Source organism: Saimiri boliviensis, chromosome 3, assembly GCF_048565385.1.
Source record: "Saimiri boliviensis isolate mSaiBol1 chromosome 3, mSaiBol1.pri, whole genome shotgun sequence".
Taxonomy (NCBI): domain Eukaryota; kingdom Metazoa; phylum Chordata; class Mammalia; order Primates; family Cebidae; genus Saimiri; species Saimiri boliviensis.
The window spans coordinates 102211737-102333600 of NC_133451.1; the positions used below are offsets into that span (position 1 = coordinate 102211737).

General features: G+C 39.8%; 1 protein-coding gene across 5 annotated transcripts; it reads left to right on the top strand.

Annotated features, from left to right (window-relative positions):
* Window positions 1-5921: 5921 nt before the first annotated feature.
* Window positions 5922-109156, top strand: EGF (epidermal growth factor). 5 transcript variants are annotated; one of them, XM_039468423.2, is made up of 24 exons: window positions 5922-6527; window positions 30549-30748; window positions 33204-33385; window positions 33792-34019; window positions 35078-35280; window positions 50851-51024; window positions 52580-52702; window positions 53873-53995; window positions 55483-55608; window positions 56972-57108; window positions 59685-59833; window positions 65414-65518; window positions 67031-67254; window positions 72318-72485; window positions 73194-73343; window positions 76388-76507; window positions 84028-84144; window positions 84858-84983; window positions 88661-88783; window positions 90096-90243; window positions 94786-94953; window positions 99973-100090; window positions 104393-104474; window positions 107442-109156. In XM_039468423.2, the coding sequence occupies exons 1-24, from the start codon at window positions 6401-6403 to the stop codon at window positions 107693-107695; spliced, it is 3675 nt and encodes a 1224-aa protein (XP_039324357.1). In that variant the 5' UTR covers window positions 5922-6400; the 3' UTR covers window positions 107696-109156. The 5 variants fall into 5 exon arrangements, with proteins under 5 accessions (XP_039324357.1, XP_039324359.1, XP_039324360.1 ...); XM_039468425.2 differs by having other exon boundaries at window positions 50851-51000; XM_039468426.2 differs by having other exon boundaries at window positions 50851-50976.
* Window positions 109157-121864: the final 12708 nt, after the last annotated feature.

The window sequence follows — 121864 nt, forward strand, 5'->3', positions numbered from 1 at the left end:
GAACATACTGTGTGATTGCCTTTACATAAAGTTCAAAAACAGACAAAACTAATCTATGATAAGAGAAATAAGAACAATGGTTATCTATGAGCGGGATTCACTGGAAGGAGTTTATGGAAAATTTTGACAATAAAGGAAATGTTCTATGCTTTGAAAGTTCTACCAAAAATGGTGTTTTTAAAAAGACAGTTTGAGGTATTGATGAAATATATATATACGTTTATCATAACTCATCAGACCGTACACTTAAGATCTGTTCACTTTATATAAATTTTACTTTAATGAAAATGAAAAGGAATACATCTTAATTATAAGTCAGGCTGGGAAAACCAAATGAAAGCAATACAATTTATTTTGTTTCTTTGGTATTTAAAACAGAAATAATACACATATCACCAAGTCAAGCCGGGCGCGGTGGCTCAAGCCTGTAATCTCAGCACTTTGGGAGGCCGAGGCGGGTGGATCACGAGGTCGAGAGATCGAGACCATCCTGGTCATCATGGTGAAACCCCGTCTCTACTGAAAATAAAAAAAAATTAGCTGAGCATGGTGGCGCGTGCCTGTAATCCCAGCTACTCAGGAGGCTGAGGCAGGAGAATTGCCTGAACCCGGGAGGCGGAGGTTGCGGTGAGCCGAGATCGCGCCATTGCACTCCAGCCTGGGTAACAAGAGCGAAACTCCGTCAAAAAAAAAAAAAAAAAAAAAACACAAGTCAAATATTTTCTCTCACCATCTATTTTATACATCTTTCCAGTTCTGAGTGGCAAGCCGTGATTATTTTCACCTAGATAATTTCTGGTTTTGGAAACAGAGAAAGGGAAAGAGGATACTGCTTCGCAGTTTTATACACATAATAAGAGCCGCAAACCGTGGTTTGCATTTTCATTACTTCCAGCGAGTAGTGTTTCATTACATGCAGTTGACAGTATCTCTAGTTCTCTCGTCAAGGCTATAAGAGCACTTGAAGTGCTCTACACTTAATGGTACAGTACTCTTATAGATTGAGTCAGATTGAAGGCCGGGGAAAGATTGTTTTGGAAACGACAGAAAAGCCAGAGTTCTTTCCCTAAACTTTTACATTTTTAGTAATTAAAATACCTGGGAGGATGACGAAGTGGTGTGCTGTAATTCAGGAGGCAATCTGTGGATGGTGTGGTGGTGGCAATGATTAGTAAGAGATGTTGAGCACAGCAGATAGATAACTCAGGAGAATTAGGTGCCCTGCGTTTCAATGAGGAAATTTCATCTGAAAAGTTAGAAAAATGGAGGATTAGGGAGAGAGATCCAAGATGGCTGATCACTAGCAGCTCGGGATTGTAGCTCCCACTGAAAGCGCAAAGAAGGAGAGGACGCCACACCTTCACATGAATTCTTGTTGCTCACGCACCAGGAGATTCCCAGCGGAGGAGCCCCACGGGTCGCCAGCGCGACTCTTGTGACCGGCGAGGTGGTTTTGCCGGCGCCTCGGAGCGTCGGTTCACGGTGCAGAGTCGGAAAAGCACCCTCAATCTTAACGCCGCTGATTTAGTCGGTGCAGTGGGTTGCTCAGATTTTGGCGCTGAGAATCAGTAAGTTGGACGTCCACTCAGAAACCCAATTGCAGAGACGGTAATTATAAAGACCACAGATGGATAAATCTACGGCGAAGGGAGGAAAACGGTCAAAAAAGGCTGAGAATACCCAAGATCAGAACGCCTCTTCCTCAGCAGGGGATCCCAGTTCCTCATCAGCAACGAAACAAGGCTTGATGGAGAACGAGTGGGTTCCAATTACAGAAGCAGGCTTCAAAACGTGGATAATAAGAAACTTCTGTGAATTAAAAGAACTTGTTATAACACAATCTAAAGAAACTAAGAACTTTGAAAAAAGGTTTGACAAAATGTCAACAAGAATACAAAATTTAGAGAGGAAAATAAGTGAATTGATGGAGCTGAAAAACACAATACGAGAACTACGTGAAGTATGCACAAGTTTTAACAGCCGAATTGATCAAGCAGAAGAAAGGATATCAGAGGTCGAAGATCAACTCAATGAAATAAAACAAGAAGACAAGACGAGAGAAAAAAGGATAAAAAGGAACGAGCAAAGTCTCCAAGAAATATGGGACTATGTGAAAAGACCTAATCTACGCTTGATAGGTGTACCTGAATGTGATGAAGAGAATGAATCCAAGCTGGAAAATACGCTTCAGGACATTATTCAGGAAAATTTTCCCAGCCTAGTAAGGCAGGACAATATTCAACTCCAGGTAATACAGAGAACACCACAGAGATATTCCTCAAGAAGAGCAACTCCAAGGCACATAATCGTCAGATTCACCAGGGTTGAAATGAAGGAGAAAATACTAAGGGCAGCCAGAGAGAAAGGTCAGGTTACCCACAAAGGGAAGCCTATCAGACTTACAGCAGATCTCTCAGCAGAAACCCTACAAGCCAGAAGAGAGTGGGGGCCAATATTCAACATCCTTAAAGAAAAGAACTTTCAACCCAGAATTTCACATCCAGCCAAGCTAAGCTTCACATGTGAAGGAAAAATAAAGTTTTTTGTGAATAAGCAAGCACTCAGAGATTTCATCACCACCAGGCCTGCTTTGCAAGAGCTTCTGAAAGAACCACTACACATATGAAAGGAACAAACAGTATCAGCCTTTCTAAAAAAATTATCAAAAAGAGCATCAATATAATGAAGAATTTACATCAACTAATGGACAAAATAGCCAGCTAATGACAGTATTAAACTCACATATATTATTATTAATTCTAAATTTAAATTGACTAAATCCCCCAATCCAAAGACAGGCAATTTGAATAAAAAACTAAAACCCATCAGTATGCTGCATCCAGATCCATCTCACATTCAAGGATACACAAAGACTCTAAACAAGGGATGGAGAAAGATTTACCAACCAAACAGAGAGCTAAAATAAATAAATAAAAAGCAGAAGTTACAATTAAGCAACAAAGATCAAAAGAAGCAAAGAAGGACATTATATAATGATAAAAGGATCAATGCAACAACAAGAAGAGCTAAAGATCCTAAATATATACGCACCCAATACAGGAATACCTAGACATACAGGACTTATAAAGAGACTTAGACTCCCACATAATAATAGTGGGAGACTTCAACATTAATATTAGACAGATCAATGAGACAGAAAATTAACAACGATATTCAGGTCTTGAACCCAGATCTGGAACAAGTAAATGTAATTAACATTTATAGAACTCTCCACTTTAAATATACAAAATATACACTCTTATCAGTACCACATCATATCAATTTAGAAGTTTAAATGAAATCTTGGTTGGCTCCTTGTTTGTTATTCTCTTCCCTCATTTTCTTTCATGTCTCCATTATTAAGGACAATTATAGGTATACCCATATTTAGACTGCATTCTAGCCTGGGCAATAAAGCAATACCCCCATCCTCTCTCCCTCTTCCTCTTTCTCTTTCTTCCTCTTCTTTATTAAAAAAAAAAAAAAAAAAAAAGTTACTGAGATACCATTTATCACTTATAAAAAAAAAAAAAGAAAAAAAAAAAAGAAAAATGACCAGCACACATAAATATGTGTCCCAATAGTCCCTTCCAGCTATTCCTGTCCACTCACACTTATAAGCATTCAGAACTGTCTCCTTGTTATTAATGTCCACCTTTCTTACTGACCAGCCTGTAGGGTTTCCCCCGCCCCGCTGTGTCCCTTCGGGATCTGAGAAACTATTAAATAGGAAAATTTTATTTTGTCCATTCCTGTTCCACATCCTATTGTCAACATGACCCTTCCACGTCCACCTGAGGTGTCCTAATTACTCCACAGCGCTTCACACTGCATGCTGTAGTCCAAAGCACATTGCAGCTCCTCTCCTTTTTTCCTGACAGCCAGTATGTGATCAGTCCCATAGTTGGTGACTGGTCATTCATTAGCTCATACTCAGATACTCTTTGTTGCTGTTAATCAACCTCAGCAAGCTCTTAATGTTGAGGATGATGACTTCTGTTTCCTGTACTCCAGATAGTGCCCTATCACATATAACTGTTCAATTAATTAAACAGTTAGGTAACTTTAATTCGATTCGAGAAATTAAAATATATTTGGTAGCTCAAACCCGTAAGTTACAATGCATTTCTTTTCCTTTAAATACAGTGTGTATTTCTATCTTTTTGAATGCAAGACAGGTTCAGTTTTATCTAGAAGTGGAAACATGCACTTATTAAATATCTCCAGAAATCCTTCCTATTTGGGTAGCTCTGTCCTGTGATTTTTCCATCCAGGCCACTGTGGATGATGAATTACTGGGATTGATCTTCATCATCAGTCATCGGTCATAGCATCTGCTATATCTCTGTTGACTCTGTCATCTCCCAGGGGGCTTGTACTCAACATTAATGACAACATTAGCCCAGACAACATGTAATTAAGAAAGCAAACCTTTTTCCAAGCGGAAATAATATGAGAGGTTCCAGACCTAAACAGAATAGAGCTGTGGATCATTTCATGTTTGTCTTCATATCGTTCTCCCCACTCCATGCCGCTGACACAGCTTGATGCTTGACTGTCCTCTAAGCCCTTTCCACTGCTGTCATCTCAGTTGCTGGCAATATATTTTGCTGAAAGGGAAGCTTATTAATAAAGTTAGTAACTTGGAGCGTCAGTGCGGGTTAATTGTAGGACGCTCATTATGCGTCTTGAGTCTGACTGAGTCCGGAAAGCAGTGGCATATGCCGCATATCCACCCACAGGACGTCTGTTTCCCCCCTCCCCGGGGTCTGCTTCTCCTGTAAGGGTTCAGAGCTGCCTGGCAGAGGCTGGCTGAAATAGGAGAAATCCTGAATTAAGCTGTTTCAGAGAAGTGACCTAGTCTTTGGAGAATAATTAAGTATGAGTAAAAGGCTTAGAGTCATTCTGTTCTCCTCTGTAATAGGGTGTTCATTGCTTTTGGGACTATTGCTTTCAGGTACATTTTGATTAGCACTTGGAACACTACCTGGGGGTAACTTAAATGAAAGTCTGTTTTCCAGGATGGAGTAAACTGGCAGAAATTTCCATTGTGTATCAAATCTGCTATAAATTGTTTGCCTTCTGGGTATTTTGGGCCCAAGATGTACTCCTGAAGAAATAACCGCTGTTTCTCCAAGTAGAAAGTGGTTGAGGAGACAGCTAACAGATACGTCAAGCTCTGATTTTCTATCACAGAGCTGTGAAAGAAATAACCTAAATTATCTGAGAAGAAATAGCATTCTGTTGTGCTGGATTTCCAGTGCTTCCCGGCTTTTGCGCGGTTAGCTTATTTTTTCCAATGGCTCTATAATAACAATCCACTATTTCCCCTGCACTCCTGGCCCTGGTGATGTTTTATCATGCTCGTGCTGAAAGAAAAGGTATGTGTGCATACTGTATCTCTTCATTTAGCTTCAGGGATTTCCCTTTGATTTGGAAAGAATAATCTTTCAAATTCCACTATAAACTATACAGGAGAAAGAGAAAAAAGATTAAGCTTCTGGAATGTGCAGTGGTATTGACATTTTGTTCAAATAATGAGCCGAAGGTGAACTATCTTTAGTATTGCTCATGTGAACGATCAATTAATATCAATCCAAACTATCAGCAGTGTTGCTCATCACTGATTTATACCGGATGGTTTAATTTTGTTTCCATCCTTCAAGACATTAAAATATAGCCAATATTTAGCAGGTCCTGCGAAGACACCATGAACTCCTCCACAGCCCCTTCTTAACTCCTCTCTCCCTGTTCTGCCCAGGATATTTATGGTGAGCAGCAAGTTATCTCCTCTTTGGCAGCCATCCCTGCTTTCCTGTGTGGAGGAATTGCTCACATTCTCATTTGCAAACCGAGGCTCACTCAAGTGTCACTAAAGGAAAGGGGGTGGAGCCTGAAGAGCTTTAAAAAGCAAAGCTGAGTCATTCCACTTTTCAAAACGAGAAACTGTTTTGGGAGAGGAATCGTATCTCCGTATTTCTTCTTTCAGCCCATCCAAGGGCTGTGGCTGGAACTTTCCATCAGTTCTTTCCTTTCTTTTTCCTCTCTGAGCCTTTGCCTTGCTCTGTCTGTCACAGTGAAGTCAGCCTCAGGTCGCCAGAGCGGGGCTGTTAAACTCTGTGAAATTTGTCATAAGGGTGCCAGGTATTTCTTACTGGCTTCCAAAGAGACGTAGATAAAGAAATCTTCCCTGTGGCTTCCCTTGGCAGGCTGCATTGGGAAGTTCTGTCAGTGGAAGAAAGAGCTGGAGGGCAACAGCACAACAGAAGGGTAAAACATGCCCCAGGGCCAAGGCTCCGCTCAGGCAGCCGCGTTTGGGGTCAGACACACTCACCTTGCCCAGGCCATGCTCCAGGAAAATCAAGTTGTTTTCTTTTGAAAGTTCAAACCCATCAAGATTATGCTGCTCACTCTTATCATTCTGTTGCCAGTAGTTTTAAAATTTAGTTTTGTCAGTCTGTCTGCACCACAGCACTGGAGCTGTTCTGAAGGTACTCCCGCAGGAAATGGGAATTCTACTTGCGTGGGTAAGTAATCCAATGAAAGGGAGCTCCAGGTCTCTGGGAAACTGCCCTCAGATCCCCGTTGATTCAATCCTGTATACTTGGGCATTTTAAAAAGTTTGTCTTTGGGTGCGTACAGTTGCTTAATTTTTGTTTTCTCATGCATGTTTATTTTCTTAGTGGTCATTAGAGATAATGTGCGACCAACTAAAAATTTATAACTCTCAACCTGTACTTCAGTGTGTACGTGAATGAATATGCCTCATTTTAAACTAGCAGAACATTTCATGGAAGCTTCAGTTTGTATTCTAACAAGAGAAGTAATTAACACCCAGTTGACTGGCTTTATATTGGAAACTAGGGAAACAGATGGTTAATTTTTTGTTTGTCTATTTGAAACTCTTCAGCCACAAAGAAAAAAAATCCTTCCTTCTGAAAGCTTTGTGAAAGAATTCAGAAGTTGCTAAGAATTAGTGAAAAATGGGAAGGGAACTGTGAACAAAGGTAATTGTGAGAATTAACCTGTTTCAATTTCAACCTCCTTCACTTTCTCCCCGCTCTCTCTGTTTCTGAGGCTGACACGACTCCGGAGTTTTAGTAACAGATGCATTGTAACTCTGAGAACTGCCAAATACGACAATGGGCAAATAAGCCACACTGTCCTCTCATATTAAATGGATTTATTGCCAAGGGGAAATGGGAGCTCGACTGAAGGCAAATTACATTCCTGCCAAAAGATATTGCCTGAAAAACATTCTCTCTGTGTTAATTCATTTGTTGAATCCTTGGGTGGGTCTCCCACCTGCTGCTGAGACAAGGCAGCCATCTCCATCGATGAGAGAGTATACGCTGCTCTGACATTCCATTCTTGTCAGCTTGCTCTTTTGAGATGGGGTCTGACTTTTTAAAAAGAGGTAGATGGAGGGGGAAAACACAGTACAGTTTCCAGGAGAGACACCTCTGGAAGACAGTACGCAATGGTTTGAATAAAGAGAGCAGAACGGAACCAAACTGCCAAAGCCAGGCTGCTGGCTCACTCATTAAGGAAGTGCCCAATGAGGAAATCAGGTGCTTCTGCTCAGAATCTCTAGATTCTGTTCTCAGGCTGCACTCCTTGTAACAGGTGAGCAGAGCTCTAGGGTATCTGAAAGAAAGGCTTAGCCCTAATGATCTCTATGTCCACAGCACCTAGGACATTTCTGCTTCCATAGTGTGTACTCAGCAAATTCTTGTGTATGAATGAGGTGTCTTTCTCCGATCTGCTAATGACATAGTCTTACAGAACGGCAACAAAAAGAGGCTGACAAATGACAAAAGTGACCTCGCGAACCTCAGGCTCAGCTGTTGGAGGCAGAAGTAAAACTTTCGTATACAGTTTTATCAAATGGACTGGAGCCCCTTTGGGGTGGGAGAACGTTACCGGGAGTAGCTGGCACATATCTAGAGTTGGGCACTGCCATTTGTATGGGATGTGAGGGGCGACAATTGGGCCAATCTATCAGGCAGCCAGTAGCTAGGAAAGAAGAACCCAAGTTGCTGAAGCAGAACCCAGGAAATTACAAAAAGGAGCTTTAACGGTTGGCTCCAGGATCTCAGAATAGTCTGATTTCTGGCTGGCAAGCAAGTCTATGCCTTGTTTTCCTTGCCACCCCTGATGGTGGCTCAGAAGTGCCGTCGTTGAGCTCGGTTGTACCCAATAAACATAAAACCCAGGATAGAAACAATGAGTTGGGAAGGCTGTGTCACAAAGTGGAAGGAACCACAGGTTTTAGAAGCAAACACACCTCGTTTCATATCCATGCTACTAACTTGTTCGCTGAGTTACCTTAGAATATCTCTGGGAAATAAAACCCTCACCCACTGCTTTTAGGACTTTTGTGGGGAGTCACATGAGGTAACCAAGTATGTACCAAAGCATGGTGCTTAGCAGAGTGTGCTCGATTAATGTCCTCTTGGGCTCCACGTCTTGGCTAACTCTCTTTGATCAAGTCATATGATGAGATGTCTTATTTGAACAGTGCAGTGACATGGCACGGATCCACGGAGTGTGGAATGTGTGGATGCCACTTTGTAACTCCCTGCCTCTCTGCTTCCTCATTTCTTGCAAGTCACTGGTTTAAACCCCGTACTTGACACTCACGGTCTCATGTTAGCTGCTAACTGCCTGGGTCACCCTCTGTCACTGCGTGCATTTCAGAGGATAGTATTTCTTTCTCCTCCCTAAATAGATATGGTACCATCATGTATTTTTCCCTCATTTAAATTCTACTTGCCTTATTTCTTGCCCTTGGCATTGAGCTAGAACACCTCTGCAGCCAACCTGACCCAGCAGGAAGAATGCTTTGTGATCTAACAGTATTCAGGTAAACTTACACAGCATTATTACTCATGTGGCTGCTGGCCAGTTAAACCAAGTCATAGCAACACAATGAGGTTTCTTTCTATTCCCCTTCCTCTCCCTGCTTTTAAACAAATTAACTGAGCATTCTCTTAGCTTCTGCTTGAGCTACAGAAGGTGAGGAGAGCAGGGAAGAAAACTGCTGGCAAGTGGTTTCTGAACTTTCAAGGCTATTTACCCTTGAGGACAAATAGCAGTTGGAAAAGAAACGGTTCCTGTTTGGCATCTGTACCTACATTATTTATATGAACTTTTTGGTAAATAAAGGGTAAGAAGAAGTACAGTCTCCCAGCTGCAGGAGGGATCCTGGGTGGCACTACGTTAACCAACTTGGTCGATCACTTTTAGTAGTAAACAGTGAAATCACTGATTTCAGCACCGGCTAGGGCTTGGTCAGCTTCCCAGTCACTGGCAAACCAGAGTAATTCTGAGACCAGGAGCTTGTTTGTTTTTTCAGTCAGGGTTATGTGAACGTGTTTGTTTTTGTTTTTTTTCCAACTCCAGTGAAACTATCCTCCAAATATTCAGTGGTCTTTGGTCATTGAGGGGTAGTAGAGCTTAGTGGTAAAGAGCATAAGTTTTGGAGACAAATTGCCTGCCTGTGTTCAAATCCCGTTTCTGCTGCTTGTGAACTGTGTCTCATTTTCCTTACTCTAAAATGAAGATAGTTGTATCCTCTCCCTAGGACTCTTGTCAGTATTGCATTAATGTATTCATTTTCAAGGCTGGCTGCACATTAGAATCACCAGTGTTCGGGTGACCGCCCCAGGCAGTCTGGATCACAGACTCTTCTGGGATTGAAATCTAGGTCTCATTTTTTTTTTTTAATGTTCTCTTAGTGATTCTAACCAATAGCCTGGGTTTAGAACCACTAAGTTAATGTGTGTAAAGCGCACAAAACAGAGTGTGGCATATAATAAACACTTGATAAGACTGAGATTCTGTTAATGTTTTTGTTGTTCCAAAAATTATTTTTATGAATGTAATAGTATTTTCCAAATGTGGTTTGGTTTCGCCTGTGATCATTGAACATGTTTTGTACATGATAAAATGCCATATTGAAAAACCCAAGAATAGTTCTACAACATTAAAAATTAGAGTCAAAGTAATTTCAAAATACAAAAATTCATATTTTTGTAATCAGAAGAAATGTTTATTAAAAATACAAAAACATATCAACTTGATTTGAGTAATTACCTTCTGGAACTGTGGCTCTGGTGTTTGCCTTTTTCTTATACCAACTGATAAAAAATTCCATTCATTGAAAATTAAGTCTGTTTGTTAGGTTTCTTACTGGTAATAATGTCATTTTAACAGCAGCAAAAACAAGCCACTTGAAAGTGATAGTGATTATTTTAATTTTTTGCATATTTTTGTCTATATGTGGAGCCCTTTGATTTTTAAAGCTATTAAAGGCATATTAATTTTCTTAATGAATTTACATTTTGGGGCTAATTTGAGCTGGCCTAAATATTTGACATTCAATTTAGAAGTTGGAAGGTGGGAACCATTTGGCTGTGTTCAGGGTAGAGCAAATAATTGATTGTTTCCATCAAAAGTAAAAGGAGTAGAAGGGGCACGGTGGCTCATGCCTGTAATCCCAGCACTTTGGGAGGAGGCAGGAGGATCACAAGGTCAGGAGTTTGAGACCAGCCTGACCAACATGGTAAAACCCTGTCTGCACTAAAATTACAAAAATTAGCTGAGCATGGTGGTGTGCACCTGTAATCCCAGCTACCCGGGAGGCTGAGGCAAGAGAATCTCTTGAACCCAGGAGGTGGAGGTTGTAGTGAGCTGAAATTATGCCACTGCATCACTCCATCCTAGGTGACAGAGCAATATTCTGTCTCAAAAAAAAAAAAAAAAAAAAAAAAAAAAGTAAACGGACTAGTAATTTGGCTCAAGTAAACTAAAAATCTTACTTTATAATTTACAAATCTGCCTTTATGAAAATCCATTTCAAATTATGCCTTGTGTAGTGTGATTGGTTGGGTTTTTCTTTTTTTAGCTTTTAATTTTTTGTCTTTTTTAATTTCAATTTTTACTTTAGATTCAGGGGTATATGTGCAGGTTTGTTACAAGGGCATATTGTGTGATGCTGAGGTTTGGGCTTCTATTGAGCCCATCTAATCAGTTGCTTTTTATTTTACAGATGGAATTTTTTACAGACAGATTTTTCTCTGTTGCCCAGGCTGGAGTACAGTGGCATGATCTCATCTCACTGCAACCTCAGCCTCCTGGGTTCAAGCAATTCTCCTGCCTTAGCATCCCGAGTAGCTGGGATTACAGGCATGTGTCACAAACACCCGGCTAATTTTTGTATTTTTAGTAGAGACAGGGTTTCACCATGTTGGCCAGGCTGGTCTCAAACTCCTGACGTCAAGTGATCAACCCACCTCAGCCTCCCAAAGTGTTGGCATTACAAGCATGAGCCACCGCGCCTGGCCTCGGTTGGTTTTTTACATCAGTAGTCTTCAGACTCTGTTCCATCAGTAAAATAATTAAAATGTGAGCATAAGCTCCTAATAAGCACATGTTTATTTATCAACTACATATATGTAATTAGTACACTGTACACATGAATATGTGATATAATGAACATTACACAACAAATAATATATCTAATATTTTCTTTATCTGAAGACTTTACCTGAAGGGTTGCTGTGGGGAGGATTGCGGGAGGGGCAGGGGTGGCTTACATCCTAGCACTTCAAACAGGAGGTCCACGCAACTGCAAACCATCTTACATAGACTCTATAAGATATACATCCCCCGGCCGGGCGCGGTGGCTCAAGCCTGTAATCCCAGCACTTTGGGTGGCTGAGGCGGGTGGATCACGAGGTCGAGAGATCGAGACCATCCTGGTCAACATGGTGAAACCCCGTCTCTACTAAAAATACAAAAAATTAGCTGGGCATGGTGGCACGTGCCTGTAATCCCAGCTACTCAGGAGGCTGAGGCAGAAGAATTGCTTGAACCCAGGAGGTGGAGGTTGCAGTGAGCCAAGATTGCGCCATTGCACTCCAGCCTGGGTAACAAGAGCGAAACTCCGTCTCAAAAAAAGATATACACCCTCCTTGGAAGATAGTTTTAGGAAAAAAGTGAAATGGCAGAATAAATGTTTACCTTTTCTTTACTATAAGCTCTATTCATTTCTCTCGATTGCTTGGTGTGTTTTTTTAAAATTATTATTTCGAGTAAAGGTGGGTTATTCATAGTGAATGACTTTTCTCAGAGTGTGTAATGTTAGAAATAGAAATGGTTGTGCTGAGATTCTTCCAGAAGGACCAGAAGCCCAGATCATGTTCCTGACTGGGGCCTGGAGTTTTAAAAATGCCCAGGTCCTGCGGCTTGCTGCCTCAGCGTCTATTTAAATTAAAGTGGCCTGCACCTCCATCCTATGTTCTGGGAAACCTAGGGTCTCTCTCCTCTGTCTTGGAAGATGCTGGAGGTGGGGGCTGTGATGAGGAAGGAAAGGCTACGTGTCTCCTCTGGGCCTCCTACTGAATTATTTACCTACCTTGTGTCTCGCTGCCTCATGTGCTGTTCCTTTCCCATATTTCACCCCTTCATGCCAGCCACAACCCTGTCTCACTTCCTCGAAAGACCGAGGAAATAATTGTTATGAGCTGTGAGCGGACAGATTACCTGAGGGTTGCTATGGGGAGGCTTGGGGCAGGGGCTGCTTACATCCCAGCACTTCAAACAACAAAACAAAATGTTTCTTCATTCCTGTTCTTAAAAGTGACGCAATGTCATCTGTGGAAGGGACTTGCCCGGCATCTCTTCTTCTTGGGCCTTAGTCTTCCACCACGTGAGCCAGATCCTCTCCCTCTGCAGTGGCGTTGACCTGCACCTTAGCCCCTTTCCTGGGCCTCCTGAATCTCCTTCAGACCATCCACATCCTTCTGCAGAACATTTCAGATTTTGTCTTCGTCCAATTTTGTTTTTCTGATCATATCCTGTACATAGCCTTTTTAAATGAAAATAATTTTTAAAAAACTGTTAAATAGTGTACTGATGTGTTTTGCTAACCAAAAACAGTTGTATTCATATAAGAATTTCTGGCTCCTGGTTTCAAACCAATATTTTCCTTTTCCTTCCACAATGGGAGATACTAATTTTGAGACAGAACTGAAGGTTCTTGTCGGCAGTCCCAGGTATTAGGAATGCACACTCTTCTCTCTCTCTCTCTGTCTCTTTTCTCTTCTGTTCTGTTCTCTTCTCTTTCTTCTTTCTCTTCCCTCCTCTCCTCTTCTCTTCTCTCTTCTCTCCTCTTCTCTTCTCTCCTCTTCTCTCTCTCATTTCTCTCTCTCTCTCTGTCTCTCTCTGTCTCTCTCTCTCTGTATTCTGAGCCTTGGAAGGGACTATAGCACTTTGGGGCTGGGGAATGCCCTTACTTTGGCTTGATGGACAAAGAGACTTGAAAAGAGACTTTAACAGGTCTGGTCACGGCCAGCAGCTGTGAGTTACACGGTAGGTTGTCTGTCCTCCTCCATTAGCCACAATCGTTAAAGAAGACTTTATTAAAAGTTAGAGCTTGATCTCACTTATGCTCAGGTGAAATGGTACCATGAGTGACAGGTAGGGGGGACCTTCTTCCAGGAGCACTGTGGCCTCACATTGGTGTGGCCAGAGATCAAGGAGGTCAGATGAGAGCTCTTGATGGGGTGAGGATGAGAGAGGCAGGACCTGGAATCTCTCAGAGGGGTCTAGGGTGGGAGGATTTTAAAGGAGACTGATTTCTAGCAATTTGCTTGTGGTGGCGTAATCCAAAAAATTTCACTGTAAAAAAGAAATATGCCCTTATTTAATAGTCATTGACTGGTCAGGTCAAGTGTAAAGTATACACGTCTGTGAATAGAGATGTGTGCTCAGAATAGTCCCTAGTCAGTGGTCTACTAGTGGCAGCATCAAATAGTTTGGCTTGTGAATCAGTACAATGTCTTTTATTTTTATCACTGATGTATATGTTTCATTTAACCAATTCATATAGATTAATTTATAAGTTACTTTAAAATCCACATAGAGTAACAAGTCAAACATTGAACTTCAGATGAAAGGTAACAAGAATTCCTTACCTGGAAAATAAGTCTTCTAAAATCTGTTCAACGTCTTTAAACTTTCAGTCACTTTGATTATGATTACAGCAGAGGAAACTAGGAGAACCCAGCAACTTTCCAGTGTAAACTGCCTGATCTAAGCTAGTTTAGCAATTATTGTACAGAAGTAGTTTTTTACAAACTAATTGTGAACAAAACAGTGAAAGACTCAATGACTATCCCTAATAGCTGGCAATGACTGCATTGGAGAACATTTTCAAATGATCAGTTTTTAAGAAAGAAATCACTTTCTCTCATTGGTGCAGCCGGAGGTCAAGGAGAACAGAGGAGAACCCTTGATGGGGTGAGGATGAGAGAGGCAGGCCTGGAATCTCTCAGAAAGGTCTAGGTCAGTTTTAAAGAAATTAATCATTTTCTTTTAAAGGATTCCTAAATCATTTTCAAGAAACGTTCAAATTCCAGCAAGCAGTTTAATCATTACTCCAAATTTGGGCCATCCTGGAGCTAGAAAACAAAATGTTAGTCTTGTTATGTTGTAGTTTCTCATGTTAGAGTTAGAATTAACTTTAAGAAAGAACCAGAAGCAACAACAGCAACTACAGAGATCCTGACGATTGGAATGTAATCGTCCCCATTGTCTACTGATGCTTGCCTACAGGCCAGCACTTTCCTCCAGAATGCTAATTTTGTTCACCATGAAGGAAGTATTGCCTGGATATTAGATGAACTAAGAACATAGATTCACTTTGTAGAGATTCTTTGTTGCCACTGAGGTGGCTCTGTGTACGGCCATCCCGGCCCTTCCCAGCTGTCCTGTTTGCTGGGGCTAGCGACAAGATGACTGAGAGTCAGGTCTGGAGGGTTGAGGACTATTATTGCCAGATGTAGAAGAAGATAAAAATTACACTGAACAGAAGGGATCTTTACACTTCCTTTAAAATATATATATATATATATATATATATATATATATTTTTTTTTTTTTAATTGCATTTTAGGTTTTGGGGTACATGTGAAGAACATGCAAGATTGTTGCATAGGCACATACATGGCAATGTGGTTTGCTGCCTTCCTCCCCATTACCTGTATCTGGTATTTCTTCCCATGTTATCCCTCCCCAACTCCCCACCCCTCACTGTCCCTCCCCTAGTTCCTCCCTTTTACACTTCTTGAGAGATCTCAGTATCTCTGAAAATGCTTTACCCTTTGCTTTTATATGGCCAAAGTTACTAACTTCCAAAGGCAATTGTGGAATAATGCTTGTCAATATGTCTTTCTTTAGGAGATGCTCTATTTCTTAACAGCATCTTCCAGGGCTTTCTTCTCAATTCTAGGAATTAGCAAATGTACAGAAACTTCAGTTGTTTCAGCCAAATACAAGGCAGAAACTTCTACTTTCGTTACCAGTTGACCTCCTTTCTAAGTCTGGAATCTGGATTAGCATCTGTTTTTTTGATTGTGACTTGATTTTCTGATTCTCCCAAGTTGGCCAGAGATACTAATGCCTCTCAGTGTCTGGGTTTCCCAAGTATTTCCCCAGACATTCAGTACACTGGACTTTGTGTGTGTGTGAAGGTATTTGAGAGCCAGTCAACTCCTGTGGTAGGCACTGATTTATTTGCAAAGCTTCTTCCCTGTGATGTAAGAGTCCTTTTGGAGAAAAGCATTGCCTCCTTCCTCCATTAAGACTAGCTTCCCAGGGTTCTGTGGACCAGCTTTATGTGCAGTAAGGGGACTGTATCCGTGAGGTGGTTCTTTCTGTGGGTAGGTGGTCGCTAGGTTATAGATAGTCACAACAGCATCATGGCAGCTGCCTTGTTCTTCAGCACATGGTATATCAGTTGAGAAATAGTGTTTTATTTCATTCATTCCAACACTTTTCTGGTTAAAATTGTAAAAGCTTGAAGAAGGATCTTTCTTTTTCATATACACCATTCTTGTATAAATAGGTCAAAGGCAGATCAGTCAAACTCCACATTGCCGTACCACATGATGGTTGACACCAATCCTCTGCACTTCCAGGCCAGCCCTTCTCTTATGAGGTTTATAAACATGCTGAAGGGTTGAAGCTACCAAGGGCCTTCTGGTGTTTTTCTCAATTCCTCTGAAGCACATGATTATGTTTACTATAAGATTTTCAACACAAAGGAAATTAACCTCTCCTTGGTGTGTAGGGAAATTGCAAAGGTTATTGTCATTAATGTTAATTTACCCACTATATCTTTTAGATTCAAGCAACATTGTTTAGGATGTTCAATGCTCTAAGTGGATCAAAAGGCTTATTATTTTTTGGAAGACAAATTTGAAAAACCTACCGGAACTTTTCTCTCTCCTGGTTATTCTAATGAATCATGGCAAAAATTTCATGTAAGTGGGAGAAAAAGAGGTATTTGAAGAAAAATGTTCATCTAGGATTTCAATCCATTAAAAAGCACCCAATCATGGACACCTACAAGAGGATGAGTGACTATCTTTCAATACTGACATGTTGTCTTCTGAGACAGGAGCTAATAGAAGCACATAGTGTGTGGCATCCTCTTTAATATGAGCTGTGTTGGCACATGTGAAGTTACCAGGTTTATTACTTTCAAGAGATGCAGTGCCATTTTGAAACAGAGGACACATTTTAAGCAGAGTGAATTCTGGTTGGTTCTTTATACAGTGGATTGATCTTGTCACACAGCAAAAATGGAGCAGCTTTGGGCACATGGTTCTAGTGTTACATTTGCTTGTTGCCTCACTTTGCACGAAGTTCTCTCATCTTTGGTCAATAGCCTGTGCCTAGCATGTCATGTTAGGTCTCAGTTTTGAAATTGATAGGGTCTAATTCTGGAGCTGATACAAGCTGTTAATACCTACCTCTTAGATTGCTATGAATACTAAATGGATTAATTCACGTAAAGTGCTTAGAATCTTAGCTGACACATAGTGAGTTATCAGTAAATGTTGGCTATTACTCTCCACCAAAAACCATAAATGAGGCATATTAGAAACACCTTTGCTTTCTATAATTTTTCTAAAACCCATTTCTTCAAATTTTCAACAATGCTTAGAGAAGTCTAAAGTTAGTTTCCTGGGATGAACTAAGTCCTTAACCAGCAGGTTCTTTGTGATTTTTTAAAATTATCTTTTTCATTATCCTAACATATGACACAAATTCCCCATTAATTATTTTTTAAATAGTTAATCTTTCTATTTTTATATATGCCTTCAAGAAAATTATATAAATTATTTTTTCTTTATATATAGCTATACCTATAGGTACATATATATATATAGGTAGGGCCCAGAACTTAATGATCAGGGTAGTATTAATGAGAAGAAATTGGACTCAGGAAATATCAAGACTCCAACACTTCTTAATTTTACCTCATTTTTATCTATTTGTCTAGAAACACTCAGAATGTACTATCTACAGGCAAATATTTATGTGTTTATCCTTGCAATTTGAGAAACTAAATTTAAAGCTGGCTAAAAAGAAGAGAAGATAATCGTGTCCAGTATAAGTGATCCTTACACCAAATTTTGTGCCTCCAATAAATTTTTTACGGATTCAATCAGTAGATTGATTTTTAGAATTCCTTCAGAATATTGGGTGTTTAGGGTCACTTGGGGGAGGTTGTTTTAAGTTATTGTTTTACTTTTCTTAGTAGGGATCATGACACGTTTTAAAATTATTATGGTTATTTTTTGAGACAGAGTCTCACTCCTGTCACCCAAGCTGGAGGGCAATGGCGCAATCAAGGCACGTGGCAGCCTTGATTTCCTGAGCTCAGGTCATCCTCCCATATCAGCTTCCTGAGTAGCTGGAACTACAGGTGTGTGCCAGCACACCCAACTAATTTTTGTATTTTTAGTAAAGACGGGATTTCACCATGTTTTCCAGGCTGGTCTTGAACTCCTGGGCCCACCTTGGCCTCCCAGTGCTGGGATTATAGGTATGAGCCCCCATGCCTGGCCTATGACACATTATTGATTTTATGTTTGAAATTCCAATAAACAGAAAAGGAAACAATATACAGAAAATAGAGGTTAAGATAATATGCAGAAATTTACCACAAGTTTAAGCCTCCTTGTCAAAGTGCCATAAACAAGAAAATTATTGAATTCTATAGTACAGACAGAATATGAATTAAATTGATAAATGTCAAATTACAAAGGAACTTCAAGGTCATTTAGCCCAACTGCTTCATATTATGGATGAGAGGCTGAGATCTAGACAGATGAAGCAGCTCCTGAGGTCCTATGAGAATGTAACTCAGGACCCTGGACTTCTATTCTGCCAAGTTTACAATGCACATGACACCTCTCAAGACCGATTGTTGGAAATCCATCAGTGTAATGATTTTATTAGTTCTTTCTACCAAAAAGTATTAGTAGTTTTAAGTTGGTTTAGGAAAACTTTCCTAATATATCTAGTTCTCTATGTTGAAAGAACTTTGAAAGTAGGACTTAATATAAATGAAATTTTCTTTTATATAAATTATACCCATTAATTCAAATCATGTCAACAAGCGTTAGTTGGACACTATGTGCTTGGGCTGACGGTGGAGACATCACTGATCCACATACACAGGGCTCCCTGGCAGGACAGTGGGGCTCCAGAGCTCAGTCAGCAGTTTACCTGATGACTTACAGATCATGTTACTTGGTTTTATCAAAACTAACTCTTACAAAATTCAGCAAGTGTCTCAGATACCTTCCTACAGAGAAACTGAAGATTGCAGACAACACTAATATTGCAAACCCAGGAGAATAATGAGGAGATGGCAGCCTTGACACCTCTTTTATTCCTAGAATGAGCATTTTGTCGGCTACGTAAGAGCTGAGAGCAATGCAAATCTCTATAGATTTTACCAAAAAAAGAAGTTAAAAGAGAAATTAACAAGAAGACAGCCTGAAAATGGATTTACAATGGTTATTATTAGTGATGAACCTCACAAAAATTGTAAAATGTACCTGGGAAGATATTAGCTAATGTTAACACGAAACCATCAAGACAAGCAATTTATTTGAAAATGGGTATTCAGATCTGAAAATGATTTTTTAAATAATTTTTACAGTTGTGTTCAAAGGTATGATAGTTAAGATGCTATTTACCAAGCTTACTGAAAAAAGTCAGAAGCCTCTTTTGAGGTTTCTTATGGCAAAAGAGGAAAAGCCTGATATTATTGGTGATACACTTGTTCCTCCTGCTTCCTGTGGTGGTAAAATATTGCTAAAATAATACATGGAAAACCAGACGACAACAAATTAAAATGTGTTCCTCTGTAAGCAAATACTGCTGAAAACTGTACAAAAAGAATCAACAAAACTGTGATGAAGTAAATACTAAGCAATTATACTGTTGAATGAAAGTAAAGGTGCTTCTAATATATCACAGCTTATGGTATTTTCTAGAAACAAATAGCCAACATTTACTGAGAACTCACTATGTGTCAGACATGATTTTAAGCACTTTACATGAATTACTTTACTTATTCTTTTTGACAATCCCTGAGGTAAGTATTACTAATATTCCCATTTTATTTTTGCAGTTGAAGAAACCAAGATACAGAGAGGTCAAGTCATGTGCTGAAGGTCACACAGCCAAGAGTATTGGAGCCGATAGAGTCAACACGAGTACTCTGTCTCCAGTGCCAGTAACCTTAGCCACTATCATATTCTTTTCTATGAGAGAATAAGGGGGAAATGCACCAGAGAAGAAATTTTCTCACTGAAAGTTCTCACAAGTCAGAAATGACTTTTTCTATATGTTAAAAAGTGTTCTACAAAAAAAATAGTATAACTGTATTTAGCAGTGGTAGAGCCACTGGACTTCCTAGAACATCAGCTGAAAAGCATTCTTGGTGAGATGACAGAGAGCCCCACAGTCTTTACAGCAAGGCTGTGTGGCAAAGAAGTCGAAACTGGAATTGCATCAAGCACTATGGAATGTCACTGATGTAGTTATTCCCGTAAAAAAAACAAAACAAAACTAACTAGTCTCTTTATAATACTTTGTATTTGATGGGGAGTAATCATAAAAATATTTGTCTTACATACTTTCCACAAAGTATCTTGAAGCAAAGCACTTAACAGAACACTCAAATGTCACGTTATTCTTTTTTTTTTTTTTCAAAAAGGACAAGTGTTGGCTGGGTGCTGTGTCTCACTCCTGTAATCTTAGCACTTTGGGAGGCCCAGGCAGGCGATTGCTTGAGGCCAGAGTTTGTGACCAGCCTAGGCAACATAGGAGACCCTGTCTCCATAAAGAATCTAAAAACTTAGCTGGGCATAGTGGTATGTGACTATAGTCTTGGCTTTTCGGGAGGCTGAAGCCGGAGGATCTCTTGAGCCCAGGAGTTTAAGGCTGCAGTGAGCTATGATTGTGCTACTGTACTCCGGCTTGGACAACAGAGTGAGATGTCATCTTAAGAAGAAGAAGAAGCCGGGCGCGGTGGCTCAAGCCTGTAATCCCAGCACTTTGGGAGGCCGAGGCGGGTGGATCACGAGGTCGAGAGATCGAGACCATCCTGGTCAACATGGTGAAACCCCGTCTCTACTAAAAATACAAAAAAAAAATTAGCTGGGCATGGTGGCGCGTGCCTGTAATCCCAGCTACTCAGGAGGCTGAGGCAGGAGAATTGCCTGAACCCAGGAGGCGGAGGTTGCGGTGAGCCGAGATCGCGCCATTGCACTCCAGCCTGGGTAACAAGAGCGAAACTCCGTCTAAAAAAAAAAAAAAAAGAAGAAGAAAAAAGGACAAGTGTTTAAAATTTTTTGTGTTTTTTATTTTTGTGATTACAGAGAGATGTCAGTAGTATGCTACCCAAAAATAACTAAAAGAACAAAACATTATCCGAATTATACATGACATTTTAATAAGTGAGAAAGTGACTACTAACTGTAAAAAATTTGTGTATGAAGAGAGCAGTTTGATGATAGATATTGGGGATGTTTCCATTGTTATGTGATTTTATTGTTAAATCAATGCCAATACATCACTTATTAAAAACTCTGTCTGCACCTTTAAAACATTTGCAAACAGCTTTCTAAGTTATTTTTAAAAATCTTCCAAATGCAGTTTTTGTTTTTTTAATTCACTTGTTAAAAATATAAAATGCATTGCTATGTATGAACCTATGCAACAGTCCTGCACAATCTGCACATGTACCCCAGAACCTAAAGTATAATAAAAAAAAAAAATTAAAAAAAAAACCAAAACAAACAAAACATAAAATGCAACGCCTTCTGGTTAGTTTTCATTTACTGTTTAAAATCTAGAAGATAGAAATTTGCTGGTCTAATTCAACAAAATCTGTGAATAATTGAGGGATGTAATTAAAAAGTAAATATCGTGATTTTGTAAATACGGCCAAGGGTGCATTTATTTTATTTGATATAGACATAATTGTCAATAATTCTTTTTGTTTATAACAGCTGTCAAAAACCAAATATCAAAACATATTGAACTTTAGATTTTTCATCAAATTCAAGCTTTTCAGTAAACAAACTAATCAGAAGGTGTTATGTAATATTAATTTTTAGCATGCAGAGGGACTTTTGGGACTGTGGGACATTCCTGACTGGAGATGTCCACCAGACACATGTTCAAAAGTAGATGCAAAACTCAGTAGACAGATCAGGATAGTGATTTCTGAATTTTGCTCTCTCTCTCTCTCTCTCTCTCTGTGTGTGTGTGTGTGTGAAACATTTGGAAAAACTTTTCTAATGCTTTAATGTTGATAAATTTATGTTAGTCTAGTAGTGGTAGTCTTTAAATAAAATTGAGCATAATTTATGTTGAAAAGCTGAAGGGTGTTTAAACATGCTTCCTTAAGATTAAAGATTACCTACAGCATAGGAACATCATAGTGGTTCACTCTTCTGCAAAACTGTATTATTATGAGTTTTAAAAGTTATACTGAGCTGTAGTATTGGCTAAGAGATAGATACATAAATTAATAGAACAGAAGAGAAAGTTCAGAAATGGACTCACAAAAGTATACTCATTTGATATTTAACAAAGATGTTAAAGCAATTTAATGGAGAAAGACCAGTCTTTTCCAACGAAGTGTGTGGGATCAATTAGGCATCTATAAGCAAACCAATAAACTTCAACTTAAACCTCAATCAATACATGTAAGATGTACATTGGTGTGATCAGGAAAGGCAGGGCAACTCAAAGGGCAAGGTTAGGTGGGGGTAGGCTCCAGGTCACAGAAAAATTTTCAAAGATTTTCTGATTGGCAATTGATTAAAAGCCTTATCATCTAAGGACCTGGAAATAATAGAAAGGAACGTCTGGGTTTTAAGATAAAGGGTTGTGGAGAGCAAGGTTTTATTATGCAGATGAAGCCTCCAGATAGCAGGCTTCAGAGCTCTTATAAGATCTAAAAAGGTGCCAAACCTTTAGTTCATTCTCTCCTGGATCAGGGGAAAGACCTGGAAATGAAAGGGTTTTTGTCTGCAGAATGTAGATTTTCTCCACAAGAGACAGCTTTGCAGGGCTGTTTCAAAATGTTAAAGGAATACATTTTGGGATAAAATACTTCGATTTCTTTCAGTGTCTTCTACTTGCCATGTGACATTACACTAGAGCCAAGCTGGAATTTGGTTGTCCTATTGCTACAAAAAAATCTGTTTTGTCAATTTTAAGATCATTCTTTAAATGTTAACGCTGGTCAGCTGTGCCTGAATTCCAACGGGAGGAGGGTATAATAAGGCATGTCCAGCCTTCACTTTCCATCATGACCTGAACTAGTTTTTCAGGTTAACTTCGAAATGCCCTTGGCTGAGAGGAGGGTTTCAGTTTGTTGGGATGCTTAGAATTTTGCTTTTTGTTTACAAATGCAGCACATTATAGAAGTAAATATAAAATCATTCAGGTGATGTAATTATAGGAATCTGTTTAAAGGGACCTGCTTTATAATTAATTTCTGGGAGATAAATGTAGGGAATCCAGCCTTATGGTGAATATGCCTAGAACAGTGTTTCCTGGAGTGGGTTCTTTGACACAATTGAACTATAACACACTAAACAATTTCTGGTATATTTAGATAGGCAGTATAGCTTGGTCTTTAAAAGCTAGGGTCTGTGATGAGAAAGGCGTATCCCTACGCCACTATTTATTGGCCTTGTGACTTGGGGCATGTTAACTGTTTGAAATTTTCCTTTCTTCTTCTGTAAAATAGAGATGTTGAGAGCATTTACCTCCTAGTGTTCTCCAATTAAATGAAATAATGCATTCAATGTGCTACCCCAGAGATAACGCACCATATGTTGACTAAAATTATTCGGATGAAATTCACCACCCACTCTCTTAGAGCAATAGCACAGACTGAGAAGTCCTATTGAAAAACAAAACAAAACAAAAAATTTTCATGTTATAGAACTTGCTAGTCTCAATTAATATCCTGGGGATCTGGGAAGTAAGCCTTTTCAGCTTACATGTGAATATGGTTGGGGGTAGGTAGGGGCTTATTTTCTGCCCCAGGTGACACATTTCTATCGCTACTCTAGTCAATCTTCATTCACAATTTTGGGGAAGCAAAATGAGTTTCAGAGCATTTTTTACATAATTAAGACTTAAATTCAAATCTCCTGGCTCTTCTTTCTGGGTGTATTATTTTAAAATCACCTGGCTTCTCACTCTCACCTGACCTGAATTTTGACATGAATGAATAAATTGAGAAGAAAGCTGTGATTGTCCAAAAAGTGCATTTGTGCTTGATATAGTTTGGCTCTGTGTTCTCACCCAAATTCCATCTTGAATTATAATCCCACGTGTTGAGGGAGAAACCTGGTGGGAAGTGTTTGGATCATGGGGATTGGTTTCCCCGGTGGTGTTCTCGTGATAGTGAGTGAGTTCTCACGAGACCTGATGGTTTTATAAGGGGCTTCCCTGCTTCGCTCTTTCTTCTCTCTCCTGCCACCCTGTGAAGAAGGTCCTTGCTTCCCCTTTGCCTTATGCCACGCTTGTAAGTTTCCTGAGGCCTCCCCAGCCATGTGGAAGTGTGAGTCAATTAAACCTCTTTCCTTTGTAAGTTACCCAGTCTTGGGTATTTCTTTATAGCAGTGTGCAACGGGACTAGTACAGTGCTCTTTTAAGTACCGTAACTGAAGAGAGGTGAGATAGTCTTTCAGAGTGAATAAAACTTCTGTACTTCATAAAACCCAAGCTATCATTTAAGTCAGCCCCTTGGGAGTGGTAATAAATGACTCTTCTCAGAGTCATTTATTTATTTATTTATTTATTTTTATTTTTTATTTTTTTAAAGAAGAGGAAGAAAGAGAAAGAGGAAGAGGGAGAGAGGATGGGGGTATTGCTTTATTGCCCGGGCTAGAATGCAATCTAAATATGGGTATGCCTATAATTGTTCTTAATAATGGAGACATAAAAGAAAATGAGGGAAGAGAATAACAAACAAGGAGCCAACCAACATTTCGTTTAAACTTCTAAGTTGATATGATGTGGTACCAATAAGAGTGTATATTTTGTATATTTAAAGTGGAGAGTTCTATAAATGTTAATTACATTTACTTGTTCCAGATCTGAGTTCAAGTCCTGAATATCGTTAATTTTCTGTCTCATTGATCTGTCTAATATTAATGTTGAAGTCTCCCACTATTATTATGTGGGAGTCTAAGTCTCTTTATAAGTCTTGTATGTCTGCGTATTCCTGTATTGGGTGTGTATACATTTAGGATCTTTAGCTCTTCTTGTTGTTGCATTGATCCTTTTATCATTATATAATGTCCTTCTTTGCTTCTTTTGATCTTTGTTGCTTAATTGTAACTTCTGCTTTTTATTTATTTATTTTAGCTCTCTGGTTGGTTGGTAAATCTTTCTCCATCCCTTGTTTGGAGTCTTTGTGTATCCTTGAATGTGAGATGGGTCTGGATGCAGCATACTGATGGGTTTTAGTTTTTTATTCAAATTGCCTGTCTTTGGATTGGGGGATTTAGTCAATTTAAATTTAGAATTAATATATGTGAGTTTAATACTGCCATTAGCTGGCTATTTTGTCCATTAGTTGATGTAAATTCTTCATTATATTGATGCTCTTTTTGATAATTTTTTTTAGAAAGGCTGATACTGTTTGTTCCTTGCTATGTGTAGTGGTTCTTTCAGAAGCTCTTGTAAAGCAGGCCTGGTGGTGATGAAATCTCTGAGTGCTTGCTTATTCACAAAAAACTTTATTTTTCCTTCACTTGTGAAGCTTAGTTTGGCTGGATGTGAAATTCTGGGTTGAAAGTTCTTTTCTTTAAGGATGTTGAATATTGGCCCCCACTCTCTTCTGGCTTGTAGGGTTTCTGCTGAGAGATCTGCTGTAAGTCTGATAGGCTTCCCCTTGTGGGTAACCTGACCTTTCTCTCTGGCTGCCCTTAGTATTTTCTCCTTCATTTCAACCCTGGTGAATCTGATGATTATGTGCCTTGGAGTTGCTCTTCTTGAGGAATATCTCTGTGGTGTTCTCTGTATTACCTGGAGTTGAATATTATCCTGCCTTACTAGGCTGGGAAAATTTTCCTGAATAATGTCCTGAAGCGTATTTTCCAGCTTGGATTCATTCTCTTCGTCACATTCAGGTACACCTATCAAGCGTAGATTAGGTCTTTTCACATAGTCCCATATTTCTTGGAGACTTTGCTCATTCCTTTTTATCCTTTTTTCTCTAATCTTGTCTTCTTGTTTTATTTCATTGAGTTGGTCTTCGACCTCTGATATCCTTTCTTCTGCTTGATCAATTCGGCTGTTAAAACTTGTGCATACTTCACGAAGTTCTCCTATTGTGTTTTTCAGCTCCATCAATTCACTTATATTCCTCTCTAAATTGTGTATTCTTGTTAACATTTCGTCAAATCTTTTTTCAAAGTTCTTAGTTACTTTAGATTGGTTTAAAACAAGTTCTTTTAATTCACAGAAGTTTCTCATTATCCACATTTTGAAGCCTGCTTCTGTAATTGGAACACATTCGTTCTCCATCAAGCCTTGTTCCGTTGCTGATGAGGAACTGGGATCCCCCGCTGAGGGAGAGGCGTTCTGATCTTGGGCATTCTCAGCCTTTTTTGGGCGTTTTCCTCCCTTCGTTATAAATTTATCCATCTGTGGTCTTTGTATTCACCGTCTTTGTAATTAGGTTTCTGAGTGGACGTCCAACTTACTGATTCTCAGCGCCGAAATCTGAGCAACCCACTGCACCGACCAAATCAGCGGCGTTAAGATTGATGGTGCTTTTCTGACTCTGCACCAAGAACCGTCGCTCCAAGGCGCCGGCAAAACCGCCTCGCCGGTCACAAGAGTCGCGCTGGCGACCCGTGGGGCTCCTCCGCTGGGAATCTCCTGGTGCGTGAGCAACAAGAATTCATGTGAAGGTGTGGCGTCCTCTCGTTCTTTGCGCTTTCACTGGGAGCTACAATCCCGAGCTGCTAGTGATCAGCCATCTTGGATCTCTCTCTCTCAGAGTCATTTATATTGTTCCTACGGGAGCGGTGTGAGGAGGCCTCAGCCTTCCTTATGTAGGTCCATTAGTTTAGAGCTACATTCTTTTCTCATAGTGTCCCTGAAGTTTTTGAGGTCTGGAAGCTCCCTCCGCACTTTCTTCATCTTGTGAGCTTTCAGTCTGTCTCTAGATTTAGGGCAAAACACCTGTGGTGGTGAGGGCAGGTGGCAGTGTTGGCCTGAGAGACAGCTAGGATTTCTTGTTAACCTGGTTGTAGTTATCATTTATGTGTTAACTAGCTTTCATGACGTTTGTCCCCAAGGCCTGCAGAAGACAGGTAATGTCTCTTCTCACTCACCCGTGTGAGACCACTCCCTCAGACTCACAGAGGATGAAGGGGTGCATGTTATGAAATGTTCTGTTTCTGCTGCCTACTTCAAGCAAAGCCTGCTTTTCATCACTGACCTCTGTGCGATGTATTCCTAGTTCTCTGAAGTCACTGATGAACAGCTTCAGTGTGCTCCAAACATTCGGAACTCCTTCTAATTCCTGAAGATCCCCTACTAATCCCTAGGTTGAGAAGTCAGAGGTTCTGATTCATTTGCTGTGACCTGTTTGGTGTCTTAAGGTTTGTGTTCCCTTGAAATGTTTCATTTTCTGTATACTTCCCTCTTACTGAACTGCACCCAAAACAAATGCTGTAGGTTTTGACATGGGAAAGCTTTAGCTGTTCAAACATGCACACCCTGCTGACATTCAGATCCACAGACTGTACCACACACCTGTGTTTACAGAGTCCTTGACAGGTCTGAAAAACATTACCATATTTATCATTTCCACAGGTAGAAGAGAATAATGACTATTTCACAAAGCCTTAGTTCTCAAAGTGTTTCATTTTCTTTAAAATTATATTTTATTTCATTCTTAAAAATGTAGCCTGGGCTCTGGTTTACAAAAAATGATGTTGGCTGGGTGCAGTGGCTCACGCCTGTAATCCCAGCACTTTGGGAGGCTGAGGCGGGCGGATCACAAGGTCAGGAGCTTGAGACCAGCCTGGCCAATATGGTGAAACACTGTCTCTACCAAAACTACAAAAATTAGCTGGGCATGGTGGCGGGCACCTGTAGTCCCAGCTACTCAGGAGGCCGAGACTCGCTTGAATCTGGGAGGTGGAGGTTGCAGTGAGCCTCAATCATGCCACTATGCTCTAGCCTGGGCATCAGAGTGAGACTCCATCTCCAAAAAAAGAAAAATGATGTTGACAGTGTAGGAAAAACAAACACTGCTTCGAGGGAATGGAATTACGATTGGTTACACAAAGAAAATGAAGATTGTAATATCCTGACACATGACAACCCAGACCAAGGCAGAGTAGAACTGGAAGTGTGCTAGATTGGCAGTGCAGTACCTGGATTCTAATTCCAACTCTACCACTGACTAGTGGTGGGACTTTGGGAAACAACACTGAATTTCCTCTTAATCAGATTCATATTTTCCAGGTTCACTAAGACTGAGAATCACCTGGAGTGCCTGTTCAAAAAACACATGCATATCCCTCAGCCCTACCGGATTAACTAGAATCTCAAGAGTAGGAATCTGCAAAACACATGAACATCCACTTACACACTCACAGAGAGGCACCCTGGGTGGCTCTTTTGAACAAACAGTCTGGGGAAACAATTTGAAAACATCTATGGCCTTCCTAATTGCTAAGAACTGCATGCCATGATTTGCTTTTAGATGGGCAAAATCTGAAATCAAATGTATTATTTATACTTGGATTTCATATTTTTATTATCCTGTTTTTTTTGAGAAGTTACAGAAGTTAATGCTGTAATTTGTGTTTTATGAATTTAAGAATTCTTGAGATTTCTCTTTTCCCTCTGATTTATTGGTTCCTAGTGTTATATTGAGGATAAATGCAGTCAGGATGTAAAAATTTGTTATTGCTGCTAGTAAAATAACTACTATTAAATAGATTCATCTTTTATTAATTTGATGTATCTGTTTCTATGGCTTTGTTACTACTGGTAACAGCTCAAAAAAAAAAAAACCAGAACACAATTATTTCTTCATTAATTTATCGATTTATTCAAAATTTTTGAGTACCTGTTATGTACAGAGGATTGTACTGTGTTATGCAGTAAGAAATATTAAAATGTTTAAAGTGCCTTTCTTTTCTCCTTTTTTTACATGGAAGCCTCCCATTTATTAATATTTTAAATAAATAAAATGTTTTCTTGATCTCACCTATATGTCAGCACATTAGGAAATTAACAATATGTATTGGATACATTTATTCAGCTTATAGAGCATGCATGATACTCATAGGAGAAAACTGTCGGAAATAAATCTAGATGTCCATGATCATCTATGTTCCATGAATTAGTAGCTATGGGTTTAAGGTGTGCCTTCCTAATGCCTTCCTTTTCTCCATGATGAATTGCTGTATTAGAGACAAGTGATACCGATGTTCTGGTCCCTGAGTTCGAATCCAAACAGTAGCACAACCTATGTGGTGAAAACTTGGTTGTGGCAAAAAGCAATGGCAAATGATATACATGTAGTCCTCCACAATTAAAAACATACTTTCACATCTATAATTTCTTTTTTCCCCCATAATAATCCTCTGACGCAGGCAGGGAAGATCCTGTGAGATGTCCAGAGAAGTGAAGCTGGTGGGGCCAGGACTGGAAACCAGGCCTCTGGCTTTCTGTCTGGTGGCCTTTCCCTTTCTCCCAAGATGCCTCTGTGATTCTACAACTGGAGCACAGTGCAGCGTGGGCTCCCCCGCCACATGTCTGTGTCGGGGGTCTTGTGTTGTAGCAAAGATCTGGGAAGAATAATTTGAGTGAATTCTCTTAGACATTTATGTTGGCACCTGTTTCAAACTCTCATGATCTTACAGTTCTCCCCGCCTCTTGTAGCTTTAATACAATGTACTCTCCAAAGTGGAGTTAGTGTTTTCTGACTCTAGAACATAGTCCCTGAGTAAAAGGATGTTAACCCGTCATTTTGTTCAATGCTTACAGCAATAAACACATTTATTAAGTTATATTAAGGTATTACTTTTAATGATAAAACAGAATGGAGTAAGCCCACCACAGAAGCAAGAATATGTTAGAATTCCCCTCTGTTCCCCACTCACTCCAGTGATTCTATCATTTTTCTAAAGGCAGAGTGGCCCAAGCTTCCTCACACTTGGGCAAAAGACAAAGACCAAGGAAACTAACTTGACTTAATGAAATTTCATCCTCTGGCGTTATCTCAGAGCATCAAAGGCAAGCTCTGTATGGAGTCTGATAGTAATTAATGGCGAGGTTTCCCAGGAAGGGATCAGGTTCCCAAGTAAATACTGAATATTAGGGCCATCACCTAGAATAGGAGAGGACCCCAGATGCAGGATTAGCATACCAAACAAGGCTCTAAAGGAACCAAGAAATCCAGTGAAGTTTGCCACCCAGATTTAGCAAATAAAAGTGCAAAGTGCCCAGTTAAATTTGAATTTCAAGTAAACAGAGAAAAAATTTTAGTACAATTCCCATGCAATATATATATGGAATTCAAATGTATTTGGGCATCCTGTATTTACGTGGCAAAGCTAACAGGGTCAAAATATTTCAGAACCTTTACAGGATTCTGAAACGGAAACAGCATTTCAAGTTTTTCTGCTTCCATGTAAGACCTCCTGTTAGTTTTCACCATCGTATTCTAGGTCATTTTGCTGAAGGCTCCGGTCATAGGTAAGGCCCTAGGAGTCCATTTCCAAAAGGATAATATCTATAATGTTTGTTCCAATTCATGTCATTAAATGTTATCCTTATATAGATACTTTCCACAATAGAATATGGTGGATGGTTCCCTTATGAACATAAAAAGATAATTTATGGATAATAGTAAAAAGTGTCTTTCTCTTCAGATAGTTCATTTTTCATAATTTACCAACGTTCATGTCTTAGAATCAGTTTGTGGAGAAAATTTACAAAATGAAATGTGAATATCTTTGGGAACTCTTTATTATCTGCATGATAGACTTTAAACAGAAAACCAGTAATTAGAAATTATTTCTGCTTGTGTTTGTGGTCAATGGGAGGTATTCTGTTTAAATGCAATGAAATATTGAAAACATACACTTCGGTTTCTTTTTCCCACCCAGGTCCTGCACCCTTCTTAATTTTCTCCCACGGAAATAGTATCTTTAGGATTGACACAGAAGGAACCAATTATGAGCAATTGGTGGCGAATGCTGGTGTCTCAGTGATCATGGATTTTCATTACAGTGAGAAAAGAATCTATTGGGTGGATTTAGAAAGACAACTTTTGCAAAGAGTTTTCCTGAATGGGTCAAGGCAAGAGGTAAAATAGCATTACCTGCAGTATTTGAGCTGTTTTTATACAGGCTGACAAATATAATATATTGAGTTCTTAATGTATAGGTAAATGAAAATTATATCCCAGTTCAAATGTGTGTCTGCCAAATATAGGCATCTATTTAATCCACATCTGTGGTAATATGGTAAAATATTATTGAATAAGTTCACACATTGATATTCAGAAGCCCCAAAATGAGAAAGTAAGGATATGAATATAATTTTGAAAAATATCCGAATTTATTAAGTCAGATCACCATTTTATGATTAAGATAGATTATTTGCATAATGATTTCTTGCTATTTTCATGGTACCCCAGTATTTCTCAGGTGGGGGGCAGTTTTTCCCTGAGGGAACAATTGCCAGTGTCTGGAAACATTTTTGGTTGACACAAGTAGGTGAGGTAGGAAGGTGGAGACGATCCAGGCATCTAGTGGGTAGGGGCCTGGGATGCTGCAAAACATCTCACACTATGCAGAACAGCTCCAGAATAAAGAATTATCCAGCCCAAAATGTCAATTGTGCTGAGGTTGAGAGACCCTGTTTTATCTGTATAAAATCTCCGTCATGGGTTTTGGCATCTGACATGTAGAAAGAAAAAATTTCTTCATTTTATTCTCAAGGTAATTGCACTCTGGAAAAAAATAATAATGACAGATATAAAGTACTTTACTTCGAGTACATACAAAAGATTCTTAATCTTTCTTTTCAGCTGGTAGAACCCTTACATGAGTCCCAGGGGGAATGTTCTCTCAATTTGGTGATGGCTTACAAAGAGCATGTGACTAGAGAAACTTTAAGAGTTGGTTCTCAACATAAAGTGCACAATGTTTTTTGGTTTTTAGCTGAATCTCTTGCCAATTATTCTTAAAAGCTTCAAGTAGGTGCTAATATGTTTTATCACATCTCCAATATTGCTAACCTCACTTTTATCAAGGAAGGCTACTCATTATCCTCCAGATATCTGGTAGTATAGTTTAAAACTCTTAGTCTAAGAATCTGGAGGGTTTCCTATTAAGAACATAGAAATACTTCAAATAGTTGTGAATTTATGTCAAGTCATTAGGAAAGGATCCACCTGATACCTAAAATTCCATCCTTATAGTTCTTCCTTTGGGTTAAAACATTGTTTATAAAGGACAACTGTTAAAATGCAAACAATATACCTGGGTGAGCTAATTTATTAATGCATTAGGTTGGTACAAAAGTAATTGCACCATTATTTTCGTTTTTTTTTTTTTTTGACGGAGTTTTTGCTCTTGTTGCCCAGGCTGGAGTGCAATGGCACGTTCTCAGCTCACTGCAGCCTCTGCCTCCTGGGTTCAAGCCATTCTCCTGCTTCAGCCTCCCAAGTAGCTGGGATTACAGGCATTCACCAACAACCCGGCTAATTTTTTTGTATTTTTAGTAGAGACAGAGTTTCACCATTTTGGCCAGGATGGTCTCAATCTCTTGACCTTGTGATCCACCTGTCTCAGCCTCTCAAAGTGCTGGGATTACAGTCGTGAGCCACTGCACCCCCAGCCTGTACCATTATTTTCAATGGCCAAAGTGCCAGTTACTTTTGCACCAATCTAATATTAGCAATTGGTAAAATAAGTTGGCTAGATTTCTTTGTATGAGATGTAGAAATAGCACAGGCTCACGCGATTATACAATTTCAGCCCAAATCTTATTTCAATGATGTCACCTGGGTAGCTGGAAGTCTGCCATGGTGGAATATTTACACCATGAAAATCTTTAACAGTACAAGTCAGGGCTTCTGCTCACCTCGCAACCTCCATTCCCCAAAAATACCAGCTTACCTGAGCATAGCCGGAATTAGGAGATAAAAAGTTTTGGTTGGGCATTTTTATCAAGAAAGAGTTGGGAACCCAGCCCAAGGTGCATAAAAAGATGCCCTGCTACTCTGGTCACAGTGTGACGGCATGAAAAGGAAAAGGCCTATGGAAGGAGGAGGGCCAGAAGAATAAGGGAGCTGTAATGAGAAATTCATTGACTTCATGTCTTTAAGCTCAAATTCCAAGGAAATCCTGCAAAGCTTGGAACTGAGTTCAGTTGTAGATATGGAAAAATCCATTAGCAAATGGAATTGAATAGCTATCTTTACGGTTGCATGAAAATTTCCCTATTACTGTAGTTGAAATGATCAGTACATTAGGGTTGGCTGCCTAATTTAAATAGTGCGTAGCATAATTTTTAGTTTCAAAGCTGTAATATAAATACTACTTCCAGAAATATTTACTTGGGGGTCACAGGAGGTTTAATCATGCTGCATCAAAAAATGTCACCATATCTGTGGCTATTTTATCATTTGAATAATTCTGGAAATGCATAAAAATGACAAGTACTTAAAAGGATAGACTTTTCATATATAACCATTAAGATAGTTTTGTTGTGAATGAGGGAAATATTAATGATTTTAAAATTTGATTTTGCAGAGAGTATATAATATAGAGAAAAATGTTTCTGGAATGGCAATAAATTGGATAAATGAAGAAGTTATTTGGTCAAATCAACAGGAAGGAACCATTACAGTAACAGATATGAAAGGAAATAATTCCCACGTTCTTTTCAGTGCTTTAAAAGATCCTGCAAATATAGCAGTTGATCCAGTAGAAAGGTAAATTCTGCTATATTCAGACGTTGAAATATATTTGCAAATCTGGTGAAGATCGATAGAATTATAGCATTTTAAATTCAAAGGAATCCTCTCACTGAGACCAAAGCCCTCTTTTGCAGTACACAAGTACCATTTTCTTTAGGACAGTTGCCTGCATTTCAACTGAGGCAGAATTCCTCCGTAAATATTTCTAATTATCATGATGTTCTGCTGTAGAGGCATAATTCTCCTTCTAACTTGAAATCACTTGTAATGTCACTAATAGGGCAGTGTATGCTTGTTGAATACATTTTCATTCAAAATAGTCAAACTTGCCCTGTGCAAGAGCTGTTGAAACATTGAGAGAGTTGGCCGTTTAAGGAACTATAGATTCATTTTTGTGTCCATGCAATGTGTTTGCCCTCAGGTTTCTGTTTTGGTCTTCAGAGGTGGCTGGCAGCCTTCACAGAGCAGATCTTGATGGTGTGGAAGTGAAGGCTCTGTTAGAGACATCAGAGAAAATAACAGCTGTGTCACTGGATGTGCTTGATAAGCGATTGTTTTGGATTCAGTACAACAATGAAGGAAGCAATTCTCTTATTTGTTCCTGTGATTATGATGGAGGTTCTGTGCAGATGAGTAAACATCACACAGAGTAAGTTTTACTCTTGTAAAATAAAACAATTATCATTTGAAGTCCATGAGAGAAATTAATTTTACTTTTGTCAACCAAACTCATATAGTGGGTTAGCCCACAGATTATGAAGCCAAAAGATTTAAGTTCTATCCCCGGATTTACCATGTTACGTGAGTGACTTTCAGTAGGTTCTACAACTTCTTTTATCCTCAGTTTTCTTTAATGCGAGGATAATCATAATATCTGTCTCTTGGGATTATTGTGAAGGGAAAATAAATGAATACAAACAAAAATAATTAAGAGTATTTGGCAAATAATAGTTCTCACATGTTGATCATAGTTATTCTATTTTGAATTATTGTGTTATATATTTTTATCTTTCAATGATTTGCTATCATGCCAGTTACTGACTTTCCAGGTTTGTGGTAAGAGGCAGAAATTAGTCACATGAAATCGATGTCACTAAAACCCACTCTTAGTCTGTTCCTATCTGCTTCCCCATTTTCATCACACTTATTGGATGACTAACAGAAGAATGAGAAAATGGATCTGGAGCTAGAAATTATAACTTATTAGCTCAGAGTATGATGACATGAATAAAATTTTAAACTTAATATACTTTTCTTTTCTTTTTCTTTTTTTTTCTTTTTTTTTGAGACGGAGTTTCGCTCTTGTTACCCAGGCTGGAGTGCAATGGCGCGATCTCGGCTCACCGCAACTTCCGTCTCCTGGGTTCAGGCAATTCTCCTGCCTCAGCCTCCTGAGTAGCTGGGACTACAGGCATGCACCACCATGTCCAGCTAGTTTTTGTATTTTTAGTAGAGACGGGGTTTCACCATGTTGACCAGGATGGTCTCGATCTTGTGATCTCGTGATCCACCCGCCTCGGCCTCCCAAAGTGCTGGGATTATAGGCGTGAGCCACCGCGCCTGGCCAATATACTTTTCTAAACCTGAATGAGAAACAATTGAAAAGGTAGATGGTTGAAATTTAGACAATAAATTGAAATGAAGTGAAACTTTTATAAGCGAAGGAACAAATGTTCTGTTCTTTTTCCTTTTGTGGTTATTTTTTAGGCACAATTTGTTTGCAATGTCCCTTTTTGGTGACCATATCTTCTATTCAACATGGAAAACAAAGACAATTTGGATAGCCAACAAACACACTGGAAAGGATATGGTTAAAATTAACCTCAATCCATCATTTGTACCACCCAGCGAACTGAAAGTAGTGCATCCACTCACACAGCCCAGGGCAGAAGATGATGCTCAGAAGCCTGGTGAGTCATCATTGACCTTGAGCGGAGTCTGACACATAGTTCCCACCCATTCACCTGCTCAAGACAGACACTGAGGGATTATAGATGGAAAAAATATTTTTTTCTTCAATCCTCATATATTCTTAGTTATAACAGACCCCTGTAAGAAAAGAGAGATTAACAAGAGAAAAACAAATAGAAGGCCAGGCATGGTGGCTTACACCTGTAATCTCTGCACATTGGAAGGCTGAGGTGGGAGGATTGCTTGAGGCCAGGAGTTTGAGACTAGCCTGGACAGCATAGCAAGACTCTGTCCCTACAAAAAAAGAAAAAAAGAAAGAAAAACAAATAGAAATACATTAACATGTACATTTTGTATATACATGGGAGACACCTGTGGAATGCATAGCTCTCCAAGAGGTGGCTTTAAATGCCAGCTTACATAATAAGTTCAATAAAGAACAGTAAATTTTTAGAGAAGTGGCAAGACAGAGGAAAAGACCTTTGAGTTTCTATGAGCAGCAACTTGGGGGAAAGCAAATAAATGGCAGATAAAGGCTAGTTAATACAGCTTGTTAATGTAGATACCTCTGCAGCCATTGCCAGGCCATAAGAATCTAAAGTTATCTTCAGTGGTTAACGTTTATTATCCTTGGTACAGAGGGGGTACCTACTGCCTTTGTAAATCTATGTCTCACATTGAGAGAGAGAGAGAGAGAGAGAGCAAGCGTGCAAGAGCGAACGCTTTTCTGCATCTATTTCTTTTAAATTGTTTGAAGCTCAACAATCCTTCCTATTTTGGAACGCCATATTCTGGAGTCCTACAGGGCCATCTTTGAATTTTCCCATGGTCTCACCCCCAATTTCTAATCCAACACCAAATCCATTCCATTCTACCTTCTAAATACATTTCATATGCCCACTTCTCCTCTCTACTGCCACTGCCATCGTCTAAACAGGCAGGCACTTTTTGCTTGGCCTGCTATAGTAGCCACTCAGCTGATGCTTCTGTTTTCTGAATCTGGTCCATTCACTCTCCTGCATAAAATCCTTCAAAAGCTTTGCTTTGAACTTAGGTTGAAGTTCAGCATTTTACTAGTCTCATCAATGTTGGACCAACCTGCTCTAGTGATCTCTGAATTTCGTGCAAGTCTTGCTGTAGCTCCTCAAACATGCTAATCTCCTTCCTTCCTTTAGGGATTTGCAGTCACTCTTCCTTGGCTTAGACTTCTCTTCAGTTCTGAGCTTAAATGTTATGTCCTCACATAGGTCTTCTCTGATAAGCCAATCAAAATAAGCCGCTTCACCTCTTATTTTTTCACAAATTGAACTCATCACGAGGTGTAATTATATACTAATTTGCTTTCTTTTTGGGTTCTTTCTCCCACTTGATTATAAGTGCCATACAGATAGGAACCGTGTCTATTTTGTTTGTTTTTTTAGCCACCATATATACAGTAGATAGTTATAAATAAATTAATTTTAGATGGTAAATGTTAGAAAAAAAGTATGAATGATTGACTGAATCTAGTCACAGTCCCAAATTTCTACTTCTAAATGTAGGCTTCTCTATTTAAATTCCTTAGCATGTAATTGTTTTTAAAAAGTTGTCATGCCTGTAATCCCAGCACTTTGGAGGCCAAGGCGGACAGATCACTTGAGGTCAGGAGTTCAAGACCAGCCATGATGAAATCCTGTCTTTACTAAAAATACAAAAATTAGCCGGGCGTGGTGGTGCATGCCTGTAGTCCCAGCTACCTGGGAGGCTGAGGCAGGAGGATCACTTGAACCCAGGAGGTGGAGGCTGCAGTGAGCCAAGATGGCACCACTGCACTCCAGACTGGGTGACAGAATGAGACTCTGTTTCAAATTAAAAATAAAAAATAAAAAGTTGTCAGGCCTTTATTAGATACCACAGGGGCCTACAGAAAGAAAAAGTTTTCAGACTTTTAAAAATTTGTTATAATCGTTAGGCTGCTCAGTTTATGAGGCTGCCTTGTAAATGATGTGACACTAACATCTCACCTCTATATACAATTTTTTTCAAGAAGGTTTTAAAACATATTTAATGTTAGTCCTAAATAGCCCTCTACAGTGCAGAAACAGAGATAGAATTGTTTATATGTTCTACTTTTTTTTTTTTTTGAGATGGAGTCTCGCTTTGTCTCCTAGGCTGGAGTGCAAGGGTGCAATCTGAGTTCACTGCACCTCCACCTCCCGGGTTCAAGCGATTCTCCTATCTCAGCCTTCTGAGTAGCTGGGATTACAGGCGCCCACCACCACACCTGGCTAATTTTTGTATTTTTAGTAGATATGGGGTTTTACCAAGCTGGTCTTGCACTCATGTCCTCAGGTGATCTGCCTGCCTCAGCCTCCCAAAGTGCTTGGGTTAGTGGCATGAGCCACTGAGCCCAGCCTATATCTTCTACTTTCTATCTGTTGCATGCCACTAGGGTTTGGTGTAGCGTGGAAAATGTTAAGAACTGTAGGTCCCTGGTACAAGTAGCAAATAACTCTGTTCCTACCTGCCCTAGGCATAGCTCCTGAAGAGAGCTGTGAGGCTGAACAGAAGGACAAGCATGAGGTTGAGGCAGGGAGTCTGGAGTCAAGGCAGAACTGATGTTATCATCTCTTATACCCTCAGACAGGTAACTAACAGTGATAATGCTTTCTGTGTGGTTTCTTTAAAAATTTAGCTGGAAATTACAATTAAACTTCTGTATTGACTACGCTTTCAATACAAGTAGTAAGGAGCTACAAAGAATAAAATAAATTCCAAGAGATGAAGTATTTATTCAGATGTTATAAGTGATTTATTTGAATTCACAAAGCAAGAGTTGCAGGACGCAGTTCATCTGTGGGTTGCAGCACGACGTTAAATAGCAAAAACCTAGTGGCCATGCTATAAAATAGATGGGTGAACCCATAATGGTAGTGTAGAGAGTCTACACATAAAGGTAGTGAATCTGATACATTGCCAGATACCTTCCATTTCAGCTCAAGCTGTCTTCAGAGACAAACTCATTGTCTGAGTGGTGATGACTCACAACAAAATCATAACCAACGACCATCCTGAATAAGTATTTATTGAGTTCCATTCATAATAGTTAGAGATATGTCTGTCATCATCACCACCCTCTCTTACATTTACATGTAACCTCAGAATTTTCAAAGTGTTTTCATGGGCTTTAGGTTATTGGTTTTTCACAACAATGTTGTAAGACAGGAAGGGCAGGGATAATTGTATTCATTTTGTAATTGAGAAACCTGAAGAAATAGAGCACATTTTATGCAATTACACAGCTAGTTAATGATGAATGTGGCGGGAAATTTCCTATCATCAGTCTCTCAGTTTAGTATCTTTCTACCATAAATATATTCTCTCTTTAGAGCCCCTCACTACTCAGGCTCTGTGACAGGGAGTTCAAATAGGATAACTGAAAACATGAATTCCAAAAGAAAATTTACAATGATTCACTAAAGAGCAGCCCTAAACAGGGTGGCAAATAATAAAATTTGATTGGAAAGCCTCTGCCAGCTGCAGAGCCACAGACAAACTTGGAACCTGGAAGACAATTGGCATTGGAGATTGTCTCCAGTTACTAAGATGTGCTTCACACATACTCCAAGTGCGAAGGACTTTTGATTTCAAGGGCGCTGTTACTTTGGCCATCATTGATTAGGTGTAAAATGTTTTAGTGTCTTAGAAAGCAGGAATTCTTTTCCTATGATGTAGGGTCTATGGATCTCTTGAGTTCATGTGTTAGATGAAAATATGCAATGTTCCACCTAGGGAGATGGTATATAAAATTCATCAGGTTTTCGATGTGTCTGACATCCCTCAGATTTATTTTTCAGATGACATCTGGTTCTGTTGCCTGGGCTGGAGTGCAGTGGCACTATCTCGGTTCACTTCAACCTCTATCTCCCAGCCTCAAGCAATCCTCTTGCCTCAGCCTCCTGAGTAGCTGGGATCACAGGCATGCATCACCACACCTGGCTAATTTTTTTGTATTTTTTTTAGAGCGAGTTTTCACCATATTGCCCAGGCTGGTCTCAAACTCTTGAGCTCAAGTGATCTGCCTGCCTCAGCCTCCCAAAGTGCTGGGATTACAGGTGTGAGCCACCGTGCCCTGCCCATCCTTCATATTTAAAGACATACTTCTCTAGAGGCTGGTTAGTTCCTCCTGGATATTATGCCTAAATTGCAGCTCCTCTGGTGATCTGGAAAGTAGTACTTTGGTTTACAAAGCATTTAGTAGTGAAGCTACTTCAGTGAAGAAATAACAGAAAAATCATATAACTTGGTTGATATGATTTTTGTTATAAAATATAAATATTTATACAAACATGCATATCAATAAGCTTACTTCTTACAAAATGTCTAAACTATCATTTATTGAAGCATGTTCTACAAAACTCTAGTTTAATGGGATTTAATGAAGTTACTCAGGGCAAAAAACCTTTCAGGGCCAAGCGATTTGGAGATGCTGTGTTCAATAAAGTTGAATGAGTTTTTCCTCAATTGAAATTTGTCAGAACCATTCATATGGTTACATGCATCATTACTCTCTAAAGGTGACAAAACCCATGGCATTTTTCTGTTTTATTTCCCATGCAGCTACCCATAGGACTCTTGAATCTATTATTTGTAGCTCAGACCTCTTTTTTGTTTTTTTTTTTTTTGAGCTCTAGACAGATTTTTTTTTTTTTTAAAGATCTCAGGCATAATGAGCTTCAAGTTGCAAAGATTGGCTACAGAGTTAAGCTACAGAGAAAATTGATTTAAAACATGGGAATTTATTCATAATATACAAAAAGAGCAGCCCTGTTGAAGAGTGTCTGACAAAGGCAAGGGAGGGCCTTACAAAGGCAAAACTTCAAGCAGAAGATTGATTTGTTGGTTTGAACAAGTCTTTGACTTGTAGATTCAGGTTGTCTGGTTCTGGAAGAGTTTCATGCTACAGGTATCTGAGCCCCAAGTCAAAGTAATAGAGCCACAGTTTCACCATCAGGCTGTTTTTTTATGATCTGACCAGTTTCCTGAAGAGCAGTTGCCCTGGTCCTTCTTCTGGGCCATGCCTTCCAAGCTCAGGGTCCCGCAGAGGGCACATAAAATGCATGTGTTTGGGCTCAGTAAAAATATCCTTATCAAGGCCCTTATAATTGTCTGCCTTGTAAGCAGTCTACTTGGATTTCTTGCAAGTGTTTCAGGCTCAGAGAAAATAACTGACCTACCAAATTTCACCTCCCCCCTCCCCAGCTCCTCTCCCACTAGTGTAATCAACTCAGTGAGTGGCATCACTTTCCACTCCTTCTCCCAAAGCAGAAACCTAGGAGTTGCCTGTTCCTTCCTTTTTCTCACTCCTGTTCCGTGAAATCAATCTCTGCGTCCTAACAATCCTACCCCTTACGATCTAACCACTGTGCCCTTCCTTTAGGGTTCTCTCTCCAGTGTCCTCCTGACTAGTATCCCTGTTTCCATTTTCTCTGCTGCAGGAGGGAACATAATCCCTCAAAAAGAGGGCCCAGTCATGTCACTCTTTGATGAAAATCTGCTGACAATTCCTAATCATCAGTAATTAAAGTGTAGTCTCTTCCTCAGGTTCACCAAGCCTTCTGCTTATTTCTCAGCTTCTTTTCTCACCCTTTTTTTTTTGGAGACGGAGTTTCGCTCTTGTTACCCAGGCTGGAGTGCAATGGCGTGATCTCGGCTCACCGCAACCTCTGCCTCCTGGGTTCAGGCAATTCTCCTGCCTCAGCCTCCTGAGTAGCTGGGATTACAGGCACACGCCACCATGCCCAGCTAATTTTTTGTATTTTTAGTAGAGAGGGGGTTTCACCATGTTGACCAGAATGGTCTCGATCTCTTGACCTCGTGATCCACCCGCCTCGGCCTCCCAAAGTGCTGGGATTACAGGCATGAGCCACCGCGCCCGGCCCACCCTTGTTTATATTACATTCTGTGTGGCAGCCATCCTCAAAGATGTACTTTCCTTTCATGAGGCACACTTAAACGCTCTCCTCCAGCCTGGTCCACATGCTTGGGAACTTTTCTTCTCCTTCCCTTCATTGCCTGTCTCTCCTCATCCTCTGAGAAACAGCTCCACAGCTCCAATGTGACTTCCTTCAGGAACACCTTCCTTGATCCACTGTGAGCCTAAGTTAGCTGTTCCAGAGAATGTGTTCTCAGGGAATGTGTTCTCAGAGAATGTCTTCAATCATGTGACACTTAACCATGCTTTGCTGTAGTTGTCTGTCTTTCTATATTCCTTAGTCCTTGGAGTAGAGGGAGTATAACTCTCCATTGCATTCCCAATGCCTAAAGGCATGGTGGCTCACATCTGTAATCCCAGCACCTTGGAAGGCCACAGCAGGTGGATCACTTGAGATCTGGAGTCTGAGGCCAGCCTGGCCAACGTGGTGAAGCCCCATCTCTACTAAAAGAAAAAATACAAAAATTAGCTGGGTGTGGTGGTATATACCTGTAATCCAAGCTATTTGGGAGGCTGAGGCAGGAGAATCACTTGAACTCGGGGGGCAGAGGTTGCAGTGAGCTGAGACTGGGCCACTGCACTCCAGCCTGGGCAACAGAGCCAGACTCTGTCTCAAACCCACACCTGCCAAAAAAAAAAAAAAAAAAAAAAAACGAAAAAATTCTTCAGCACTTTGTCTCCTAAAAAACATAAGGAATAAGTTTTAAAGGTGTATAATATCTGAGTACATAGGTTTTTGTTGTTGTTTGTTTTAATTAGAATTTGAAAAACCCATCTAAATACATAGTGACTCTTGGTTCAGAGATACCGTGATTATTGTATGTGTACAAAATTGCTCTTGTCATAATTTAAGGGCTTTCCTTACACTATCTCACTTAAGCTTTACAACAGCTCTATTAATTAGGTGTGACAATTAGTATAGTGTTATAAATTAAAAGTTTTGAGGTTTAGAGATGTCACAATAGTTTGTTCAAGGTTACAGAGTGGTGGAACTGGGATTTGAACCTAGGCACACTGATACCATGCTGCCTCTCCAACTACACTCTGTTATCTATCATTCCATGTTATAGATGTGCCTTATTTGTTTGGGGAAAACCTGTACTTCAGCATATCATTCTCTATCCGTGGCTTCCTGGTAGTTAAATGCTTCAGTTTGCACTGATCATGGTGTCAAAACCTTAGTTCTCTCTTCTTAAAATTTTAATTTTTGTTTCAATTTTAGAAACTTAAAAATCTTTCTTTTTTTCTCTCACTTCTTACCTAGCTGTTCAAAAAAAGGGCACAGAATGGATCTCACATTTTTTGTTGGCACGATTAAACTTATTAGCCGGGTATCCTGGCTGCCCTGACACCTACACTATTATCTTAATCTCAGAAATAGTGTGGGAACATTTTGGTACACATGTTAATGACAATTATTTCAAGTTCAACTTCTGGGGATTTTACAACTAGTTTACTGCTCTTAGATATGTTGTAAAAGGTCCAAATATTTTTGCTTTCTTCTGTATTCTTTAAATGTAGATTTCAGTTTTAAGCTCATAAGGGAGCTTCAAAAGTATATTCTTTGGGAAATGAAGGTAATTTATTACCAGCACTGTGTAAAATACTTTACATTCATTTCATGCACAAAAAGATGGCTGAATTTAATTCTGCGAGTTCATGAAGGATAATTGTCTCCACCTGGAAATGTACTTCCTTCTGGAAGCAATTAGTATAGCTAAAATTGCCAAGGTGGGGGTCTGATTCGTTTTGATTATTTTGTTGCTGGAGTGTCTACTATACAATTTTGGTTGTTTGGAAACCTCTGTAAAAGAATCATCATAGAAAGATGAATGTTTAGTTCATGTAATTTTAAATTATTAAAGCACATAAAATTCTGTTATTCTTCATGGAAATATTAGTAAAATATGGATTGCTATATTTTCTTAACATCATTTATAGTTACTGACATTTCCTTAGTGACTAGAGTCACATTTACAAGGACACATGCCATTACAGCCAGCATAGGACGGGTTTGGGGCAAAGCTGAGTTCGCCCTGACACCAAATGGCTGCCATTTGAAATGTCTTTTAAATACTTGAAATTGCTCTTTATGATTTGTATGTTTTCTTTCTTGCTGCTGGTTCTCACATCTTGCAGGTTTTCACATGCTTGGCTGTGGCTTCTGTTTATTTTCTAACCTGAGGCTTTTTCTTGCCCCTTGTTTGTTCAGGAAACCAAGTCATTAGTCCTATGGAATTTTCCACTTTCTGGATTTTGCAGATTATATCCCCATGTGTCATCTAACATCTTTGTCTAGCCTCCTTGTTACCTATAAACCAGTAGTTTAGTCTTAGAAATCTGATCAGAATCAGACTGTTTGCAAGAATGCTTTATGGGCGGCGCTGCAGGGGGTTCTGTAAGCTTCCCCACTGTACCACGTTAAGGGCACATAGGGCTGGTTCTTACTCTTTTTCATGATGTTCAATATTAATTAGCATTTCAGAAGTCACCAGCTTGGTCTGGCAACTGCAAGTTTCCCATCAGCTTTCTGCTTAATGATTTTAGAAGCTATTGGTTATCGTTGCCTCGACGTATTTTTTTTTATTAGACGTTCAAGGCAATGACATTCTAATAATTTATGCATATATTAGTTGGGATTCTCATACAAAAAAGGAGCCTTTCCAAATCAGATATATGATTACCCTGAAGAGGAGGAGCTTTTATAGGAAAGGTAAAATTCAGTGTTTGATCCTGTTTCTTAATTTATCTGTTTTCAAAATAAAGAGTTAGTGTCCTAACCCTCTAGGATCCTCCAAAGGTCACTTTTTAAAGCATCACCGTAAAGCCATGGATTTAAAAAAATAATTGGCATATTTTTATTCACTATAATTATTACCATTTTCATACTCAAATTGTACCATTTTTCTCTGGAAGGAGCCCTGATGTGGGGTTTCTAGTCTGTGTGGGAAATTACCTGCTGTCTCCCAGCCATTGACACTGGCAGTCTGGAATGCAAGGTTAAGGTTACATCTGGGCTCAGTAAGAAAACACTGGACTCACTTAGCCACTTCTGTCATTGGTGAATGTGGGTGGGGTGCAGTGGTGACAGTGGGAGTGGAGGCATACACACCTTGTCTTTTTAAAATGTATTTTTAATGATGGATACATCATAGTTGTACATATGTCATACCTTGTATTTTCCATCTTCCTGCTATGGGCAGCCAAATCGCCAGAAATGAGAATACAATAAGAAAAGACTCAATGGGCTGGAAGCGCTCTTCTAAGAGTTAAAAGCATTATTATTTTTCTATTATTTTTGAGGCAGAGTCTTGCTCTGTCACCCAGGTTGGAGTGCAGTGGCATCATCTCGGCTTACTTCAACCTCCACCTCCCAAGTTGTTAAAGCAATTCTCATGTCTCAGCCTCCCGAGTAGCTGGGACTACAGGTGCCCACCACCATGCCTGGCTAATTTTTGTATTTTTAGTAGAGATGGGATTTCACCATGTTGGCCAGGCTGATCTTGAACTCATGGCCTCAGGTAGTCTACCCGCCTTGGTCTCCTGAAGTGCTGGGATTACAGGTGTGAACTACTGCACCTGGCCAGAAGCACTTTTAAAGTACATTAAGTTTGTTGATTTGTTTGCTTTTTGATTCCTAAAAGGGTACATACAGATGGATATGATACTAAGTGGCTGAATTCTGGCTAGGTCATCTTTTTTCTTTTTGTACTGTAATTGGGAATTCCAATAACACAGAATGGCCATTCTGGTATTTTCTTCCTTGTACTTCTATTAACTGACAAGAATAAACTTCTATACTGTTCAGTTTGATAAGTTTTTTGAGGAAGTTGAGACAGTCGTTTATTGAGAACTCATTATTGATGAAGACAGTAACAAATGAAGCGAAAATATAATGAGGATTTTATAGACATTTCATAAAACTAACATGTTTTATGTGCATGTTTATACAAATGCATAAATATAAACACACACACTGAATTGTACATATGTGGTAAAAAAAATTGTACATATGTGGAGTCAAATGGCTTGGAATAGAGTCCCAGTTCTACACTCTATTTTCTATGTGATCCTTAACAAGGCACTGTTTCCTAATCTGTAAAATGGAAGATGATACTTGCTCTGCATAGCTCAAGGGCTTGTTATGAAAATGAAATGTGATAAATACTTTAAAGTATTCAAAATTTGTGTTATGTGCTAAACACTGGGGATGCCAAATATTTATTTATGACTTTAGAATGACCAAAATTAATGGGTTTGAATGGAGGAGACTAGAAAGGCTTTGTTGATGAGGTGAGTTTTTTTTTTTTTTTTTTTTTTTTTTTTGAGACAGAGTCTCGCCCTGTCACCCAGGCTAGAGTGCAGTGGTGCAATCCCGGCTCACTGCAACCTCCACCTCCCGAGTTCAAACAATTCTCCTGCCTTAGCCTCCCGAGTAGCTGGGACTACAGGCACACCCCACCACGCCCAGCAAATTTTTGTATTTTTAGTAGAGATGGGTTTTCACCACGTTTGCTAGGATGGTCTCAATCTCTTGACCTTGTGATCTGCCTGCCTCAGCCTCCCAAAGTGCTGGGATTACAGGCGTGAGCGCCTGGCCGGTGAGTCTCTTTTTTTTTTTTTTTTTTTTTTTTTTTTTTTTTTTTTTGAGACAGAGTCATGCTCTGTCGCCCAGGCTAGAGTGCAATGGCACGGTCTTGGCTCACTGCAACCTCCGCCTCCCAGTTTCAAGCAATTCTCCTGACTCAGCCTCCCGAGTAGCTGGGACTCATGGAATTTGAGGTAGACAAAAATGTGATTAGTGGAAAAAAGCAGGAAAGGGAATCCCAAGTGCCTTGTTTCAGAACTGGGACAGGGTAAAATCTACCGATTCACTTGGTGATAGTAAAGCTCATGAGTCCCTGTGTACTAGCCAGGCAGTTACTGCAGGTGCAGCTGGTGTTGGACATTAAACTCCGTGATTAGGAGCTTTAATTGATCTCAGAGGTCATTAAGCCTCATCGCTCAGCTCTGAGAAGGAGTGTTATCTGAGGTCAGCAGCAGCAGTCTCAGTGCTGGCTTTGGCCTATTTTGAAGCTAAAGAACAGCAAAAGATTAAGGAGATTAAAGAAAATATAACCTTCAATCCTCTGTGTTTTGCCACTACCTAAAATGACCCTTTAAAGAATTTAGTGTCTGAATTCAGGTCACATCATCAGCACAACTAGGCAGAGGAGAATAGTGATCTCTTTTCTGCCTATGTTCGTTATTGAAGAGTGATGTATATTGTTAATAAGCATCACTAAAACCATCAGCAGCATGGCACAGTGGAAAAAGCATTAGGCTAGCGTCTTGTGACAATCTGTTTGAGTTCTAGCTCTAAGGTTGATTAGAACTTTAAGGAAAAAAACAAATAGGGAGTTAGATTGCAGGTGACATGATCACAGGGATTTTTGTGGATGTATTCTAGATGTTTACTGGATTCCTGTGTTGTAAAAGGCAGCATGCTAGGTGTTACTGGGACTATAAACATGAATAGGATACACGCCTTATAGTCAGAAGTTTATCAATGGAAAAAGATGCATATACATAATCGTGGTGGTGACAATGGTGATGATCATCAGAACAGACACAAATCCAGGGAAGACATAGTAGAAAGATATGGGGGAAAAGAAAATATGTATCAGATCTAGAAGAACAAAGCATTTTCTATACTCGAGACAATAGTTGTTTTCTTCATTAGACAGTTTTTCTGTTACCAGACTATAAGCAGTAATAAAGGTTTGATAATCTTTAGATGTATAAACGCAGAAGAATTTATCACAAACATTTAATTAGGTTTATAACTATAGAAGTTTTTTTAAAAGAGGGAGCTCAGTGAATATCTATTTCAACTAGTTTATTTCATGAATTAGGAAACTTAGGTCAAAGAGGAAGTGATGTGCTGTAAAAGGAAGAACCAAGACAAAACTCAGTTTTCCTGATTCGTAATCCAGTGATCATCCAGCATGCTGAGTTTGGAAAGATTTTTATGAGGCAAAGGAAAAATTTTTATAAGAAGCATAATCTTTCAGTTTTTTGTTACCTCAAGAAAGTGGTGGCATTTCAGTGCTATTGAAAGGCCGACTCAGGCTGGGCACCATGGCTCACGTCTGTAATCCTAGAACTTTGGGAGGCCAAGGCGGGGTGGATCACGTGAGGTCAGAAGCTCAAGACCAGCCTGACCAACATGGTGAAACCCTGTCTCTACTAAAAATACAAAAAATTAGCCAGGTATGGTGGCAGGAGCCTGTAATATCAGCTACTCAGGAGGCTGAGGCAGGAGAATCGCTTGAACCCAGAAAGCAGAGGTTGCAGTGAGCTGAGATCATGCCATTGCACTCCAGCCTGGGCAAAAAAAAAAAAAAAAAAAAAAAAGCCAACTCAAACCTTTCTGGATTTTTGTTGTTGTTAACTTGCAAAGTTCATAAAAATAAAAGTTAAACATATTACTCCTGCTTAAAAAGACATTTAAAGTGGATGAATTTTCTCTCTCCAATATTTACACATTTCTAATTTTAGTCATTCACTTTTAAAATTTAGGCCATTTTATGCTTTAATTTTGCTTAAAATTTTGATAGTTTAAGTGAAGCATATGGAACCTGAAAAATAATGTGATTATACATGTATAACTGGGTAAAAACCATAGGAAAGAAATAAAATTTTTGGAATCAATTATCCACAAGACCATTCAATATAAATCTTAACTGATTTAGCAGGTAATACTGCAATGGTATTGAGAGTTGACAAGACTGATTTTGCATTTAATTCTGTCAAGAGATTTGAAAAAACAGGTTTAAAATAACTAAGGAAGTAACACAGACTAGCTAAAAGTAATTGCTTGTAACTAAGATGAAGGTATAATGTTCCACTAGTACATTAGGCCAGTGTTTCTCCAAGTGTGGTGTGAAGCAGCCTCCTGACATCATAATCACTCCTGATTCTGTAAAAATGCAGATTCCTGAGCCTTTGATTGACAAAATCAGAATCTCTGGAGGGTGGCATACTCAATGTACACTAGGAACATTTTCAAGGGGGCAAGAGTATGTTTCTACTGAATCTTACTGTTATTGGTCATGTCTAGTGATGTTAAATAAAATTTATGGAAGACAGCTGATTTGGACTGAGCTACTGCAATAGATCCCAACACACCAAACCAAAATGAAGTCGTGCATGCTAAAATTCCACATCACCAAACCAAAACTAATTTGTTTATCTGATTCTCTAAGGGATCAGGAGAGAGACGATAGCCAAATCCCCAAATAGGTCAGTTTTAACTGGTACGATAAGGAAATCCCATCTGGTTTAACCTTTATGAGGAAAGTAACCTGAAGTAAACTGATGTTAACCAATCCATTGTTTGTATCATGCTGTTTCCTTGTTCTCATTCATGCTATATCACAAAATTGACTATGCTGCCACACCCAGCATAGCATCTGTCTATTTTTAGGTAAGATGTTGCCCAATTCATGAATCCCAAATAAAAGTCAATTTGATCATTGAATTAAATTTGTTGCCATTTTATCTTTACAGATTTGGAATAGAAGGAAATGGGTATAGACAGCAGAGACTTCTTTATTAGTAGATAACAGATCTGAGACACCAAAGCTACTTGGAGAACAGTCTCAGGCCCTCTGCCTGCTTTGCTCAGGCTCTTGCTGATTTGTTTCCTGTGTCCTTCCCGGCAATGCTGGTGTTCTTAGCAGTTCTTTCCTCAGGCCCTCAGCTCTTCCCATGATACATCAGCCCTAGCTGATTTTAACAATGCCATGACTCCAGAATCCACGACCCCAACAGTTTTCCTTGGCCTTCACCTCTTGCCAGACCTCTGACTTCTGTATCTATCTGCGTTCTAGGTATCTGCTCTCACACTCAAGCTTACCCCTATGTTTCCCATAGTATTTTCAATGGTCCTATTGTTTCTAAAATGGGCAAAAAATAATATGCAGAAGAGACAAACATCTCATTAAGTTTTTGGAAAGAGATGTACAGTTGTCCCTCAGTATCCATGGGGGATTGGTATCCCCCAAGATGTCTAAATCAGCAGATGCTCAAGTCCCTAATATAAAACGCTGTATTTACATATAACCCAGGCACACCTTCCCATATATTCTAAATAATCTCTAAATTACTTGTAATACCTAATACAAAGCTTACATCACTTCATTTCTGTGAATTCAAAATAGTGTTTGGCATGTGGCGAATTCATGTTTTGCTTTTTGGGACTTTGCTTTGTGAAATTTTTTTCTCAAGTATTTTCAGTCCTGGGTTGATTGAATCCACAGATATGTAGGTGTCACTAGTTTGGCCCTTGATTCTGGCTCGAAAATCAGTGGTACCAAATTGACCACTTGTTCAATATAGCTGGCTAATTCAATTCACTGAGCAGATTTTACGGTTTACTATGGGATATTTGGAACACATGGGATGCTGGCAGCAATAACTTCAGAAATTTGAGGATCAGAGATATGGCAATGGTATATATTAAGTGAAAAATATTCATTAAATAATGATATTAAAAACAGCTAAGTAGCATACCTATCTAACACATAAATACGACAGTTAAAAGGTATTCTTGGGCCGGGCGCGGTGGCTCAAGCCTGTAATCCCAGCACTTTGGGAGGCCGAGACGGGTGGATCACGAGGTCGAGAGATCGAGACCATCCTGGTCAACATGGTGAAACCCCGTATCTACTAAAAATACAAAAAAATTAGCTGGGCATGGCGGCGCGTGCCTGTAATCCCAGCTGCTCAGGAGGCTGAGGCAGGAGAATTGTCTGAACCCAGGAGGCGGACGTTGCGGTGAGCCGAGATCGCGCCATTGCACTCCAGCCTGGGTAACAAGAGCGAAATTCCGTCTCAAAAAAAAAAAAAAAAAAAAAAAAAAAAAAGGTATTCTTGGCCAGGCATGGGGCCTCAGGCCTGTGATCCCAGCACTTTGGGAGGCTGAAGGTGGCAGATCACTTGAGGCCAGGAGTTGTAGACCAGCCTGGCCGATATGGTGAAACCCTGTCTCTACTAAAATTACAAAAATTAGCCAGCTGTGGTGGTATGCACCTGTAATCCTAGCTACTTGGGAGGCTGAGGTAGGAGAATAGCTTGAATACAGGAGGCTGAGGTTGTAGTGAGCCAAGATTGCCTGACTGTACTCCAACGTGGGTGACAGAGGGAGACCCTGTCTCCAAAAAAAAAAAAAAAAAAAAGCATTCTTAGATTTGTATCTTTTTAAATATTTTAAACAGATATTTCATTTTCAGAATTTGTGTGTTTTTTTCGGTAATAAAAGTAAATTAGAATGAAAAAGCTAGTAAGTAGTGTTTAGTATTCACAACCTAAGAAATGACATCTCCAGCTAATCAAGATGCCCAATCCTGAGAGCTGTTGGAGAAGTAATACAATTGGAGAAAAAAGTGGGCTTTGGGATGCTGTGGAATCTGGGCTCTGGCTAAATTTGCCCCCCTGAGAGACGCCCGTACAGTCATCGCAGGGAAATAAGACCTCGTAAGAACCAGAAAGAGATTTAGCTGTGTCCTGTCAAAACACAGCCCCACTCCAAATAAACCATCTTCTCTTATAGAGCAGAAACTTTGCAAATCGAGGAAAGGAAACTGCAGCAGCATTGTGTGTGGGCAAGACCCCCAGTCCCACTTGTGCACGTGTACAGAGGGATACGCCTTAAGCCGAGACCGGAAGTACTGTGAAGGTAATGACTGGAAGTACTGTGAAGGTAATGACCGGAAGTACTGTGAAGGTAATGGAAGAGTCGCTGCTTGAGTGGAGGAATGCCTAGCTGAGCCAGCAGCTTGTCTTCAGTGGGCCAGTCAGAGTCTCGGTTGGAAACCAACTTCAAGTCCATGCTGCCCCTCCCCCACACAACCCCTGAAGACTATTATTTATTTATATTTTCTTGTTTGTAAAAGCTTTATAATACTTTCATATATTCTTTATATCTTATGTTTCTAGATCAGACACTCTGAGAGGATGCTTAGGGATTGATATAAGTCAAGAATTCTCTAAGTGGATTCTACCCACCTCTGTGTTTGTGTGCAAAATTTCAGTACATGTACACTCTTAGGAGAGTGGTTTCATAGCAATCATAGATTCTCAAAGGATATGTGACTCTTATCTTATCACATGAAGATCTAGTAGGAAGCTTGGGAAACTGAACCAGGCTGGTTGTCTAGGGATCTTCTTTGGAGATTCTGGACCAAGCGCAATGAACCCAGGAGAAATACTATGTCTTTTTTCCTGGAAGGTGTAGTAGTGCAGTGATGAAAAGGATCCAATGACTGCAGCACCCATCCAGTGGAATTAGTTGGGGTGAGACCTCATGTAAATCTAGCATCTGCCTGATAATTATAACTCCCTCTGGACCAATGGATAGAAGCCATGACATAGAGTGAGCTGGAAGGCTGGGGCTTCAGCTAGAATAAAACTGCTCGAGAAGGTTTCCACATTTAGGGGAAGGGCTCCAGTCAGTCTTGAAGGGTGAAGAGCACAAGAAATGTCCTAAGCTGCGGCTGGGCATGGTGTCTCACACCTGTAATTTCAGCACTTTGGGAGGCTGAGGCGAGTGGATCACTTGAGGTCAGGAGTTCAAGACTAGCCTGACCAACATGGTGAAACCCTGTCTCTACTAAAATTACAAAAATTAGCCAGGCATGGTGGCGTGCACCTGTTATCCCAGCTACTCAGGAGGCTGAGGCAGGAGAAACACTTGAAAAGAGAAATACTAATAGTTTTCCTTTTTTCCAAGGGTAATTCTAATATGAAAATCTGTATCTGAAACTATAAACTGGGCCAGACATGGTGACTCACGCTTGTAATCCTAGCACTTTTGGAGGCTGAGGCAAGATCACTTGAGTCCAGGAGTTTGAGATCAGCCTGAGCAACATAGCAAAACCACATCTCTACAAAAAAACACAAAAATTAGCTGAGTGTTGTGGTGCAACAGCTGAGTAGTAGTCCCAGCTACTCAGGAGGCTGAAGTGGGATGATCATTCAAGCTCGGGAAGCAGAGGCTGCAGTGAGCCAAGATCGTGCCATAGCACTCCAGCCTGGGCGACAGAGCCAGACTCTGTCTCAGGAATAACAAAATGCATAAAATGTGACAGATTAAAATGGCTTTTGTCATCGTTTCATTGACTCCTTTTGCCCTTTGCTAGAGTATGGAAAACATCTTGCCATGATCAATTAGAGCATATATAAATATGAGATACCCTACATTGTGATGACTTATTAGTGATAGCACAATTTATGTTCAAAAAGTAACCATTTGAATGTATTTTGCTGTTGTCATTGTACAGATGTTAATGAATGTGCCTTTTGGAATCATGGCTGTACTCTTGGGTGTAAAAACACCCCTGGATCCTATTACTGCACATGCCCTGTAGGATTTGTTCTGCTTCCTGATGGGAAACGATGTCATCGTAAGTCATAGCAACCATTATTTATTGCATTATGTTTCTTCATTTTTAATATGTTTCTAAGGTGGCTGTGATCTGGGTTGGTGATCTTTAATCAGAATTACCTTGGAGTTTTATTTTGTTTGGCTTTTTTTTTTTTTTTTTTTTTCTTGAGACGGAGTTTTGCTCTTGTTACCCAGGCTGGAGTGCAATGGCGCGATCTCGGCTCACCGCAACCTCCGCCTCCTGGGTTCAGGCAATTCTCCTGCCTCAGCCTCCTGAGTAGCTGGGATTACAGGCACGTGCCACCATGCCCAGCTAATTTTTTGTATTTTTAGTAGAGACGGGGTTTCACCATGTTGACCGGGATGGTCTCGATCTCTTGACCTCGTGATCTACCCGCCTCAGCCTCCCAAAGTGTTGGGATTACAGGCTCGAGCCACCGCGCCCAGCTTGTTTGGCTTTTTAAAACATGGATGATTGCCAGCCTGGACACCATGGTGAGACCCCATCTCTGCTAAAAATATTTAAAAAAATTAGCCAGGCATGTTGGCCCATACTTGTGGTCCCAGCTACTCGGGAGGCTGAGGCAGAAGGATTGCTTGAACCTGGGAGGTGGAGGCTGCAGTGAGCTGAGATAAAGCCACTGCACTTCAGCCTGGGTGGTGGAGTGAGAGCCTGTCTCAAAAAACAAAACAAAACAAAACAAAACAAAACAAAACAAAACCCATGGATGACTGGACTCTACCCCAGACCTATCAATCAAAACCTCTAGGGTTGGGAAACAAATCATCTGTCATCTATCTATCTATTGATATTTTCCTGTTTCTTTGTCTATATTACCTTATATTTTATTGTCTATCTCTTTTATTTTAATTTTTAAAAATAAATATTGAGTACTATATTTCATGGTATATCGCTAAAGGATAGGCATGTAAAAAACATAATCATGGTACTAAAATACTTAACTGTAATTTCTTACTATCGTTTAATGTCTAGTGAATTTTCAGGTAGAACCAAATACCATGATCATACATTAAAAAATTAAGGCTAGGCATGGTGGTTCACAACTGTAATCCCAAAACTTTAGGAGGTCAAGGCAGGAGGATCACCTGGCAATATTAGCAACTGATTGCAATAATTTTTTATTAACCTGATTTAACACTAATCTTGACCTTGTTCTTTATTAATTAGAACTTGTTTCCTGTGCAAGCAATGTGTCCGAATGCAGCCATGACTGTGTTCTGACATCAGAAGGTCCTTTATGTTTCTGTCCTGAAGGCTCAGTGCTTGAGAGAGATGGGAAAACATGTAGCGGTGAGTTTATTTGCTTTATTTACCTTTATTTGAAAACATACATTTCCTCCGTGACATCTAAAAATTGATCTTATTGTCAAAGGAGAATCGATTTTCCAATATTGAACACTGAAAGATATTGATACAACAGATTAATATAGATTTAAATTGAGTTTTTTGGTTTTGTTTTTGTTTAGACAGCATAGTGTAGTGATTATGAGCAAGGGCTTTGAGGCTAGGCAGCCCCGAGGTAGCATTACTAGTTACTAGCAGTTTTGGTTTTGGTCTAGTTACTTGTCCTCTCTTGGTCTCTGTTTCTTCAACTGCGTAGATATTGATATTTGCCTCATTGATTAAATAAGACTTCAGATGCAGAGTGCTTAGTTTGTTCCTTGCACCTAATAAACACGTCTCTATTTTATCTTCATAGAGACTTAAGTCTATAGATAACTCAATATAACTCAAAATTAGCAGAAGAGTTGTGTGTGGCTTTTAGATTTTTAATAAAGCAAATAAAGTCAAGCAGCTAAAAATGTGAGAGAGAAAATATTACTCACTAGAAAGGGTTAGACCAGCTGCCAAACTCATCAAATGAATTTGTTGTTCCAGCCAGCTGCCAGTGCACTTGCTCCTGAACTCACTGGTAGAATAAAAGGACAAGGGTCGCCGGGCGCGGTGGCTCAAGCCTGTAATCCCAGCACTTTGGGAGGCCGAGGCGGGTGGATCACGAGGTCGAGAGATCGAGACCATCCTAGTCAACATGGTGAAACCCCGTCTCTACTAAAAGTGCAAAAAATTAGCTGGGCATGGTGGCACGTGCCTGTAATCCCAGCTACTCAGGAGGCTGAGGCAGGAGAATTGCCTGAGCCCAGGAGGCGGAGGTTGCGGTGAGCCGAGATCGCGCCATTGCACTCCAGCCTGGGTAACAAGAGCGAAACTCCATCTCAAAAAAAAAAAAAAAAAAAAAAAAAAAAAGGACAAGGGTCATTGGAATGTGCAGATAACCACGATGTTGGGCTATAGGGAAGGAGGGTACTGTGATATTTTGATTTTAATTTCAGAAAAATAACCTTGATTGCAGCCATATGAATGATCACGGAGACGTTTTAAAAAATCAACATATGGGCCCGGTGTGGTGGCTCATACCTGTAATCCTAGTACTTGGGGAAGCTGAGGCAGGTTAATCACCTGAGGTCAGGAGTTTGAGAGCAGCCTGGCCAACATGGCAATACCCTGTCTCTACTAAAAATACAAAAATTAGCCTGGCATAGTGGCGGACACTGTAATTCCAGCTACTCAGGGAAGCTGAGGCAGAAGAATTGCTTGAACCCTGGAGGCAGAGGTTGCAGTGAGCCGAGATTGTACCATTGCACTCCAGCCTGGGTGAAAGAGCAAAACTCCATCTCAAAAGAAAAAAATCAATGTGTGGTTGAATCACCGCATCCTTTGATGAAAATTAATTATATTTTGGATGACATAGCATCATTACCAAGCAATTGTTTTTGTAGGTTGTTCCTCACCTGATAATGGTGGATGTAGCCAGCTCTGCATTCCTCTAAGCCCAGTATCCTGGGAATGTGATTGCTTTCCTGGATATGACCTACAACTGGACAAAAAAAGCTGTGCAGCTTCAGGTTAGTGCTGTGGTTGTTTGGAACTGTGTCCTTGAAAAAAAATTCATGAAAACCTTTCGTTTAGAAAGATGACAAGTCAATTGCTTTGGTTTCTGGTTAGAAAGTATGATTTTGTATTTTTGAAATGGAAAAAAGGCAAATACATTGTAAATATGAGTTATATGAGTAATAACAATATAACTAGTAATCATGCATTTAAAGAATATTTCTATTCTTAATTAGCATCCCAGAAAGGTTTGCCATATCAGATAGGAAAATCATGACAAGAATAGTCTTAAAACGCTTTATAGTTAAGAGGTATTTAATAAGTATTTGTTGATTGATTTGATTTTTATCTCTCCAGTGAATATAATCACAACACTTTGACAAATTCTGTCTTTTTTATGTCAAAATTTAATATAAATTTGTATGCTTCAGCTATTTTTTTTGTCTTCTGATATTACATCTCTTGCACCCTTCAACAGCCATGGAAATTCTAGATTTATACCAAATTGATTTAATATCTCCTGAAGGCTCATTATGTTTTTGATATATAATGCTCATAATGCTATAACATAATGATGATTCTGTATACCTTGCCCTAGTGAGACCCCAATACTGTTAACTTCTCAGGGCCTCCATTAATATAGCATAACCTAGATTATTAAAATTATCAAGGGTCTTGCTATTAACCCAAATCATCGTGCCTACCTTTAAGAAGTGTCCTGGCCAGGGAAAGTTATTTATTCAAACATGAATGTATATAATCTACTACTATTAGTCTTTCAGCATGTATGAATCAAGAAGATATATAACCCTAAGACTTACATTACTTAGCTATGGTGTTGGTTATTGAATGCTGGCTCTTTCTATAAGTAATTCACTTTTTGTTTTTGTTTTTGTTTTTTAAGAAAAAGTGGTTTAATAGACTCACATGGCTGAGGAGTCCTCATAATTATGGCAGAAGGTGAAAGGCACATCTTACATGGTGGCAGGCAAGAGAGAGAATGAGAACCATGCAAAAGGGGTTTCCCCTATAAAACCATCAGATCTCATGAGACTTATTCACTACCCCAAAAACAGTATGGGGGGTACTGCCCCCATGATCCAATTATCTCTTACCAGATCCCTCCCATAACATGTGGGAATTATAAGCAAACACCTGGAGAGGGAAGAAGCTAGAGATGAAATTCTGGCAATATGTCACCTCCTGGAAGAGGACATCTACTTGCCTGTCTTTACCTATACCACACTAGAGGGAAATTAAGAAAATAAGCACTGTAGAAATTGAGGGGAAAGGTACAGTGAAAGGGAAAAGTCAGAGATGCCTCTTAGTTTCTAAGGCACATTTTAAATGCAGCCATATTTGAAATTTGATTAACAGGACCACAACCATTTTTGCTGTTTGCCAATTCTCAAGATATTCGACAAATGCATTTTGATGGAACAGACTATGGAACTCTGCTCATCCAGCAGATGGGAATGGTTTATGCCCTGGATCACGACCCTGTGGAAAATAAGGTATGGTTTTGTTGCTTGAACAGATGTGGACATGTTGCTGCTCATAATGATTTCATTCCTTTTTATGAGCAGTATTCCATTGTATATATATGAGACACATTTTAAAAATCCACTCATCCATTGATGGACACTTAGACTGATTCCATGACTTTGCTGTTATGAATAGTGCTGTGATAAACATAGAAGTGCAGATGTCTTTTTGATATAATTCTTTTCCATTGGGTAGATACCCAGTAGTGGGATTGCTGGATTAAAAAGTGGTTCTGTTTTTAGCTCTTGAGAAATCTCCATGTTTTTCCCACAGAGGTTTACAACTTTACATTCCCACCTACAATGCATAAGAGTTGTTTTTTCTCTGCATCCTCGCCAAAATCTGTTGTTTTTTGACTTTTTAGTAATAGCCATTCTGATGGGTGTAAGATGCCATATCATTGTGGTTTTCATTTTCATTTCTCTGATGACTAGTGATATTAAGCATTTTTTAAAATATTTATTGGCCGCTTGTATGTCTTCTTTTGAAAAATGTCTGGTTGTGTCCTTTGCCCACTTTTTAATGGGGTTGTTTTTTCTTTGTGAGTTGTTTGAGTTCCTTATAGATTCTGGATGCTAGCCCTTTCTGAACTGCACTGTTTGCAAATATTTTCTCCTATACTGTAGGTTATCTGTTTACTCTGTTGATTATTTCTTTTGCTGTGCAGAAGGTTTTTAGTTTAATTAATTCCCATTTGTCTATTTTTGCTTTTGTTGCATTTCCTTTTGAGGACTTAGTCATGAATTATTTGCCTAGGCAAATGTCCAGAAGAGTTTCTCTTAGGTTTTCTTCTAGGATTTTTATAGTTTCATGTCTTACACTTAAGTGTTTAATCCATCTTCTTTTTTATTTTTTTTGTCTAGTTTCTACTGTTTATGGTGCTCCAATTTCCCCAGCACAATTTACTTAATAAGATCTCCTTTCCCTGGTGTATATTTTTGTGAACTTTGTCAAAGATCAGTTGGTTGTAGGTATATGGCTTAACATCTGGGTTCTCTATTCCATTCCATTGGTCTATGTGTCTGTTTCTATGCTAGTACCATGCTCTTTGGGTTACTATGGCCTTATAGTATAAAAGTCAGGTAGTATGGTGCCTCCAGTTTTATTCTTTTTGCTTAGGATTTTTTGTGCTCTTCAGGCTTATTTTTGGCTTCATATGAATTTTAGGATTGTTTTTTCTAATTATGTGAAGAACGCTGTTGGTAATTTGATAAGAATTGCATTGTATCTGTATATTGCTTTGGGTCATTTTTAAGCAGCCTTATGGAAATTCTCATACTTGTGTGATAGGCTGCATACTAGACTGAAAAAGAACTTTAAACTGATAAGATATTCTATTGAGCAAGATGAATGAATTAAAATGAAATTACAGTCATGCATCACTAATGACAGGTGTGTCATTAGTCAATTTTGTCATTGTGCAAACATCACAGAGTGCAGTTACACAAACATAGATGGTGTAAGCTACACTCACCTAGGCTATATGGTGTAGGTTATTGCGCCTAGGCTACAAACCTGTGTGGATGTTACTATGCTGAATACTGTAGCAATGAAATCACACAATAGTAAATATCTGTGTATCAAAACATAGAAAATGTACAGTAAAAAATATATGGTATAAATGATATTTTTAAATGATACACCTTTATAGGAGACTTACCATGAATGAAGCTTGCAGAACTGGAAGTTGCTCTGGATGAGTCAGTAAGCGAGTGGTGAATTAATATGAAGGCTTAGGACATTACTGTACATTGCTGTAGATAAACACCGAACATTTAGGCTACACTAAACTTATAAAACAATAAAGTAATTGCATTATGACATTGTGAATGCTACAATATCACTAGGTGATAGAAATTTTTCAGTTCCATTATCATCTTACAGAATCACCATAGTATATGCAGTTCAGTGTCAACCGAAATGTCATTACGTGGCATCTGATTGTATAGAAGATTAGAGACTAAAGAAACTTTAGCAAATACCTAGTCTAACGTCCTCATTTTAACAGTTGAGAAAATTGGGGTTAAAGAGTTTATCCAAAGCAATCAAGCAACTAAGTGACAAAACCGGGAACCAGTTTTGACCTGCAGTGACTGTCTCTTGACTTGCAGTGAAGTGGGATGCTATGGACTGAACCCAGCTTGGAGCCCTCATTAATTGCTTCCTTTCAGAAGCCACTATAGTTCAAGCATGATGTCTATGTCATTGACCAGTGATCAAGGGTTAATAAATTACCAATAGCCATAGCAATATGTGCCAGATACACGGCTAAGGAGATATCTACATCTCTGTCTGTCTGTCTAGTGAACCTAGTATTATTATCCTCATTTTACCAAGGAGGAAACTACGATTCTGAGACCTTGAGTAACTTGCTTAAGGTTACACATATCTGGGAAGCAGCCTAGTTGGAGTCGATTTGCAGGTCTGCCTGTCTCCAAAGTCAAGCTCTTAACAGATACACTGTACAACCTAAAGACTAGCACCCTTTGTATGCATTCCACGTTAGTTCAAAAAAAATCAGAAATGCCTGTGTCCTCTTTTGTAGATATACTTTGCCCATACAGCCCTGAAGTGGATAGAGAGAGCTAACATGGATGGTTCCCAGCGAGAAAGGCTCATTGAGGAAACAGTAGATGTCCCAGAAGGTCTTGCTGTGGACTGGATTGGCCGTAGATTCTATTGGACAGACAGAGGGTATGTTTTCTGCCTCAGTTTTAAGCTATGTGGGATGGGAATGATGGGATAGGTAATACTATTGGCTTCATCCTCCACTTTGAACACAGAAAAATGTTGCTGGGCACTTGGCTGGGACTGGAGAAAAGCGGCCACCATCGCTGTCCACATTGCTTCTACTTCCTCCTTTCATAAAGATTGCATCTGTGTGCATGGGAGGATTTTGAAGACTAAGAAAGTAGCCTGAGCCAGGAGCAGAAAACCAGACACTGCATGCTCTCACTCTTAAGTGGGAGTTGAACAATGAGAACACATGGACGTAGGGAGGGGAACATCACACACCGGGACCTGTCGGGTGTTGGGGGCAAGGGGAGGGATAGCATTAAGAGAAATAACTAATGTAGATGACGGGTTGATGGGTGCAGCAAACCACCATGGCACATTTATACCTATGTAACAAACCTGCACGTTCTATACATGTATCCCAGAACTTAAAGTATAATAATAAGAAGAATAAGAAGAAGTAGCCTGTGTTTTGGCCATTCAGGCTGTTGTTATCAAGGAAACCCAAAACCTGTCTGAATATAATCAATAAGCATTCTCTGAGCATCTGCTATGGATATAAGTCTTTCTCCTAGGTCACATGGGAGCTATATAGGAGCATAGGATGTGCTCCATCTTTTTAGTCAGCTCTTCATTTAGCTGGGGAGATAAGGTATATTTCCCCAGCAAAAATATTAATATAAATTCTTGGTCTGAATAGCAGTTCAAGAAATGTCATAAGGCCTCATGTAAATAATCATCAAATGACTGGTGTACATTCTCAGAGGGAGCCACCATGGATTGAGCTTTGGCATGCAAGTGACAAATCTTGGACTAGAATGATGACTTGGGAGTTAACATGCCTGTTCAACAAGCATGAAGGATGGAGGAGAATTGCAGCTGGAGCTGTGAGGAAAGAACATGAGACAAGAGGAACGCTCTGTTTCCCTGTCGTGGGAAACAACAGAACCAGAGTGCCGTTGTGAAACCTCACTCTCAGGGCTGCAGGAAGGGCTACTGTACTTGGTGTGTACGTGGTCTGCGTGAACCTCAGAACTAAATGGCAGGAAGCAGGAAGTGGCTATATCCCTTATGTGTGCTAATGAGAGCCCACTTCCTCACAGAACTGCGAGAGAAGCTGCTAACCACAGATCTTTCACAGAATAATGTAGAGATGCAGCGTGCTCTAGAATATATTCTGAGTAGCTGAAAGCCAGAAAGTGAAGCGATGGCCATCCTTAACATCTGGTGCCAATGCAATCAAGTAAAATAAAATAAAGGAAAATTAGGGTTTCACCTCTGTGAAATCAGCAGTTCTAATACAGAAGGAGAAGTCCCAGGGAATGGGTTTCTATGCTTGGGGGTAGGTGGCTTTTTTTTTTTTTTTTTTTTTTTTTGAGACGGAGTCTCACACTGTGGTTCAGGCTGGAGTGCAGTGGCATGATCTCAGCTCTCTGCAACCTCCGCCTCCATGGTTCAAGCCATTCTTCTGCCTTAGCCTCCTGAGGAGCTGAGGAGCTGGGACTACAGGCACCTACTACCACGCCCAGCTAATTTTTTGTATTTTTAGTAGAGACCAGATTTTACCTTGTTAAACAGGATGGTCTCGATCTCCTGACTCTGTGATCCACCTGACTCGGCCTCCCAAAGTGTTAGGATTACAGACGTGAGCCACTATGCCCACCTGGGGGTAGGTGTTTTATGTCCCAGAATATCTCTTGTAATCAGGATATGAATAATTCCATATAGGTAAAACCTGTATGGGAAACAGTTTTTAAAAAATCAACCAGATGTATGATGTGGTTATCAGTTAATCAATAATATGGCCCTTTTACATCCAAGGTGAGCATATTTTCTTTCATTCATTCATTCATCTAATTATACCTTTATTTCTTTGTAATTTGGGGGTTTATTTATTGAATAACTGCAGTGCACCAGATACTGTGCTTTATATCCATGACACTATGAAATCCCCAAAGTTAAGTTTTGTTATCTACAATTTAAAGATTCAGAAAATTGATAATTGAAGAGGTAAAATAACTTTCCCAAGGTCAGGCAGTCAACAAGTACCACGTGGATCTGTAATTGGAACCCAAGGATGGCTATTTGCATAGTGTGTGCTCTTAATAGTCATAGAGACGTACCACCACCCCAAACCAGCATGGATTTAATATGTGCCTGACTCAGTCATGTGAGAAATTAAAATCAACTTCAGTTGAAATAATTATAAAAATTATAATACTGACCTCGTCTGTGTTGAACCTAGTTAAAAGAGTATTTCAAATGGCAGCTGTGTATAATAACAGAGCTGTACATGGTTGTTCTCATAAGGGTAAACGATGATCAAGATGACAGATGTCAACCACTCTCAGGCCCTCTAAGGATGCCAAGTCTTCTCATATTTCCCCACATTCACAAGGCACCTCTAATTTTAACAGTGTTTGATTAGTAGCACCATGGTACCAACTGCAGAGGCAATGCCTTTGGGAGATAGACAGGCACCGCTGTTTCCTGGAGAATCAGACCCCAAATTCCCAGTTCATTGGCTTCAGTAATAACAAGCCCTTCTTAAGTCCTCCTGGCTATAAAGGCAGCTGCTAAAAGAAAACCTTTAATTTGTCAGGAAATGAGAGGTTTATGGTTTGAAAACCTTGATATTACCTAGAAATTGGGCTTAAATACCTGAAATTCCAATCTCATAATATTAAATCACATGGTGACTCTTAGCCAATCAAAAGAGCCAAACTGGGATGCCTGCAGTTCCTTTTGGCATAGGAAAAGACAGACTCAAATTAACATCTAACTGTAGGAAGGAAGCAAATTGATAATTTCAATGGTAATGCTGTTATTTAGTATCAAGGAATACTGATTCCTAAGGTCAATTGCCCAGTAAAGAATCAAGAGGGTAAAAATATAAGCTGTTTGCTCATTTTTTTTGAGGTAACAAAAGCTAATATAAGGTAAAAAAAAATCACTCTTTTAGGGTTTTTGATGGACACCTCTTACCCTAGAAGGGGAGTGAGTTTGTCCCTTGGAGGATCTCAGTGGTACTGGGACGATAGATAATGGATTGACAGACAAGGACACACCACTAGATTAAGGGTGATGCTTGAACTCCCATGAACCCAAATGTCCCTGCTGGTCTTTGCTTTCTCATTTCCAACACTGGAGTTTGAGGTTTGCTCTCTAGCTGAATCAAATAGAAGTATATTATTAGGTGAACACTTTGGGAGAGCTTTAAAAGTAAATTCCAGCAATCCTGCCTTGAGACAGCTCCACAGTCAGGAGCTTATGTAGTTTTCAAGTCCCGTCACCTAACTCCTGCCTGAAACAGAATTTAGAAATGATGTCTCTCGTCTCTAAGATGATTAGAGATCATCATGAGATCAGAACTGACAGTTTCATCTCCCCTGGTCACAAGCAAGTGGCCTCAGAATTTCTTCCCTCCCACCAAGGGAAGAGGCCCAGCGACAGTTGTGTCTGAGAACAGAACTTAACACATTAAGTTCAAAAATATCTTCCACCCGGCAGTATCCTTCCTAGGACCATTTCGTCCGGGAGCAAAATTATCTTTTTAAAGTGGCACTGGAGTAGAAATGGTTTCAAATTCTCCACTGCGTCTAGCTGGTAGTTTGCAAAGTGTTCCAGATGCAGCATAGGCACTGAGCCACTTTTACCTTCTCCTTTCATCTGTGTGCTGTCTGCGAGAGGCATATAGAGCCCTGTTCCCTACACAGTGCCTGCAAAATAGAGTTAGTGAACCAGCCACTGGAGAAGGTCTTAGCATTCTGTAAAACTGAGAGCAGGGAGTGGTACTACTCTGTTTCTAGGCAGACTTGTGACATTGCCCTCAAGAGCAAGGTGAGAGACGTTTAACAGATGTTTATTGAATGAATTAAAGGTGGTTATATTTTCTAGTTTGAAGTAGGGAAACAGGGAAAGGAGGCAGTACATGGGGGAAGGGAGGCTCTTCTTAGCCCTATTTATATCCCCTCTGTCTGTGGTCCCATCTGCTCCAAGCAGCAGCTCAGAGGCCTCATTCGCTCCTGAAGGGGGCAGGGATGCTATAGAGTTGTGTATAGCATTTGAATCCATCCAGTTTTATCTCATCACCATCATCTCCTGCCTGCCTTGCTCTTTTCACACTAAAGTCACAGCAAACTTTCTAAAATGCAAGTATGACTGCCCCACATTCTTTAGGTCCTGCACTTTAGAACTTCAGACAGGCACGTTTCCTTCCTTAGGGTACCCTTTCCATCCCCACTCACCTTTGCCTGGCTGCCTGCTTCTCATCCTCGTTTGTTATTATCTCCAGGAATCCTTCTCTGCTTGGCTGGGCTACCCACCCTGCCACCCTCCCAGGGTCTTCCAATTATATTCTTTACATCCTTCTTCTCAGCGTGTGCTTTCATGTGCTGTGTTATAATCCCCTCTCCCTCTTTCCCCTCTTACCTTCCCCTACCTCCTCCTCCCTCCCTTTCCCACCACCTTTTCTTTCCCTCCCCATCCACCTAACCCTTTCTCTTCCCCTCCCACCTCTGCCTCCCTCTCCGTCTGTTCCTGTTGAACTGTGAGCTCCATAAGGACAGAGACGGGGTTTTATTTACTATTGTATCTCCAGTGCTTAGTCCAATCCCTGGCACACAGTAGGTGCTCAATAAATATTTGACAAATAAATAAAAAAAATCAGGAAATAAGAATTTTATACCCTGCAAGATTCCATTGGGTTCTTTTTTAATGTAAAGATTAGCAAGAAATATTTCAGTACAATTGGCCTTCTTTATCTGCAGACTCCATGTCTGAGGATTCAACCAACCTTGGATCAAAAATATTCAAAAATTAAGTTAAAAATAAGAATACATCCGTAAAAATAATGCAAATGAAAACCAATAACTTATAACAGTTATTTACATGGAATTTACATTATATTTGGTATTATAAGTAAGCTAAAGATGATTTAAAGTAAACAGAGGAATGTACATAGATTGTATCTGAATACTGTGCCATTTTATATTAGGGAATTGAGCATCTTCAGAGAGTTCTGGTACCAATCTCCCACAGATGCTGAGGGACAATTGTACACCCATTTGTCTTTGCATTAAATGAAATAAAATTTAAGCCAATGTAAATCTCCATGTATTGTCCTTCTGCTGGCTTGTCACCCTCCTCTTCACGATCCCACAAGGCTAACAGTCTCTTTGCTTCTGGCTTCCCTTGGTTTCAGCAGGAGACTGGCGGTCATAAAGAGAATGCCCTCACCCAGCCACCCACACAATCCCCTTTTATCTTATCCTGTCATTGTGCATTTTCAATACCTGCAATAAATATTGAGATATTAATTAAAAGTATTTAAAAATATAATATTTGTGGGCTTATTGCAGCTCCTTTGTTTGTGGACGGTGGGGAGGAGGAGAAAGAATAAGAGAGGGAGAGAGAAACAGAGAGATAGGAGCTGGTTTAGAATGCCTATCTTTGCATTTCAGAAAGAGGAAAAAGGGGTATTTTTGTTTGAAAAGTAAATTTGTTATAACAAACTCCCTTATTGTGCACATACTTTAGGACATCTCTGATTGGAAGGAGTGATTTAGATGGAAAACATCCCGAAATAATAATTAAGGAGAACATCTCTCAACCACGAGGAATTGCTGTTCATCCAATGGCCAAGTAGGTATTTGTAAAAATAAGCCACTGCTCTACAGAGGTCATGTGACAGTTCATTGTTGATATGCTAGTGTGCAAAACCACAGACCAAGAAAATCCATGCAATTTGTTCAAATCTTCAGAAATGATATGGCTAGCATGAATTCCTCATCCTTTTAGTGTCTTGATTTTCTACTCTTGTATAATAATGTTATTGTTAATAGGCTCTTTTAAGTAAATTCAATTTCTTTTTGAAAGAAAAATACGTTGTATTTCATTTACTGACTAGACTGACTCATCTATTTTCTTTTTTTTTTGAGACGCAGTTTCGCTCTTGTTACCCAGGCTGGAGTGCAATGGCGCGATCTCGGCTCACCGCAACCTCCACCTCCTGGGCTCAGGCAATTCTCCTGCCTCAGCCTCCTAAGTAGCTGGGATTACAGGCACGCGCCACCATGCCCAGCTAATTTTTTGTATTTTTTTTTAGTAGAGACGGGGTTTCACCATGTTGACCAGGATGGTCTCGATCTCTCGACCTCATGATCCACCCGCCTTGGCCTCCCAAAGTGCTGGGATTACAGGCTTGAGCCACCGCGCCCGGCAGAGACTCATCTATTTTCTTTAAAAATCTGCGGTTGTTTACTCAAAAGAAAAGGATATTTGCATTGTATGACATATGAGTTTTATTTAGAAAAATCATAACTTCAAATGAGAGATCATTCCTAGATTTTAGATGACAGAAAATTGAAATTGTGAAAGGTTAGAAGACTATGCTGTTAGTTGTGAATCAGTGACAAATTTTTATTTAGAGATTAAAGGACAATAAAGGATTTCTTCTTAGTTGTTAAAAAAAGAAGATAAAAACCAACCCTATTTTATTTACGCTGGAAATTTCTCAATGATTGATGGGTGATAATATATTGATAGTAGTTGATTATTGATTTGGAGCCAGCCAAATGATTAAAACTATGAGAATGTAATCATTTTTAAACAGGCCAATGAAAAGATATGAACCATACTGACTTCAAAAAATATGTACCCAGCACATGATTTATGGAAGTTAAAATTAACTGAGTTAATAGAGTACATTGCATAAAACTGGATAACAGATAAATATGATCTTTCCTTTATGTTACAGTTTTACAAATCCAGTGAATTTTACATACACATAACAGAAGAACAGCGTAGCAAGATTTCATTGCCTTTTTGCAGTACAAAATGCTAATTCAAGAATATTTTACTTAAAAACACTTTTGATTCGTCATATACTGCAATTTTTAAACTAATTTCTTTTTTAATCTGATGATCTGAGCCTTAATTCAACATCTCTTTTCAAAGATGCTTTACATAGACAAGTTAATTGTTCTGCTTTTGAAAATTATTTGTCCAACACACAGTGCTATCTCTTCCTCTGTATTCCTTAGTGTGCCACCTTGGCATATTACGAAGTAATTTACATTGATATTTTTGAAGATGAAAGAACAGAATAATGTCTTTTGTGCAGATATTATTTGTTGTGTGCTTTCTTGATTAAAGGAGATTATTCTGGACTGATACAGGGATTAATCCACGAATTGAAAGTTCTTCCCTCCAAGGCCTTGGCCGACTGGTTTTAGCCAGCTCTGATCTCATCTGGCCCAGTGGAATAACGATAGACTTCTTAACTGACAAGTTGTACTGGTGCGATGCCAAGCAGTCTGTGATTGAAATGGCCAATCTGGATGGTTCAAAACGCCGAAGACTTACCCAGAACGATGTAGGTGAGGCTTTGGGTTGGGTGATATCTTCATCTTGACTGAGCATTTATGAGTGTTAAATACAAAATATGTTTACACACACACACACATCCACCCCCCCCCCCCACACACACACACACTTGGCTATATGGGTGAATATGGAATAGAGACAGACTTCTCCAGGGAATCATGAGCTGCAAGGCTTACCTTAACATTGGAATACCAGGTAAAAAATAGTGTTGTATAATCGTTTCTCTTTCCCAAAAGTACCAAAATCAGAATGAAAATATTAAAATTTTCTAAACTCCTTTAGGAATAAGAACTTGGTTCAGCTGTTTTCATTTCTTATGTTTTAGAAAATGTGGTTCACAACAGTGATAATGTAGGCACTTTTAGGCATGCATGAATATCAGTTGGTAATGTGTGGTAAAATGGCTATGGGATTATATAAACAGTGGGAAATTGATTTTGCTCCAGGAAGGTACAAAGACAGTATTTGAACTGGGCCTTGTGGTAAATAGATGATAAAAGATTATAAGCCTGCAAAAATTGGTCTTCGCATGTTAGTACTTCCAGGATATGTTGACTAAACTTAATTCTGAATTTAGTGGAGGGGCATTGAATGTTCTTATGTGTGTGTTGGCATATTTGGAGAGCTGGTTAGGTAAAGTATAGGACAGGTGTCCCCAAACTTTTTACACAGGGGGCCAGTTCACTGTCCCTCAGACCGTTGGAGGGCCGCCACATACTGTGCTCTCACTGACCACCAATGAAAGAGGTGCCCCTTCCTGAAGTGCAGTGGGGGACCGGATAAATGGCCTCAGGGGGCCGCATGCGGCCCGCAGGGGCCGTAGTTTGGGGATGCCTGGAGGAGTTTGATTGGAATTTGGAGGGAAGGAAGTCTATAGTGGTTGCCCAGGCAACAATTAGTGATGGCCTGAGATTGAACATTGTCATTTAAAAGTGGAATGAAGGATTATGGTATTAAAAATTATTGTGGATAGAAATTAAGAGTATTTTGTAACATTGCATATAGGAAATGAGAGTCAGGGAAGTGTGGAAGATATTTTGGAGAGTTAGAAACTAGTTGGGAAGGTGAAAAAATTGGTCTGTCTCATTTAGGAAGAAGCTAACAAATGAATAATCTGTCTAAGACATCTATTTTACCCATTTTCTTTGGTTCAAGATAAGTATAATTTAAAATTTTGGGGGCCGGGGGCAGTGGCTCACGCCTGTAATCCCAGCACTATGGGAGGCCGAGGTGGGCAGATCACGAGGTCAAGAGATCGAGACCATCCTGGCCAACATGGTGAAACCCTGTCTCTACTAAAAATACAAAAAAAAAAAAAAAAAATAGCTGGGTGTGGAGGCGCACACCTGTAGTCCCAGCTACTTGGGAGGCTGAGGCAGGAGAATAGCTTGAACCCGGGAGGCAGAGGTTGCAGTGAGCCAAGGTTGCACCACTGCACTCCAGCCTGGCACCTGGTGACAGTGAGACTCTGTCTCAAAAAAAAAAAAAAAAAAAAAAAAAAAAAAAAAAAAAAAAATTGGGGGCTGAGACCATGGTGATTTAAAAAAAAATTAAAATATAATGTATTTCTAAGATTCTCTAAAAATTAAAGATATACTTCACAATAAGTGATATGCTTATGTACAACCTTAGACTTTATCATCCATTTACTTCAGGGCTATTTATTGAGATATAGGAACTGGAGATACACTGGAGACTAAAACAAATATGATTTTTGTAAAGTCAAGGAATCTAGTGTAGAATACATACATTATTTAAAAAATAAATTTTTAAAAAAACAAACAAAACCAAAAAAACCATCATCCAGGCTGGGCATAGTGGCTCACACCTGTAATCCTAGCACTTTGGGAGGCCAAGGCAGGAGGATCACTAGAACCCAAAAGTTTTGAGTCCAGCCTGGCCAACATGGCAAAACCCTGTCTCTACTAAAAATACAAAAATTAGCTGGGCATGGTGGCAAGCACCTGTAATCCCTCTGCTACTCAGGAGGCAGAGGTGAGAAAATCACTTGAGCCTGGGAGGTTGAGGCTGTAGTGACCCGTGATCGCGCAGCTGCACTCCAGCCTGGGTGATAGAGTGAGACCCTGTCCAAAAAAACAAAAAACAAAAAATACATCATCCAAAGAAATGTAAAATTGTAGCTTTGACATAAAAAGGTACAAAGGAATTTGAAAATTTCTGGCTGGAATGTGAAGACACCATATTCTAAACCAAAAAGCATAGCAGATACTTTGTGAATCATTTATATTGCTACTATATGACTAATCTAACTGACTATTGAAGGCCATTATTAAATAATTTTATATTAAATTATGTAAGTAACATTCTCATCATTATAGTGCCATCTATTGGTATACATATGGTAGCTTCCCAACTGACAGTTCAGGATTTCTAACAGTGGATGTTATGTGCTCTTACCACAGAAATGATAACTGAGATAGTGCATTTGTTAGTTGGCTAGATTCAGTCATTCCACAATGTATATATATATTTAAAACATCATGTTGTACATGATAAAAACATATATTATCTATTAAATATGTATTTTAAGAGGTTTATGGTCTTCTTAATTTAAAATACAATTAATTGTGGCTCTTCTGTAAACAAAAAATAGGAAAGATTATGATTAGTGTGGGGTGTTTGTTGAAACACTATAGCTAATGCTAACATGTGCTTCCACATGGATGAATTCCTGAGGATACTATGCCAAGTGAAATAAGCTAGTCACAAAAAGACACGTACTGTACAATTCCAATTATTTGAGGTATCTAGAGTAGCTAAATTCATAGGAAAAAAAATGTATGAATTTTTTCATATGAATTTGAAATGAGGGAGAGGAAATGAGAAGTGGTTTAATGGACATAGAGTTTCAGTTTTGCAAGATGAAAAAATTCTAGAGATTTGCTGTACAACAATGTGTGAATGTACTTAACACTACTGAACTTAGAAATGGTTGAGATGGTAAGTTTTCCGTTATGCTCTTTCAACATGATAAAAAAAAGCACTATAGCTATTTTTAAAATTCCCTTGTGTACTTAAGCCTTTAATTTGCGACCAAGGACTAGAGACTAAAATGAATCTTTTTTTTTTTTTTTTTTTTTTTTTTTGAGACGGAGTTTCGCTCTTGTTACCCAGGCTGGAGTGCAATGGCGCGATCTCGGCTCACCGCAACCTCCGCCTCCTGGGTTCAGGCAATTCTCCTGCCTCAGCCTCCTGAGTAGCTGGGATTACAGGCACGCGCCACCATGCCCAGCTAATTTTTTGTATTTTTAGTAGAGACGGGGTTTCACTATGTTGACCAGGATGGTCTCGATCTCTTGACCTCGTGATCCACCCTCGTCGGCCTCCCAAAGTGCTGGGATTACAGGCTTGAGCCACCGCGCCCGGCTAAAATGAATCTTAATGACCTCGGTCAGCAATGGTAAGCGGAGACTCATTGAAACCGGGACAAGTTATTTGAGTTTGCCACCAGTAGGGGAAGACATTCATTCTAATCTGTCAAACGTTTACAAAGCCGGGCGCGGTGGCTCAAGCCTGTAATCCCAGCACTTTGGGAGGCCGAGGCGGGTGGATCACGAGGTCGAGAGATCGAGACCATCCTGGTCAACATGGTGAAACCCCGTCTCTACTAAAATACAAAACATTAGCTGGGCATGGTGGGGCGCGTGCCTGTAGTCCCAGGTACTCTGGAGGCTGAGGCAGGAGAATTGCCTGAACCCAGGAGGTGGAGGTTGTGGTGAGCCGAGATTGCGCCATTGCACTCCAGCCTGGGTAACAAGAGTGAAACTCCGTCTCAAAAAAAAAAAAAAAAAAAAAAAAAAGAAAAAAAAAAAAACGTTTACAAAAAGAGTGGCCTGTGGGAACGTGAGTAGCCTTGATTAAAACATCCATCTTGAGCTTCCTTAGCTTTAGTCTCTAACCCAGGCGTCCCCAGACTTTTTACACAGGGGGCCAGTTCACTGTCCCTCAGACTGTTGGAGGGCCGCCACATACTGTGCTCCTCTCACTGACCACCAATGAAAGAGGTGCCCCTTCCTGAAGTGCGGCGGGGGCGGATAAATGGCCTCAGGGGGCTGCATGCGGCCCGTGAGCCGTAGTTTGGGGACGCCTGCTCTAACTACTTGAGATAGAACGTTAAAACATTCCCCTGTGTGTTCGATACCTGCATGCCTTCTCAGAGTAGTTCCAGTGGCACGGAGAGGTAGGATTGATGGAGGTAGCTCAGAAGGATGCCCACTTACTGTCAGTAGGAGCCATGAACATGGAGGCAGCAGATAATAAATGACTCTTCCAAAAACTTGGCTAAAAGGGAAGGAAAGAGACCAAGAGGAGCTAGAGGGGTCACAGGGATAAGGAGATGAAGATGGGAGAGAGGATATTAGACAGAAGGAACGAAGCCAGTGGAATGAAGCGAGTGAAGATGTAAGAGAAAGAGGTGGTTGTTGATGAATCTAGGCCCTAGAGAAGGCAGGAAGGGTGACCTCAGGGGCATAGGTCAATATTAAACAAGGAGAGAGGAAAGGAGGTGGGGCACTAATGCAGACAAATGTGTTGGTGGAGATGGGAACATAGAGAGAGACTCTTACACAATTACCTCAAATTTTGGAAAATCCTTATGACAACCTGTGAATTTGACCTACCGCTTATTACTGCTGCTCAAAAGAGTAGGATCCTAAGGCAAACAGTGGTAAGATAAGTCACTTGAGTTCAGTCTATAAGTAGTGATAGATGTACTAAACAAATAAAATTCCGCCTTTGCCACCTCCTTGGTGCTAGGAAGACAATCAGCCCACATTCTCCCACTCTGCAAATGTTGGGTGATAATAGGCTTTGCTGGGACCTCATACCACTGGGCTCCCATTTTAAGGCGAGGTTCCCTCCTCACCTGGGCTCTCCTTGAGGCAGGTGTAAGTCAGTGGCTCGCTCATAACTTGCTGAATAGCTAAAGAGTTGATTTAGTGTAGGAATGGTGTGTAAATTTCAAGCCTTGTCCTTTCCGTAAATAGTCATTGCAAAGACAAAGAAGGTGTATTTAACAAATTTGAATTGTTTCCAGGTCACCCATTTGCTGTAGCCGTGTTTCAGGATTATGTGTGGTTCTCAGACTGGGCTATGCCATCAGTAATAAGAGTAAACAAGAGGACTGGTAAAGATAGAGTACGTCTCCGAGGCAGCATGTTGAAGCCCTCATCACTGGTTGTGATTCATCCATTGGCAAAACCAGGTACACACTGGAGATGTTACACCATCTTTCTTTGGCAGGAATCTACAACTATTTTAATTGTTTGATGTCATGCAGTCGGGGTCGGGGTGGAGGGGATTTTGAAATTTTCACTAACTGTGTAGATGTTAAGATTTTTCTAGGATTTAGGTTTAAGACAATATGGTAGTTTGATAATTGGGACTTTATCCCTTCAATTTCATCTATTTTCTTGAACAACTCTTACTTACCTGCTACATTTCAAAGAGCCTTGGGTTAAAGGCACTAAGGGCAGGCAATTTAGACACGGACAGTGGACCCTTGGACCTTCCCATACCCCTGAGGGTGCCAGTGAGTGGGTGTCAGCCAGGAGTGAGCCAATGAAAAAGGCATCTCGCATTTTATAGTAGCTCTTTTTTCTGAATTGCTCTTTGTCAGTTTGACTGGACGATGAATCAGGAAATACGAATCACATTTGACTAAAGAGCTTCTTGAACAAAAGTACTGGCTATACTCAGTACTCATAAGGTAATAACATTCTGGCTTTATCTTAGAATCAGTGGCTTCTTGGGGGAACTCTTCTGAAATAACCATTGCTACACCCTCTGTTTAGATCCACTGCGTTTCTCTCCCTAAAAGCTGTAGCTTCCGAAAAGCAAGCTGTAGACTTGGATTCATAGCATCCTTTTCATCTCCAGACTCACCTGTGAATTTGCCTCTTTTCTCCACTAGGAGCAGATCCCTGCTTATATCAAAACGGAGGCTGTGAACATATTTGCAAAGAGAGGCTTGGAACTGCTTGGTGTTCGTGTCGTGAAGGTTTTATGAAAGCCCCAGATGGGAAAATGTGTCTGGCTCTGGATGGTCATCAGCCGTTGGCAGGTAGTATAATAAATTATGTATCACATTATCTAACTTTGGTGCAGGAATACAGCTGTACATCCATCTCTGTGCTTTCACTGATTTTTAATATTTTGGACGTTAAAAGCTTTCCTGTTTTTAGGAATGCTAAGAATTTGTTTGTTTGTTATCCTCTGTTGGGTTTTGAGTTCCTTATTACAGGCACAATTCAATTGACCTCTAGTGATAAAAGTCTTAAGTTCCAAGCCCTCCACCTCCCCATCTATAGTGGAGTGGGTCTCAACCTTGGAACGAAATGTCAAAATTGTATCACCTCACAAAAATGTTTAGAGATATTTTGTTTAGAAGTTTTACATCCTCAATTTTAGAGGTGGTAGTATATGATCTCCCTATCACATGACGAGCCTTAATAGGAAAAGCAAAGTCCTTTATAAAAAATAACTTCAAGATATCAAATAAATGTGGGAAATCCAGCCTGAGAAGGCTTGTGATGTGCTTTTTTACAAACTAGATATGACTCTGAGGAAAAGGAAGAGTGAGCTGAGTGTGACGTATACCCAGTAGCACAAAGTTGCCTCCCTGGAATGTGCACCCAAACAATCGGAGCATCTTTGGATTCATCCCTTGGTATCTTTCTTCCAGAAATATACCAAAGATAATTTACTTTTTATTAAATTTTTAAAAAGCTATATTTATCTGGTAAGCATGGTATAAATATAAGTAAAGTGACAGATTGATGAAAAATGAATAAATCTAGCCACGGACCAGAATTGGATACTTTGGATTTTCAGAACTTTCTATTAATTGTTGCCTTAGTTCAACAGTTCTCAAACCTCGTGGTTTCAGGATCCCTTTACACTCTTAAAAGTTATTGAGAACCTCAAAGAGTTTTTATGTATATCTGTCAGTATTTATGATGTGAAAATTTACAACGCAATTAAGAAATCTATTGACATTACAACAATAAGTGTATCTATTAACGTATATTTTATAAAAGTACCTGAAATCAGTACATTTTCCAAAGCAAAAAATATGTATCTAGAAGAGTGCCATTGTTTTACACTGATAACTCTAATGTCTGTCTTACAGAGGGCAGCTGGATTCTCATATCCACATCTATGTTAAATCTGTCATCATGGGTCATCTTGGTTGAAGTCTATGAACAGAGTCTGGCCTCACATAGACATAGAGTTGGAAAAGGGCTATTACAACAGCCTTTTGAGGTGCCTTTTTTGGATATAGACGGTAGTTTCTTAAAGCTTAGCTGCAGTGTGGAATCTGACATTGGCAACAGTTATTGCCAGCTGTATTCCTGGAGGTGCTAGGCTCACTTCATTTTTTGAGGAAAAGTGAATGTTTGCTATGTACCCAAGTCTTAATTGCACAATTTTTATTTTATTTTTTTAAGTAAAATAAGGTGCTATGAAAGAAGAGGTCAGTTTCAGCTCACAATTCAAAAACTACTTGTGTTTTTCCTGTAGATAACCATCATAACTTCAGTATGCGCTGAAAGAATCTATATGTATTTCTTATTTTTATTACATAGAATGTTAAAAAGCTGTGTAATGGTCGAGAGTTTTAAAATTAATAATTCTTATTGATTCAAAACAATCTTCTTGTGAAACTGGATTTTATTTTTATTTTTTGAGACAGGGTATCCCTTTGTTGCCCAGGCTGGAGTACAGTGGCACGATCATGGCTCGCTGCAGCCTTGTACCCCCAGGCTCAAGTAGCTGGATCCCACCTTAGTCTCCTAGTAGCTGGGACCACAGGCATGCACAGCCGTGCCTGGCTAATTTATTTTTTTATTATTATTATTTTTATTTTTTTGTGGAGAAAAGATCTTGCTATGTTGCCCAGGCTGGTCTTGAACTTCTGGCCTCAAGTGGTCCTCCCACCTCAGCTTCCCAAAGTGCTGTGATTGCAGTTGTTAGCTACCCTGCCCAGCCAATTTTTTTTTCCTTTTCCTTTATTTATTATTTATTATTTTTATTTTTTTGAGACAGGGTCTTGCTCTGTTACCCAGGCTGGAGTGCAGTAGCATGATCTCAGCTCACTGCAACCTCTACCTCTGGGGTTCAAGAGATTCCTCTGCCTCAGCCTCCAGAGTAGCCAGGATTACATGTGTGCACCACCATGCCCAGCTAATTTTTGTATTTTTAGTAGAGATGGAGTTTCACCATGTTGGCCAGGCCGATCTCAAACTCATGGCCTCATGTGATCCACCCGTCTTGGCCTCCCAGAGTGCTGGGATTACAGGTATGAACCACTGTACCCAGTCTTTTTTCTTTTTCTTCTTTTTAAATGTGAGTGTGTGGCGGTAGAGAGCTCAGTTGCTGGTAGAGTTTGCTGTCATTTCCTTTTTTCATACTAAGGCACCAGCAGTTACCCACATTCCTTTGGCCATAACAGTACAAATGTGAACATGGTGGAAAAAGGCAATTAACTTTATTGTATTATTAAGAAAAGGCTTATGACTTTAGAGACTCTCTGAAGGATGATCCCAGAATTCTGAGGATTACAATTTGGAAAACTGCTATCTTACGGAATTCATTTCTCCCCTGTTCTGAGAGTGGAGAGTGCATGAATCTTACACCTGTATTAAATCATGACTTTTTTGTGTCCTTTCATATTATAAAATGTAGGTAAAATCAGGCTAAAATAAGCATGAAAGCAGTGTAAAGGAGAAAGAATGTGTATGGAAGACAAGCTGGGGAGATCACCTCTCTGTTTTGTCCTTAATAACCGTGGGCTGTGATTATAAGCTGATTATTCCCCAAGGATTTTGGTATTTTACTCCTGTTTTTTGCCAGTACCTGAAAGAGTCCTATCTTTCTTCCCTATGGGTTCCTTATCCCCAAATCATTAAGTGCTCAGTGAAAATGAGAGGGTATGGGATAGCAGCGTGAGGTTTACTAAGTTACCAAGACCCTGACAGTTTGAATCCTCTTACTAAGGATGAGTCTGCACTCACAACAAATGAATAATCATAAATATAAATTAAATCAAGCTTTTTTTTTTAAACAGAAAAGCCAAATTTAATTGCATTTATTGACCATCAATAGGTGGTGAAGCTGATCTAAAGAACCAAGTAACACCACCGGACACCTTATCTAAGACCACAGTGTCAGAAGATAACATCACAGAGTCTCAACACATGCTAGTGGCTGAAATCTTGGTGTCAGGTATGAATAACTTGTTCTCTAATGTACCTTTGGCTCCAGAAGTTTCCGTCTTACTGATGAGAAATTTTGAATTACCTTTCTACCTTAATATTGGCTAAGTTCTACACAAGGCTAATAAAGCCAAACCTTGGTCTCAAGTCTGTCTCTTCTGAATGATGTGCCTGAGAAATAGGGCTGCATATTAGTCTGGACATGAACAGTACGTCCTGAGAGTCTTTGGATGAGAGTCTTTGTTCTTTGAAGAAATACAACCTGGAAACAAAAGCAAAACACAGGACAACATATTTGAATGTATCTCCATCCATATCTGATATTTTTGGTATTTGGTCCACCTGGCTGTTTTTCCATTAGCCTGAAAAGTTGATAGTAATTGATAAGCAAATACAGGTCGACCACTTCAACGGCTGCAGAAAGTCCACAAACAGCAAATGTTGGAATTCTTTTCTTCTATGTTGCACATTTGTCACCAAAATGCCAAATCTTGTGTTCAGTAAGTAACAACTTTAGAGAACCTAAGTCTGTTTTTTTTTTTTTTTTTTTGAGATGGAGTTTCGCTCTTGTTACCCAGGCTGGAGTGCAATGGCGCGATCTCGGCTCACCACAACCTCCGCCTCCTGGGTTCAGGCAATTCTCCTGCCTCAGCCTCCTGAGTAGCTGGGATTACAGGCACGCGCCACCATGCCCAGCAAATTTTTCTGTATTTTTAGTAGAGACGGGGTTTCACCGTGTTGACCAGGATGGTCTCGATCTCTTGACCTTGTGATCCGCTCACCTCAGCCTCCCAAAGTGCTGGGATTACAGGCTTGAGCCACCGCGCCCGGCTGAGAACCTAAGTCTTTCATGTTCCATATTCACTCAGGAGGTCAGTGGTTTTCCAACTGAGTTCGGCTTAGCCCTAGAACTTCTGCAAACCCCTCCCTTTCACTCTAGGTCACTGCCCTTTAAGCAGTGTAACTTGACTTTGAAACATTTTGTTTGTTTGTGTTACTGAGTAACACTTTATTTTAACAAGATTTATGTGGGGGAAAAAAAAAAAAAGGTTTCAAAACTCCACATTAGGACATTTAAGGAAATGCTTTACCCAACTTTTGTGGTCTGCAAACTACTTTTTTGATGTACGGGGCTCTTGGGACCTCTTACCTTACCTTATCAGTGTGATTTTTTTTTTATAAGATAAAAATAAGGAGGTTCATAATTTTAGTAATAACAATAACTAACATTTGCAGAGACTGTTAGATTATATATACAGTCCTTCCTCTGTATCCACAGAGGATTGATTCCAGGGTCCCCGAGTATATCAAAATCTGTGCATATGTAAATCCCAAAGTCACCCCATGCAACCCAGGTATACAAAACATCAGGCATCTGCATAGGCAGGTTTCACATCCCACCAATAATACTAATCTGTGTTCTGCTGAAAAAACTCCAGGTATAAGTGGACCTGTACAGTTCAAACCTGTGTTGTTCAAGGGTCAATTGTAATCTCTAATTTGCTCCTTATTACAAATCAGTTTGCGGATGTGAAAGCTGAGAGACTAAGATATATTGTTAGTGTCTTGACCAAAGGTTTTTTGAAAATTATGACCATATTTTTATGGTCATAATAATTAATATTTGTGAAATAATTAATTCATGTGAAAATGAGAAGTTCTGGAAAACTTTGTTAACATTAGGAATATTATGTGTTCAGCAATTTATTTGGCATACACTGTGCTAAGTGCTGGGGATACCAAGATGAGCTGAATACCACCCCAATCCTCAAGGCCACAGTTTGTTGTGGACACAAACAACATGATAGAATAAAATACTTTAAACCAATGTTAAGGATATAGACAACCTTGGCAAAGTCACCAGGAGTCCCTAGAGGCTCATAGAGCGTATTTTGAACGACTGATGATTGAGGGACTGAAAGACTAAGATGGATGGGAATGGGGGAGTGAATTAAGTGACCAAGGATTTGTGAATTTGGCTTAATACCTGGAGCCTAGTGTAGAATAGAGGGGACTGACTGTCCTGGTGAAAAATTTCTTATCTTTCTATACTCGAATTGTGTTCTGTGTTGCCCTAGCCTGTGAAGTCTTACTTTCACCTGTCAGGCTCAGGGATCTAATTTCTGATTCAGAGTGAGATTTCACACCAACAAAGTATCTATGGCTAAAAGACAATGTGAAAACTCCACATTAGGATTTTAGAGTATCTAAAGTTCTTAACGTGGCCTGCTGGGCTTTGTATGAACCAACCTTTAGATACCTCCCCAGTCTCAACAAGGGCTCATCAGCCCTTTTGCCCTTTACTTTCTGTGGCCTGCTTCTGTCACCCTGGCCTTGTTTCTAACAGACACGGACATGTGCCCTAGTTGTTTTCTCAGCCCATGCTGTGTTTCTTTTTCTTTTTTCTTTTCTTTTTTCAATTATACTTTAAGTTCTGAGGTACATGTGCAGATCTTGCAGGATTGTTACATAGGTACACGCATGCCATGCTGGTTTGCTGCCTCCATCCCCCCTTCACCTACAATAGGTATTTCTCCTGATGTTATCCCTCCCCAACCTCCCTACCCCCTGCTATCACCCCGCTAGCTGCCGAGCCCCCAACAGACCCCTGTGTATGATGTTTCCCTCTCTGTGTCCATGTGTTCTCATTGTTCAACACCCACTTAAGAGTGAGGACATGCCGTGTTTGGTTTTCTGTTCTTGTGTCAGTTTGCTGAGAATGATGGTTTCCAGCTTCATCCATGTCCCTGCAAAGGAGATTAACTCATCCCTTTTTATGGCTGCATAGTATTCCATGGTGTATATGTGCCACATTTTCTTTATCCAGCCTATCACCGATGGGCATTTAGGTTGGTTCCAAGTCTTTGTTATTGCAAACAGTACTGCAATGAACATATGTGTGCATGTATCTTTATAACAGAATAATTTATAATCCTTTGGGTATATACCCAGTAATGGGATTGCTGGGTCAAATGGTATGATGATAAGAAACTTCAGCAAAGTCTGAGGATACAAAATCAATGTGCAAAAATCACAAGCATGCCAATACACCGATAATACACAAACAGAGAGCCAAATCATGAGTGAACTCCCATTCACAATTGCTACAAAGAGAATAAAATTCCTAGGAATACAACTAACAAAGGAAGTGAAGGACCTCTTCAAGAAGAACTACAAACCACTGCTCAAGGAAGTAAGAGAGGACACAAACAGATGGAAAAGCATTCCATGCTCAGGTTAGGAAGAATTGATATCATGAAAATGTCCATACTGCCCGAAGTAATTTATAGATTCAATGCTATCCCCATCAAGCTACCATTGACCTTCACAGAACTGGAAAAACCACCTTAAACTTCATGGAACCAAAAAAAGAGCCCACATAGCCAAGACAATCCTAAGCAAAAAGAACGAAGCTGAAGGTATCATACTACCTGACTTCAAACTATACTACAAGGCTACAGTAATCAAAACAGCATGATACTGGTACCAAAACAAATATATAGACCAATGGAACAGAACAGAGGCCTCAGAAATAACACCACACACCTACAACCATCTGATCTTTGACAAACCTGACAAAAACAAGCAATGGAGAAAGGATTCCCTGTTTAATAAACTGTTTTGGGAGAAACTGGCTAACCATATGCAGAAAGCTAAAACTGAACCCATTCCTTACACCTTATACAAAAATTAACTCCAGATGGATTAAAGATTTAAACATAAGAACTAACATCATAAAAGCCCTAGAAGAAAACCTAGGCAAAACCATTCAGGACATAGGCACAGGCAAGGACTTCATGACTAAAACACCAAAAGCAATGGCAGCAAAAGCCAAAATAGACAAATGGGATCTAATTAAACTTAAGAGCTTCTGCACAGCAAAAGAAACAATCATTAGAGTGAACCGGCCACCAACAGAATGGGAAAAAATTTTTGCAAGCTACCCATCTGACAAAGGGCTAATATCCAGGACCTACAAAGAGCTTAAACAAATTTACAAGGAAAAAAAAAAAAAAAAAAAAAAAAACAAGGCCGGGCGCGGTGGCTCAAGCCTGTAATCCCAGCACTTTGGGAGGCCGAGGTGGGTGGATCACGAGGTCAAGAGATCGAGACCATCCTGGTCAACATGGTGAAACCCCGTCTCTACTAAAAATACAAAAAATTAGCTGGGCATGGTGGTGCGTGCCTGTAATCCCAGCTACTCAGGAGGCTGAGGCAGGAGAATTGCCTGAACCCAGGAGGCGGAGGTTGCGGTGAGCTGAGATCGTGCCATTGCACTCCAGCCTGGGTAACAAGAGCGAAACTCCGTCTCAAAAAAAACAACAAAAACAACAACAACAACAAAACAACAACAACAAAAAACAAAAACAACGTCATCAAAAAGTGGGTGAAAGATATGAACAGTCACCTTTCAAAAGAAGATATTTATGCAGCCAACAAATATGGTGTGTTTCTTAACCCTTCGAAGTCATGTGTGCTCTTCTGTCCTCAGCCTTTCCTGGTTCCCAACTGGGCTAGGTTGCCTATTACAGCTCTCTTAGAACCTCAGTTCTGCCCCTTAATCATACTCATCACACTTTTACTTCAATAACTAATTATGCAAAACAGCAGATCCCTTGTCAACAGCAGAACCCTATTCTTCACCACAATATTTTTGGCTCTCAGGAAGGCCCAATACATTGTAGATACTTTTGAATGAATTATATTAGTTTTACTAACAGGACCTGAAGTTTGTTCTAGTCTGATAAGGTTAATTCTTATTTAAATTATCACAATATCTTTCTTTTTATCCTTATTTAAATGTGTAGTAAAGAGTGTTTGACTTTGGGAGACCGAGGTGGGTGGATCATGAGGTCAAGAGATCGAGACCATCCTGGTCAACACGGTGAAACCCCGTCTTTACTAAAAATACAAAAAATTAGCTGGGCATGGTGGTGTGTGCCTGTAATCCCAGCTACTCAGGAGGCTGGGGCAGGAGAATTGCCTGAACCCAGGAGGCGGAGGTTGCGGTGAGCCGAGATTGGGCCATTGCACTCCAGCCTGGGTAACAAGAGCGAAACTCTATCTCAAAAAAAAAAAAAAAAAAAAAAAAAAAAAAAGTGATAAAATATTTGAACAAATATCTTGTTCAAGAGTTTTTTTTTGTTCGTTTTCTTGTTTGTTTTTGTTACCTTTTATTCTCATCCTTAGAACCATTATGAAAAATAGACCTGGCAGAAATTGTCACAACTATTTTAGAGAAGAGGAATGTGAGCACAAGCATTTGTTTCTTCCAGAGCTCCTTTGTAGCATGCATAAATATATATATATATAAAACTCTGGCTGTAGCCTGTCCCTCCTACAACTACATAACTATTGCTTTTCATTACACACAGCTGCCTTGGGTTTGCATGTTACTAAATAAATCCTGAATCATATTCTAATTTAAGATAATTCTGCAAGTGATTTAAAATGTCTTGGGTAATCGGATACCGTCCACTTTACACTCTGAGCAGCCTTGTGATTTGGGAGCTAGTCTTCCAAGTAAATGCTGAATTAAATGGATAATTGATTTGGTCTGAACTTATCCATCTCTAGGAGTCATGAGTGACAGGAGATGACCAAGCAAGCATGAAAGGCATCTGCTCCCACAAGAGAAATCTTCTCGCTCAAGTAGCTAAGCAAATCAAATGCAATTACCCAATGTCTGCATTCATATGCCACCTGAATCCTACTTAGATCATTTAACTTCCTTTAATTTATCGGCAAGTTTGGAGGGCTTTTAAAAAATTCTCTTCTGTACTCAGATGAGCAAACTCACCAGTTAATAGACAGATGATAATTTATACCCTACTGTGGTATGTCAGATTCCCCCAACTCCAAAAAGGTAGGGTGGGGTGGCATTTGGAGAATGATTACATACATAAGTAAAGCAAAGAAAACAAAAACTTGCTCATGTTTATGGCTCAACATGTAACTCTGTTCCCTGGGGCACTTGCATTTCAATGGAGTGTGAAATGAAAGGATCCATTTACTGCACTTAACTCATATGGTTCATGTCTTTGTAAAAGTGCCTTGAGGTGTGCAAGTTACTACATAAATCTTGATAATAAACACACATTGTGACATGCACATTCTATTATATATGATATTAGTAAATTGGCAGTAAATCTTTTTTATGATTGAATTTCCTTGCCTTGTTGGTGCGCAGATCTACTTGCTAAATATTAGTCTGTGTGTCTTTGAGGGATAAGAATAGATTGACTCCTTTTGTTGTCAAAATGGTTGAGAAGTTTCAAAATAAGCAACAGACCTTTGGAATTTGAGTCTATTTACTTTTAGCAATTTTATAATTTACATTTATAAATGCTTTTAAAAATTACAAATAAGGGCCGGGCGCGGTGGCTCAAGCCTGTAATCCCAGCACTTTGGGAGGCCGAGGTGGGTGGATCATGAGGTCAAGAGATCGAGACCATCTTCGTCAACATGGTGAAACCCTGTCTCTACTAAAAATACAAAAAAATTAGCTGGGCATGGTGGCACGTGCCTGTAATCCCAGGTACTCAGGAGGCTGAGGCAGGAGAATTGCCTGAACCCAGGAGGCAGAGGTTGCCGTGAGCCCAGATCGCGCCATTGCACTCCAGCCTAGGTAACAAGAGTGAAACTCTGTCTCAAAAAAAGAAAAAAAAAAGGCCGGGCGCGGTGGCTCAAGCCTGTAATCCCAGCACTTTGGGAGGCCGAGGCGGGTGGATCACAAGGTCGAGAGATCGAGACCATCCTGGTCAACATGGTGAAACCCCGTCTCTACTAACGATACAAAAAATTAGCTGGGCATGGTGGCGCGTGCCTGTAATCCCAGCTACTCAGGAGGCTGAGGCAGGAGAATTGCCTGAACCCAGGAGGTGGAGGTTGCGGTGAGCCGAGATCGCGCCATTGCACTCCAGCCTGGGTAACAAGAGTGAAACTCCGTCTCAAAAAAAAAAAAAAAAAAAGAAAAAAAATTACAAATAAGTTCATATAGGGTTCCTTGAACACCAGATAGTTCTTTAAGACGAAAGTTCTTTGAGAGCACGTTAACAGAAACATGGCTGTGGGACTACGCATCTTGTTTTCATTTTTTAGTGTCTCACTTCGTTACCCAGGCTGGAGTGTAGTGGTGCCATCTTGGCTCACTGCAGCCTCAACCTCCTGATCCTCCTTCCACAGCCCCCCAACTAGCAGGGACTACAGGCATGCACCACCATATATTTATTAGAGATGGAGTTTCACCATGTTGCCCAGGCTGGTCTTGAACTCCTGGGATCAAGCAGTCCACCCTCTTTGGCCTCCCAAGGTGCTGGGATTAGAAGCATGAACCACTGCACCTAGCTGGCTATGGATCTTGTAAATGTAGACTTGGTTTATAGGTCAACTAAGTGTTTCTATTTGGAGACTAACCTGCCCCAGAACTTGGGAAAGGAAGTGGTGGACTCTTCTGTAGTACCTAGAACAATAAAGTCTATTTTCTTCTCTAAGGTCTGGAAATAACTGCACGGATTCTTGTATTTGCAGATCAAGATGACTGTGCTCCTGTGGGATGCAGCATGCATGCTCGGTGTGTTTCGGAGGGAGAGAATGCCACGTGTCAGTGTTTGAAAGGGTTTGCTGGGGACGGAAGACTCTGTTCTGGTAAGAGCGCAGGGCAAATACACATATTTGGACAATAGTGAACCAGAAACATTCTTTCTGCTCCTTCTGACTTAAAAGCTCCAGAAGGATGTAATCAGCAGGTTGAATAAGTTATTTGCTGTAGCTAAAAAAAAAAAAAAAAGAAAAAAAAATTGGATGACATGCATAGAAAATGAGACATATAAATATATTTATGTAAATATACACATACTATGTTGAGTTTATGGTAAAATATTATGATTATGCAATATATACAGTTGATATTAAGGGGAAGAATTTGTAATTAGCTTCAGAAGCATGAATTTGAATTCAAGTCAAGTATATGACTTCACCAGTTTCAATGAAAACAACTGTTTTCTCTCCTAGAAGCTTAAGTCATAAGTTTTAGTCAGATGAATAGATTAACAGATAGGTTCCTATTTTACATTAATAGAATCAAAGTTATAATTTAATGACTGCTGCAAAGATCTCAGTACTTATGGTCTGAAACCTGGCAGAAAGTGATCTATTTACGTATTTGCCTAATCAGATAGGTGGGAACTCTGTAAAGATCGATACAGCAATAACGTGTGAACTTTATGTCCAAGATGCAAGGTGTGCCTGATGTTGTAAACAGCACCTGTAAAGGACTGACTCAGCACCTGAATATAAGATCATGCTTATTTATATCAGGATTGCCTAAATATTGCACTAGTTCCTAATTTTGCCCACAGATATAGATGAATGTGAGATGGGTGTCCCAGTGTGCCCCCCTGCCTCCTCCAAGTGCATCAACACCGAAGGTGGCTATGTCTGCCAGTGCTCAGAAGGCTACCGAGGAGATGGGATTCACTGTCTCGGTAAGAGGACGCATGTGCTGAGGGAGTAGGGCAGAGTCAGGCCTCAGAAATCAGGAAACAGTGTGGGTGCAGTGAGCAGAGAGAAGACAGGATATAATTGGGGTGACACACCTGTCACAATTTAAAGAGTGGTACAACCTGCTCAAACTGACATATTTCCATTCTTGTTGAATAGTCAAGTTTGTGCTATTACTGCCCTAGTCAGCTTCAAGCCCCTTTGGAAGGTGCTTACTCCTCTAATTCTTTCTCTGGGGTTTGAGTGACACCAGTGTCTCATCAGTACTTCACAACTAGAGCCATCATGGGGGAGTTGGACAGCATTTACTTGTCAGTGAATTTGGTAAGGGAAATGTAGTGAACTGCAGAGCTGATGACAGTTTGTTGGAAGTCACTGCTGTGTGCATAAAGAAAAAGAGGTATGGCCTGTGAAAGGGCTCCTCCCATGTTTCTTGGTATGTTCAATAGGTGGGAGAGTCAAGCTGCTGACATTGAGATACAAGTAAAGAATGATTCAGACCTCTTTCATAATCCCTGTCCTCTGGTAAGGTCTGGGTGCGGCATGTTGGATTGGGAGTTCGCGGCGTGGATGTCTCATACCTTTCCAGGTGTCAGTAGCATCGCATCACGTACAAGTGAAAACCTGCCTGAAACCATCTGAGGCATGGTAAAGTGATGATCTGAAGTTTTACAGCACTTTAAAACTTCCCTTTCAGTATTTCTTTCCCTCCTTCTGAAAATGTAAGAAACTGATAAGAAACTCAGATGATACTTCTCCCACTTGTTAAGGTTAAAGATGAAATATCAATCATAACTATCAATTTTTCCAATCTGGTTGATTTAAATCAGGCCTTTATCAGATTAGTTTTGTGGAATCCACAGACATCTGTAAACACTCTTATAAGCACATATTTGGCTGTCAGTCAGGAAAATGTCACTGCTCTAATTAAGCAGGCCCATAGATAATTTAGACAAGTAGACTTCATATTTGATTTCCTTAAATATGAAGAAAAAGGAAAGTATCTCTTGGATGTTTAAACTTGTTAGACTCTGGTGTCTCACACTGTTATTAACTCATCTCCTTCCAGTATTGATCATGCAATGGGATGTCCTCGCCCCACCTGCGTGGTTGGCACGGAGTCCTCAGGCTCCATGGAAGCAGTGGGCTTGCTCCTCTATTCTCTCTCCCTCTCTCTGTGTGCATGTAGATATAATACCTCGAACCATGTCTGGCACATAACAAGTGCTATGTAAAGTGTTATCCTTCTTATTAAGCGTAGTTGGGTTTCTTGGTCAAGTATACACCTTTGTCTTTGCTTCTTGGAAAAGCTCTCTTTCTCTCAAGGTGATAGTTTATTGAAATTATAAGAGGAATTCATAAAAGAGTCAGTTTGGGCCGTCCAGTATAGCAATTCAGTGTGTTAAATATTTAATTGCCCCCTATTAGGGGCAAGGCCACAGTACTAGAAATGTGAGAAATATCAGGATGAGAAAGGTAGTCCTTGCTTAAGAAGAAAATGTGAGCTAAAAGAAATAAAGCTGTGATCAGTGATGAAGGGTACACATCATAAGAGAAGTCAAAACCACAATGAAAGTTCAGAACTGGGAGAAATATCTGTTTTAGGTATTGGGAAAGATTTCAGGGAGTAACTGTCATTTTGGAGGGAGTGTAGTGGATAAGTAATTTCATTTGCAGGAATGTGAAGGGATGGAGCATTCCAGGCATGAACAGATCACATGACTGGCATTACGGATAGAGAGTAGTTTAGGTGAGCACTAAGTTTAGGTTATATCAGAAACTGAGGCCAATAAGGTAGTGTATGCCATAACAAAATATCATAGACTGGATGGCTTAAGCCACAGAAACATGTCCTCTTATGGTTCCGGAGACTAGAAGTCTTACCCAGATCAAGGTGCTGGCTGATTTGGTTTTGGGTGAAGGATCTCTTCCTGGCTTGCAGATGCCCTTTCCTCTTTGATGTGTAGAGAGACAGAGAGAGAGGGAAAGAGAGACAGAGATGGGGGGAGGGAGAGAGAGAGAGAGAGAGAGAGAGAGAGAGAACACTCTAGTCTCTTTTCCTTTTTTTTTTCTTCCTCTTCTTTTGAGGACACCAATCTTATTGGATTAGGACCCCACCCTTATGACCACATTTAACCTTACTTTCCTCCTGATAAGCGCTTTCTTCAAGTACAGTCAGTCACTTTGGGAGTTAGGGCTCAATATATTAATTAGAGGGGCAGGGACACATTTCAGCCTGTAACAGATGGTTTGGGTTACATCTGTGGAAGACTAAAATCTGAGTGTCAGTCATTGAGGTTTCACTTCTCCAGTGAAACTGGCTGAGGGTCAGCCAGCTCTGTCCTAAAATTTCTAGTGACCAAATTACAAAATGTAAAATGAAACAGGCAAAATGAAATTTAGTAATAATATTACTATTCAAATTTAATATTCAAATATATCCAACATATTAACATTTTATATGTAATCCATATAAAAATTATTGAGATATTTAGTGTTCTTTTTTATTTTGGTACTAAGTCTGCAAACCCTAGTGTGTGTTTTATACTCGTAGCACATCTCAGTATGAACTAGATGCATTTCGGGTACTCAATACGCTCATATGGTGATAGCTAGCAAGTTGGACAGCAAAGTTCTAGGCAACAGGGATCCACTGGCAGCATTTGCATAAAGTAGTCCAATGATGGGTTTATCATTGTTGTGTTGAAAGGGGAATAATCTGGCACTGGTGTTTAGGTGTCTCGTGGAGGAAACATGGGGTCCAGGAATGTGGTAAGGCTGTTCTTATAGTAATGGAAAACTGAGAGGAAGAAAGGCCGTCAATGTTAGGGTGGCAGTAGCTGAGAAAGAAAAATGGTGGGTAGTTAGGAATGAAAGGGTGATTTGTCTTATATAGTTTATACTTACATAAAAATGCAAAACTGTTATATTTTATATAATATGTATGTAAATGACAGGATGTCTATTCAAAAAAGTTAAGTATGAATCTTTAGGCTCTGAACTTCTAAACGTTTGCCTAGAGATCAGAGATCGTTTACTAATCTCTAACTTTGAGAAGTCTCCTTTCTTTCCAACCAGGAAGAAAGCTTCCAGCCTCTATCAGGGGCTGGGTGTGGTGGCTCATGCCTGTAATCCCAAAACTCTGGGAGGCCAAGGCAGGAGGATCACTTGAGGCCAGGAGGTTGACGCCAGCCTGGGCAACGTAGTGAGACACTATCTGTACAAAAAAACAAAAACAAAAACTAAAAAATAAACAAACGAGAAGTAGCCAGGCATGATGGCACAAGCCTGTAGTCCAAGCTACTTGGTACGTTGAGCTGGGAGGATTCCTTGACCCTGGGAGGTCAAGACTACAATGAACCACGATCATATCACTGTACCTCATCCTCAGCAACCAAGTGAGATTCTGTCTCAAAAAAAAAAAAAAAAAAAAAAAAGAAAGAAAGAAAGTAAAAGAACACCTCCCTGGACATGCATTATAGGACCCAGTTCATCTCTCCAACATTCACGAAAGTCCCTTTAAAGCTAAAAATGCATCGGGCTCTGAGAACATATAGCGTGACAGAAGCTGATGAAGCTCCTCTTCCAGAGGCTGCCCAACTGTAAAACCCTCTTTTTCTGTACCCCACTTTACTCCCCCCTACTCTGTCTTTTCTGACAGATATTGATGAATGCCAACTGGGGGTGCACGGCTGTGGAGAGAATGCCGACTGCACAAATACAGAGGGAGGCTACGCCTGCACGTGTGCTGGACGCCTGTCTGAACCAGGACTGATTTGCCCTGGTAGGTGGGTGGGTGGTCTGGAGTGAAGGGGAAGGACTTGGTTCAGGGAAATTCTATACCCTAATCTCTATTTGCGTTAGAGATTCTAAAAATCATTCAGTTCAGTCAGGCTGCAGAGCTGGCTTTCCTGATTACGATGATGCTGGGCTTGAGAATTTGAAATGGTCCAAGTTTTCTTAATTTAATAGCATCTGGGATAAATCCTTTTTTATTACTCACAATCCAATAAAGATGGGAACACGGGTATCTCTCTTTAACTGTGCAACTAATCTCCCTATTTGTAATGTCGATTTGTGGGGCTGCTGGATAAATTTTGCAGGGCTAGGCAGGTCGGTGAGAATGTCTGGAGTTAGCATTTTAAATCGCTTTCAAGGATTTTAAAATACTACTTGAAAAGGCAGTATTTCTTGATCTGCATTAGAACGCCAGCTCTCTTCCCTTTTTTCAATATTAGTAATGGTTGACTCCTGCTTCCTGAACCTTCTCCCCATAACAGCAGTAGAATCTCACCATCAGCACCCCAGAAAGGGAGCTGGCTTCACTGAGACCCTGGAGACCAGGACGGAACTCTTTGCCATCACTGCCCACTCTTTACCTGTCAGCCCTACAAGTGGAAAACATCCTAAGAAGGAACAATTCCGTGTTTACTTGGTGTCTGTTTTTTTTTTTTTCTTAGCATGTTATTTTTCTCAAATAATTTGCTCTTCTTAAAGGTATTGAAAAACTGCTTATATTTAATATAGTCAGCTACATATCTTTTCCTTTTAAGGAGCAGTGAACCATTCAATAAGAGAGACTTTACTATTGCACTTTGGCATTCCCTCTGTTTGGGAACGTTTTCTTCCTGTCATAGTTGCTACAGTCTTGTCCTTGAGGGCTTCTCTGAAAGTTAGTTTCAAGGAGAAAGAAATTTTTGAGACGCCAGCATATTGGAGGTAATGGACTGCACATTGATGCATAGGTTTTAAATGATAAAGAGTTACCAGTTGTTCAGTGAGACCTTGATGCTGTTACTTCGCGTGATTAGTGTGTTTTTGTGTGTGACAGATTTGTTTTTATGAGATCAGTGACTCTGAATTCGTATGGCAACTTAGGACTGGCCATTCTTTTCCCTGCCTCCAATATGCTATCCTTCACGCTCAGATAATACTAAGGCCCACTAGAAAAGTAAAACTGTCGTCCCTTCTGGTAGTTCTTCCGTCACTAAAAAATACTGTATCACAAATTGTTCGCAGGAACTGGTTCCTGATATTGATACTTGAAAGACGTGAGTCCCTTCAGAAAGTAAAAGTAACGTCTTGGGTTCTTTTAGACTCTACTTCACCCTCTCACCTCAGGGAAGATGACCACCGCTATTCCGTAAGAAATAGTGACTCTGGCTGTCCCCCATCCCACAGTGGGTACTGCCTCCACGATGGTGTGTGCATGTATATCGAAACAGTGGACAAGTACGCGTGCAAGTAAGTCAAACTGTCTTGCTGGTGGCAGAGAGAGATGCTGTTCAGTCCGTCACTTTTAGCTAATTTGGAAAATGTATACTGAGGATGTTTTTCTGCAATTAGATGTTCTTTTGGAAAAATATAAACAAACACATATGAACCGTGTGTGTGCACTTCATCGCACCTTCCTTGTGTATCACGATGCCCCTCTCAGTTGCCAGGGATAAATATAAATCTAAGGAGTTAGTGATTTCCCCTTTTACTGAAATAATTTGATGTGACCACTGGTATAGTCTAGGGATTAAATGTCTCATCCTAGTTGAAAAACTTAGGTTTGTGAGATAACTCCTTAAAACTTTGATTTATTTTTCATCAAATATGCTTTACATTATATGTGAGCATCAGTGATCGTTTCTGGATTTACAAAAGTGTTGTACGTGTTCACACTGGACTTCTTGCCGGAGTCCAAAAATATTTTCCTTCAAAAGGAAACATGTCTATTTTTTTCTTCACTTCCTAACGGTTGACTTTGACGTTTTGTTGGTTAATAACAGTTGCTGATACTGCAGCTGCTGTTTTGCTCCCTTTTTGCCCCCGTGAGGGTTTCACAGTGGGTGAAGTGGCGACCTGGAAAGTGGATTTGAGGAAGCCCCAAAACTATGAGGCATTCCCACTGTGCCCCATCCGAAAACCTTTCCCGTGGACGCTTTAACAAAATCCAAACCCACAATAGCCAGGTCTGCCTCAAATGTTCTTTTAATTCATTTCATGTTTTCAAGGCGATAGGAGGAAACTGATAGATACCAGAAAACAAATAGGTCTCCCAGGGTTAGGCTCCTGATCCATTGATAATTTTCTCTGTACCTGAGGGAGGGGTGATAAAATAGTCTGATCCTCACAAATCGCTACTACAACCTTAAAGTCTTCTCTCATTTCATCAGTAATAATGAGCAGAATAACCAAATTCACGGAAGAGTAAGCTATATTCTGTGACAAAGTGTATGGCCTTGCATTAGAAATCATGTCAGCATGACAAACATAGTGAAAAATGCTCATGAACACTAGTAAAAATGACTCAGTCCTTACAGAATTCTGTTTTTATATTCATATTTACATGCTGTAATTTCCTAAAGTATGATAAATTGGGTATCTGCAATAGTTGTTGCTAGTTTTAATATTAAGAATCTAATTGGTTTTGCCTGTTCATTGTTTCTGGTCATCCCAAATGATGAAATTACAAAAACAAATGTCCAAATTTATTAGGTCATGGTTGTTTTCCTCCATGATACTTTAGATTATAAAAATCATTATAATAATATAAAGGGTACTACAGGGTTACATGTTGCATTTAGAACAATGTTTTCATTTGGATGTGATAGCATCCATTTATTAAATGATTGATGAACTCTATAGCACACTGCTTTTCTTTCTGTCATTAAATCTTGATGAAAATATATTTCCCTGAGAATGTTTTAAACATGAGTTGCTACAAATGACAAACTGGAGATAAAACTCAAATTTAAGGACCTTGAATCTAAAGCAATATTTAAAATATTATCAGAGTTCACAGTACTCTGGATCATAACCTTGTTTTTAAGTTGTGTATTTAACAAAAATATGGTTTAATCAACTATTCAACCCTTGCCTTCTCCTGTCCTGATGATCTCACCTTGTGTTTTATTAATTCCATAATAACAAGTCTCTAGGAAGTGCTTTACCAGTCCAACTTTTATTAGAAACACTTCCTAGGCAGGCGTCATTCTGTACAGAGTGTTCTTCATGCTGCAAGCAGGTTTTGGGAGACCCAGCTCTTCCTTCCTTTCTTAGAGGCAATGGAAGTTCCCCTCAGCCACATGAAATCCCAGGGTGCCCCTGGCGATGCAGAGGAAGTGAGAGTTGGAAGTCTCCATGCCCGAGGTATTCCTTGAACATTTCCTGGTTTGAAGATGTTCAGGAGGCTCCAAACCTTCTGGGCTCGGAGGAGGTCCTCATTCATTCTGTGTTTCAGCCAAACACCCTTCTGGACAGGTCGTTAGACCAAGATCCCCCAACATCAGTGTTGTGAAATGCTTCTTAAAATCAGGTTATGTGGGCAAATCACACGGACAGATGCATCATACTCTAGCTCTCAATATTATTATTGTTGATTGCAAGAGATCGCGGTTTTGTTATTACTCAAATTAGTCTTCCTGAGCATTGGGGAGCAGAGTTTTTAAGGACAACTTGGTAGGTTAGGGGAAGCCCGTGAGCGAGGAGTGCTGATAGGTCAGGAATGAAATCATAGAGAGTTGAAGCTGTCTTCTTCTTGCACTGAGTCAGTTCCTGGGTGGGGGCCACAAGTTCAGATGAGCCAGTTAATTGATCTGGTGGTGTCAACTGATCCATCAAATGCAGGGTGGGCAGAATATCTCAAGCACTGATCTTAGGAGCAGTTTAGGGAGGGTCAGAATCTTGTAGGCTCCAGCTGCATGACTCCTAAACGATGATTTCTAATCTTCTGTCTAGCCCTCAGTTCTCGATTCATAGTATACCACAACACATTAAAAAAAAATCATGTTTACCAGCCTGGGTATCATGGTGAGAATGCATCTCTACCAAAAAAAAAAAAAAAAAAAAAAAAAAAATTTTTTTTTAAGTTAGCCAGGTATCGTAGCACACATCTGTATTCCCAGCTACTTGGGAGGCTGAGGTGGGAGAACTGCTTGAGCCCAGAAGGTTGAGGTTGCAATGAGTTGTGATGGCACCACTGCACTCCAGCCTGAGCAACAGAGTGAGACCCTGTCTCAAAAACAAACAAACAAAAAGCTTTGTTTATCTGTATTGAGTCCAAAATGTCTCAAAATTTTTTGACTATGGAAAGGCAAACTTATTTGGCCAGAGAATCTTTTGTTTGGTTTAATTCATAACCAAAGAACTAGTATCATATGTTCCCCTCCCTTAGTGGAAAATGCTGAATGACTATTCTGGGCCTTATAAGACTCATTGAGGCTCTGCTATTGCAGCTGGATTGGATCTCCAGGACTCATGGCCAAGGACCGACATATTTCTCAAGACCCCAAACTTTCTGAGAGGATCAGAGGTGTGGCCCATTAACATCCAACAGTTTAAAAATTGTGCTGCTAGGCATTGATAGTAAATGGCTCTAACCAAAGATAGCTAGAATTAAAACAGCATCCAAGAAAGCCTGGGATAATGGTGGTCCTTTATCCCTCTGCACTCAGATCCTGCTAGCTCTTGCATGGTTAGTTCTAGAAAATAGCTTTTCAGAGCTGAATAGAGCATCAAACTTTTTTTTGTAAGCAGCATGCTATAGTAGAAAGAACATAGGCTTTGAAATCAGAGAACCATTGGAGTCAAACCTGTTACTCATAGCTGTGTGACCTTGTACAAACTCCTTGAGCCTCAGTTTCCTCATCTGTAATATGGGAATATGCCACCAATAAGAAAATGAGTAAAAGTGCCTAGCAGGGTGTAAAACACACAAGATGGTTAAGAAGCACTAATCCCTTTCCCTCCTTCTGTAAGTGGCTTGCCCAGTCCTCTGACCAGCTCAAGGTAGAGCCAGGTCTAGAGCCCAGATCTTCTGGAACTTTGCCCAGTGTGTTTTCGATGCTGCCTCTTCTCACTATGGGCACTGGGGTCAGATCTCTGTATTTTTATTCCTTTTAGTCCTTTTGGAATAAAGTGGGGTCATGGATGAATAAGTAGTTTATCCAGGGCCCAGGGAAGGAATTTTTAATAAGTGGGCATTACAGAGTGTTTAATGGGAGGTTTTTCAAAGTTGGTGCTTTTGCAAGGATAATAGAATACAGATGTTTACCTGCGATCCTAATCGTTTCCAGAAATGCATATGCCCAGTAGATGGCAGCATTGCTTCATTTACTAAAAAGGACAGCAGCTCATTCTAGTGACAATTTCACTGAGACAGCAGGGTGTTTGTGGGTGAACGTCCCTTTTTCCTCCATAGAGCTGTTTCCCCCATTGAAGAAAATAGGCAAATGCCTATATGTATGTTACTGGGTCTTCCCTTGTGCTAGCAGTGATTCTTTTTAAAAGGATAAAAGCTTTATCTGCAGCCTAGGTTATGCATTCTGTTCAGAAACTACACACACTCTTTTATAACCTGCTTTCAACTGAGGAACTCTGCCTTCAAATTCTCCTTCCTTTTCACCTATACTCATTGCAATCTGGCCAAACATTTGTTTCCAAAACTCCCTTGGCTCTTAGGGCAGAGTTGCTTTGTGTTGGTTTTAAAAGGTGGCTCCTCAGGATTTTAGCCTAACAGAAACTGATCTTTAATCAATGTCCTGTAATGCCTTATGGAGGCAGTATGCAAATAATCCCACATAAATCCCAGGGCAAACAGACAGAAGGGAGAAGTCCATGCTGCATTAACTTGTAAATTATAGTGCTTTCAACTGACCCCGGATGGATTTTCTATATGCTTCCAAAGAGCTGAGCCTAGAAATGCAGAGGTTGAGAGATAGTTGAATATCGAGTGTCAAAACTATCAGCGTCTTTGGCCAGGCGTCTCTGATGACCTCTGTTTGTGTGTTGTCACAGCTGTGTTGTTGGCTACCTCGGGGAGCGATGTCAGTACCAAGACCTGAAGTGGTGGGAACTGCGCCACGCTGGCCACGGGCAGCAGCGGAAGGTCACCGTGGTGGCTGTCTGTGTGGTGGCGCTTGCCGTGCTGCTCCTCCTGAGCCTGTGGGGGGCCCACTACTACAGGTGACCCTGTCTTTCCTTTGGTACTGGAAACCTCTAAGACCTCCCGGGGGAATGCCTGCCTCCTTGAGATGAACGTATGCATACTAAATTTAAAGTGTGAAAGAGGCGGGGCATGGTGCTCATACCTGTAATCCCAGCACTTTTGGGAGGCTGAGGTGGGCGGATCACTTGAGGTCAGGAGTTCGAGACCAGCCGGCCAACATGGTGAAACCCTGTCTCTACTAAAAGGGCAAAAAGTAATGGGCGTGGTAATGCACACCTGTAATCTCAGCTACTTGGGAGGCTGAAGGACGAGAATCGCTTGAACCCAGGAGGAAGAGGTGGTGAGCCAAGATTGTGCCACTGCACTCCAGCCTGGGCGATAGGACGAGACTCCGTCTCAAAAACATATACACACACAAAGTGAAGTAAGAGTAAAATTTTTACTGTTAGCTCAGGAATTCATTGCTCTGAAACATCACTGCTTTTACTTTTTCCTTGTTCCCTTGCAGTCCTTGTCCACACACCTGCATAGTGTATGTGTTGCTATTTATCATAAAGTGTTTTTGCATCCTAATTTCTTCATTCCATATTATATGCTCCTCCCATAGCCTGCATAATTTTTCATGGCAACCTGACATTTCCCACAAAATATTAATGTTATAAAAGAAAATTAATATCTTCCCTAACTTGGAAGGAAATTTCTGGTTCTCAGATTTTGTGCTTTTAATAATTTCAAGTGAACAATTAAAAACTGTAGAACAATAACATTTATACATTTGATTCTTTAAAAATAACACTACATTAGGGTGAAGGTATAGGCATTACACTGTTTGCTCATTTTCTGTTTTCTTAGAAAGTAGGACAGCATCCTCTATTATCATCAATATTGAAAAGCATTTTATGTACTGTTATAGTTTGTGCTGTATAAAATCAGTGGTGAGTCATAAAACTTTAGTGCTGAAGGGGACTTTATGGAATTATCCAGTTCAATCTTATCATTTCATGGCTGGAGGACCTAAGACCCACCTGGCTAATAGGTCCCAGTTCTCTGGGAATGTAGAAAATATCTGCCACCCTCTGTAGACAAAAATTTAACCACATTTACTGGTACTACACAACCACTCAAGTGGCAACTGTCTTGTGTTTAGGAAAATTCACCATATCAGCCAAGATGTACTTATCTGAGATCCTGCTACATCCTAGTATAGTGGTTAAGAGCACAGGCTCTGGAATCAGGTTATACAGGTTCAATCCCAAGTTAGTGTCTAAATAACACCAGACATGTGTCCTAACCTCTGTTCATTAATTTCCTTTGCTATAAAGTAGAAACAAGAATAGCACTTACCTCGAGGATTATTGTGAGATTAATTGGGTTAACCTAAGTAAAGCCTTTTATGTAAGTCTGGCATATAGAAATGAATAAATGCCATCTGTTATTATTTTGATTTTCTATGAACTGTAATATTCCCCCCAAAGAGTCATATGCTCTAAGCCCTTGTCTACCACTTCTTGAGAGACAAGATTCTTAGGCACAAACTTGACATTTTAATTCAGTAGTCCATCGATAACATTGCACTTTTTAGCCTGGTGTTTAATCAATATCTTGGATATGCATAGAAAGAATAGTGAATGATCAATGTTTCATCCCTTGGGCCATTGCCAAAAGACAGGAAAAAAATGGAAATGAAAAGTTTATGCATGCCAAAATTATTAAGTATTTTTTCCTATTTGTTGTGTTGTGACATAGTATGTCTAGATCTGGATTGAAAGCTAATGACAGATTGCTGGCTTTTTAAACTTGGAATTCAAAGACCAGTTCAGCTGAAAGCTGACTACAGACCTCACATACATATAGGAGTATGTATCTTCAGACTCAGACTCTCATATACCTAAAATCAGAAATGAAAAGACTATTCCTCCAAAAAGAAAGTTCATCAGAACCCTTTCTTTTTCTTTTCACTGAAATGCATCCAGAGTTGTAAAATTTTTTTCTGAGCGAATCTATGGTTATTTACCTAACAGTTCTTATCAATATAGCTGCTTACCTCTCCACAAATTTTCAGCTATGTGCATAACTACCTTTGTACTATAGATCAATTCTGACGAGATCAAATTAAAACTACTAGACTAAATGTTACCATGTCACACTCAACTGTACCAACAAACATAGCTCTAGCATTGAGTTTTTAAGTTAGATGTGTTAAATATTTTTCTTTAAAGGTTAAAATCAGTTATTTCCTCCCTTATACCATTCCTTGCCTGTCTTACCTAGCTTGTTTGATACTGTTTGTCTTCTGTGTCTCTCAAAAGATTGTGACATGGTGGCTCATGCCTGTAATCTCAGCACTTTGGGAGGCTGAGGCGGGCAGATCGCTTGAGCCCAGGAGTTTGAACCAACCTGGGCACCATGGCAAAACCCTGCCTCTACAAAAAAATACAAAAAATTACCCAGGAATGGTGGTATACAACTGTAGTACCACCTACTCAGAGGCTAAGGTGGGAGGATCGCTTGAGCCAGGGAGGCAGTGATTGTAATGAGCCATGATTGCACTATTGCACTCTAGCGTGGGCGACAGAGTGAGACTCTGTCTCAAAAACAAAATAAGACAAAACAGAAAAGACTGTTTGTGAAACTAAATACATTTTTCAAATATTGTAATATTATTAGTTTACAAAATGTGATTTCTTGGAAGGACTCCTTGTAAGAAAACCAACAGGAGGTATTTCATCACAAACTAAAACTTTGTTTTTCGTGGCTTTTTAAACTTTTATTTTAGGTTCAGGGGTATATGTGAAGGTTTGTTACACAGGTAAGCTTGCATAACCAGGGTCTGTTGTACAGATTACTTCATCACCCAGATATTAAGCCCAGTACCCAATAATTATCTTTTCTGTTCCTGCTCCTCCTACCACCTCCACCCTCAGGTAGGCCCCAGTGTATGTTGTTTCCTTCTTTGTGCTCTGGAATTCCAATCATTTAGCTCCCACTTAGAATATATGATATTTGATTTTCTGTTTCTGTGTTAGTTTGCTAAGGATAATAGCCTCCAGCTCCATCCATGTTCCCAGAAAAGACATGATCTCATTTCTTTTCATGGCTGCATAGTATTCCATGGTGTATATGTGCCACATTTAAAAAAATCCAATCTGTCATTGATGGGCATTTAGGTTGATTTTGTGTCTTTGCTATTGTGAATAGTGCTGCAATGAACATTCACTATGGTAGAATGATTTATATTCCTCTGGGTATATATCCATTAATGGGATTTCTGGGTCAAATGGTAGTTCTACAGTTAACTCTTTGAAGAATTACCATATCGCTTTCCATAGTAGTTGAACTAATTTACACTCACTCCAACAGTGTGTAAGTGTTTCCTTTTCTCCAAAACTTTACCAGCATCTGTTATTTTTTTTCCTACTTTTTATTAATAGCCATTCTGACTGGTACAAATTTACAGCTAACTTTGTAACTTTATAATTTTTTAATTGTTTTTATTAGCCACTTGCTTCAATTTTTTTCTTTGAAGCCTTTGATTAAAACATATAATAACCCATACCATCTCCTGGTACTATCTGTGGTGGCAGATTTACAGCAGCCCCTCCCATCCTTATCACTCTTCCTGGGATGTCTGGATAGGGCTTCTAACAAAGAGTCGCATTCCTACAGGCAATTAAGCTGCCCATCTGCCCCAGGACAGTGATGCTGTTGTAGAAATCTCACAGATGTCTCTCTCTTGCCTTCTAGAGGCTATTGCTTTGAGGACAGGATTCCATCTCGATGCTAAATCTGCCCATCCCCACCCCTAGTGAATGGCACCACACCCTGCATAGACTCAGTGCTGAATGTCAAATAAGACAGTAGTCTAAAAAACTGGATTTGGAAGCAAGATACCTAGTGTATTTCCTGGCTTGGCAACTATGAGACTTTCTTTTTTTTTTTTGAGACGGAGTTTTCGCTCTTGTTACCCAGGCTGGAGTGCAATGGCGCAATCTCGGCTCACCGCAACCTCCGCCTCCTGGGTTCAGGCAATTCTCCTGCCTCAGCCTCCTGAGTAGCTGGGATTACAGGCACACGCCACCATGCCCAGCTAATTTTTTGTATTTTTAGTAGAGACGGGGTTTCACCATGTTGAACAGGATGGTCTCGATCCCTTAACCTTGTGATCCACCCGCCTCGGCCTCCCAAAGTGCTGGGATTACAGGCTTGAGCCACTGCGCCTGGCAACTATGAGACTTTCTTATCTTGGGTCAATCCACTCCTTCTGTTTTTGCCTCTAATTTCTTTATGAATGAAAGATTGCAGTGGGCCAGTAAGAGCAGCCTAGGCTTTGTGTCATGATGACACACTTCTTTTTTTTTTTTTTTTTTTTTACTTTTTTTTTTTTTTAATTGCATTTTAGGTTCTGGGGTACATGTGATGAACATGCAAGATTGTTGCATAGGTACACACTTGGGATGACACACTTCTTACACCACCCTTAGTAGCTGTGTGCCTGATGTGAGTCACTGCCATTTCCAAGCCCCGATGGCTTCACTTGTAAATGGAACTAACATAGTCTGCCTCACATAGTTGCTAAGATATTTTTTCCACAGACTGCCCCACTCCTTTCTGCAAAATTAGTAAGTTGTTTTTTCGTTGCTGTATCATCAGTACCAGGACAGTGCCTGGGGCATAATTGGTACTCAATAGATACCTGTAAATGAATGAATGCAAAGCTAATCCTCAGCGTGCATGGGCATGTGGACACACATGCACAAGCATACGGACACATGCACACACACACACACACACACATACACGCCCTCTATCTCATGGAACCTTGGAAAGAATGAAACACTATCTGGAAAGTATTTTGAGTTTTGCAGAAAATAATGCCTTAAACATCTAAAGTTATGTTCCTAGTTATCTTTATATTTCTTCTTTCCTACATAAGTGCCTAAATTTTAGTAGCAAAAACAGTTGTCCCTGACCATCAATGAGTGGGCTGAGTGTTTTGTTTTGTTGTGTGATTGTCTCAAATTTTGACTTTTTCACAGGACTCAGAAGCTGCTATCGAAAAATCCAGAGAATCCTCATGAGGAGTCAAGCAGAGATGTGAGCAGCCGCAGGCCTGTGGACAGTGAGGCTGGGATGTCCTCTTGCCCTCAACCTTGGGTAATGTGACCAAAGCAGATGAAGCAAGGAATTGGCTTGATGCCAACCCCTGTTTATTTTTTTTTTTTCTAATTTTTCACTGAGTTCAGAATGACTGGAATCTTATAGCTTCCAGCTGGTGTCAATGTTAGCCAAGACCACATCAGCTAGGGAGGTCCTTGGTGGGAGGGTGCGGGAACTGTGTTGCTAATTAGAGGAATCAGATGAGTTATAGTAATGCCATAATTTAATGGCACAATACATTTTTGAAATTTTCTTTCATGTAGATTCTATAACTTAGATCTGTATGTGTTATGTGAAGACTTTCCATATTTTTAGTTGATGCATTCCAGATAGATGTCTTAAAAACCCAAGATTATGCTTCTAATTTCTTTTTTTTTTTTAATTTTACCTTTTTGGCACTGTTTCTTTTTTTTCTTTTTAAATTGTCCTTTAAGTCCTGGGGTACATGTGTAGAACATGCAGGTTACATAGGTATACGCATGCCATGGTGGTTTGCTGCATCCATCACTTTGTCATCCACATTAGGTACTTCCCCTAATGCTAGCCCTCCCCTAGCTCCCCACCCCGACAGTCCCTGGTGTGTGATGTTCTCTTTCCTGTGTCCATGTGTTTACACTGTTCAACTCCCACTTATGAGTGAGAACATACAGTGTTTGTTTTTCTGTTCTTGTGTTAGTTTGCTGAAAATGAGGGTTTCTAGATTCATCCATGTTCCTATGAAGGACACGAACTCATTCTTTTTTATGGCTGCATAGTATTCCATGGTGTATATGTGCCACGTTTTCTTTATTCAGTCTATCATTGATGGGCATTTAGGTTGGTTCCAAGTTTCTGCTATTGTGAACAGCGCTACAATAAACATATGTGCGCATGCATCTTTACAATAGAATGATTAACAATTCTTTGGATATATACCCAGTAATGGGATTGCTGGGTCAAATGGATTTCTATTTCTAGGTCCTTGAGGAATCGCCACACTGTCTTCCACGATGGTGGAACTAATCTACACTCCCACCAACAGTGTAAAAGTGTTCCTATTTCTCCACATCCTCTCCAGCATCTGCTGTCTCCTGACTTTTTGATGATCGCCATTCTAACTGGCATGAGATGGTATCTCAATGTGGTTTTAATTTGCATTTCTCAAATGACAAGTGATGATGAGGTTTTAAAATAGGTTTGCTGGCTGCATAAACGTCACCTTTGGAGAAGTGTCTGTTCATATCCTTCTTTTCTTTTTTTTTTTTCTTTTTTTTTGAGACAAGATCTAGCTCTGTCGCCTGGGCTGGAGTGCAGTGTCCAGCCACGGCTCACTGCAGCCTCGACCTCCTGGGTTTAAGCAATCCTCCCACCTCAGCCTCCTGAATAGCTGGGACTACAGGCACACACCTCCACACCCAGCTAATTTTTGTTTTGTTTTTTTGTAGAGACAGAGTTTCACCATGTTGCCCAGGCTTATCTCAAACTCCTGGGCTCATGCAATCCATCTGTCTTGGCCTCCCAAAATGCTGGAATTGCAGGCATGAACCACTGCACTGAGCTTTAATTTTCTTAATATTTCTTTTCTCAGACACATTTCAACTCCCTAAATTTCAGAAGCAAAATAGTTGCCAGATAACCAATAAAAATATATGCCTAGTTAAATTCATTCTTATACTGAAAGTTCAAGTTTAAATTCAAAGTTAAATTTAACTGGGTTCTGTATTTTATCTGACAATCCTAAACATTTTCCAAAAAGCATGGAGGTTTGGGAAGTTCAAGATGCTTTATAAATCATCCACTTCAGTAATTGGTCTTGGAACACTAGAGGGCAGTCTTGAGACAGGCTACACATTCTTGACTCCGTTAAGGGAATTTCCATTGCTAGAAACCTGTCAGAGTTAACGACTGATTCAGTGGGTACTGTTGCCATTATAATGCTGTTGGCATTATTTGTGGTTATGTATTGTAGAAGAGACTGGAATATGTGGCAGGTTCGTGGAGGATTGAATCCTTAGGGGAGATCTAACAGGGAGAGGTTATGGAGGAGCAAAGGCAATGTTTGGGGTCCTTCCCACTTCATTCTCCCTACTCCTAGCTCCCATCTCACTGTGAATTCCCAAAAAGTAGCTTCCTATGCCTGTACTTTTGACTACCAGGTGATCATCTGTTCCTACCTGTAATAGGCTTTCAGTGTTTCCTTATTTTTTTGGTTGGACTCAAGTTTGGGGGGACGGAAAAAATAGAAGCTGGGTGTGGTTGCTCATACCTGTAATCCCTGTGTTTGGGTGGCCAAGGCAGGAGGATTGCTTGAGGCCAGGAGTTTGAGACCAGCCTGAACAACGTAGCAAGATCATCTCTCTTAAAAAAATTTATAAAAACTTTGCTGGGTGTGGTGGTACACACTTGTAGTTCCAGCTACTCAGGAGGCTGAAGCAGGAGGGTCACTTGAATCCAAGAGTTCAAGGTTGCAGTGAGCTATGAGCACCACTGCACTCCAGCCTGAGTGACAGAGTCAGACATAAGAAGAAAAAAATTGAGTTCTAGTCTTACTCCCCCACCAATTGGCTATCTACATAAAATTCTTTAACCTATGCAGACCTCTGCTTCCCCCTCAGTACAAGGGGTTCGGATTTGATTATCTCTAAGATCCCTTCAGTCTTTATCAATTTCACAAGTGTGTGATTCTTGGAGAACTTAGCTCTAGAATGTGCTTGATTCTTTGAGGCTTCATGACTTTCTGAACTTCTAAGTTATCCAGATTTTACTTATCAGTCTATATGATATTTCATTCAGGTTTTGAATAGCAGGTTTAATTTATCTCATTAATTCATCATCATGGCAGTGAAGGAGAAACACAATCTGTGTAGGCCTATTAAAAAATCAAAAGCATTTGCTGCTATCATGGGCAGTTTGTTGGCTCAGAACTATGTTAGGAGGCCTGGGGCTGCTGAGCTCAGTCCCCCACATCCTTCATAACTGTCATTGACAGCAACTGCTGCTATAGATACCAGTGGGAGTGGGAGAGAGCTGAACGCTCAAACTAGAGGAAGCAGCAGCAGAAACAAATCTGGTTCCATCAGCTGCTTTTCCCAACTCAGCCCAGAATTCCAGGACCTATGTTCCTCTGGCAGAGAGGCACGAGGTTAGAAAATTTGCAGTGCAGAGGGTTGAATTTTGGCTTGAGACAGAAATAATGGGCATGTGTCTTTAAACAGTGGATCCTGTGTTGATTGTGCAATGCGTCGCTGCAGGAGATCATTAATGAGGACAAGATGAAGCATGATTAGTATTGTAAAAAATAAGACAATGAACATACATGTTGTCTGGATTCACCCTTCCCTTAACATGTCCCTGTCTTCTCCCTAATTGGCCCCACTCATCATCCCTTTCTACACCTTTCTCAAAGGAAAATATGGGCAAAGAGATTTTTTTTCTCCTCCTCTTTCTGTTGTTTCTGAGTTGCACACTCCTTTCTGTGGAGGGCCCATTTCTGAACCGATGGAGCCTGATCAGCCAAACCCATGGGGCAGTCCTTGTACTGGTTACTGATTGACAAGGAAGGACTTCACCAAATGATGTCCTTTGTCCTGCTATATGCGGTTACTTCTTTCCTCTCCTTGTAGCGTGGATCTGTTTTAATATCTAATCCATCTAGAGTGAATGAGAGCCAGTGAACTCTGGTCAGCCTGCATTGCAAGTGCCCAATCGATTTTTGATAATACAAATAATGACAAAAGTAATCATTTTGTTGACTTGAAGAGAAATGTGGTTGTTTCCTGTTCCTCCCTATTAAAATTCTGGGTCCCCAGGCTGTTCAGTCAGCTTGCGAAATTGTCATTGCAGTAGTAGTTATTAGTGCCTTTAATGGCCCCAAATTACTCAGAACTTGGTAGCACGTTTAAATGAGTGTTATAAATGTGTGTGCACGCGTGTGTGTGTGAAAAGTTGTAGCACATACATATATGAGATATTATTTGTCTGGCCTATGGGCAAAGAATACTTAGGGATTCTTGGATTGCTTGTGGTAAATCAGTGGCCTTCAGGGATCCATGACCCTAAAAGCTGAGATTCCAGAATTAGAATAGATTCTTCAGTTAACGTGTTGGTAGTGCCTAGTTGCTTTGAGAGAAAGTAACACAAGGTTCTTCAATGAAGGCTGAATCTCTCTTTAGCTAGAAAGACAAACTTCACAGGGCCTTTCTTCTGACTTTCACTTTACATACAATGAACATTGTAAAGCCATAGACTTTGATTCAATGATGTTGAGATCATTTGTGAATGATAACAATATCCTGTCTGTCTCCTTTTTGTTGTCTGCAGTTTGTGAGTCTAAAGGAACACCAAGACCTCAGGATTGGGAGTCAAGCGGAGGCTGGTGAGGATGGTCACGCAGCAGATGCTGGTCAGTTTTTATCCCTGGCTCCTGGTGAATGGTTGTTTTTACGTAGTTCCTGTTTTTCAGTGAAAAGTCTCCTTTAACCACACACACACACACACACACACACACACACACAGTAAATTGCATAAGCTCTGTGAGTGGCTGGGCTGTATTGAAATGTCATGGACCTTGTTTGCACTGGAGTTGTGTCTTACATGAAGCTAACATGTTCACTCAGAACTCTAGTCACAGAGTAGCCCATGTCCTTGCACTTTGAGCAAGAATACAATGGGTGACTCCTGGATTTGAACTGAGTTTTGAGGTCATTCTTTGGTCCAGGATCCATACTGGTAGCTGCAGTACTCCCAGTTAAGTTTTAAATGGTTTCAAGAAAACATGTTCCATATTAATCCATCTAGTGGGAAGGGTTTCTGTGAATTTGAGTTGATGTGAGGATTGTCCTGGGGATTTCACAGTATTCCGGTCTTATCAGGGGCCTGACCTTATCCAGACGCCTGCCTGTCTGTGAAGTCCAGCCAAGCCACTTGTGGAGGGATCATAAAACCAACCCCGGTTCTAAGGCACTCGGTCTCCTTCAGAGAGAAATGAACTCAGATACCCTTTCACATAATACTTTTTCCAAGAGTTGCATTACGATCAACCTTTTGGGTTTGGGTCTCAGTTTGCATTTTGTTTCATAGGCCAGAGGACATTGCACCCAGGCCAAAGGCATTTTTGACCAGCCTTTGTGTCATGGGCCTTTGGAAAGGTTTAGAGAAATGTTTAGCCAACAAAAACAGTCCCTCTGCTAATGAAAGGAGCTCATGAAATATCAACTCTAATTATATTTTCCATATTTTTTCCTTCTTCAATATGTTTATTACCGTAACCTCCTCCTCAGACTTCTTTCTGGAAAGACCATAGGCTTCTTATTTTGGAAAACTTGCTCTAAATTCCCTTCTCATACCTATGTTGCCATGAAACCCCAAATACTGAATTCAGTACAACTTTGTTACCTAATTTGAAGAAGGCCTGGATATTAAGGTACACTTAAGAATTGAATGTGAAAACTACAATAAATAACAGTTTTTTATATGGATCATTACTTTCTCTGATGAAAAATTCAGCATTTTCAAAAATTTGTTTCAGTGTTTATTGTTATTGGTAACACTATTAAAAAGTAATGGAATATCTCTTAGTTACCACTTTCCCTGGAGCAGCTAAAAACACAATTCTTTCTTATAATGGTAATCCGCTATAGAGGCACAAGTAATAATACAGTTTTGCAAGCTAATAGCACAATAATTTGACAGGAATTTGGTTAAACTTAGAAAAGAACTAAGGACTTGTTACAGTTAGCTGAGTACTCAGGAGTATGTTAGAATGTCTCTCTGCTTCTGTATTGTTCCCCCGACACTGTACTGCAAACAATTTGACCCATTCTGTGTGGGTCACTCATATAACTGTCTCCCAGTAGGACTGATCACATCCCCGATCATGTCCAGCTGTCTCATAAATGCCTGGGGTGAAAGTGCGCATAGAGATCGGGGTGGGGGAAGGTCAAGTGAGGAATTAAACAAACGATCAAGTTTGGCCCTGAGTCAATTTCTTCTCTGCTCCTGAAAAACGTATTAAAACGCAATACTAGTGTAGTTCCATAAAACCATCTTCATTGAGCTCAGCTAACATCAGCTGACACAGGTTAAGTGCAGAGCATATGCTCGGGGCACCTGACCATGCCAGGGGAAAGGAAAATAAATACATCTAAAATCTGAGCTCAGACCAGGCACGGTGGCTCATACCTGTAATCCCAGGACTTTGGGAGGCCAAGGCGGGCAGATCACTTGAGATCAGGAGTTAGACACCAGCCTGGCCAACATGGTGGAACCCCACCTCTACCAAAAAATACAAAAATTAGCCTGGCGTGGTGGTGCACACCTGTAGTCCCAGCTACTCAGGAGGCTGAGGTGGGAGGATCATTTGAGCCTGGGGGATGGAGGTTGCAGTGAGCTGAGATCACAACACTGCATTCCAGCCTGGCTGACAGAGTGAAACTCCATTTCAGGAAGAAAAACCAAAAAAAAAAAACCTGAGCTCTATCTACTCTTAAGTCATTTGTGGTCCGGATGGGGAGACAGGAAGTACACAGTAAAAGCTAAAGAGCAATGTGTCAGGTAGTACAGTTCTATAAACCATCTCAATTAACTAAGACAATTTTAATTTAAAAAATTTAAGATGCCAACCGAGACTATTCTAATTTTTAAAAACTTCTTTTCAGTCAAGGTCTTACTCTGTCACCCAGGCCAAAATGCAATGGCTTGGTCATGGCTCATTGCTCAAACGATTCTCCAACCTCAGCCGCCTAAGTAGCTGGGACCACAAGCGTGCACTACCATGCCCAGCTAATTTTTTATTTTATGTAGAGATGGAGTCTCCCTATGTTACCAAGGCTGGTCTTGAACCCTTGGGTGCAGGCCATCCTCCCACCTCAGCCTCCCAAGGTGATGGAATTACAGACGTGAGCCACTGTATTGGCCTATTTAATTTTTAAAAAATGGGCCCAGGGTGGGGCACAGTGGCTCATACCTATAATTCTAGCATTTTGTGAGGTGAAGTGGGTGAATCACCTGAGCCCAGGAGTTCAAAACCAGCCTGGCCAACATGGCAACCCTGTCTCTAATAAAAATACAAAAATCAGTCGAGTGGTCCTAGCTACTCAGGGGGCTGAGGTGGAAGGATCATCTGACCCCGAGGAAGAGGCTATGGTGAGCTGTGATTGTGCCACTGCACTCCAGCTTGGGTGTCACTCCAGCCTGGGTGACAGAGTGAGACCCTGTATAAAGAGAGAGACAGAAAGAAAAAGAAAATGTGTCTAGAACAGTTTGAAAATGGGTTATATTTGTGTTTCAGGCCAGTTCTGCCATTTATGATTTATGTTGCCAAGTGTTATGAGTGATATGAATACTGAAATTTCTTTTGTCTTTTGTATAGGGTCAGTGCAAACAACTTCATGGAGTCAGGAGCCCCATTTACGTGGAATGGGCACCGAGCAAGGCTGCTGGATTCCAGTATCCAGTGATGAGGGTTCCTGTCCCCAGGCAATGGAGCGAAGCTTTCATATGCCCTCCCCTGGAACACAGCCCCTTGATGGGGTTGGCGAGAAGCCCCATTCTCTCCTGTCAGCTAACCCATTATGGCAACAAAGGGCCCTGGACCCATCACACCACATGGAGCTGACTGAGTGAAAACTGGAATTAAAAGGAAAGTCAAGAAGAATGAACTATGGACAGTATCGTTTTTATCAAAAGTAGAGGAGAATTACAGGTTTTGGTTCCACAATCTCTACGACTAACCACCTACTCAATGCCTGGAGACAGATCTGTAGTTGTGCTTTTGTTTGTTCTTTCAAGCAGTCTCATGGCAGTCTTATTTTCAAGTAAGAGTACTGGGAGAATCACTAGGTAACTTATTAGAAACCAAAATTGGGATAACAGTGCTTTGCAAATTGTGTTGTCTTCAGTAGTCAATACAAATAGATTTTAGTGTTTGTTGTTCCTGCAGCCCCAGAAGTAGTTAGGGGTTAAAGCAGGCAATCACACTGGTCAGTTACAAAGTAATTTCTTTGATCTGGACCGAACATTTATGTCAATTTCATGAAATTATTAGAATATTACAATACAGTTAACATACAGTGTAGGCATTTAACTTCTCATTGGCATGGTCCACTGCTGATAATTTTGCAGAATGAATTGTGATGAATCAATGAAAAATGTAATTTAGAAACTGATTTCTTCAGAATTACTTTTTTAAAAAATCTTTGAATGAAAACATTTTATTTTAAAACTATTACACAGGAGGCTTCGGGATTTCTTGGTTATTACTGTCCTTTTCCCCCACAGAATTTGTATGTATTTTCAAATACAAGATTTTAAGTAAATTGCCTGATTTATTTTCATTATAGGTAACAATGAATTTATTCTAATTATTTAAATAAAATTACCAGAAAACATAAACATTTCATTGTATGCCTGGTTAAGTAGTTAATTATAGTCTAAGGCAGTGCTAGAGTTGAACCAAAATCATTTGTCAAGTTTGCTGGTGTTCCTGTTTTTTTTTTTTTTAGAGAGAGAGGATTGTGTCTCACTCTGTTGTCCAGGCTGGAGTGTGCAGTGGCATAGCCACAGCTGAGTGTAGCCTCAAACTCCTGGGCTCAAGCTATCCCCCTGCCTCAGCCTCCAGAGTAACTAGGACCACAGACACAGGACACCATGCCTGGCTAAATTTTTTATTTTTATTTTTTGAAGAGATGAGGGTCACCAATGTTGCTCAGGCTTGTCTTGAACTCCTGGCCTCAAACAAAGTCATGCTGGTAATTTTGCAAAATGAATTGATTTGTTTTCAGCCTCCCAACATATTAGATTACAGGCATGAGCCATGGTGCCCAGCCTTGTAACTCTTTAAAAAATAATTTTTAATCTACAACTCTAACTTTATAAATTAAAATTTCACATAATGTTCTAATTAAATATTTTCTTGCAGCCAAGGTATTGTTATTAAAGATAACACAACCTGATATAGTGACTTTGAATTTTGGGGGCTTTGAATCATTCAGTTTATGCATTAACTAGTCCCTTTGTTTATTTTTCATTTCTCAACTCCTTGGACTTTGGTGATTCCAGACATCAGAATAAAAAGAAATTGAAGTACCTGCTTTCAAATGGATACTTTATAAGAATTTTGGTAAAGATTTGGTGATGGGGAGGATGACTTGAGGTTTGTAGATATTAATTATTCAGTATGACACCTCACCCAGCTAATTTAGATTTTTCTATATTCAGTTTTGCTTTCATTGACAATTAATATCCTAGAGGATCAGAAGACTTGTCTATTTCTGTTGAGTGAACTGACCTCAGAAAAATAACAAAGTTTTCTTTCCCTATGTGTGAATATTTTTTCTGCCTCCAAAAGCTCACTTTTGGGTTTAAATTACATTTTTGTATTTTAGCACCTCCTCCTTTTAGGGTTTCAATGATGACAAAAGAAATGACACGAGACCACGGCTACCCATAACATACCATTATGTTTGAACCAGAAAATCCTTGTTTCCTTTTTAATGACTCTGGTACCTTAGAAACTGGGACCCTGCTAAGTCCTTGACTAGGCTATCCATTACCTCCTGGTTGCACTAAAGAAAAAAAACACACTGTGTTTTATAATCAACAAGCCACCCTGCAGAGATATCTTCTTGCAACTTTGCATCTTTACCAGTAATGTCCTCTTTTCTTTAAAAATTCAAGTTTTTAAAACAGCATTTTCATGTAAAAACTTGATTCATGTTTTTTCCAGACTGAATGCTTTTATTCCCTAACTCTCAGGGTCTTATTTTGCACAATGCCTGATTGAAATTCCATGACTAAATGTTACCTACTACATCTAAAATGAGCATTCTGGCCTCTTTTCTAGCATCTGGTAAAGGCTAAATATACTGTATTCTTTTGAAACCACATGATTTCAGTCCAACTATTAGCCTTGATTTCTAACCGATGTCCTTTTCACAAGAATAAATTATTGTGTGATCATTTGAAAATGTGATAGCTGTACTACATTATAAATCCTTAGAAAACACACATACACATGCAAGCAAAACAAACAAAAGGCTAAAAGAAACAAAATATCTAGTCAATTTAAGCAGCTGTGACAGGCAAGATTTTGTGGTTTGCTTTGTTTTCTTTGACTTTTTATTTCCTCTTCATTCTTTGAGTCTTTAAATGAGAAATTCTTTTCTGCCTTGGTTCATTCCCGAAGCAGGAATTCCAAACTTTCCTGTTGGGAACTTGACAGGGTTTCTGTAGCTAGAGGCCCCATGCTAGCAACAAGGAAAACACCAGGCTTTCCATGCCTGGCAGCTTTGGACTGTGTGAACCAGGGAAGCTGTGACTGCTTCCCAGACTTTCATCCCTGCATGCCAGTGGGATATAGTTGGTCACTGTGGTTAGATGCAGCAAAAGACAGATGTACTGGTACCAGCCCATCCTCACTCTTCCTGGTGGTGGTTGCTGCCAGCCTGCAGATTGTCCCCGCTGTCCCTTCCTTAGTGTTTCCTAAGCCTCTTTTTCCTGGGCGTTGGCCCTGATGCACCCAGGTGATTCCAGACCCACCACCAGACACACAAGCAGCATCCTTCCATAAACTTCCCTGCCTGGTCCACCAGACGCTCCCTCCCATTTGGGAAGCAGGGAATGCCTGGCTTCTGCCAACTCCGACTTGTCCACACATCCCATTGTATCAGTGTGCTCATCAGCGACATTGTTCTAACCCTCCAGATCCCTTTTCTGTATCTTATTTTCCCAGCTCCTCTTGCAATTATGTAAGATTTAATTTCTATAAGAAATTACTTTTATTACATAGTATGCGATGATTTGCTTTCCTGATTGAACTCTGATGGATAAAATAGGCAAATTTTCAAAGAACATATCATTCCTATATACAGATTCTTCTATATAATAGAAAAAGGAAAATACTCCTCACCTCATTTTATGGAGTCTTATTCTTATTTCTATAGTAGACAAGTATAGCACAAGAAAGAAAGATTACAGGTCAAACTCAATTACAAATATAGATGTGAAAAGTCTAAACAAAATATTAACAAAATGGCCTTGGCAGTATATTATAAAAATAACATTTCATGGCCAATTGGTAATTACATAATAAATGAAAGATTGGTTAAATATTTAAAATCATTAGTTTCATTCAACACAGTACCAAAGCAAAATAGAAAAAAAAGCAGAAAAAGTTTTCAATAAAATTCAATATGTTTCCACAACGAAACTTCTTAGCAAAAATATAAGGAAAAGTTAAATTCCTGGCCAGGCGCAGTGGCTCACGCCTGTAATCCCAGAACTCTGGGAGGCTGAGGTGGGTGGATCACGAGGTCAGGAGTTCGAGACCAGTCTGGCCAAGATGGTGAAACTCCATCTCTACTAAAAACATAAAAAAATTTGCCTGGCGTGCTGGCACGCACTTGTAGTCCCACCTACTCGGAAGGCTGAGGCAGAAGAATTGCCTGAACCTAGGAGTCTGAGGTTGCAGTGAGCCAAGATCGTGTGACTGCACTCCAGCCTGCGTGCAACACTACCATTACTTCTATTAAACATTGTGCTAGATATCTTAGCAATCTGACAGCATAATAATATCCTAAAGCAGTAAGATTAGATTTTTTAAATATGTAGGGATTAAAAAATTTTAAATTATACTCTATTTGCTGATGATATAGTTGTCCAGAGAAAATGTAAGATTATCTATAGTTAAATTACAAGTAGGAACACAAAATCAATATATCTCAGTAATGCTAACTAGAAAATGTAGTTACAATGTGTAAATTATAATAGTAACGTATATGTAAAATAACCATGAATAAATGTAACAGGTGTCCAAGCCCATTACACAGAAAATTAAAAATGGACATTGGCTGGGTGCAGTAGCTCACACCTGTAATACCAGCACTGTGGGAGCCTAAGGCAGGAGGATAACTTGAGACCAGGAGTTCCAGACCAGCCTGGGCAATAGAGTCAGCACCTGTCTCTATTGAAAAAAAAAAAAAAAAAAAAAAAAAAGGAGCTGGGCCTGGTGGCTCACGCGTATAATTCCAGCACTTTGGGAGGCTGAGGCGGGCGGATCACCTGAAGTGAGGAGTTTGAGACCAGCCTGATCAACATGGTTGAACCCTGTCTTTAAAAAAAAAAAAAAGAAGGGAAAGACATTAAAGATTGAAAGATGACCTAAAAGAAGATACACTAAGTTCATTAACAGGAAGTCTTAATGTTATAAAGTCATTAATTCTCCCCAAACAGATGTAACAATTCAATAATATTTTAATTAAAATTTCATGTTTTTTCCATGAAGCCTGGTAAACTAATTATAAAATTCATATGAGAAGGTCTAGCTGTGAACATCCAGATTTATCAGAAACCTAGTGCTAGGAAGAACTAAGAAAACTGGATAAAAAGACAATTCATTTGAGGGCATCAGCTAAATATTAAGGCAATGAGGATTCTAGGGGCTAAGATCTTAAAGAATGAAAAATGAAAAGAGATAAACCTGACACTCAGTGTGTCACTTCTCCTCTTTCAGCATTTGCTAATTTGTAAACAGCAGGCTAAAAGGAGAATACAGAGAATAGCGGTAGCATGAGAAATTGAGCAGAGCTTTTGCCATTGTTATGGGGCTAGGAGAAAAATCAGAATTTAGGACCTGCCAAAGAATAGCCCTTGATGACCAACCCAAGGCTTCACATAAGATATTTGAAGATCGACATTGTAGGCCAAAGACCTAACTAGAAACAGTCCAGCCCTCACAAAGAAATACAAATTCAAAATAGTTCATTCCCTAATAAAGTTATTTGATCCCATATTTAATGTTGCTACAAGCGAAAGTGAATTTTCTCTGAAAGAATTAATGCCATTCAGAATCTATTTCTTAATTTTTTATATATAACATCTGGCATTCAACAAAAAGTTACCAGACAAGCCAGGGGATAATTAGCCAAAGTGAGAGAGGGAGGGAGAGAGAAACAAAAGGCCAAATAAGCAGACCTACAGGAGATTCAATTATTGAAGTTACTAAACATGGATTTTAAAATAACTTAGGTTATATACTGAAGAATACACAGAGTGAGAAAAAGAATTTCAGCAAGAATTAGAATCTTTAAAAATAATAAACTTGAAAATACAATAACTAAAAGTAAAAACTTATTAAATAGGTTTAACAACAGATTAAACACAGCTGAAGAAAGAATTAATGAAGTAGAAAATAGATCGGCCAGGCATGGTGGAGCACACTGTAGTCCCAGCTACTCAGGAGGCTGAGGCTGGAGAATTGCTTGAGCCCAAAAGTTCAAGACGAACCTGGGCAATATAGTAACAGAGTGTGTGTGACCTCAGCTTAAAAAAGGAAAGAAAGAAAGAAAGAAAAGAGGTCAACAGAAAATATCCATACTGAAGTATAAAGAGAAATAAAGAATAGAAAATACAGAAAAAGCATAAGAACACAAAAAACTTCTAATGTGTTTAATTGTAGAAAGAAGCAAGACTGGGGTAAAAGCAGTATTTGAAAAGATCATATGTGAAAACATTCTAATAATGAAAAATAATAAACACTACAAAGCCAAGCAATAAATACAAATCAAACCATAAATAGAAATCTTAAAAAAATTTTAAAGCAGTCAGATATAAGAAACATTATTTTCAAATGAACAAGATGGTCCATCATGAACAAATGAACATCAATGGAAATTATGAATGCCAGCAGAAAATATAATAATTGGCTGAGTGCAGTGGCTCACACTTGTAATCCCAGTACTTTGGGATTACCTTGGGAGGCCAAGGTGGGAGGATCACTTGAGCCCAGGAGTTTGAGACTAGGCTGGGCAACGTAGGGAGACCCTGTCTCAAATAAAATAAAATAAAACTTAAAAAAAAAAATTAAAATAGAACGATGTGTTTAAAGTGTTGAATGAACTAGAATTCTACATCCAGCCAGCAAAAATAGTGTTAAAGGTGAGAGCAAAATAAAGACTTTAGATAACAAAAACCTAAAGAATTGGACAACAAAACACCTGTACCAATACAGATATTGAAGAAAAATTTTCAGGCAAAAATAAAATGATCCCAGATGAACTCATGAAAATACAGCAAAAAATAAACAATTGAAAGGGTCAATATGTAGGTAAATGTAAATGAATACAGACTCAATGAAAAATGGCAAGTTATACATGAAGAAGAATTAAATAGAATGACTTAATCTATTAGACACCAGAAATTATTATAAAGCCAACAGTAACTAAAACGTACGGTACTCTTTCAGGTTAGACGAATAGGCAAATGGAATAAAAAAGAGTTACACACAGAAACTTGGAAGATGATTGAGTGGGCAATGAACATCAGTGGTATGAAAATGAACTATTAATAAATACAGCTGAGAAGACCGATTCTCCATTCAGAAAAGAATGAAACGGATCCCTATTGTAAGGACTGCATGTACAACCAAGGTAGAATACAAACTTAAATTTGGAAGGTCAAACTATAAAGTTTCAAAAGAATTTATTGGCCTACACTTTAACCTTGGGGCAAGGAGAAATTGCTTAATCAAGACCCCCCTCCAAAAGAGGAAAATATCAAAAAGTTGCCATCAAAATAAGAACCTCTAGTCTTTATATCATAAAGAGGGTAAAAATACAAAATTCAAGCTTTGAAAATAAATTTTTGGTAGATATAACTGACAAAGATATAAATCTAGAATATATAAACACTTCCTAAGGTCAATAAGAAAGAGACAGGCAACACAGTAGAAAGATGTGAAGTGGTAACACAAATTGTGACCCCAACAGCACATGAAAAGGCAATTAGTCATGTTAGTAATAAGGGCAGGCCGGGCGCAGTGGCTCAAGCCTGTAATCCCAGCACTTTGGGAGGCCGAGGTGGTGGATCACGAGGTCAAAAGATCGAGACCATCCTGGTCAACATGGTGAAACCCCGTCTCTACTAAAAATACAATTAGCTGGGCATGGTGGCACGTGCCTGTAATCCCAGCTACTTGGGAGGCTGAGGCAGGAGAATTGCCTGAACTCAGGAGGCGGAGGTTGTGGTGAGCCGAGATCGCGCCATTGCACTCAAGCCTGGGTAACAAGAGCGAAACTCCGTCTTAATTTAAAAAAATAATAATAATAAATAAATAAAAAAGTAATAAGGGCAATGCCAAATGAAACCACAATCAGATACCACTTCGCACCCAGCCATTGGCAAAAATTTTTAAGTTAGATGAGTACCAGGCTCAGCAAGAATGTGGGCCTATCAATACCCTTACATACTTCTGGTGAGAGTGTTAATTGGTACAATCACTTTGGCATTACCTCGTACAGTTGAAGATGTTTATACTCTACAACCTAGCAAAAATACCTAAAATCTGAGGTATATATCTTGGAGAAACCCTGTATCTGGAGATACACAGGTATCTCAAGGTACAAACAAAAGAGTTCATGATCATGTGCACGCACACACACACACACACACACACACCGAAAACTGGAAACCACATAAATGCCAACAGTAACATAAATTTTAAAATTACGGAATGCTATATAGCAGTTAAGAAATGAATTACAGCTATGCATATGACAACTGATTAATCTGAAGAGCTGTTTAACTTGGAGCAATGAGAAAAACAGAAAATAGCTCATTTTATGAACAAACAATTCCTTTATATAAATTTTATAAGCAAGGAAAATTAAACAGTATATTGTTTGCGGATGCAGGCTTGAGTGGTAAAATTATGAAGAAAAGCAAAGGCATCACTGACCAAAAAATTCAGAAGTGTAGTTGTTGGCTGGGCACAGTGGCTCACACCTATAATCCCAGCACTTTGGGAGGCTGAGACAGAAGGATCACTTGAGGCCAGGAGTTCAAGGCTGCAGTGAGCTATGATCAGCCCAAGGTGATCGGGTGAGACACTGTCTAAAACAAACAAAACAGCAGCAGCAACAAAAGAGAAGAATCAGGAAAAAAGAGTAGCTGTCTTTGGAGTTGTAAGAGGATGCCTTCAGTGATAGGTACTCCAGGGCTTCTGAGGTCCTGGTAGTGTTCTACCTCTAAGTCCTCATGGTGGGCAATGAGTGTTTTTTTATTGTTATTTCTCTGTGAAGTACCCAATACATTTTTTTTTCACGTTTTGAAAAGAAATTGTTCTTAAGTTTTCTATTAAGCATGTCTTGAATTCCAAAGCAGCATTATTCACATTCTTCTCATTCATGTGGAGTGGGTTTGCTGAACTCCGCATCTCTGAAGCCATGGAGCATGTATACTAGATTCCCATGTCTCCGAGCTAGAAATTTTCCTCCCCTGTGTGAAGAACCTCAAGAGAGGCAGAAGATGCTGTTTCCTACATACCTTGGACACTTAGAGAGTTAAAGAAGATAATGGAAGAGCCGAAGAAAGAAGAACTGTAATGTACAAGGGACAACATAGAAAAAATAGAAATTGGCATTTGGAATCTCTTAAGAAATTATTTGGTGAAGATGATAAAAATTATGTTCATAATTATGATGAGAAGCAGCATTTGAATTACGGTGCTTTGGTTTGCTCTACTATTTCATCTTTTCTCTTCTATTAATTTATTCTGACCTTTGACAATCTCTTGTTTGGGTTTTCCCCTGCCTTTCAGTTTTACATTCTGCTTTTTAAATTCTTATGCAAGCTTTTCTCTGTTTGCTAAATTAAGTAGATCCATAAAGTAATACATATGTTTGTAGTGAGCTGGAAATTACAGTGAAACTGTCTGTACTTCCTGTGTTCATGAGATAATGAATAGGGGTAACTTTTTAAGGAATTAGAATAGAAAATCAAGATCACAAATGGTAGGAAGCCGAAGCTTTCACAATCTGGCTCCAAGGTTTTCTGCCTCTAACAACTCTTTAATCCTCCACTGTATTAGAACTCTCAGAACCAGCTTTGTTCCTTTCTTATTCCAAAATTACAGCTCTCTTTCCATTTGTCTTAGGTTCCAAATGACTTTTTATTTCTGCACAGTTGTTACCATCTTATTCAAAAACTGTCATAAAAAACTTAGCAAATTTCTCAGAAAACCAGGCAAATGGAAAAATCTGTGCTTCAGTGATTGCTCAGAGCCTTGAAGTGGGCACTCTGTCTGCTCATGAAGAGAAGAAAAAAGACCTTCATAATCCTAGCTCTGCAACTGGAGAATCTTAGAAATACAGCATACCCTAGAGGCCATAGAGTTCTGCTCAGAATAAAATCGCCTTTTTCTTTAGCTTTAGCTTTTGACTTACTGTAGTCACAGGGAGCTTGAGACTTCAGAAGGCAGCTGTTGCACTCTTGGAGTTGTAAGGAAATTCTTCCTTAGTGAGGAATTGTAGGCCTCCTCTGGGCTAGCTTGGACCTCTGCAAGACCAATTCTTCAAATATGTAAAATGCCGTCTCCTCATTTCGACATGTCTCCCGAGAGTCTTCTCTTCTGAAAGCCAGCATCCCTGCTTTTGTTGCCCATGTCATATGTTTCTAGGTGTCGTGTCAGACTGTGCTGGTGCCTCTTGTTTGGAGGCCTGGCTGCAGTGTGGCAGCGCCCTTTTTGAAGTGAGATGCCCAAACTGAGTATCAGACTCCAGATGTGGCTGAAATCCTGGGGATGCTAAGTGCTTTATTCCCCCTTTTATGCTCAAGTTCCCAAATTTTGTTAGTTTTGATAGACACTACATGACACAGGAAGCGTGTATAGAAATAATCAGGGATCCGCAACGGAAATCCACTGGAGTGCTTCTCTACAGATATACTCATTGTAAAGTCACCACAGGTAGCCAGGGCTTCCATCAAGATATGAAGTGGAATCTCCTCCCTGGGCCATGGGCAGGACGAGCCCAGGAGCGGGGTCTACTCCTCAGACCCCCACCCCGGGGCCTCTTGTTTCTGCTTCTCTCTGCAGGTCTGTTCGGCTCTCCTTCTTCTCTTGCCAAAGTGACCTTTCTATGTCTTTTATGTTTCTTTTAAACTTTGGTTTGCCTGTGCTCCGTGTGGCATGAAACAGACCTACCCCAAAGTCTCTAAACTTTTCATTTCAAGTGTTCCCATTTCCATTGCCCAGCTCCGTGTCTCTCAAACTTTTGTGTCCATGAAATCACCTGGGGATTTTGTTAAAATTCCGATATACCTCCATAGGTCTAGGATGGGGAATCCACATTTCTACCAAGTTCCCAGATGACATGGATGATGCGAGTCCATTGATCATACTTTGAGTAGCAATGAATCAGGCTGCAGCTGTCCCAGTTTCCCAGTTCCTCAATTCTAACTTCCTGGGAAAGGGAATTTTATGACTGTATTCCAGTTTTGGGATTTGTTCACTCTGGTCCAATTAGCCACTGGAAGGGGAACAGATGTACATGTTACAAACATGGCCACCCTGCTTGGCCCTTTCAGCAGAAGCTGTGGGTGGACTGATTGAAAATGCCAGAATAGGTCTACAGCAGAGGTCACTAAAACCCTCAGATCACCTTTGTATAAATGACTCACTAAACCAAATTTTGCTTATCTTACTCTTGTGCCATTTTTTCTGATGGGAAATACTGTCATTTTCTTTTTTTAATTTAAGTTCTAGGATACATGTGCAGAATGTACAAGTATGTTACATAGGTAAATGGGTTGATGGTTTGATGCACCTATCAACCATCACCTAGGTATTAACCCATCTTATATTAGCTATTAATCTCGATGCTCTCCCTTCCTGCACCCCTACCCTACCCTGACAGGCCCCGGTGTGTGTTGTTCCCCTCCCTGTGTCCATGTGTTCTCATTGTTCAGCTCCAACTTATAAGTGAGAACATACAATGTTTGTATTAGTTTGCTGAGGAAAATGGCTTCGAGCTCCATCCACGTCCCTGCAAAGGACATGATCTTGTTCCTTTTTATGGCTGCATAATATTCCATGGTATGTATGTATCACATTTTCTTTATGCAGTCTATCATTTATGGACATTTGGGTTAATTCCATGTCTTTGCTATTGTGAATAGTGCTGCAATGAACATATGTGTGCATGTATCTTTATAATAGAATGATTTATATTCCTTTGGGTATATACTCAGTAATGTGATTGCATGGTCAAATGGCATTTCTGGTTCTAGGTCTTTGAGGAATTGCCCCATTGTCTTCCACAATGGTTGAACCAATTTTACATGCCCAGCAACAGTGTAAAAGCATTCCTATTTCTCCACAACCTCGCCAGCATCTGTTGTTTCTTGACTTTTTAATAATCACCATTCTGACTGGTGTAAAATGGCATCTCAATGTGATTTTGATTTGTATTTCTCTAATGATCAGTGATGTCAAGCTTTTTTCATATGTTCGTTGGTCACATAAATGTCTTGTTTTGAGAAATGTTTATGTCCTTTGCCCACTTTTTAATGGGGTTGTTTTCTTGCAAATTTAACTTCCTTATAGATTCTGGATATTAGGCCTTTGTTAGATGGATAGATTGCAAAATTTTTCTCCCATTCTATAGGTTGCCTGTTCACTCTGATGATAGTTTCTTTTGCTGTGCAGAAGTTCTTTAGTTTAATTAGATCCCATTTGTCAATTTTTGCTTTTGTCACAATTGCTTTTGAAGTCTTTGCCCATGCCTATGTCCTGAATGGTATTGCCTAGGTTTTCTTCTAGGATTTTAGAGTTTTTGGTTTTACATTTAAGTCTTTAATCCATTTTAATTTTTGCATAAATTATTAGGAAGGTGTCCAGTTTCCATTTCCTGCATATGGCTAGCCAATTCTCCCAGGACAATCTGTTAAATTAGGAATCCTTCCCCCATGGCTTGTTTTTGTCAGGTTTGTTGAAGTTCAGATGATTGTAGATGTGTAGCCTTATTTCTGACCTATTCTGTTGCATTGGGCTATGTAAGACTATCATTTTCTAATATAATTGACATGGTTCTGATTTTCTTTGAATGCTGTCCACATAGTTAATATATCTTCTTTCTGATGCTTGTGTGAGGCTTAGGCCTATGAAATTCATATATTCATAAACCTAAGAAAAAACTTTGAATTATCCTCTTATATCTTCTCATATCATAGATGCTATTCTCTGTCATTTCAGTGAGATTTTAGAAGAAAGGAAGAATTGCTCTCCATCAGCCATCCTAAAGAAGCAGCACTTTACATTGTAGTTTTAAAATCCTTGTGCCAGGCCCTGAACTCAGTGCAAACCAACCGTCATTTATGGGAAACTTACAATTATAAAGGTTGCATGTCCCTTTTCAGTTGCTTCTCCAGGTGGGTCACTATGGCCCTTCCAAGGATCTGTCTGTGTGAGATCCAAGCTGTGGGAATGACATCTAAAGGAAAACTTTGTAGAAGTTCAGCACTGAAACTTTCACTTTACACCTCTCCATCCACACACATACCAGATGCTGACTTCCCTAGTACACTATGACAGCAGGACCGATGGCAGCACTTTGCTTTTACTCCCTGATCTAGATGCTTACTCCATGGTGATGATTCTGTGGTGCTTTATCCTCCCAATCTGGTGTGTTTTAGTTTCAAATATATAGGTAGTTTCTAAGGATCGAGGCACTTGAAGGAGTGTGCAGTGGGGAGGGGATGACAGGATGGATGCAGTAGGATAATGAGAACGTTCTCTGGCACGAGTCTGGGGAAGGCAAAGATGTGTTTCTAGCTTGGGGAGCTTAGGAAGAAATCCCATAGCAATTCATTTCAGTCCCGGATTGTCAGACTTGGTCCTATTGTTCATTCACTCTTTTAAAACTAGTCCTATAGAAATCATACGATCCATTTGAGGTTTGGAAGAGGTCTTCCATAATTCAGAGAACTGGCCCATTAATCAGAAAATTGGCTATTTTCCATCTCTTCATTTTGTCAATTAAAGGCATAGCCACAATGGATAGATTCATTCTGGATGCAAAGAAAATCAAAGTACTCTTAGAGATTTGTTGGGCCAAGGAGACACTCACATGGGACCACTTTGTAGATCAATTTTCCAAGCCCATGAAAAATAAATGGGAGTGTCCCTATGTGAGCTTGTTAGCATCTGTTCCGCTGCATTATGCATGATCCCGCCATGTTCATGGTGCATCTATCCATCACACTGTTTCAACAAGGATTTTCCATTTTTGCCAAATGGTAGCTATCAAGACAAAATACATAGTTTCCTCATGCTGGTTTTCTTGGCAAGTCTCTCTCTTGTACTTTAAAAAAAAATAGCTATCTATAATTTATCGTTGTTTAGTATAGCCACAGAGGTTTGGCCTCCTCCCTTAGGGGACAGATTTGAGGGCCTGTAGACACTTCTCTAGTCGTACTATTTGCTTGATAGTTTTTCTTTTGGTAGCACTGTCATTTTTAAAAATTTCAAATAAACTTGTTATCACTAGTCTGTCTAAAAGTAGATCCCATGTAGGTCATTAATAAATATGACTCTCATGTAGATGTTATAAGAAAAAAACCACAAAGATCTGATTCCTTCTCTGTTAGCTTACACAAATGTATACAGATATAAAGCAAACAGCATTGTGAGATTTTTTTTCTGATAAAAATTAATTTATTCATTTTAATGCTATAGTAGGTAGAAAGGAAGCTTGCATTTGAATTACATTCTGATAAACACTATAATTATACTTGCCTAATTAGAATGATTTCTGTATTTAATAGGCATTGAATTTTTGCATACCAGAGCAAGTACAAAGCCTATGTGCCATTTTTCTTTCCTACCACGGATTTAATCTATGCTAATAGCTATTCAAACTCTTTCAGACTGCTGAATATTTGTCTTTGGTGCATTTTTCACCCTTGGCTGATATAGTAATTGCAGCTGTTAAAAAAATTTATTTTCATTTTGTTGATTCTGTC

What these genes read in the sequence shown, in the direction of transcription:
- EGF (XM_039468423.2), top strand. Translation starts at nt 6,401, where the DNA reads ATGCTGCTCACTCTTATCATTCTGTTGCCAGTAGTTTTAAAATTTAGT. An exon ending in TGAATGGGTCAAGGCAAGAG is followed by an intron (nt 30,749 to 33,203) that starts GTAAAATAGCAT and finishes TTGATTTTGCAG; the next exon opens with AGAGTATATAATATAGAGAA. An exon ending in AAAAAGCTGTGCAGCTTCAG is followed by an intron (nt 55,609 to 56,971) that starts GTTAGTGCTGTG and finishes TTTGATTAACAG; the next exon opens with GACCACAACCATTTTTGCTG.